At 46.7% G+C, this 121,896-nt stretch overlaps 3 protein-coding genes across 3 annotated transcripts; 2 read left to right on the top strand and 1 right to left on the bottom strand.

Annotated features, from left to right (window-relative positions):
- The first annotated feature begins 7,128 nt into the window (after positions 1 to 7,128).
- LOC119462637 (uncharacterized) lies at positions 7,129 to 12,310 on the top strand. The gene is made up of 3 exons (XM_037723960.2): positions 7,129 to 7,290; positions 8,590 to 8,683; positions 10,629 to 12,310. Exons 2-3 carry the CDS (start codon positions 8,622 to 8,624, stop codon positions 11,389 to 11,391), a joined length of 825 nt encoding a protein of 274 aa, XP_037579888.2. The 5' UTR covers positions 7,129 to 7,290; positions 8,590 to 8,621; the 3' UTR covers positions 11,392 to 12,310.
- An 8,637-nt stretch (positions 12,311 to 20,947) lies between these two features.
- On the top strand, positions 20,948 to 73,284 carry LOC119462069 (solute carrier organic anion transporter family member 74D). The gene is made up of 9 exons (XM_049672533.1): positions 20,948 to 21,676; positions 32,547 to 32,633; positions 33,640 to 33,828; positions 45,843 to 46,007; positions 49,433 to 49,628; positions 52,497 to 52,635; positions 59,030 to 59,214; positions 66,397 to 66,461; positions 72,621 to 73,284. The coding sequence occupies exons 1-9, from the start codon at positions 20,956 to 20,958 to the stop codon at positions 73,127 to 73,129; spliced, it is 2,256 nt and encodes a 751-aa protein (XP_049528490.1). The 5' UTR covers positions 20,948 to 20,955; the 3' UTR covers positions 73,130 to 73,284.
- A 2,080-nt stretch (positions 73,285 to 75,364) lies between these two features.
- LOC119462068 (scoloptoxin SSD976) lies at positions 75,365 to 76,460 on the bottom strand. The gene has a single exon (XM_037723417.2). The coding sequence runs from the start codon at positions 76,450 to 76,452 to the stop codon at positions 75,430 to 75,432; it is 1,023 nt and encodes a 340-aa protein (XP_037579345.1). The 5' UTR covers positions 76,453 to 76,460; the 3' UTR covers positions 75,365 to 75,429.
- Positions 76,461 to 121,896: the final 45,436 nt, after the last annotated feature.

Here is a 121,896-nt window from a genome sequence, read left to right as displayed (position 1 = left end):
ATGTCCCATGTAGCATTGGAACTGTAATCGTCATCAACACGCGCAGATCGTCTCAAACGAATAGCTTGCGATGGCGCGATATGTGCCGCCCGCTTGATTGGCCGCCCACTTGTTGGGTAATTTGTCTGTATAAATATTCAGACACGCGCCAGCCGTGGACTTCGTGGCTACGACGCTAGATGGCGCAGCTTTCCCACAGGGAACAACGAGAGGGAAGCCCGGCGACAGGGCGCACCTCATATACATGACGCGTTTCGGTGGTGACAATACGGTGAGTAGCTACATTACTTCAATGCCAATCGCAATAACGTCGACAGTCATAATTAAATATAGATGGTTCCCGCTAGAATTCCATCAAGATTTCCACAATGAATAAAGTGAACAAATCAAGATTTCCATGTATTTCTTGTGTTTGGGCGTCAGCAATAAAAAGAAAAGGTGAGCGTGGGTCACCCATTGCAAGGTAATTGAGTGACTGCTCCTCTGCGCAAGGTCAAATATCTGTAGGACGTGTGATGCTAGCATATAATACTGGTCTCTTTTGGAGAGAGAACTGATGGCTTGAAGCGCTGATTTTGCTTCAGAAAGTTGAGTCCATGTACACGCTGTCAGGCAGGATACAAAGCGCACAGCTTCCCGTATTGTAGCAAGTTCTTCAGCTGTTGAAGACGATTTGTTATCCAATTTGTATTGGCGGGATGTGCTCAGCTGAGGGATCACAAAGGTCGCGGTCGAGGCGCATGAGGTAACGGATTCGTCCCTGTATATGTGCACAGAGCCATCGTATGGCCCAGCCAAATTGGCCAAGGTGAGTTAAGGCCAGTGGAAGGGACACGCGACTTCTTCGAAATCACAGGTATGCGAAGGCGCACCATTGGTATATGCAGTGTCGACGGTGGCACTTCAGAGATGACGGTAGGTGCGAAGTCTGAGGGTGTGATATGCCTGCGAGTAGTGACACATCTTGAGTAGGTGCTACTTAGGCGGTTTCCTTGAATTGAAGGCAAGGTAAGGTGTATGTGTCGAGTCAGCAGTCAGAGGTGAACTTGAAGTTTCTCATGTAAATTTCAGTTGGACAGGTCCATGATTCCTCTATGGTACCAGAAGTCGATGTACACCATGGCAGGCGTAGGCATGTTCTCAGAGCTTGGGCCTGAAGGCTTTTCAATGACCGAAGACAAGTTGAACGTATATTGAAAAACACAGGCACGCTGTATCGTAGCTAGGTATACCACAAACGACGCCTTATATATCTGCAGAAGACTTTGTTCAGAGGGGCACCACTTAGTATAGCTGATCTTCCTGCTTATGGTTTAATTGAAGGTGCTGGCAACAACACAAGATGCTGGGTTGGAGAACAGCATTAACAATTTAAGTGTCTCGCCACATTCGTCTCGACACCGGCAGTCTTTGAAAGAATAAGTCCCACCAGAAGAAGCGTCACGCAAACCCATCACGTGGTTATAACGCCTTATAGTTTGGTGTCACCTGTCTGAGAGATAGGCAGACTGAGCATCTTGATCTGTTCGCTTCCTTCGAAAAGAGTTCTGCTAGAATGATGTGTGAACAAGTTGAAATGTAGGCCCCTTCATGCCAATTGGCTCGCCAATCACACGTAGCACGTTTTTAGCGGATGTAATTCTATACAGGCTGAATATGTATGCCATGCTACAAGGTCAATGGTGGCCTAACAGATACTGAGCAACGCTAATAAACCGAGCTACGTTTCTCCCGAACGGACCAATGTTTTCTTTTTTCTTTCTTTGTCTTTTTTTACAGCGAATCCTTCAAGGGCTAGTTACCCCAGGGTCGTGCCCGCGTGTAGAAAACTTCGGAGCCCTTCTATTACTGTGAAGATGGAAGCCAGTGAAGCTGTGACTATGATTGTTCTCATCGTGGGGTCTACAGTTGAACCATCATAGTCAGAGCTTCGCTGGCTTCCATCTTCACAGTAGTGGAAGGGCTGTGTTTTTTTTTTTACTTTTCATATTGGTAGCATTGTCTTTTGCTTTGTTGTCCTCATTTTGTGAAAGTAGTGTACACATTTTCTTTCACCATTGTTTGGTCGATACCCCTCGTGGACGATGAAAAGCACAACTGTAAGAGCTATAACTATAATATCTCTTTAACCGAATTCATGGCAGTGGTGCTAGCTTTACGCAAATTAGGCCCATCTTTTACGTCAGCCGTGATAGTCACTGATTCATTATCATTGTGCTGATCCCTCACTGCTTCTTGTGACTTACGCGTAATGAGGAGGTTTCTTCACGCAAATTAAACACCCAATTCTCAATTAATAGAGAATTGGGCGTTTAATTTGCGTGGCTGGCCGTAAATGACTTATTATAAATAAATTGCAGATGCTCTACCCAAGGCATCGATAAGCGGCCCGATTTTTCCGTATTGTCCTTTTACTGCTCATGTGACTGCTGCTAGATTTTGCAGGAGTGTCATTATGCAAGCAGTGTCAGGCTCTGCTCTAATTCTATGGATTACAGACATCTTCTATACCCTCGGCACAGAGATGTTTTGCTAAACACGGAACATTGAAGCGGCCATCACGAGGCTGCGCTGCCGTATACCTAGGTCAAACGTCTACTTTAACAGGTCTGGTCTGGTCCCCTCACCATTATGCTCATTCTGTGGCGAAGCAGAGACAACAGAACATTTCTTGTTGTCTTGGCGTTTTTCTGTAACAAGAAAAAGACTACTGGGAATCCCGCTTCGGAACATTGACCTAGATTTATCGGAGCCTGTGATACTATCTTTTGAAGCCTCTATTATTGGGTTCAGCCAAGGAAATGCTTGCTTGGCAATCCAAAATTATCTGATTGAATCTAATCGATTACTATGCTAGACTGATCGTCCCCCTCCCTACCATCGTTTTCTTTATTCATTTATTTCCTTTTACCTATTATTAATTTTTTCTTTCCCTCTCACAAAATCTTACTTTGTAAGCTCCAGCGTTCAAATCGTTAATTCCCTTGCTGTTGTTTTTTTACACCGAACATATATGCTTTTTTTTTATTCCGAGCACAGCTATGGGCTGTCCATCGGGCCCGCGACGCAGCAGAGAGGCTCGGCCTTTCTGTACCGACGTGGGAGCGGCTCACTACGTGCTGACGCGCGTTTCGAGGGACCGTAATAAAGTTTTGTCATACCATCATACCATCATACCGAATATAACCCCCATATAACCACTCGAATCATGGCCAATACCCTACTGTGGGTCTGCGCCACAACCACTGAGGTCAACAACAACAGCAACAACAACCATAGCTTGTAGTCAGGCTGAACACGAAAATGGCAGCGATAAGAAGACGAGGAAAGGGAAGATTGGCCACAGGGGACCCCCCAGATAGAGGGCAAACAAACAAACCAACAAGAATGGCCTTTTCCTACCTTGTTCTAACTGCCATCGGATTCGTTCTCCTGGCGCCTGTGGTAGTCGCCTTTCCGCACCTTCACGTCCAGTAGGTGAGACCACTGCGAAAAACAGAGGTTCGCTTCTTGCAAACTTTACGGAGCGGCGAGCATACTCGTATAGAGTGCGTTTGCTGGTTCACTGGCAACGGCTATGAGTAACTGTTTGTGATAGAGTGCCGGTGGTAACGCATAAATTTGCAGCAAGCATTGCGCTAACGTATGCTGGTATGAAAGGGGGTCTTAGCGCTTTCAGTGTCTCTAGGTTTATTGGCGGTGCCAATAAGGTTGCGTACGGGGCACCACCTTGGTGTGTCTATGCATAAGAAGACAAAACGCTAGATAAAATACCGCATATTTCAGCACCGAATGCAAACAGAGAGAGAAAAAAAAAGACTTTAGACAGTTAAAACGCATTCATTCGTGCCGTCAACAGCACCATAAAAGATTACTAAGCACCCCAATTACGCAACAAACATTGTAATGGTTCGGCCCTGTATTGCACGGACTCCGGGATTTGCCAAAGCACTTCGGAGGTGGTGGATTTGACAGCTGAATGTTGCAGGTAGCGGTTAAGCATCGTCGTGTTTATAGAGCGTTTGGTAGCCGCCTTTTTTTTTTTTTTACGCGACTAAAGGGCATGTGGAGACAGCGGATGACAGGCAGCCTGCATGTAGGACTTGGATGAGGGCTTCCTATTGGAAGAGAAAGGCAGAGCCCTTGCTATAGGCCTGCTGACCCATGTCAACACGTCGCTTCCTGAATTGAAACCTTGCGTGTGGTTCTTTGGACGCAAGTGAACGTATGGTTTTGTATATACTAATTTTGTGGCGTTCTATATAATTGGGTAGGCTTTTATATTGTTGTACAGGGGACATTCTACATATATACATTGGTGCAGCGTCCGAAGTGGTTTAGTGAAGACAGCCGTTTTTCCCCCCGTATAGAATGTTTGGTAGTTGCACTTGATATCAAGGAGTCGGTCACGTTTATGGTATGTAAAATAAAATATTATCAATTGCTTATTTTGTTTGTAACAGCGAAAACAGTTTTACTACTCGAATTACTTGGTCATGTTAAGACACGCCACTGATTTGAACGCTGTTTTTTTCTGGAAGCTCTAAAACACCAATCAGCATAGCGTTCGCTATTTTGTTTTTCATGTAGACTGGGAGAAGAATCGAAGCACTATGTTTCGACCTCGAGTGAGTCGGACGTACCACGCGACGTCGAGGGTACCACGGCAGAAGAAACACGAATTGACTCCAGCAACGGTATGCCATTTATGTCAGGTCATCACAATACTTCCAATACTAGCGCTGCACAACGTTGTTAAGACACATAGTACGAAAATCGGGCCACGTCATTGATGAACTTAGAGGCTCTTTTGCAGGGTGTTCAGTTTCAGTTTATGCCAGAGATATGCACGCACTGGTCCCAAAATGTGCACGTGGCTCAATCTATGGGCTTCATCAACATCTTGAAGGGGCAGTGCAAAAACGACTAAGACGCAGGACAGCGCTGAACTGTGAGATTATCATATCATGGTCAACTGTGAGAATTGCGTGTCTTTCCAGATTTTTGTATTAGTCGTTCTTGCGCTGAACCTTCAGGATGTTCAGCCAGTGGCAACTCATCAAAATGTCGATTCTTCTACTATAGCTTCACATATTAGTTCCTCGTGAAATGTAAACTATACAAATCTTGAGTAAGCAGGGTCGTTATGACCAGCGTTTTGCCTATTTCCTCATGTATTCAAGCTTTCTGCTCTGACTTTCGCTACTAAGCTGCGTTAGCCCTGCAGACTTGCAGAAAAGGTGTTGGCAAGGTACTGTTTCTACAATTTAAACCTGGGGTTGGTTCGACGAAAGCTCTTCTAGTTTTGGAGAAACAGAACTTAGCTGTGTAATTGGTAGCATTTGTTCAAGGAGAAAATATCGCCAAATGAAACCATAAAAGTGCCAAGTCACGCAGGAAGCACGAAGGCTGCGCTGACGGCGTCTACACGCAGAAACTGCTTCAACTGGACCGGGAACTGCTTGCAGCAGGCACAACCACTGCGCAACCATCCTGGTGTGCTTGGCCTCCGGCACTTGCGGTTGCCCAGATCACGTGCCTGTGCTGGTGCGTGACGCGGGCAGCTACGCCTGCGTCTCATGTAAGTGTGTTGACTATACAATATACGATTTTTAAACATTTATTCGACGTGCTGGTGCGCTGTATACCATACGTCGTTCTGATTGTTTCCTTTTTCTGTCGTTTTACGCTCTAGAAAGACTGTGTAGGTTGTGTAGGTGTATAACAGATCTATTACTCGTTGCCTACCTCGATGGACGCTAGAAAGCGCCGTTTCATTTCTTTCACAGAAAAGACTTCGGATTCTTTAATGATTTATTGGAAAATTTGTTTGAGTTGCAGGGTCTAGCTGCCTACTCATTCTTACGTTATGCATTTGCTGGATCTCAGCCTTAGAAGCAGGCAGTGTAGTATTTTATGCAGCCCCGTTGCAATACATTAGATCTGCGTTTTCTAAGGGGAACTGAGTTGGGTATCGTCAGAAGCGTTTACTTCAAGAACCCGCGAGAAGTAAGCGCGATACAGCGGGATAAGAACAGTATAAAAACAGCTATCATCATGGTGCGTCTTGCATTTGTTCACCATTTTATCGTTACGATTAATTATACGACACCTTGTGCGGGATATTGCGGAGATGTTATGCACGCACTTCCATGAATAGGAACCAGACTCACCGTTTGAAGAAGTGGTGACACTCGGCGGTGACACGACCGAATAATACTTGGTCGTGCCACTAAATAGCCATGTCAAATAAATAGATTGGATGTATATAGACAGGAATACAGACTTCGTTATTGTTGCTTATCGTGACCATCTTGGTGGTAGTAGTCGTATGGTAGGCACATGTACCACTGTTGCACGCATAGCTTTTCTGCGCGAGTGTGCCTTTCGCTCTTCTTTCTCACCACTACATGCGACCTCGCATTCGCTGTTAGTCGATATCTTCCCTAACTACGCAACCTTTGTCTTAATCTGCCATTGCCTTTCATACCTGTTTATCCACCTAAAATATCAGCACGGGTAAATTCTGCACCCAAATGGCTAATGCCTTCATTCGATGTTGCGTCTGCTGTTTCTTCAGTTTGGCTGTAGAGCTTGGCTCTATAGTTAGAGAAGTAAGTCGACATGCTGACTAGCTGGGTACACTTTGCGTTAACGAGCTGTTCAGATATGTACTTGCTAAACCACCACCAGAATTATGCGAGGTCTTTGGTCATGCGTTCTGCATCTTCATACCTGCCTTCATGTTATGTTTGCCCGCCTATTTGCATCGAATTCTGTGAATGCCCACCGTGGACAGCTTACCGGGTGTTCAAGTGACATATGTTCAGTGAAGCCAGGTCCTTGCACTTCCTAAAAAGAAGTTTTCTGAAGGGAGTGTCCATGTGAATTTCTCGTGGCTTGGGTGGGATAATATGCATGGACAACAGCAAGATAGGAAGCGAAGCACCCCTAAAGTGCATCATGTTGACACGTGTACTTGATTATCTTTCTCGTGTGATTGTATTTTATGAACTTGAACTTTTTAGATATTCTGACAATATCTTGCGGTGGCAGAAAAGTTTTTTATATGCATTTGCACCTTCATCGCACGCGTTCATGCTTGGGTGGGCAAGGTCCTTGCTGTTTGCCTGATTTCCCGAGACGCGTGCGGTGTTGCAGCTCGGCGGCTGAGGGAGTTCTGCCTGAGCGATGCCGAATGCCGCCACGCCAACAAACAAACGCGCTGCGTGGACTCATTGTGCCGGTGTCAAAGTGACTTCTATTCCTCCGGTGATGGCTGTCTGCCAAGTGAGTGGTCGACGTGGTCTTGTTGCTGTAGTGGCCGAATTATTCTTGCTCTAAATGCGATAAAAAGCGCAGGATAGCCTTCTGTTTGTGCGTAACAGCTCCATGAACGACCACCAATGTTGTCAGTGTGATTGAATTCGTTTACTTTATTACTCATTTACTTGTCTATTTTGTTAACTGATAGCTGAAACTAATGCTTGAGTCATCTTTCGTGATGTGTGCTGCAGAGATTGCCGTCTCTAAGATCTCCTGTCTTTCAAGGTCGCTTTAATGTAAGTTTCATTTTTTCCCAAACGTGATTAGACACGGCAACCGAGGTTCGTGTGCCTACGTGCCGCCATCGTCGACTTCGTTATTGTTGCTTATGTTTCATCGTCGTTATCGGCCCAACTACCATTATCTTGGGCAGTACTACAAGCTTTTTCTCGTGTGCGCTTTCTGCAATATTAGCTCAGCTGGTTTCTTTAGAGCGCAGCTCCTTGGCGCCCCTTCCTGCGACGAGCGTCGGCGGCGTCGGCGTTATACCTCGTAACCGAGTGAACGAGCACAGCGAAAGATGAAAGCGAACGCGGATCACAGCGGGGGATGAAAGACGCGAGAAGGAAAGCGGAGAGGAGGGCGCGGCGACGATGGCTACCAGATGGCGCCAGAGTAGCACGCGTCGTCTTGTAGATCTCCCGGTGGCTGCTGCTGTGAATGGCGCCCACGCGTCACCCACGAGGTGGCTCTTGCAATCTTCAGACTAGCGAGGCAGTCGCGCCATACTTCGCTCCATTTGCAACGTGCCGCAAGAGACAGATTGTCCGCGCGAGCCAATATATCGCGAAATGAACATGCGTATACAGCTGCGCTCAAATTTCGCATCAGGGAGTATCATAATCGTCGGTGAATTTTTAAAATAATTTTTTGTCATAACATTGTAGCCATGCTCTGCGCTACTTCAGTGTTGAGGAAAGAAGTACGTTTGTATCACTATTACAAAAACGGACGAAAAAACGCAAAAGAGGCATGAACAAGCTGTAATTTCAAAACAAGTATTGTTAAAGCTCCGACAGAGGCTACGTTGCAATCCGACAATAACACATATTTTTCACTTATGGGTGGAAATGGTGTTACGCCGATTCAGTACACACATGACTCAAGGATAGTGGCGCAGCCAACTGCTACGTGGCAATCATTACCGCGAAAGACAAAGGGCGTGTTTGCCTATTTTCTCAAGAGAAGCCGTCTTGTTTAGTCAATAGCCAACAGTTCCTAAGTGTGGATGCTGTTTCTGTGGTTGTTATATGTGTTTTGCAGAAAGAGAGGTGTGGAAACCTCTGAAGACAACCATGTTCCCGGCAGTGCTGCTCATCCTGGCATTCATTGTGCTTGCCTTTGTTGGTTATAACAGGTGAGCTGTCTGGTAGGGAACCTTTAAGTTGGATTACTTGTGTACAAAGAACAGTGCTCTTTGTTAGCGTGCTGTACTTGAAAACAAAAGATGAAAGAAACAAGCATAACTGAAGAACGTAAGATAAGCACTTGTCCTAATGTTGTCAGGCGTCTCCAGGATGCGCTTTTATGTGAAGAAGCCTGCACAAGCTTTCCTAGTTCGCATTCTTGCTGCATAAAATAAGGACAATCTTTCAGGCAACTCAAGCAGCAGCGCGACGAGCTGATTTAATTAATATTGTAACGATCATCTCACAAACAATTCGAGTACTGACAGTAACTGCCAGGAATCGCAGGAAGAGAGAACATGGCAGAGACACAACGGATCAAATGAACTTGATATTGCACAAAACAGCTGTGCGCTTGTTGTTGAAAACGTTAACTACGTTAGGTGGCTCGCGCAACTTTCCATAAGTGATTCGCGACATTATAGCTTCCCAAATCTTCTGATCCCTTCAAGTCGTGTGTAACGATGAGCTAAGAAAAAATTTTGCCCTGGTAGAACGAGGTTAAACCAAGTTTGTCGAGTCATAGCACTGGTCAGCGGCCGTGGCACGGTTTTTCTTTTTGTTTTTTACTTTGGCAAAGGACACAAACGGTGCTCGGTGCCGTCATCAACTACCGCATCTACAAGTACACCTCAAGAGAACACACAGACACTGCTCGGCGCGGCAGCAGCAGCGAGCGAATTACCTTCATGCTGCGTCTCCCTTCAACGCTAACTAAGCGTCGAAAGCACAGAGCATACGAAGATGCGCACTTTGTACGCATCGCAGATCGCGACCGCGCACTTTTTCCACATCGCAGATCGCTTTCAAAATATAGGCGCCCACGCGGTGTACACAGCTGCTACCGGTAGTGGCTGGCTAAGTCCCAGTATGACCTTGGCTGAGCTTGAAGGTCAGATTTATGGAACCAGGCGTTTTCTGGGTTTGTATCTGGAGTAGTACAGCTATCGCTCTAAAAATTGAGATAAATAAATATTCTGGTCAATCGACTTTGTTGTTTCGAACATCGTATTCTTACCTGAGCCTGACGTTTTGGAATAAAAGCACGTGGTTAAATTATAAACGCCTCAAGGAATTATACCATGTCCTCAAGCCACTTCCTTGGAACCTACGCACCAAATGTTTTAACACTCCACCCGTTTTCCAACATTTAACACAACATTTCCCAACTTTGCACCATTCAGTACACCTATTTATCACCTATTTCACTCCGACCATTTCATAAGGGCGTGAGCGAGAAAATGAAAATACGATGACCTATTAACACTCTATTAGAATGGTGTTCATACACCTTCTAGCTTGTTCGCTAAAGTTGAAAGCTCCTTGCAGGATATGTTAGGTTTCAAGAGTAATAAGCGCATATTCTGCGATGCAAGATGTGACCTTACGCAGTGTTTCTGGTTAAATGAAGCAGGTTTAGTTTCTGGGCAATTTATACGTATATATGCCAATGTTTGAACAGCTGCAACGTGGCTCCTCTGTGGAGCAGTGGATTGCGTGTCTGGCTTGCACGTTAAGTTCATGGGCTCGAATCTGCCTCTGTGTATTTCTTCCGTAACTTATTTTCGGATGAATTGCTTGTCCTTTGATTTTATTTACGTCGTGATGCTAATAAAGAACTCGTAAACAGTGGAAAGTATAATTAGCTGAGGGCGACATTTTTTCTTTCATTTTGCTCCTGCTTCAACCAAACACCCTTCCTTAAGGGTACTAATTAAATAAGGGTGCCTAAATTAACACCCTAAGGATGCTCGTCTAGCGACCAATTGATTTTACACCCTTAGGGGTGTTAAAAAGGTGCGTGTTAGTGTCTATCAGGAGAGAAATCATATTTCTTGCGTGGCTAGCTCTACATACCCTTCAGGTTTATATTATAAAACCGTATGCTGTTTGCAGGTTGAGCACAGATCCAGACGACAAGGAGCGAGTTGCTGCGGGCCTTCCTTGCTCACCCAGGAACATTAGTGAATTTCGTATCAAAAGCCTGCGCAACTTGTTTAAAGCGTGGCCGTTTAAGGCGCTTTACAGCGTAGGCAGCCGACTTCGACTTTTTACTCTGAGTGCTACCCAAATGTTTAGATTTAAGACGTCTCGGCAGGAATGGTCACGGTTAGAAGAGGACGTCTCCCAGTCAGATGACTCGCCAAATGTGGTCAATCAAGAAGCCGCATATAACGCCCATGACATCAGTGTCAAAAGAGACAGAAGCGCCGCTTTTCAGTGGCTCACGTTCAGCACCCCCAATGCGTCGTCGCACCGTCCCTGGTCCTCCGTACAACATGCATTGCTGCAAGGGAGCGCAGGGGCACTAAGACAGGACAAGACTTCGCGTCGTCGAGCGGAGGAATCGAATGACCGATCGAGAAACCCAACAGCAATGCCAAGGACGAGAATATCGACGCTTTCAACGTATACATTGATGCCCAGCCGCGCAGGCCGAAGAACCAATTTAAATTCATCAGTGGCCTCGTCAGCGACCAAAGTGCCTGTTACGAACGCCTACGGATACAGGGATGCAGGTATTACGATGCGCCACAGCAAGACAGAGCGACATGCTCCGATAACCTTCAGCACTTGTCGCCAAGGCCCCCAACGTCGTACAGGTTCACCCAAAGCGAGCTCTCCGGCGGGATGCTTAGAAAACACAGGTCGGAACTAGTTAGACAGCCAGGTACGAAGCAAGACCGCCGAGCCGTGTCTGAGGGCGTCGATTCGCTAGATGTCGTCGACAAAGCAGAAACTATGGATTCCCGCGGTCGGTACGAATCATCGACAACGCCGTCCTGCTGGTACAGCAGCGAAGCTTGTGACTGCTCCGAATGGACCGCGGATCCTTGGGTGTCACGGTTTGAGGACGAAGACACAAAACTTACGGATGGCTGGTCGCTGGTAAACAGCACTCAGCCAACCTGGCCCTGCGAACACGCTGAACGGAAATTAGTCGATCGGAGAGCGAGGACGTGCGAAGCGTTCACCGTCCAGCTTGGCTCTCAGCCCGGAACTACGAAGCCCGCGAAAGGAAACGAGATCGTGCATCAAGACGTGGAGATGCCGCAATTCATCTACAGCCGATGGCCCCCGGCTCAGGACAGGACGCGCTGGCGCAGGCGCGTTTTTTCTGATGACACGACTTCAGTGGCACCCAGGTCTCCAGCTGCCACAGCTGCAGTCCAGGACAACGAGAGGCCCGGAGGACAGCTGATCGGCAGTGGTGATGGCGGTGGACGAAGGCCGGCCTTTATGGCTGAAGTGGAGACAAGTCGCTCTGATCGGAGTGGTCCGCAGGGATTCCGGTTGCCGCCGCCACCCCGATTCAACCGCGCAACGCTTTCTCTCGATACTAGGCTCGCCACAGCGATGCTGCGCGCCGAGAGGCGCGCCAAGGGCAGCTCATTTTAGTCGCTTCCGTTTATGAGCGCGGCCTACTCAGTTGAGCTCGTATAATTGTGAACACGCCATCGCGGACCCACGTGACTGTCGCGTTGTCGATCAGTATATCTGCCAGCGTACCACGTAGTGACTGCGCTTTCAAGCGACGAGAGAAACGACTTTATTGAAATAAACACTGTGCTTGGTTACTGCGGGTAGATCCCCTCTTCCAGGGCCCCACTAGCTATTGCGGCTCGCCGGGCCTGGCCGAGGGTCGCTTTGCTGCTCAAGTATACACCACAGCCAGACCTCGCATGTTTTTGTCGTTTAATACATTGCGGTTGCACAAAAACGAAACTAATTCGAATTATTAAACCGTTTACATCGTCTTGGATAGTAGTACTTGCTTTAGTTCATCTGTTAAGTGCGGTCGCAGTGTTCATTCCACGTGCACCCTATACACGAATACGAAAACTGTACCGGACGCTGTTAAAATATATTTCAGTGGGAAGCAGTAAACGGATGTAGTGCTTAGCAGGAAACAAGAACTCGGAAAGAATGCTGACATACGGATTATGATTAGGCTGTTATGGCAGGCGATTGGTGGTCAGAACTTTGTTATGTGCAAACTAGTTGCTTGTTATCCAATGCGTGTGCTGGTTTAAACAACGTTTGCACTATTGCACTCTAACTGATGTTTAAAACCTTGTATTGTTGGTGCGACACATGGCACAATAGTAACCAGTAGTCGGTATACTGGTGGCGGAGCACGCACGCTCGCAATGAATATGAGAGGGAACACATAAATTTGCATGAAATGCCCAATACCAGCTCTAAATCTGCTCTAAGTCCACGCCGAACATGAAAGTGTTGCATGACATTAAATTTTAAATGGCAAAACTACCTCATAAATATCTCGTGCTGATAAAACGCACAAGTTGAAATATCTGCGAAGGAAAGCTTAAATAAAGCGGTTAATTAAATGCTTTACAGCTCGTTAGCTGCAGAATGTGGTGATGGCAGGTGTACGCACAGAAAGGTACGACATGTATTAAGTACGGTTTGGGATTCTGTACCTCTTGTGTCACAGTGGTACATACCCATTCCGGAGGATAGGGCAAGAACAGGGACACCCACAATGGCACATGTAGAATGGATAAATCCAAAGAGAATTTTGCAAATCAAAAGCTTTGTGAAATATAATGAATCGTTCTATTAACAGACAAGTGTGCTTTAGCGGCTTCCGTGAAACAACATTATATCTTTACGTTTTGTGTAGGAATCGTACATCGCGGGACATACTCATTTTGGAGGATTGGCCAAGAACCCAGTGGTCATACTGAGTAGCGAAGTCAAAAAATACTTTAAAAAGAATGCGCCATTTCATTAAAAGATAGGTGTGCTATAGAAATGCCTGTGAGCCTACTATACATGTGGAAGTTTTATGTACGAAGTTATGTTTTCGTAACGCGGAACCAAGCTGGAAATACCTGGTCACCATTTAAGGTATATATGAGCCACTTTAGGGCTAGCTACAAAAAGCCCAGTGGTCCGAAAAGTCAATACTACAAAACGTCCATGTTACACACAACACGGATTTTGTGTTGTGTGCAACGTGGCCTATATATATATCCACAAATACATTGGGCAAGACAGCAACTGTTGTGTGCAACATAGACTTTTTGTAGTATGCGCCATTCTATTAGTAGTTTTTGAGAACTGTTTTCATGTCCCTTGTCATGTCACTGTCGCGAATTGCTGACCTCTGTTGATTTATTACGTTCTGTTGAGTCTATTAAGCGTCTCTTTCTCACGGGCATAAAAGCCTGCGAGGGTTTGCAAAGAAAGCATCGCGCTATAATATCTCCATGCCCCGCTCAAATGCCCGCCTCAGGTGCAACCGCTGATTGAGAACAAAATCTGTGTGGCCTATTATATCGACTCGTGGCGTTTCGGCCAGGCTGGTGTAGTCTGTGACAAGGAGCAGCACAGCGCTGTGGCTTTCTTCTGCCGCGAGTAAACGGGACGCCAGAATAGATGGCATGGAGAGTGCACGCAGCGGGAATGCATCTGGGCACATATTCACAAAACTTTTGAACGATAAAAGTTTTTCTGTCTCTTGCGTAGGAATATTTTTGCGTACTGGCCGTTGTTTGGACGCCCAACAATCAGGTGTGGCGTGATAATGAGACGATTGCATCGGCGATAGCAAATGGAGGACAGTAGTTTGCGTAAAGATTGTTTTGCGAATAGCAGCCCTAGCACTCGGAGAGTTCAAGGAACGATGCCCTTCCCACAAACGTGCGAAAGAAATATTCAACAGACTTCGCCTCATTGAAAACGTAGTGCAATGGCCATGTCAGTAGAGCATACATGTGTAAATAAAGAATTAAGTTACCACAGCACACTCTTTCTAGAGAAACCTCAAATTGAGACATGGGACCCTACTGAATGTCCCGAGGAAAACGTGATGATAACGGAACTGATGGTTTTGCATTGTCTTGATGTCAAAGTTTTCTGTACTAAGTAACGGTTGTATAAGCCAAACTCGACAGAATTGGCTAAGAAGGGCCACCCAGAGATGCTTCCCGCGAGTGAGCCAGCCACTCCATTAGCGGACTCAGAGCCATGGATTTGGAACCAGACATCCCGCTGAGGCTCCCAGAGACAGGCACAAGACATACGAGTGCAAGGCAGCACATTTACTCCGCGGCAGATTTACTCGATTTATTCTACCGCCTCAGCCGGGCAGCGCATGTCCCCAGGCAAGCCCGGCCACGCTTCACGTGTACGTGCCTCACGGAGAGAGCGATTGTCACCATGATTGTGCGTGCCCCCTCAAATCTGAAAACACTAAACCCTGGACAGAGCAGGTCTTGTTCTTCACCACTCATACAGTAACTCTGTGCTCATAAAGAATGCTATATCATCTATCTTAACATTGTACTACTTTCTTGGAAGATAATTTTTGGTGCATATATTACCCTATTTGAATATAATTTGGAAGTGTAAATATAATATATCTGTCGTGCACAAGTATCATTTAGCCTATTATGCGATTCAGCGGAAGGAAATGAAAAAAAAAAAAACATTAACAGAAATGATTAGACCGAGGGTCAGGCAACAACAAACATAACGGATGGAAAGACGTGTACAGGTTGTGCAAAATTATTGACGCACAGTGTTTTCTGCCGCAATGTGACGTATAGATATAGGGCATCTTCAAATGGTCGTCTCCATCCTCCGGCACAGAGTTGGATGGATCCAGCGTTCCTCGAACTCGGAGACCGAGAACAACACAGAAGCCGAACGTGTGACTTGTTCTCAGATGAGGCAATGACAGAGACGAAACCACGTGTCTACAGCAAAAGTCCTATTTAGCATAGGCAGCTTAGCCAAAGCGGCCGACTGGTGCCAGGAGAAACGGCGGACGCGTCGATCATTTGTTACTGTTACTATTACTGTTAGACATGTTACTATTCACTGTGCGCGGCTATGAAATGAACGAATGCCAAACGAATGAGACACTGCCTGCCGAACCATCAGCGCTCGTCAACACGAACAGACATCTCCGTCGCGTGTTTGCAAGGGGAGTATGCGCGGAATGTGCTAATCCGACTCCCACCATTCTGGCCGCCCATCCCCCCTCCGCCAGCACAACCCCGCTGCGCCAGCTCATCCCCGCCACTTCGTCTGGTTTGCCCCGACGTGTCCTAACAAGGCCCTTTGCAGTGGGGGCAGCGGAGAAGGAGGATGCCTGGTTTGTGGAGGGTATAAGAAAGCCAGTGAGCCACCACGTGTAGACACATTTTCTCTGCACGCGCGTGCAGGAGCACGCACGCTGACGTTCCGTGTATTTGTTTACAGCGAAGCTGTATATGGCTAGCCGATTCGTCCTTCTGTCGCCTGTACGCAGAAACAATCATGAGCAATGGCTTGAACGTCGTCGTCGTCTTCCACAGCTGGCTCATTGGCGCCCATCGGCGCAACCGCGCGAACGCGCTCGGGCCACTGCTCCCGCGTTCGTCGTCGTCGTCTTCTTCTTCCACAGCTGGCTCCGTTGCCTCTCGTCATTCCAGCGCAAAATTTCACTTTCGGCCTTGCTCGCGCGATTTAGTGGGTGTCTACCTCTCCTCGTATGTCCCTCCTCCCCCACCAGCGACCTTCGGTTGTCCCAATTTTCTTAATAAAAGAATTCATTCATTCATTCTTCTGTCGTCGTAATGGGGAGGCCCCGTTTACGGGGGCATGAGCCATTGCTTAAGGGGGTATGAGCCCATTCATTGTCTTACTTGACGGGCAGATTTAATTTTGAAGAATCGCAAGCGGCAATGCGACAACGGTGGACTGCGGGCATACCGTCAGTGACGACGTTTTCTCCGTCGCAGCCGAACGTGTGTGTAACCTCATTGAGAAACATAAAAAGGTAACCAATAATTGAGAAAGACTTTATTGTACTGCCCGGACTAACCCAGTGACAAATATTGGGGCTGCACGTTTCAGCTTCGCTGGTTAACCATCTGTACGGAGTGCTTGGGTGGCGATTTTTTCTTTCGAGCACACCGCTCACCCTTAACGATGTATTACACTTCCGTTATTTGTTCTTACGTCCCCTCATCTTCCCTGCCGAACCTTCTCCGATGGTCAACCTGGTGCGAGCTCCAAGCAGATGCTGTTGAAGGTTCATCAAACCCCGGCCCCATAACAGGCGCAAGCATGCAACGTAGCCGAGATATGCTGAAACGTAGCCAAATGCAGCGACGTCGCGATGCTGTTTGGTGAACACATTTATTTATTTATTTATTTATTTATTTATTTATTTATTTATTTATTTATTTATTTATTTATTTATTTATTTATTTATTTATTTATTTATTTATTTATTTATTTATTTATTTATTTATTTATTTATTTATTTATTTATTTATTTATTTATTTATTTATTTATTTATTTATTTATTTATTTATTTCCAGTACCCTCATGGTATAAATAAATTACAGAGGGGAGGGGCATAGACACTAAAAGTGAACACAGAAAATAATATTAACAGAAAGAGCGAAGCATTATACAGAACAATTACATACTGCCGTAAAGTACACACAAGAAAGTTTTATATGGTACTACAATAAGCTTGATAGGGCATTTTTAAAGGCAGCTGAATCAGCCGTAAAATCAGCAGGTAAGTGATTCCTGCTATTAACTGCATGCTTAGAAGAAGTATTCAAGCTCTTAGACTGGGAAGGCTTAGGAGTGAGGATCAACGGCGAATATATCAGCAACCTTCGGTTTGCAGATGGCATTGTCCTATTCAGCAACAATGGGGACGAATTACAGCAAATGATTGACGACCTCAATCGAGAAAGTGTAAGAGTGGGGTTGAAGATTAATATGCAGAAGACAAAGATAATGATCGATAGCCTGGCAAGGGAACAAGAATTCAGGATCGCCAGTGAGCCTCTAAAATCTGTAAAGGAGTACGTCTATCTAGGTCAATTACTCACAGGGGACCCTGATCACGAGAAGAAAATTTACAGAAGAATAAAATTGGGTTGGATTGCATGTGGCAGGCATTGCCAAATCCTGACAGGGAGCTTACCACTGTCGTTGAAAAGAAAAGTGTACAATCATTGCATTATACCGGTGCTAACATATGGGGTAGAAACTTGCAGATTAACAAAGGAGCTCGAGAACAGTTAAGAACCGCACAAAGAGCGATGGAAGGAAAAATGTTAGGCCTAACGTTAAGAGACAGGAAGAGAGCGGTGTGTATCAGAGAGCAAACGGGGATAGCCGATATTCTAGTTGGCATTAAGCGGGACAAATGGAGCTGGGCAGGCCATGGAATTAATGCGTAGGATGGATAATCGGTGGACCATTAGAGTTACAGAATGGATACCAAGACAAGGGAAGCGCAGTCGAGGACGGCAGAAAACTAGGTGGGGTGATGAAGTAAGGAAATTTGTAGGCACAAGTTGGAATCAGCTAGCGCAAGACAGGGGTAACTGGAGATCACAGGGAGAGGCCTTCGTCCTGCAGTGGACATGAGTATAAGCTGATTATGAAGTGATTCTAGTCCCTTGCGCTTCTGGGAACAAATGAGATGACGGGAAAGGCTCGCAATCTCGGTGTCTGCTCCGACGACAGGGCTCGGAGCGCCTGAGAGCGCTTGACGCGAGATGAGAGCAATTGGGAAAAACCAGTCGAACGCAAGGCGTGCGCTCTCTTTGAAGTAGTTGAAGTATAGTGTACAAGTATAGTGTAGTATAGTGCTCCTGTACTAACAACGCTACTCGCAAAGGCGCTCTAGAGCACTCCAATACGCTCAGCCGAAGATGTCATTAGAAAAGCACGAATGCTTAAGGGTCATGATTAACATGTTTACTGCAAATTACGTAGTAACATTACCTGTCTGTGAACTAAATAAATGGCCTATGGGCCGGATCGAATTACGATGGGAGTGAAATGAAGAAACGCCCGTGTACCGTGCATTGAGTGCACGTTAAAGAACCTCAGGTGGTCAAAATTAACCCGGAGTCCCCCCGCTACGGCGGGATTTGTAGTCAAATCGTGGTTTTGGCACTGTAAAAACCCCAAAATTTAATTTATTTCCACACTGTGAAGCAGCGCTATCACCTGATCCGACAGACCAATGTGACGTAGCCTTCAACTAGGTTCTGTCAAACCTGAACACGACGCCGTTGTGCATATTGACGTTGCTGTTCCCGTCACCGTTCATCGTGTTCACGCTGCCCTTCGGTAGTCCTAACTACGCATGGTTTTGCCATAGCGCTATCAGAACACAAATGAAATCAGTTGCTAGGGGGTTTTTAGGGGCGAAGCTCCTTAGGGTGTGGGTCGTTCCCGTAGTAGTAGCAGTAGTAGTAGTAGTATGTAGCCACCTCTAGTTTATGAATTGCTCAATAGATGGCGTTGTGTGTCCGTAGCCACCTGCAGATTTATGAAGTGTTCACTAGATGGCGTTCCGGTTCCACTTCCACTTCCAGTTCCACTTCCGGTTCCACTTCCGGTTCCGGTTCCACTTTGCGCGCGTTCGGTGCGAACGCGGGCAGAACGCCGATGGCGTTGACAACAGTTCTGCGCGTTGCTGGTGCTGCTGCATGTCCAAGTTTACACAGCTGATAAAACTACCTTGAGTCGACCCCATGGCTGCTTCGCATACTATTCAGGGTTCCCCTACGGGAAGATGGTGTAATTTTCTCTCTCGTTCCCGACGCGCGCTCTCTTTATCTCTCGTCCGTAGCTGTGGTTTACCCGAATGATCCCCCGGTGCTTCGCCCACTCATCATTCACTTCGTGGATATACTGTGATTTTTTTGTTGTAAATACACATCTCATAGCATCACTACAAAATTCTGTAAAGTGCCTCCGTCACATCATCTTTGTACATATTCAACATAATTTCTATAATGTGACAATTAGTTTATATGTGGTTATATGTTAGTGAGTGGGGACTCAGATATTTCTTCGAAAACGGGCCGTGTATACAGTGCTTCGTATTTTTTATGTTATCGTCCTTATGGAATTGTGCCGTCATTGTGAGTAGGGGTTCGTATCGTCTTATGTTGAAATAAACTTTTTTTAAGTATTACGATTTCGCTTCGACGACATGGTTTTCATTCAAGGACGTTGAAGATCGACTGAACGATCAGTCATATAAGGATTACGCCTTAAAATGCGATCATAGACGACATTGGGGCCGCAGTAAATATGAGGTGGTGCGTGTAATCTGGATAGGAGTAATGGGGCCAACGCTAACGTTTGTAAATGCAATTCTGTGCTAGCGTTCCCATAATGCCCCTCGCGCTCAACGCAGCCGGAAAGCATTGAAGGAAACAGCAACAGCGGCGCTGGGGAGGAGGAATGAAATGTCAGAGGTGGCGCGGGAGGGCGTTGAGTGAAAGGGCTATGAGGGCGCTGGGGAAGAGGTAAATGTCAGCAAAAAGGAGGTCGGTCAGCAGCAGCGCAGTAGGGGCGTTGACGGCAAGCGCGGTGGCGGCGCTGAGAAGGAGGAGGGTAATATCAGAGGCGGCGCCCGTAGAACGTTCTGGAAACGGCGGCAGCACGCTCGCAGCGCGCTCGCGCGCCTTGTATACGTCGTCACGTGGGCTACGAGCTTCATTCCACATCCTAATGGGTCCAACTAAGCTTTTTTCCTTCACGGTCTTAGAAATTTCTAAGCATCCCCCGTAATTTTTTTCTGACTACTTCTGATTACGATTAGCATTCTTTGCCTACTTCAGCCACTTTCTGTCGGCGCCTTCGCTTTAGCGACGTCCTTGCTTCTTCATCATTACATCGTCGTCACTGCGTCGTTATCATATGGTTGTGATGCCATCATATTCACGGCCGACCCTGGCAAGCTAGTGTCATAGCAAATTTGGCAAATCACAGAGACACCGTATGCCGCATATAGCCGAAGCAATGGCAATCTCAGAATGACCACTACAGGTTATAAATATAGGTGTCTTTTGGAACGTGGTGTTTCGCTACATATGTTGAATGATGATCACATTAACGTCGCCAGTCATTGTAAGATCGGTTCAGCCAGATTTTTTTTTATTCCTGACATTTAACCTGGAGTAACACTTCGAGCCATTCGCTAAGCTAGCCTCTCCAGAAATCACCAAACTTACCCGCTCTCTCAATCTGCTTTTCATTTACCTACTTCCTCAAACAGGCCTCGAGCAGTCATTCAAATGTAATACCTACCTTGATTGTGTTCCTACAACAACCTTTTTTGAACGCATTACGCGGGCCCGCATCAGCGCTACTGAGCCATCATCATCACCAACAGCACAAAGAAAGAAGACACCGATTACGACGCTACTCCTGATGGAGGACCGTAAGGATCAGGCGACCGCGGCGGGCAGTAGGGGCGCCGCTGCAGCACGCGGGAGCCTATCCACGGAGGTAGCGGTCGCGAAGCCGTCGAAGGACGAAGCCCCAGTGCGCGAACCGAAGCGCGATGACGCCGATGATGCGAAGGACTACCGGTGCGGCGTGTTCAACTACAGACCAGACTGGCTGCAAAGGTTTGCGACACCGCGTTACTACGCTTTCATACTCGCCGTCCTGGGCACCTGCCAAGGGACCTATCGCTTGTATATGATTGCCACGCTGAGCACTATGGAAAAGAGATTCTCACTGACGAGTAAAGCGAGCGCTTTCATCCTGATCGGCGACGACTGTAGCCCCATCCTGGCCAACATCGTGCTCATCCTTTTTCTCAAGCGCACAAGCAAGCCCAACTGGTTGACCGCCGGAATGGCGTGTTGCTTCGTCGGAACACTCTTCAACCTGATGCCTTACCTCGTTTACGGTCCACGAGAGTCCTATTCGGGCCCCAACAAGACTAAGAGTATGGACTTCTGCGGCAAAGTGGGCAATGTAACAAAGGAATGCGAAAAACCGATGTTTGGAGATTCTACAGGTGCCATCATGATGTTCTTCACGGGGAACTTTCTGAACGGATTGGGTACCACGTGCTACTACACCATCGGTAGCACGTACATGGATGACAACGTTGAGAGGAGTCACACGGCGGCCTACTTTGGTGAGCTTCTTGTTCGTTTTTGTTATACAGCGAAGTTGTTAAGGGGAATTCCGCAGCAGTTCTCGTGCGGCGTCAGTGAAGGCCGCCGAGGGCCTTTGGTGGCGCGGTCGGTATCAAATGTCAATTTGTAAGCAGCCATCAACGCAGCCTGCGTCGGAGCCCTGAAGCGGCCGTATCGCATAGGACAGGACGCGCAGCCGCACACCGGCGTCTGCAATAAGATATTAACCAGGAACGCAGCCCAACAACACAACGTGCAGCCAGACGCTTGAGATGGTATGCAGGCGCTGCATGCAGGAACGAATATGTGCCGGATATAGCGGAGGCTATAGAAGTATAAAGGGTCCCTGAAACGGCTCGGGCAAATTTTGTAGACGCGTAGGGTACAACAGCTACAGTAAAACATTCGCCTCACAATTTAAGTGAAGCGTCTCATATTAAGAGAGCTACGGACGATTACAAGTTACCCTCCTCCCTAGCCATGCATTTTCTCCTCAACTCGTTCGCGGGGTGATCGGGGCTAAGCGCCGCCTTCGCTGGCTGTACGTCATGATGTGACGTCATGTCGTCTCCTTCCGGTTGTCTTGGAGCTACCGCACGAAGGCTCTCCAACCTCTCCGCTAGCTGCCTGGCCGTTGATCCCCAGCGAGAGCGATCAAGCAGCGTGCGTTGCGAGCGTTGTTTAGCAGCGCCGAGCGTGTCCAGTATTCCGGTAACCACAGGCGAGCTGGGCGTTTTGACGAATAGGCAGAGGCGTAAACTAAAGCCTCTCCATACCGCCGAGATGAAGGAGCTTCGTAGACGTACGTGAGCGGCCTGATGGGCATGCACGGTCCAGCCATCTGGTGGCGCAGAGCTTAACCAGCAAAATACAGAGCTAATATTGCTGTAACCAAGTGTGAAACATTTTAAGCACATAACAAGACAACGTGTTCAGGATTACGCTCCTGCAGAAAATTTGCGCTAGCAGCAAAGTAGAACGCACTTGGTTACTGCTATATTAACTCTGTGTTTGGTTGAGCTTTGTGCCGCCAGGTGGCTGCACCGTGCAAGCAGCTGACGTTTACGCCTCCGTTCATCACGTAAAACGCCCAGTACAATTGCGCTTGCGTTTACCCGAATACCGGACACGCTAAACTCTATTGTGGTAGTAATTATTCGGCGTGAAGTGACGGCCGCAAACACGTAGATGCTGGCGCCGTTTGGATGCCGACCGTTCGATGCGCCGCAGCCACTCCGCTTGTCTGCTGCCTTGCAGAGGGGTACGATGTCACCGCTTGACATGTCACCGATCGCTACGTTTGCAGCGCACAACGCAAGAGTGAACCATGGTGCTCGCGAAAAGAAAGAACGAGACCAACACTGGACCGCGTAGCTGTCAACACGGAGCAGGTAACACAAGCAGACGTCACTTGCTGTGGGCCGGAAGTGCTTTTAGTGTAGTGATAAATGTCCTTGTACATTTTCTTTCTCTTACTTTCCTTTTATAGAAACAAATTAACTAACGTCTAAACTATTACGATCAACATTTGTTCCCCATAATGTTGGAAAAATTATCGATGGCATGCCCTGGGCAGCAAATCGGATAGCTCGCCCTACTGACGTCATATGGTCAAATCGCGTCACTTGGTCAGGCGCGGCTGCAAACTCAGCTGATTGGCGATCGATAGCGATGTACGTTTTTAAAACCTTCTAATAAATTACACGCTCCACACGGAGCGCTTAGATGCGTCAATATATGATCAGAAGGACCTACTCCGACGACTTAGTACGTTTGTACAAAATCGTCAAAATCATTCCAGGGTCCCTACCCTTTAAGCGCGTATGCAGGAAAATATTTGAAAAGGCTCGTGTATACCGAATGAATCAGGACTTGTTGCTGGGCTAGTTGGTTCATCTTATTCCGTAGTGTTTAGACGCAACCAAGGACGGAAAAAAATTCAGGACAGGAAAGAGTTCTTTCCTGTCCTGAATTTTTTTCCGTCCTTGGTTGCGTCTAAACACTACGGAATATACCGAATGGATTGCACCAGATATAGCGCAGTGTTCGCAAAGTCATGGATAGATTTCCGGGCAGTGGCTTAACACATTCATAGAACTTCCAAAAGAGTGTGAGAACTCCATTATAGTTTATTTGATGTATGGGTCGCTGAGATTGGCATACATGTGCGAACTTGCTTTTCCCGTATTTTTCAAAGACGAAGCCTTTCTTGGAGACTTGCCACGACTTTTTCATATCGGGTACGTTTCAACAGCCGCATTCTAAGGCTGATTCGGGAGATACGGCAGCCCGAAAATGTGGGTCACTGTGTGCTGCTGGGTATATATATATATATATGACGCGAGCAGGAGGTGGCGGACGGAGATAAACATGGTCACCCGAACACTGCCTTTATTCTTCGTCTTCCTCCTTCACCACTATTGCACCGCACCGTCCTTGTGTGGTTCGTTACACACTTCCCCCTCCCCCGGAGAGAGTCGTAGGTGCAGGGGCGGATGAATGAAAAGAATAAGAATGCACAGTTAGTCCAATGTCTCAAGAAGACTGTAACCCTTGCCAACTTCATAGAAAAGTATCTGTCCGGTGAAGTTTAGCATAGTTCTGGTGGGCGAGCCTGACTGTTGCACCCCGGACGACGTCTACATGCACCGTAGCACGTGATCATTGATACGATTACATGTTGAGCACTTGGCACGACTGAGTGAAGTTCAAGCATTATGAAGTAGCAGGATCTGTAGTTGGACTTGAAGCTAGTGCATGTGGACCGAAGATTGAATGCTCTGAGCTGTCTTTGGCAGATTGCTCTCACCAGAGAGGAACCGTTTGCATGAAGTCGGCTAGTTTCTGGTGGTTGGACGTGTGCGTTTTCAGAAACGAGTGCTCGTTGCACGAAGCTTTTCAGGCGATGTTTCTGTTGCTTTTTATGCCAGAAGATTGTACTTCTCCTTTTGGCCATTGCTTGCGCTGTTTTCGCATTTGTCGTATTAGGTGCTGTCTCGGTTGACTTCCTCGGTGTCTCGGTGCTGTCTCGGTGCTCGGTGTCTCGGGTCTCGGTGCTGTCTTCCTTGACGATGTACACTCCTTGGAAAACGACATACTGGCCGAGTTGTTCTTAGATTCAATTGGCTAGTCCTTAGATGTCTTTCTTTGTATTGCGTCTGCTTTTACGATGGCACTCTTTCTCGACGTCGTCGTCGTCTGTGTCAGGTTCGTCCTTGCGTTAACCGAACTTGTTCTTGGAGTTGTTGGGACCACGCTTTCTGCTGTGGGTTGGCTGATGGTGAAGAGCACGTCTGAGATTCTCGAGGAGCCATTTCTAAGGCCGCCATCCATGTGACCTCGTGCTTAGTGGACATTTCTGTTTGTCGGTAATGTGCGACAATCCCTTAACTCCGGAGTTCCGCAGGGAAGTGTGCTCGGACCTCTACTTTTCCTAGTCTACATTACTGACATAACAGCATGCATAGACGATAGTGTGAGTATTAAATTGTTCGCGGATGATTGCTTACTTTACATAGAGATCAAAGATGCAAATGACCATGTGATCCTGAGTAAAAGTCTTACTGCGATTTCTGACTGGTGCGACACCTGGGAAATGAAACTTAATGAAGAAAAAACCGTTTTTATGCGCATAACCAAGAAAAACACCCTCTAACATATCAATACACTATTAATCAATCCGCGGTCACTGAAACAGACTCCTTTAAATATTTAGGTGTAACCATCAACAATCGTCTGACCTGGTCGCAACGCATTGATAATGTTTGTGCGTCTGCTCGACGTAAACTCGGCCTATTCAGACACAAGCTGAAGCATTCTCCTCCATCCGTGAAACAATTAGCATTCAACACACTGGTAAGGTCGCGATTAGAATATGCTTGCGTCGTCTGGGACCCATTTATGAAAAAAAAAAAATATTAGCAAACTGGAACATAAACAGGCTTGCCGTTCGCTACATATATAATTGTTATGGACGTTATGACTCCCCATTGCAATTGATCAATGAAAATAATATTGCCACCCTAAAATCCCAAAGAAAGGTAGCACGCCTAACATTGCTCTTCCGCCTTTGGAAACGGGAACTACAACTTAATCATTCACCCTGTCTCCAGCCGCTACCAGCTAGGCCTACCAGAAATCATTACCCCGACCAATAACGTACATTCATTTCTAATAACATACAACATCATTCCTGTCCAATAACATACCACGTGCCATTGAAAAACTGCATTTCAAATAAACGTATGAGCGCGTGAGTACTTTAATGAGTGTTAGCCGGCGCATGAGAGAGATCACTTGTGTCTATCTTCGTTGCGTTAGCCCTGAAAAAGAAACTATAAACTGGTACTGGAAATATTTCTCACCTTTCAATTCAATCACTTGCTTTGTATGCTTGTAGAATGTGTTTTTTAATGTATTTAATATCACCCTTCAGTGTATCTCATATGCTTCAGTTTATTTCGTATTTCGTATTTATTTCTTTTCTTTGAACGTATTTAATTTTATTACTGTATGAACGAATTCCCTCCTGCCTGGGCCATACGTTGGCCTGCAGTATTCTGTAAATAAATAAATAAAATAAAAATGTCAGGGGTTTGTAAAGGTCTTGTATCTGCAAAAGAGCTTGAAATATGCAAAGCAGCTTGAAATTCAAGAGGAAGCTGTTCATCCGTTCTTGATGAAGCTGCCTGTTCGTCGCCAAATGAGCATACGGTGTTGGTGGTTTCATTTTGGTGTTCTAGCGAAAAGTACGTTAGATTAATGTTAAATCCCAGGTGGTCGATCAGTGGACGATGCCGCAGTGAATATGGCTCTGCCACGCGCTTCCAGTGAATTTTAAGTTTCATGCGGGAACAAAGGGATTGTGTGAAGCACTGGCTGCGAAATGAGCTTCATAGAAGAGTCATGCGACTTGAAACGAGGCGGCGCCGCGTACAAGACGCGGTGAACGCATCCGATGCTTCAGCGATGGCACGAGTACGATAGCACGGAAGTACGGAAGACGCGCTTGTCAAACAAGCCAAATGAGCAAACAAGCATTCGAAGGCTGATTCCGGAGATATGGCAGCCCGAAAATGTGGGTCGCTGTGTGCTGCTGGGTATATATATACACTGCCTTAATTCTTGGTCTTCCTCCTTCACCACTATTGTACCGCACCGTCCTTATGTGGTTCGTTACACACATACGAGGTCTGTTAGAAAAGCATCCGACCTAATTTTTTTGCGAACGCCTGATGAATATGAAACAAGCGCGCTTGCATCAGCCGACCTTGAACCTTTGTGCGCATGCACGATTTTTTTCCCGCCTGCCGATAGCGTCAGTCGCTGGGATGCAGCGTTTGAGTGAGGTAGTGCGCAGTGCTCTTGACTGATTTTTTTATTGCAAGGAAAATGACGGAGCGACTGGAGCAGCGATACTGCATGAAATTTTGCCAGAAACTGGGCGACAGCCAAGTGGAAACCATTCGGAAGATTCAGATGGCTTTCGGTGACGATTCTATGAGCAGCACACAGATTAAGGAGTGGTACAACCTGTTTAAGACGGCCGCACATCACTGGAGAGCGAGCCACGCTCCGGTCGGCCATCAACATGGCCAGGTCATTGCCGAAGTGAACGCTGTGGTGATGCGGGACCATCGTGTGACTATCCGAGAAATTGCGGAAGAGGTGGCCATCAGCACTTTTTCTGCATATTCTATTATGACCGAAGAAGTGGCCATGAAGAGAGTTGCGGCGAAGTTCGTGCCGAAGCTGCTCACGGTGGAGCAAAAGCAACTTCGCGTTGAAGTCTCACAGGACATGATGGATTCCACAAACAGTGACCCCGACCTCATGAACACCACAATCACTGGTGACGAGTCTTGGGTGTAGGGGTACGACCCGGAAACCAAATCTCAGTCGTCACAGTGGAAGCATTCAACGTCAACAAGACCAAAGAAGGCTCGCCAAGTGTGCAGCAACGTCAAAGTGATGCTGACTGCTTTCTTTGACTCCCGCGATGTGGTACACCACGAGTACGCACCAGAGGGTCAATCACCAGAGAGTACTACAGGGATGTCCTCCGTCGCCTACGTGATGCTGTGCAGTGCAAGAGACCGGAGTTGTGGTCAACAGGAACTTGGCGCATGCATCACGACAATGCTCCTGCACATTCCTCGCACTTGATTAAGACTTTTTTGGCGAAAAACCAGACTCCTGTAGTTCAACAGGCTTCTTACTCTTCTGATATGGCCCCCTGCGACTTCTAGCTGTTTCCCAAAATCAAAAGGCCATTGAAAGGAACGCGATTTCAGACAAGAGAGGACATTATGGCTGCAACGACAGCGGAGCTAAACTCTATTCTGAAAGAGGCCTTCTCGGAATGCTTCCAACAATGGCAGCACCGCTGGGAGAAGTGTGTGGAGTCCCAAGGAGAATACTTTGAGGGTTATTAGGTTTCCAACGCTCCAGTTATGCCAGTTTCTTTTCTTCGGCCAAAGGTCGGATACTTTCCTAACAGACCTCGTATATATAGGTCTGTTCAAACAGAAACCGAACTATTTGTATAACATCTTCATTGCTTATTGCACAACTTTTTAAGCACTGTCCCCATCATAGTAGTCCCATTTTTTGGCAATGCACAGTTCCCGTTGTTTCTTCCATTTCTGGAAAGCCTCCTGGAACGCACTTTCTGGAATGGCGCGCTGATGAATTGTGCATAGAGGAGATTGTGCTGAATCTCCTCTATGGTTTGGAAATGACATTTGTTTGGGGAACAGCAAAATGTCTGCTGGGGTTAGGTCCGGAGAATACGGTCGATGAGGCACAACAGGAATGGGATGTTTCGTTAGATAGCTGCGGACAAGAAGCGACACGTGAGCCGGCGCATTGTACTGATGCAACATCCAAGTCAGTTTTTTCCCACAATTCAGGCCTCTTACTGCGCACAGTATCCCTCAAACACACTATAATTTCCTGAAAGACTCCCTTATTTACCACCTGACCACGTAGTACAAATTCCTTACGGACAATGCCTTCGCGGTCAAAAAACCAACATCACCTTGATCTTTGGCCGACTCATGCGGACTTTTTTTTTTGGACGAGGAGACCCTTTGCCCACCCACTGCGACGACTGCACCTTCGTTTCAATATCATAGCCATTTACCCACGTGTCATCGCATGTTATGATGTCCTTAAGGAAGTTTGTCATTGTCACTGGCAGTGGCAAGCAGTTCCTGGCTGGCCCACTTCGTCAGCAACTTCTCGAACAGTTTCCCTGAATTTGCCCGAATCACAGGACAAACTTTCTCATTATGTTCACCATCTGTTGATGGCAAAAGTCGTCCATGCGTGGCATCTTTACCCACCGACATTCTGCCGTGATCAAAATGCGCACGCACGCACGCACACATATTGTTCTTCGAGCACTGTCGATGTTACTTTGGTACTAATCCGACGATCAGCTTGTGCACCTGCTCACTTAAGCGGGTGTAGCTCACCAACTGATGGTCAGAGCGAAACGCGGCAAATGACACTTTGGTGTCTAAACCTGCCACTACGTGCGCTCAGCAGCCGCAGCGCTTCCTCTGCCGGTTGGCGCGCTATTTGAAAAGTTCGGTTTCTTTTTGAACCCACTGTATATATATATATATATATATATATACAGTATACAGGGTGTTTCAGCAAACATTTGAAAAATGCTTAAAGGAAGCCTGTGGCAGATAGCACAATTCGAGTTAATGAGCTGGTCTACTCGAAGAGGCGGACATAACTTGCACAACAAATTGAAATGCATAATCGAATAATTACCAGAAATTCACTAATTCAGTTTTTAACTAATTACCTGATGGCCCATACTGCAATTTACAAATTGTAGCCGTGGAGTTCGCAAGGCGGATCCACTTGGAGGACCGAATTCTCGGGATGACACCAGTTTCGAGGTATTAATTCCCGAACTTTGCGAAGAAATGCATTGGCGTTCCACTTAGGTTCTTAACAAAACGTCGCTTTTTGCATTGAATCACAAAATTAACTGGAAGCTAATTACCTAGCTAATTACCTAGCTAATTACCTAGCTGAGTAAGGTAGGTAAGATATGCGCTGCCATGCAGAGGAAAAAGGAACAGAGGAAGGGCAAAAAAAGAACAGACATTTGTACCGTGAAGCACATGACGAACAACAATTTTACTGACTGTCGTATGGGTGTGGTATATAAAGCTCCCCTTAGCTGTGGCCATTTCTACGTAGGGCAAATAGGGCGGTGTATCAATCAGAGGCTAATGGAACATGAAAGGTCGCTAACCGGTGGATTGCCTTCCAATCTCTACTTACATTGCCAAGACTGCCAAGATTGTAACTGCCCGTCCGAGTTAGATGAATACGCGGTACTGTACATACATAGGAATGAAGATGGTCTAAGGTCGAAGCTTGGCCTATCAATAATGGAGGAAGTGCGTGCGTGAGTCAGCCTTCGATTACCTTACATCAGAAAAAGATCAAATGCCTCAACAGTTATCTCTGACGTAGACCGGCACGTGCACCTGATTGACACATGGTGCTACCATTCCAGAGCATGCGCAGATGAGTTTTGTGTCTTCTTTCTTTCTTTCGCCTCAGTGCTTCCTTCATTTGATAGTCGGCGTCTGTGTTGTCCACTTCTCTTGTGTCCGTGTCTGCACGCCTTACCTTTTTTGCATTATGAATGTCCGCCTGTCTCAGCAATCCAGCTCTTGGATTAGAGTTCTGCTATTTCCAACAAATTATTTTTTAAATTTGTGAAAGTCATTGCAGGAACACCCGGTATAGGCCACTTGGCGGTAATGAATCCTTTGAGTATCTGCTTAAACTACGTGGCATTGCCAGTGCGTCGTCGCTCATGCCAGTGACATTGTCGGTGCTTTCGACATTCTCTTCCACCAACTACCTTATTATCGGTGCATCCTCTATTGTGTGTATGCGTCGTGTTCGAGGCTTATCGCCAACATTGTTATTGTACGCTTCCTTTGTGCCGCTGACGCTGTTTTCAAACACGTGACAACGACGAATTGCACAGCAAACATTCCGCCATCATGTCAAAACAATTTCTATACGATGCCACATAATGTAATCCTCGTCCCGTAGAGTATTGCTCGTAACGGGCTCCGAAATACATGCCCAGACGCCACTGCTCACAGAGTCTGTGTGGAGCACTAAGCCTCACACTAATTGCCCAGTACTGTTGTTGCGCGACAGCTCAGTGGTTAGCGCGATCGACTCCCAAATGGACATTGCTTCAATGACATGGGCTGAAATCCAAGTAGAGGCGGTTGTGGAGAAGTTTGTCTTTCTTCACGCTGAGGCAATGCCGAAGTTGGGAGTTTAGCAGCAGCGGTAGACGAAGTATTTCCACCGGTTGCGTCGCTCATTGTTTAGAAAGAAAGCGTAACATGGGAACGCGTGGCTCGCGCGGAGCGCATTCTCTAGCGGTGGCGGAGCCGCAGATGATGTAGCGCATGCGCAGTGGGTCTGAAGCCCGCGCCAGCGCTTTGTTTCCGCGCTCGCCGCAAGTCTGGTCCTCATGCTTCCGCTGCACCCTCCTCCTCCGCTTGCCTCCTCACGCTCTCTTCGCTCTCGCCTTCTTTTATCCATGCTCCGCGTTCGCTTTCATCCTTGGCCGTGCTCGTTCGGTTGGTTACGACGGACAACTGCCGATGCTCGCCGTAGGAACGGGTGCCTAAAAGCTGCGCTCTAAAAAGAAGCTGGTAAAGGACTTGTGGGGCGTGGACACGTGTAATAGAACCCGTTGTAAAAAAAAAAAAAAAAAAAAAAACGTGAGATGTTGCAGAGCAAAAAATAAAACTGCTACATGGCTAGGACAAAAAAAAAAAAAAAAAAAAACACTGAAGTACAGACTACTGGCAAAAAATATCGCAGCTTGTCAGGTAGGCTTCTGTGGCAAAATAGAAAACGAAGTTTCCATTAACGATTTTGTTTTGCATTGCGTTGAACTTTTTGTCATTCCCTTCTGATAATTCGCAGTGCTTTGTTTAGCAGACAGAGAAGAGCAACCACGTTTTAACTTTCGCTTCTTGCGAAAGATTTGTTTAGTTTGGAATATTAAAAAATACCGTATGTTTCGTTTTCGAGTACGCCGGAATATGAATAGTTAGCGTGTCGTATTCGAATATTCGGGCACCCTTAATAAAAACCCAAGTCAACCAAGGGTAATTTATTTATTTTATGGGGTTTTAAGTGCCAAAACCACGATCTGATTATGGGGCACGCCGTATATAGTGCTGGGACTCTGGAATAATTTGGACCACCTGGGGTGTAACGGGCACCTAAACATAAGTACACGGGTGTGTTCGCATTTCGCTCTAATCAAAATGCGTCCGCCGGGGCCGGGATTCGATCCCGCGACCTAGTGCTTGACAGCTCAACGTCATAGCCACTAAGCAACCACGGCGGTTTCAATCAATATTCTGACCGATTGTTTAGAAACGTGCTGCCCGCTTGTTATATTTTGGCCCCGCTGCTTTGCGAAATCGTGAGAAGGAGATGGTTACAGACTCAAAACGGCGCAGAATAGAAGAACGTACATAAAATGGAAACGTGCACACGATAGCCGTGACCAGAAGATGACTGAAAAGGCATAGAAAAAGCATCCCTTATGTGTGCATAGCTTTCACCTCGGGATCAAAGGGAGTACATGGCCAAAATGGCTAAACACGCTCAACGTCCTGGTCATCATCGTCTTCTTCGTTAATCCAAAGAGGTGGCTGGTAACAATGTAGCATACAAGAAGGGAAACACGATGACGAACGACGTAACATTTCCGCTGCAAATACATTTTTTCACCGCGAGAGGGGTAAACATTTGGCAGTATAATTTTTGTGGTTTGTTGGACTGCAGGCTACGTCATGGTCTTCCGTCTGATGGGGCCAGTCCTGGGCTACGTCACTGGATATTTCACCCTGAAGATCCCCGAGGATATTACAAGTAAGTAGGCTTTTCACTATTATACCATTCAAAAACACGTAACACCCATTCCAGTGTAAGTGTTGCAGATATCACTGCCGCTTGCAGAGAGACGCATTTGTTTTAATACCAGCAGGCTACAGAAATTATGAGAAATATAGGGCGCCTGGGAAAACTGCAACGCACACCTTCCGCAAGGGATAATTGAAAAGCACTTCCTCTTGAAGTGCAGCTGTGTGTTAGAGACGTTGCATTATAGTGCGGGGAGAAAGGGAAAATAGGGATACATTGAGACCATGGTGAAAACGGTAGGCATGGTTCTCTCGCTTTTCCCTTTTCTGCAGCTCCGCTGTGTTCGCCCCGATAAGGCAGGCTATCAGTAGAGGCCGGATCTTTAGGCAGTAAAAAAGCGCGTTTTAGGCGCCAAAAATAGGCAGGCAAAACAACGTTTTAGGCCTCCAACGTCGTAAATATAGGCACAATATATTTTCACGTAAATGCAAATAATTTCAAGCGAAGGCGTGCGCGACCTGTATCTGCAACAGGAAAACAAGAAATGTTATTGTTTATGATGGCACAAAGGCGCCAACAGTTGAAAATAGCCGTGAAATTGTTCCATAAATCTGCTGGACTAATGACAATCAATTGACTTAATTCAACTGCTCATATGCTCATATTCATGTTCAATGGCCACTGTACTCGAGCATCGCGTATGGTGAAACAGGTATGAAAAAGAAAACTTGAAAGCTGGGAATACTGATTAAAAAAAGTACTACTATATGTCTGCCTTACGAAATTAAATTAAGATGCACCAAAAACAGACAAATTATAAATGCAAGAGAGACTACGATTTCTTAAGAAATTAACATGTTCTTGAATGTTGTTGGTTTTGTTTGTCAAAAAGCGTGTAAAAGAAACTGAAAAGTACAGTGCTTATAATTATAGCGACCATCATGATACAATGTTGGCCTTTGAACATTGACGAAACATGTGTGCGTTTCTTGTTCCTCGCTTCGAACCCTGCCAGAAAAGTCCCATGTGAAGCCAGGCGACCCTAGGTGGATCGGAGCCTGGTGGTTGGGTTACGTCTTCATTGCCATCGCAATTTTTATCAGCACAATTCCAATGATCCTGTTCCCCAAGAAGATGCATGCCGGGTCCGAGGCAAACAAGGAGCAAGTGGCAGCGAAATCAAGATTAAAAACGGACTTCACAGGTAATTAGGGGGCCGTGCGCACTGCCGCGACATCCGCATTGAGCAAGAACTAATGGAACGCTGTTTTTTTTTTCGTAGTCTAAAGGCACCTTAAAAACGCTATACCACTGACATCAGTATCTTCAAACATGAGCGGTATTCTCTAGCGATCACTTTTGAGGGTACAGTCACTTTCGCGACACTGCGCGCGACTCGGCACCGGACGCGTCCAAGTGTGCGCATGCGGCCGACAGTGCTTCTTTTGTAGCATAATGCGAAGAAAGGGAGCTCTGCGCAGCGCCAGAAACGCTTTCGGCTGTATATACGCCGACACACGCGGTGACGAGTCATATGAAACCTCGCGAGAGTGATTGTATTCCCGAAAGTAAATATTCACAGTCACTTTAGCATATACCAAAGACGGTGAAGACGAAAGCCTGCGCGCTCACGAGACATTCTATAAATTACTTGGCGTTCTCATTCGAATGCGTTCTTACTTCTTATTACTTGTTTTTCGGACCAAAGGTCGCGGGTTCGAGTGCCTTACTGACGCTGCCCTAACTAACTGTGCCTTAATAAACTACGCCTTGACACCAACAGTGGTGAGCTTCGGCATTCCTTAGCTTTGTGAAATTGTCTAGCGCAGCGCAAGCAGCATCCTAATTTGCGTAGTTTCTCTCCTTTCTCGTCTAAAGTTAGTTCTGTTGGGCAGACATCCACCGAGTGATCTTTGTCTCCACATAGTATACAACTCTCTGGAGTCAGTTTCACGGTTAACATAGATGCACAACCTTGGAAGTGCTCATTAGATTGTCGTTTTGCGGTTGAGGCTTGTTCTCTCTTGTCAGAAGTCATCATTATAGCCTGTTCCCGGCTTCTTACTTCTAGGCTCAAGAAGTCTAGAAGAACAGACATTTCATCTAGCCTGTCACTAGTAACGCCTGTGTTTGTCGAACACAAGATGCGCTGAGTATAAAGGAGTACCATTTCTTGCGGAAGATTTGTATTATAGCAGTTTTCAGAAGCACTCCATATTCTTTTTCTTCGACGCCAAGGTTATGCAGGGATCTCACGCGAGTCTGCACTTCTTCATGCAACCTTTGAAGGCCTTCGAAATCTTCGCAAGAATGAACTTTACGTAGGTTAAGATGACGACGCATGTGGTCGTTAACAATCAGCGACTTCTGACCGAATCTTTCTTTGAGAAGTTCTATAGCTGTGCTATAGCTCTCGTTAGTGGTCGACAGGCCGTTAATGGCACCTTCCGCTTTACCCATCAAGTAGCTCCGAAGATATTTCAATTTGTCTATGTCTGTGATATATCGGTTCTGGTGAACGGTAGACTCAAATTGATCCCGAAATTCTGGCCATTTAATGGGGTCACCATGAAACTTCGACACATCGAGCTTAGGTGGTTTAACGTGTGCGCGTGCTTGATGAAAGTCATCGTGAGATGCGTGCGTAGTCGTTGTTTGCAGAGCGGATAAAATGCGTTCAGCGCGGGATTTCGCGAGGAAGATACATTCTTGATACAATCCGACGCTTTGAAGCTCATCCTCAAGTTTATCATAGGTAACACAATCTTCTACTTGGTTATCAAGGTCCGTAAGCATAGTTTCCTTTGTCTTCAATAGGTTAAGATGGTCGGTCAGCTCACCAGATGGTGTTGGTTCCGTCTGCATAAAAGTTGTCATGTCGTTGATGATCCTGGTGACTGCCGCTCGAACGGTAGCACGCCTCCGTCGTAGTCTTTCCATGTCGCCACGTCGGGAATCGGAGGCCTCGTGTTGACGTGGATATTTCTTCGATTGTGTCGCTGCGTCGTCGCGTTGATGGCGTCGGTCGGTCGTACTCTTCAGGGAGCTCGCTTCATCGTTAGGGGTTTTCAACTGTAGATCTGTTCCTGGTCACGGCACCATACTGTTGAAAAACCAGGAAGCGGAGCCGAAGTAGAGAACGTCTTGTTTATTCGACGCTTGCGAAAAAACTAAAAAGTGCGGGCGCTCGCTCGTGTCTACGCTTGCTTCTAACTTTCTTCTCTTCATTTTCCGGAGCAAAATATTTAACATATATAAAGCCTCCAAGTTAGATCAGATGTAATGCGGATGCACAAGCACTTATAAGAATTGACACGTGTAAGTGCAATAGTATACTGTAGAAGGAGTAGAAGTACGGGTGACACGCACGACCTTGCATTTGTTAAAGTTCAGTTCCATTAGCCATTGGTTGCACCAGTTCGCTATAGCCGTAAGGTCGGGCTGTAGCATGTTATCATTATAGTTTTATTGCGACAGCAATTATATGGACACTCCAAGCGCATTTTTGCCGTCGCCGTCGTCGTGATGTTCCGTATAAAGTCCAACGGCGCTAAAATCGTCGCCGCGCGTCGTGCGTTCCGTGTGCGAGTGAAAGCGTGCGAGGGTGAGCCGGCAACCGCAGATTAATCTCGCACACTCGAGAAAGGAAGGCGGCCGAAAGCGCGCGGTCTTCGTTCACGCGCGAGACACGGGGTGGAGGCGACGGAGAAGGGAGGGGGGATGCGGTCTGCTGCTGCGGCTGCTGCTCACGGAGCTATCTTGAAAGCGATCTGCGATGCAGACGAAATGTGCGCCGGCGGGGGCCTCATCTTCAAAGCGGTCTGCGATCGGGACAAAGTGCATTCGCCGAGTGCCGGTATCTTCGTATGCGCTGCGCTTTCGTCGTTTAGTTGGCGTTGAAGCGACAGCTTGCGCGAAGGCCAATTTGCTCGCTGCCGCTGGCGCGCTTTCTCAATTCAGCGTTTTCACGAGTTACCGCGGTCATCGAGCGAGATGTGTTCATCGTTACCTGTGCGCGTGACACCGTGCTTGTTTATTTATTTAGTAAAGGAAAATTTACAACTTTAAACAGCTGATAAAATTGCTATCCTTACTTAGTATAGCTGTCTACTAATTTGCTATCGCAATCGATGCTTCGCCTGCGACATTTTTAATCTCACGAAGGATAACACAGTCATCGGCGAATACAGTATATGTATGTTAGATGACACATAAGAAGAAAGATCATTGACATAAATTAGGGATAGTAGTGGTCCGAGAGCGGAACCCTGTGGTACACCAGAACGTACGTTAACAAATGGTGAGTTGTAGCCGTTGCCGGAGACAAATTGTAAAAGATTAATGAGAAAACATTCGATCTATTTTAATAAGTTACTGTCGATATTTAGGTGACCCTGTTTTAGTAGAAGCAAATCTGTCGATGCAATCATCGACAAATGACCTGTGAAATATATATGATGCAAGTTACCCGTGAAAGAAATTAGTTGAGTTTCGCATGAATGTGATTTACGGAAACCATATTGTACAGACGATAAAAATGAATTGCTCTCGACTAATTTGATAAAAGTGGTGAAAATGATATGCTCAAGCAGTTTGCAATGTGTAATAGTGATAGATATGGGGTGATAATTAGCCGGATAATGCTTTTTCCCAGATTTATGAAGTGGAACGACCTTTTAGATTTCCCATTGTTTAGGATGTGTGCCTGTGCCCAAAAAATATATGAGATTTTACATGCCAAAACCACGATCTGATTATGAGGCACGCCGTAGTGGGGGACTCCGGAAAATTTCGGCCACCTGGGGTTCTTTAACGTGCACCTAAATCTAAGTACATGGGTGTTTTCGCATTTCGCACCCATCGAAGTGCCTGTGTCAAATGATTGTCGAAAAATATAAGCTAACATGAAGGAGCGGCAAGCACAAGTTTTTTTTCTAAGAATTTTGCATTCACAGTATCATATCCTGGAATAGCATGATTTTTAAGGTATTAATTAATTGGGCAACACCAGCTGGGTCTACAGTCACTGGAGGCATCACTAAGTAATCATGGTGATGTACACATCAGGAACATGGCTGCTGTTATGTGGTGAAAAGTGCTTAACAAAAGTGTCAGTTAATACTGTAGCACACATATGATCATCAAATGAATCACCACGTGGGTCTACCAAAGCGATAGAATTTTAGCTATGGGATTTACGACACGCTAAATTATCTAGGATTTTTTTTTGCAACATGTCCGGTAAGATATTGGATAGGAAGTCATTTTTGACATTCTTTCTGGCTGATATGTATGCATTAGAGGCAGCACTGTAAGCCGCCTAGCACGAGTTAGTTGGTGAAAGTTTTGCTGTGCGATAAAGTAGTTTTTTTTCTTGTTTGATAACTTTTTGATATGGGGGTTGTACCAAGGCGCGTGAGAGTTAGAAATGATGTTGCGAACTGGAATATATCTGTTTGTTAAGCGCTTATCCTTAGCTAGAAAGTTATCCCAAATGGACTGAACGGATCGATCAAAAAGGTTTGCAAGAAAAGTTTCATGAAGACGCACAGATCGTTATTAATTGCAATGAAATGTGCCCTCTTATTGTCTCTCAGTGCCTTTTTTTGCCTTAGAATGTTTGGAGGGCGCCTCGTTAAGATGAAAAGTAATTAATAAGGATCGCTATAATGCCTGGCAATTGAGTGATGACCGATACAAAAGCAGGTATTGTGGTCAGGATGAGATCAAGAGTATTTGATACATTGGATGATATTCTAGTTGGTTCCGTAATTAATTTTGTCAGTGAAAATAGAGAACATAAGAGGACGAATTCGTCACATTGCACCGAGAAGGAAGACAATGTGGGCGTGCTATTAGGTTTCCAAACAACGCTCGGAAAATTAGTCTCGAGTAAAAATATAGGAGAGGAAGGAATGTCGTACTGATTTCGTCAAGGCAGTCATGGAGTTCGCCTGTAAAGATAGGCGGGGTAGACGGAGATCGGTAGCAAACGCTTAGTATTAATTTAAGATGGTCAAGAGTTAATGACACCGAGACTATTTCAAATACGAGTACTAATTTTGATACTTGAGGATGGAAGAGTTGTTAGATATGGCCACAAGAACGCTACCAGTACGATGTGTAAGCCAATCACATTTGTAGATAATAAAGTCATTTGCATTGTGAAAGGTTCCAGGTACGTCAGGGCTGAGCCACGTTTCTGTAAGGGCAATAATGTGTGCTGAGCATGTATCAGTAATGGGAGATAGTGTATCATGTTTGTTTGGTACGCTTCTGCCACTGTTAAATATAACTGACACATGTGAATTGCATGAAGAATGTAAACCACCGCCCCTCTCACAGCCCTAGACTGAGGGCGATAATGAAGCACCTGAACGATTGGCGCTGATATGTGTGCGTGTCTGAAGTTCTTGAACGCTATCCGAAATTGTGTCGTATAAGTAGAACATTTCATTTATGGATAGTTAATCGTATTTTAACTTGAATTTTGGTCATTCTAGCTGAGATTTCACGAAATCTGTTAGCTTTTTGCGGGCAATCCGTGTAGCAACTGAAAAATCCTCGTTTACTTTGATGTCCTATGATTTCAGCTGACTGCGAAACAGAGCACTTTATCTCTCATTTTAAAACTTCGCTACAACCGGGGCGACATTTGGTAGGAGCGGAATTGCCCAAGCGATGGGCTCGTTGAAATGAATCAACGAAAAAAAAAAAGATTCAAAAATAGCCATAATCACATTTGTTAGTTTTTATTCTGTTCCTAGCCGTGCTTCTAGAGATTCCGGAAGACCATAAAATATTTGGTTATACAGACAAGATCTATCTTCTAGCTCGTTCAGGCATGATTGTAAGCGGTGGTTTTCTGTTTTGAATTCTTGTACTGACTCCTGAGTTGATGTTATTTCTTCTGAGAAGTGGGCGAAAAAAATCTGATTTCGTTTCTAGATCGTTTAGCGATGGGTGATATCGGACTGGATGTTTTTTTGGCCGAATTATGAGAACTTTATATGAGCAGCCAATCCTGCTTGAGAGTTCGCGCTTTGTGACGAACAGGTGTGAAATATTTGAGTAGCTGGAACAGAGCCGTCATTTGCTCGGCAGGGTCATCAGGTAAAGTATTAAATTCAGACAGAGCGGGTGCGCGCTTAGGTTGGCCAGGGTCAGCTTCAACGTCTCCACAGCATAATAGAAAAAATAACATTGAGGAGCACTAACAACAGTGTCTCGCACAAAGTTCCGGGTAACGGGAACACTATTAAGCATCTGTCATCAGATTTCTTTCCACAGAGTGGAAATTTGGTGCATATCTGCATGTCGAAAGAGTTTCCCCGTGCCATATTAAGGAGGAAAGAAAGAAAAAAAAAGCTCAATAAATGGGACAAAGGTTAACCGATCTCTGCGTATGTTATTGTAGGTTTGCGCGACTAGACATAATTTTTAATATTTTATTCGTAGAATACAATCGTAATAATGATAACTATATAAAGATTCATCCACCAAAGCTCACCCACTAATGTACGCTCAGGGCAGCGCCAAAGATTGTGCTACCCTGAGTAAAACTATTCAAGAAAGAACTTCCGAAAAAGGAAGCATTATATGTTAAAAAGTACCGCGGCGCGTTTAGCACCGCGTGGGAGAGAAAGGTAAAAGAGAATCAGTCTATCAAGCTTTGATGTGGGGGACCTATGTTGATAGCGGTCTGTAGATAGCTAGTGCTGGCGGTGCAAATTAGCCCGACGCTCATTTTCCAAAATTTCCAACGTTGTATGCTTTAGTCAGTCCTCTTAGAGGACCTCCAGGTAACAGTATGCAGCATATTCGGGCACAAATACTCTGATTGAGTCTTCATGTTGGGTTGAAAATCAAGGGTGTCTTTGTTTCTCCTAACCTTGTTAATGTCTCTGTTAGCGTCTCTGAAGGAAGGCTTTGGTACCCTTGTGGTCGCAGGTCTCAATCCTTTCAGAGAAATCAGGCATTCGAGGAGGTGATATCAAATCACGGAGATGTGAGATATGCTATGGTGAAAGCATTAAACGGCTCATGGGATGAAAATTTGACCGCCCGGCGTCATGGCACGAAAATTCAATGGCACCAAAATTGGGGGCCGAACCCTCGACCTTTGGTGAGATTCGAACTCACGACCTTCGGTGTAAATTAAGGCGACGGTAATTAAGGGACAATTAAGGAAGTGAATCAAGAAACTCGATTTCATGACCATTGGCGGAAGTCGAACCCACGTCATTAAGACATTAACACATTAAGAACTGTGGCATTAAGACAAAGGTAATTATAACAGCTAATTACCCCATAGTTAATTAAAGCACTCGTACCCACGACCTTTGGTGGGAGTCAAACCAACTTGGAAATACGGGCGAACCAGCCATATCTTCAAGTTGGATTCCAAATGACATCGCGAAGGTCGAGATTCAAACCCGCTACCATAGGTATTAAGGCTAAGCGAATTCAGGCACAGGTATTTAAGATGGAGTTAATTAAGGCACTCGAACCAATGACCTTTGGCGGGAATCATACCCTCTCCCTTTGGTGGGAGTGGAACCCGCTTGGAGATATGGGCGAACCGGCGGTATCTCCAAGTTGGATTCCAATTGGCATCGTGAAAGTCGAGAGTGGAATCCACTACTTTTGGCGTTATTTAAGGCGAAGTTAGTTAATGCACGGTTGATGAAGATAGAGTTCATTAAGGCACTCGAACCCGCGACCATTAGAATTAATTAGGGTATTATATATCAGCGTTTGGCCGACCGAGCGAAGACGAAGAGAAACGAAGTGGCGCGACATCACCCGATTCTCGGCCAATCCCCCATAGTGGGCATGAGCCACTTTTGGAGGCGAGCGAGCAAGTAAGCAAACGATCAAGGACTTTGAGCTCGTGACCACGCAGCCTGCCTTGCAGCGGTCTAAGATGAAACAAAAGTCACTTTACAATACTGGCGACGAGGGAACGAGACCCCGCGAAGAAAGAGACGATGCCTAAAGGCAAGATACCGGAATTTTTGCCTGGTACCGACTGGTCATCATGGAAAGAGCGCCTGGAGTTCTACTATGAAGCCTACGACATCGTCTAATCTTTAAAGAAGCGAGAGGTTGCCCTTGGACAGCTTAAGCACCAAGAGATCAGCAGAAACAGATTCAAAGCAGTCAGCAACAGGCCGACAATCTGGATGTTACATCGTCAAAATGTTCGCGAGTGCGTTACAAGCGAGGTACCTCAGTGCTTCTGATGCTTAGCAGATCATAAGGCCGAGAAATGTTTCTTCAAGAATGCTTCGTGTAATTTCTGCCGCAAAAAGGGGCACGTCGCGAAAGCTTGCCTGTCGAAAAAGGCTAAACCACAGAAGTACCAAGGAAACAATCGTTTAGACGAACAGGAAGACAGCCCCCTTACTGTTTTTCCCGCGGGACTAGCGATGACAACCACAGCTATAGGTTCGTTCTAACAGTACGACTGTCTGGCCGGCCACTCAAGATGTAAGCAAACTCGGGAGCAGTGTTTTCTATAATAAGTGGAGCTACATTCGCTCGCCTCTGGCCTGACGATGCACTGGTGCTAAGAGAACGCAAGCTTGCTGGTCGGGAGAATGCTTTGAAATCCTAGGATCCGTGCTTATATATGTTTTTTTTTCAACAACAACAAAGCACAGCTACCACTCGGGGCTGGAGGAGCTGGAGCCATCTTTTTAGGAAGAAATTGGTTCGAAAAACTGGGAATTTCGCTGCATCGACTGTACAATCCCCTGGGAACACCAATCGACGCTACATTAGCCAAGTTCTCTGTGGTGTTAACTGAAGCTCTCACTGGACATTCAAGGCCACCTGTACGCATTGACCGTGCTGAAGACGCGACACCCAAGTTTTTGAAGTGCCGGCAAGTGCCATTTGCATTGTGAGATGCCATATGTTGAGAACTCAACAAACTCCATGCTCAAGGCATAATCGAGCCAATTTCCACCTCTGACGGGGCAACGCCAGTGGTCGTTGTGCGGATGAATAAGGGATCTTTACGATTGTGCAGAGACTACAGGACCACATTAAACTCGAGCATCAAGCCAATTGAGTATCCTCTGCTAACGGTAGCTGAGTTGCTTGAAACAGGCTTATCTACAGCTGCACATCGACAAGGCCACTTCAGAGATGCTCGCTATCAACACAATCAAAGGCTTGTACGCAGTGAAGCGTCTACCATTCGGCGTTTCGGCCTCACCATCTATATTCCAACGCTTCGTGGATACTCTGCTCGCTGGACGGCCCGGTGTTTGCGCCTATTTAGACGATATCCTCATCATGGGAGCATCGAATGAAGAGCATCTAGATCGAACAAACAAGTAAAAATGCATATTTCAGGTACGCGAAGTGCAGTTCCTGGATTACAATGTGAACGCTAAGGGAGTTGAGCCGACGTCTGAGAAGGTTGAAGCAATAACGAGTGCGCCAGAACAAGCAAACAAGTCGGAGCTACAATCATTCTTAGGAATGATAAGTTCTTACAGCCGGTTCCTCCGAGACAAAGCGTCCATCGCCGAACTTCTTCATCGTCTATTGGATAAAGAAGCTAAATGGAGATGGCAAGCCCCGACCAAAGCTGCTTTCAACAGGCTTAAGGACGCACTTCGTGAGTGTATGGTTCTTGCGCATTATGACGACTCTCGTTCACTGATGCTGAGCTGTGGTGGTTTGCCTTATGGATTAGGAGCAGTCCTGTTGCAGTTGGACGGAAACGGACACGAAATACCAGTAGCGTTTGCGTCAAGAACACTCGGCAGATATGAGAGAAAGCACGCCCAACTCGACAGAGAAAGGCTAGCAATTGTGTTTGCCGTCACGGATTTTCATCAGTATATCGCCGGTTGGCATGTGCTCATAGTGACTGACCATAAGCCACTTGGAATACTGTGCCCTAGGACCAAATTCAGCAAGTGTTATAACCACGGATGCTTCGTTGGTGCGTGATTTTGAGCGCCTGTGAGATGTTGCACCGAGAAAAGAAAAGGCAGAATGTGGGTGCGCTCAGTCGACTTCCTTTTGCCTCCGATGTCAATGAACTAGCTGCACCAGGGGACGTGTTGATGATTGAAGGTTTGCGCAAACCTTCATTGACTGCCGAAGAGATAGAAAGGTTGACAGTGGAAGACTCCACGCTTTCTCAAGTTTACAAGGCGCTACGAACAGGATCAACAGCGTCATGGCAAGGTAAAACTTCCAACCCTACAAGAGTCGGATTCAAGAACTTTCCATGCACCGTGGTTGCGTATTATGGGGTACACGGAATCAGAGGCTAGAGAGGAATTGTTGGCTCTCCTTCCCTCTAACCAACCAGGAATGACTACGATGAAACGCTTCGCTCGCAGTCACCTGTGGTGGCCTGGATTGGACGGTGACATCGAGACCAATGTGCGGTTGTTTGAGACATATCAGATGCACAGCCATCTTCCTCCAGCAGTTGCGATGCCGGAATGGCTCCATCCTAGTGATCCACGGGAGGTCGTTCATGTTGATTTTGCAGGGCCGGTGAACAACCAGTTTTTGATCGTAGTGGATGCCTTCTCCAAGTGGTTAGAAGTAAGACAAGTGCATTCGCAGTCTACTTCCGCAGCCTTGGATGTGCTACGATCACTGTTCGCCACTTTTGGAATACCGCGAGTGGCAGTTTCTGATAATGGCACATCATTCGTTTCGTCAGAAATACAACGCTTCTTCAACCTGAACATGATCAAACACGTCACATCAGTTCCATACCATCCGGCTACAAATGGACAAATGAAGCGCATGGTTGCAGAAATGAAGATGGGGCTCAAGAAACTGACGGATGGAAGCTTTTCCTGCCGGCTGTGCGGTGTGCGGTATTATACGACACCGCACACCGCAACGCAGAAAACGCCTGCAGAATTAATGTTTGGTAGGCAGCTTCGGTTTCATCTAAACGCGCTGCACCCTCAAAAAGACACCAAAAAGGGGAGGGTGGACGACATGAGAAAACATTATCCACCAGGTTACAAGGTGTGGATAAAGAATTTCCTTAACAACCCCACTTGGCTAGCCGCTGTAGTAGTTGAAGAATGGGGTAAGAGGCCGTCTGCAACGATGACCCAAGATGGCAGGCGGCACAGGCGTTACGTGGATCATATGAAATAAGATATACATTGATTAAAAACGCAGTTAAAAAGTCACAGTATTATCCTTGGTAAAGGAAACCACTCACTCGAAGACAACCATTTATCTACCACAAGACTCCTACTCAATTCAGGGGCCGGACATCCGACAGACGGCTTTTGACTCGTCCCGTAATCGTACCCGGATTTGCACACTGAAGCAGTGACGTCCGAAAGAACGCAGCGCAGAACAGACGCAACCCGTTCCAGACTGTATACCACGCAGTCGCTATGGTCGTGTTCTGAAGGCGCCAGAACGACTAGGCATTTGAACATGTCAAGATAAAATTTACTGAGATGTGTTAAGGGTTCACTAGAGGGGGGAAGTATTATATATCAATGTTTGAACGAGCAGTGAAGACGAAGAGAGCGAAGTGGCGTGATCAGAGACTCTGAGCTCATGACCGCGCAGCCTGGCTAGCAGCGTTCTAAAATGAAATAAAAGACACTTTACAATTTAGGGCGAAGTTAATTAAGGCAGTTAAGGTTAGTTAATGAATGCACTCGAACCCGCGACCTTTGGTAGTAGAAAATACGATATAGGAAGCAACAACGCATTACAATTAAAATGTCAAGTAATGTAATGTAGGTCTCGTGAGCGGGCCGGCTTTCGCCTGCATCCTATTTAACGTATCCTATATAGTGATCGTCAATTTGGTAGCGCAACACAATCGAGGCTCACTACAACCGCATCGCGGGTCAAGAACACTTGCTATAAGGAGGGTGGACAGGGCATTGCCGCCATCTCACACGCACACACGCACACGCACGCACGCCCGCACGCACGCCCGCACGCACGCACGCACGCACGCACGCAAACTACCGTTTGAATTTTGCTCAATGGGACATAAATCGTACATGAAAAACACGGCGATGGAAAGCACAAGCACCGGCTTCTCGTACAGCAAAATTTATTTAGTGTAACTAGTTTGCTCCTATCCCAATATCATATATCAACGCAGTCCTGCGGAAATACCCTGCATAATATTATTTTTTTATTTGAAAGAAATCTTCGCTGCAGATGCGTCTTCTTTCCGACTAATTTCAGAATTGTGGCGAGGACTTGGAAGGTTGGCGAGGAATCCTGTCTACATGTTCAGACTTGTTTACTCCGTGGCAGCGTACATAGTCGTGGCTGGCATGGGCACTACTTTTCCTCGCTACGCCCAAAAGCAGTTCGCAATGTCAGCGTCTTCTGCCAGTCTAGTGTCCGGTGAGTAACTAAAGCCTACTCATTGTAATGCCGTACGACAGACAGAGCGCGTTTGTTCATTGGCTCTGGAGATACCTGGGGCGATGCGGCCCGCGATCTGAACCGCTATGTGAACCGCTGGAAACGGGCTACGAGTAATGAGAGGACACATTATAGGATCAACGTTAAGAGATAGGAAGAACACAGCACGGATATGTAAGCACACAAAGCTAGCTAATATTCTCGTTGAGTTACTATTAATGTTATTTGCTTGAATGCCCCTATTATGGTTATTACATATGGGTGGGCTTGTTTAACGAAGAAAGATGCCATCGATATGCAGCAGCCTTGAAATGCGCTACTCGAAAGTAGTGCACAGGTTCTTCGTGCAGATAATTCAAGTTCCTTGCTGCCTCGATGAAGCAGGACAGGCTTCAGATGTGAAAGAGTATAGGCGAGGGTGGTTTTTGTAAGGCTTTTAAGCACGAAATGCTTTTATCTCCCGTTGTCGGCGACGTTCAAGAGACTTTGAGCGAAAATTCTGAGCCGTTATCCGGGCACTCAAGACGAGAATGAGTACGAGAACGAAACGAGAACCTGCGAGAACATCGGGCATCGTTGTGAGAGCAGAACGAGATCATCGGGGCAACCAGTCAAAACTTAAGAAAATGCGGTCTCTGGCCCCCAACCCCTTGTGCAGGACCGCACTACATACGCTAGTTACTGCCCAAACAAGTTACAAAAAATATTGCTTCCCATTTCTTACTTATGTTTGTTCACAATGTCACTCAAGCTGTAACTTCTTGTACGCTGAACTTTAATTTGTCATTTCCAATAGCGGCGTTTAAAAGACAGATACAGTGCCCCCACACAATTGATTGTCATCTTTTGGCGCTGAGACAGAGTTGCCCGTGCTCTTTTCAACGCTAGTGGTCCGTGAGTTCCACGGCGCGGGTTTTGCGCTGCCTCCTTCGAGAGATGGTGCCACGCTGTGCGACGAGGCCGGCAGCGCCGGTGTGCCGCGGATGGTTGTTTCACCGAGACGACACTTGCAGCGAGGTTAACTTCAAACCAGGTTCATTTCGGCTCAGTAAGCTTTCAGGCCTTCGTCGCGGCACCAATCTGCTTTGCCGGTGGTCATTTTATGCTTACATCTAGTCTCGATTACGGGAGAGCCAGCAGTTTTTCATCAGACTACCGCCTTCGTGGGAATTTTGGAATTGTTCTTCAGCTCTTTGTCTCCGTCACCTACCGGCGAACAGCGACCTTTTTATGAGTAAACACGGGACTTAACACGGCTCAAGAAGTTTCAAATGGGGCGGATCCTGACGCTGCCGGCCTGGTCACGCAGCGTGGCGCCATCGCTCGAAGAAGGCGGCGCAAAACCAGCGCCGCGGATCTCACGGACCACTAGGGTTGAAAAGAGCGCAGTCAACCCTGTCTCAGCACGAAAAAGTGTCAAGTGTATGGTGCACTGTATCTGCCTTTTGAACGTCGCCATTGGAAATTTCAAATAAAAAAATGTCGCAGTTTCGCCCGAATGGCGAAGCATCGATTGCGATAGCAAATTAGTAGAGAGCTATCCGGAGTAGGGATAGTAGTTTTATCGGCTGCATAAACTTGGACACATTGGCTTACTAACTGAATTAACAATCGTGGTGTCAGCGCGCACAAGCAAACATGAATAGATCACGCTGAATGACCGCAGCCAACGACTGTCAAAACGCTGGCAGCAAGCGCAGGTTCGCGCGGTCTATCGCTTTAATGGAAACCGAGCGGCGAATGCACAGCGCATACAAAGGTCAGAGCCGTGTGGAGATAAGAGACGGTGCGGGCGACGGGCACCGGCGGGCAAAGTGCAGAGGAGAAGTTGTTGGCAAAGGAGAAGCTGCCCGCCCCCTCTCTTCCCGTTTCTTGCTTTCGCGTGAAAGATTGAGTGGCAAGATACACCTTTGGTGCCGGAGCACAGCGCCGCCCCGCCTCTCTCCTTCCCATACCCCCACGGCCTTTCGCGCGACGGTCGCGTTTGCTTTCCGCCGTGCGTTCACTCTCCGTGATAGCATGCGTCCCCCGCGCGCTTTCGCTCGCGCATACGGCGCGCGGCGACGATTTTATCGCCCTTGGAATCTATACGGAACCTCACGGCGACGGCGACGGCGACGCCGATGGCAAAAATCCGGTTGAAGTGTCCATATAATTGCTATCGCAATAATATTCAGCGTACTAGAAGTTAAAGCTTGAGCGATATTCTGAAGAAACCTTAGGAAGAAATCGGAAGCCATAATTTTTTTTGTAACTTGTTTGGGCACTAACCAGCGTATGTTATGCGGCCCTGCTTGGAGGCCAGAGACCGCATTTTCTTAAGTTTTGACTGGTTGCCCGGATGATCTCGTTTTTTTTTTTGCTCTCGCAACGATGCCCGGATCTTCTCGCAGATTCTCGTTTTGTTTTCGCACCCATTCTCGTCTTGAGTGCCCGCATAACAGCTCTGTATTTTCGCTCAAGGTCTGTTAAAGGTCGCCGACAACGGGAGCTAAAAGCACTTCATCCTTAATAAATTGCTGGCTACGACAGCAGCCACGATGAGACGACGGCGTTGGTGTTCACCGAAGACTTCATTTATTATAGGCATACGAATACCGGAAAGCCGGTGCCTACCCAACGTCCCAAAAAGCGTCTTCGGTGTGCGTCTCGCGAGCTGTTACCCTAGTCAGCCGAAGTCGTGAACTGGCGGTGTTCTTTAGAGGCTTCGAGACGTTGAACGATATTTCGTTACATCTCGTATTCTACTACGCACACACCGCTGCCTACCATCGCGCCAAAGCTACATAACGTCAAGAACAGTAACAGATTCGAGAAGATGGTGAGTGCATCACCTTCATTCATGACACGACACCTTTGAAACGGTGTGTATAATGGTGCTAATTGAAGTCGCACTGGCAATTACGAAGAGAGATTTCCGACGACACGTAACGAGAAGAAAGTGTCGTTTGGGGGCATAATGAAGCGCAGCGTACAGCCACAACAGATATACATGTGCATTAAAGCTAATAAATTTTACGTTCATTTGTGTCACGTCGAAATGGACACCCCATCTACATCAAAACATTTGTGTCATTGTGTTACTTTGCCTAAGCACGTTAAATTTTCGAAGCATTGTATTTGAGTCGCTAGAATTACATTTGCGTAAACATTAAAGAAAGATTCGCTTTATCAAAAATTTCTACATATCCGTGGGATCTGCCGAGTTTTCTTGCACGACATTGGTCCAATAACACTTGTCTCAACCTTTCATTGCTTACCTACAATTGGAGTTGTGAGCAGCGACGACAATTATGCGATTGCAAATGTGCTCGACATGAAAGAAAGGAAACCAGCTCCATATATGCAATATTACCAGTCCATCACATTCAGGTATCGGACCATGCTTACGCGGTCCCATGCAGGTATTTCCGGTGTCTGTTCCAACGTGGTTGGCATCTTCATAGGCAGCATGTACGTGCACTTATTGAAGCCGTCTCCAAGGGTAGTGGGCTACGAGATGACGACCGTGAGCGCCATCAACGCTCTCTTGTTTCTTTTACTCATGAACATCAACTGCCACTCGCTACGCTACCCGGTAATTCACGATGGGACCAACGGGTGAGTACTAGGTCACCCTCTATTGTTTAATAAGACGAAGAAGATGCCAAAAGTTGAATTCTCAATTGAATTCTAGGGTTTTACATGCCAAAACCACAGTGTCAATATGAGGCACACCATAGTGGCGGACTCTGGATTACTTTTGACCACAAAAGGATGCTTAACGTGCCCCCAATGCACCGGACACAGGCGTTCTTGCATTTCGCTCCTATCGAAATGCGGCCAGCCGCGGCCGGAATTTGATCTCGCGACCTCGTACTATGCAGCGCAGTGCCATAACCGCTAAGCCACCGTCACGGGTAAGATGCCAAAAGTGTGTCAGGATGTCGGTCGTAATGTGCAATATAGCTTTCTGAAATACCCTAATGATCCCAAGAAGCAGAGCTTCGCCAAATCGATCATATTGTGTGAACATGGGAGGGCAATGGAGTCACTGCTCCGAATATACGAGTTCTAGTTTTGGTTTACATCAATGCCGCTCGCTTGCGGCGGAGTTTGTTCCACATTTCCTACAAAAGTGGTGGTGCCAATTTCACATCGTGTTTATGCTATTCCGTCGTGATGGAAGCTGTGAACGCGTTACTAGGTCGCGCATTTTTTTTAAAGAACCAAACAGCTTTCTTTGGCTCCATCACCCACTTTCGTGGTGGTCGGTGGTGATCGAACATTTGCCGACCATCAAGAGGCGCCGATGCAAAAGGCGAGTGCTCTAGCGCTATACGAGTGAGTTGCAGAGAACGTGCGCCTCCGAACGCCAACTAATATAGCTATTTGAGACGCACGGCCCACAGCGCGAGATAATTGTGATATTTGAAGGTACAGATGCTGTGGTAGCGGTTAACTTTTTGGGTTAACGTCCGCAATAATTTGTTGAATTACAACAAATGAGGACCTTAACCGAGAAAGTGTAAGAGCGGGGTTGAAGATTAATATGCAGAAGACAAAGATAATGGTCAACAGCCTGGCAAGAGAACAAGAATTCAGGATAGCCAGTCAGCCTCTAGAGTTTGTACATGAGTACGTTTATCTAGGTCAATTACTCACAGGGGACCCTGATCCAGGGAAGGAAATTTACAGAAGAATGAAGATGAGTCGGAGTGCATACGGCAGGCTTTGCGAAATCCTGGCTGGGAGCTCACCACTGTCGTTGAAAATAAAAGTGTACAATCATTGCATTCTAGTGGTGCTAACATATGGGGCAGAAACTTGGAGGTTAACAAAGAAGCTCGAGAACAAGTTAAGGACCGCACAAAGAGCGATGGAACGAAAAATGTTAGGCCTAACGTTAAGAGACAGAAAAGAGCGGAGTGCATCAGAGAGCAAATGGGCATAGCGGATATTCTAGTTGACATTAAGAGAAAGAAACAGAGTTGGGCAGGTCATGTAATGCTTAGGATGGATAACCGGTGGACCATTAGAGTTACAGAATGGATACCAAGAGAAGGGAAGCGCAGTCGAGGACGGCAGAAAACTAGGTGGGGTGATGAAGTTAGGAAATTTGCAGGCGCAAGTTGGAATCAGCAAGCTCAAGACATGGATAATTGGAGATTGGAGGGAGAGGCCTTCGTCCTGCAGTGGACAAAAAAATAGGCTGATGATGATGATGATGATGCTGGGATAGATCAGGCTGGAAGGACGACCGTCTCCTCCCGTCATCTTCTCCCCATGTGCACCATGGCAGCTACGAGAGAGGACTCCGGCGTCCGAAGAGGAGGATAGCAGGCGCCTTCGAAGACAGCGCTCGCGCCTCTGGAGACAACACAAATTGACGAATCAGTTTACAGGCAAACCTCGCTATAACGAAACGGGATATAATGAAGTAAGTGAAATTCCCGTTGAAATTCCTATATAGATTCATAGTGCAGCACATGTAAAAATTGATATAAAGAAATAAGTAATTCTGGTTCTCCCTTCAACTTCGTTATAACGAGGTTTTACTGTATATGTATAGCTACTATACTTCCGATACGGATGTGCTGGTTTACGGCTCCGCTCTTAAGGCAATTACAAAATTACGGGGAGGCTTAGAACTTTTTGAGAATATGAAGCCGAAAGCCTAGTTGGACCCATAGCGATGTGGAATGAAGCTCTGGGCCCACGCGGCACATATACAAGGCGCGGGTGCACACTGCGAACGCGCTGCCGCCGTTTCCAGAATGTTCTACGGGCGCCGCCGCTGACATTACCCTCCTCCTTCCCAACGCCGCCACCGCCCTTGCCCTCAAGGCCCCTACTGCGCTGCTGCTGACGTTTCCTTCCTCCTCCCCAGCGCCGCTGTTGCCCTATGCCTCAACGCCCGCCAGCGTTTAGCGCGAGAGGGCAGTATGGGAACGCTATCACAGAATTGCATTTGCAAACGTTAGCGCTGGCCCCATTACTCCTTTCCCGATTCCACGCACCGCCTTATATTTACTGTAGCCCCAAAGTCGTCTATGATTGTCAGAGCTCGCTGTGGAAGGAGACGACGAACGCGTGAGCAGTGGCACGAGCGCGAGACGAGCTAGCTGTCTTTTTCTATACCTCACAGCCACCTTGAAACAGAGATTTAAGGCTTTCACCTTAAAACGAAATAACAGCTACCTCGATAGCTTCGACGTAACAATATCATCAAAGCAGCAAATATGCCCCTTCAAGTGCATCGTTCTTTTAATAAAGCAAATAGCTTTCTAGAAACGTCCCGTTATTCGCTTGTATTGGCAATCATTGTCGATGGCTTCTGCACTGTTTTCTAGATGAGTTCTCCCTACATTGTTTTTTAGCTTTAGCGCTACTGTATTAAAGCCATGTTTCTACTCACGTATACTGAAGTAAAAGAATAAAATAAAACACACACCTTTTGGTTTTTTTTCTTTCCGTTTTCACCTAAAGGCTTACTATTCGCAATGAGTGCAACGACGTGTGTGACTGCCCCACGGCTGTCTATCGACCGGTCTGCGACGAGGCGAGAAAAATGGAGTACTTCTCAGCATGCTTTGCCGGCTGCCCGACCAGTGACTTGAATCAGACGGTGAGGCGCATCTTGCTATTTTGTTCTAAGTTGTTGTTTGAAAGGAGCGAAATAAACGCCACTTATCTATATACGTGGGACGACAATCACACGGCCGCCGTGAAACACCTACCGTCCAAATTAGCGCAGGCGTCCCTCGGCCCGACACTCGGCTTTCTTTAGGGATTAATTATCCTGGGGAAGGAGTCCACTCTATGCGAATTCTGCGAAACACTATTTTCACAACAAAACACTGAAAAAGAGGGAATAGGCCACTCCTATGGCGGCAGTTTCTCATTTGGCATTCCAAAGCATTTATTGAGGGGGGGGGGGGGGGATGAACCGCGGGTTGAGAGGACCACTGGTTGGAGAGAGACATCCCTGTGCAAGCGCTGAAGTCTCGCAATGGCCGAGCACCAGGCCCCGTGGTACTCGGCCATCCCACGACGGCTGTAAGAAGGCTTCCGTGGCGAAGCCGCAACGTATTTTATTCAATTTTTAGCTTTTCTTTTGGTCGGTGTCTGTCGTTTTATTGCTTCATGTTTCATCCTGACCAGACGGGCTTCCGTCGAACCCTCGACTTCACCAGGCCCGGAGCGCGCTAGTAACTATTTCAGCGGCAGGTACCCGGCGGCAGCTCTAGTCTGCTTCCGACAGCCGCGGCGGATGCTCTGCACCAAGGCTTGTGAGTTGGGGCGCATGCGGCAGAGCGTTACCAAGTAATGATGGGCAGCTTACCGCTCCTCTTCAAAAATAAAAGTGTACAATCATTGCAGTCTACTGATACTAACAAATGGGGGCACATGCTTAGAGACTAGCGAAAATAAACAGCTTTAGAAGAAGTTAAGAACCGCGCAACGGGCGATGGAACAAAAATATTTAGACCTAACAGTTGATATTCGCCTCGATGTCAGGGAGGGAAACTTGAAGGTGTTGTGGATGTCGCGAAGTCACATTACAGTAGGCAAGGCTGTGAGGCGGATTGCGAGGGGTTAACTGTTTATTAACATGGAATGGGAAAGCGATAGAAGGACACTATTTAACAGACATCAAAAGACTACGAGTCAAGAGTTACAATGACCTTACAATTTAGGCTTCTTTCTCCTAGCCGTATCTACACCGAATCCCTCGGTCAGCGACCCTGCACGTACCTAAACGCATCCCCAACATAACCCTTGCGCCAACGTTCGTATACCAATCACACTGCGGCGCGCGCAGTGTGCACAAAGCGGGGCTCCAGGGTGACACTATCCAAAGTTCCAATACGCCAAGGCCGTTGCCTCAAATCCTTTGCAGTGCAATGAGTCTCTTGTCTCAAAACTTCGCAAGACGCAGTCCTCCAAAGAAAGCACTTCCACGCACGCTGGGGCATCTGGTCCGTTTGCGGAAGGTCTCGGCAATGCATGGGTGCGGCCCAGCGGTGATGAGCGGACTTCAAGCCACGGCACTGTTTCCGCGAACCGAACGCCGGAAGCCCCGACTCACAGTCAACCCGCCAACGCGCTCTCCGTAAACAGCGGCTTCCACCTTACCCACGACGGCTGTACCTCTCCGCCGCCTTGGTGTCGAACCGCGCGTCACTTTTGACGACCCGCACGACCCTTACATTTAGCTAGGCGCACAAACAACGCTGAACTCTACTCCTCCCCATCAAGAATGTCACCAGGGTACTTGCTGTCCATGTGACATTTCATAGACACCACCCGCAAACACTGCACAAAACATCACCAAGTGCCCTTGCAGTTCATGAAGTGCACCAATCTGGTATCAGATCCACCACGTATGCGCGGTCAAATCGGCGCGCATAATTTTGCTGCCGGCCTTGAGACCTGTCGACCGCAGCACTCGCGAACACTGGAAATGGGCGCGTGTGTGCGTGCTAGCCCCCCCGCGCGCGCGCACGCGCACACACACACACACACACACACACACACACACACACACACACACACACACACACACACACACACACACACACACACACACACACACACACACACACACACACACACACACACACACACACACACACACACACACACACACACACACACACACACACACACACACACACACCATCATCATAATCATCACCAGCCTATATTTTATGTCCACTGCAGGACGAAGGCCTCTCCCTGCGATATCGAATTGCTCCTGTCTTGCTCTAGCTGATTCCAACTTGCGCCTGCAAATATCCTAACTTCATCACCCCACCTGCCGTCCTCGACTGCCCTTCTCTTCTCTTGCTACCCATTCTTTAACTCTTAATGGTCCACTGGTTATCCAACCTACGCATTACATGGACTGCCCAGCTCCATTTTTTCTCTTAATGTCAATTAGAATATCGGCTATACCCGTTTGCTGTCTGATACACACCGCTCTCTTCCTCTCTTTTAACGTTAGGCCTAACATTTTTCGTTCCATCGCTCTTTGTGCGGTCTTTAACTTGTTCTCGAGCTTCTTTGTTAACCTCCAAGTTTCTGCCCCATATGTCAGCACCGGTAGAATGTAATTATTGCACGCTTTTCTTATCAACGGAAGTGGTAAGCTCCCAGTCAGGATTTGGTATTGTCGGCCGTATGCTCTCCAAGCCAATTTTATTCTTCTGTAAATTTCCTTCTCTCGATCAGGGTCCCCTGTGGAGTAATCGACCGAGATAAGCTTACTCCTTTACAGACCCTAGGGGTTGACTGGCGATCCTGAATTCTTGTTCCCTTGCCAGGCTATTGAACGATGCTATTGATTGAGGCTATACACAAAAAAGCTCAGCAGAGCCACCTTGGCCGCGCGCTTCCCGTATCAGGTGTTGCTCACCATAACCGTTATCTAATTCGTACTTTCGTAGCGCATGTGACCAGCGCATCAGCCCCGGGCTGGTGGATGCAGAGCCTGCCAGAAACGCTTGCGGATTGCGGTCAGCCCCCACTATTATTCTTGCTCCAAATAGCCAGGTGAAAAGAACCCCTATAGTGTCCCCACGGCCGTAAGCACGTCTCTGTTTTTAACCACTTTGCCTGTGCTACCGTCAACGTTTTACTGAGGAATGCGACCGGTTTTTGACCTACCTTTAGAAGCTGCGAGAAGCTGCGATAGGCTAGTCCCTACCGGCACCCCAGAGGCATCGGTTGTCAACAGAAAATTGTGACCATGACCAGGGGCCGTATTCTGAAACGTTCCACTTCGGCGATATTTCCTTTTCGCTTTCAGGCGCGTGCCGATTGGCTGGCTGAGCAAAATTGAATGACGTTGGGCTCAACCAGCCAATCAGCTCATCCAATTTTGCTAAAACAGCCAATCATCGCGGGCCTGAAAGCGAAAAAAATATCGCCGAAGTGGAACGTTTCAGAATACGGCCCCAGGGGCAACCACCTGCTGCAGTGATGCCAACACGTTCTTTATACTGTGCAAAATGCGTATCTTGCCTCTTCATTCCGCGAGATCGCCCTGGGTATCCCACGGTCGGCCAAGTGAGAGAGAGGGCCCACCATCTTAGAATATTCAGGAACATGCTCGCGGTAATGGCTAACAAGGCCGCGCACACTTTTCCGCTCCCTCTTCGTTTCCGGGGCTTGAAACCTTAACATCTCGCTCCTAAATTGCGTTTCTTCCTCAGCCAAGTGTCCCCCACTCGATATCTCGTGCGCGAGTTCTAAATCTCCTTTCCTTTCGGATTCGGGCAACACCAATTGCCTCTGCATTTGGCCATTAATTTTCTTCTCACGAAAAATCAATCTCTCCTACACGTTCCCTACGGGCGTACGCTCAAATGCTTGCCTCCTAACTTCATGCGGCGAATCGTCCTCTTACTGTTCTACTCTGAAGCTCGCAGCAGTCGTTCCATCTACACCCACAGCTTAATTTCCATCTTGGCCCACTGAAGCAACCATCGCACGCATCTGCGCGAATTTAAGTTTTTCTATCTCTAGAATGAGTCTGAACATCTCAAGCTCAAACACTTTGTGAGCAACTGCCCACGCTGTCCAATGGGTACATTTCCCCCTTCCTGACCAGTGTCTGTGGCAACCATGTCGCTCTCAGCCATCGTGAGACGCCCCATGAGCTTCCCTTTCCCTTGAGAAAATCACTTAGGCACTAGCCCGACATGGTGAACCAAGACAACAGATAAGTGTCCTACCTTGACCACCCTTGTATCCGCCGCCTGGACTGGCTCCCCGGGGTGGTGTTGGCCTCCCGTGGTGCTTCTAGCAGCTCGCTGGCCCACTGCAACACCGAACGGAACACCGAATTTCTTTATATCGCTGAAGGTATTTTTCCCCCTGAAGACAACACTAAGAAAAATCCCGACCAACTAGAGGCTAGCAGATTCGCTGTAAAACAGGAAGCCATGGTATGATTAAGGATCTAGCGGGGACAGCCGATATTCTAGTTGACATTAGGAGGCAGAAAATGGCACTGGGAAGCCATGTGATGCGTAGCGCGGGTGATCGGTGGCTCATTACAGTTACAGAATTGGGGCCAAGAGACGGGAAGAGCAGTCGAGGAAGACAGAATTAGGTGATTAGGAGAGAGAGAGAGATAATTTATTTGAAGGAAGGCAGAGAGGTCGGCCTGAGCTAGCATGCTCTAGCCTGCTACACTGCACAGGGGGAGGGGGGAACGGGGACATAAAGGCTGGATAAGGGGTGATGATGACATAAAAGAAGGATGTACAACGGTAAAGGCAAGTTCAGCATCCACATGGATATGAACAAAGTCCAAAAAGGTCATTCGAAAGTGTCATCTCGGACATCCTGAATTTGCAGTAGGAAATTCGCAGGCACAACATGGGATCACTAGACGCAAAACTGAGATTGGTAAAGTGAGGTTGCTGGCAGAAGAGGGAGAGAGATAAAAGTTTTCAAGATATGCTGGAGATGCTGGGATAAGCCTTCGTCTTGCACTGAACGTAAATAGGCCGATAATGATGATATAATGTCCATACACTAGAAGCTTGGGTGATGGCAGAAAGCGCGTGTTTCGCGTGTTCACTTGTAAGTTGCGGAAGATGCTGACGGCTGTGGGGCAAAACAACAACTTCAGAATCATAAACATTTGGACTGGTTGGAACATGACTCGAACGGAAACAGTGCGAAATAAAAGGACGTGAAGAAAGGACAGACAAGACCGCTACATTCACCGACACTGGCTGAATGTTTAACTGTCCGCTGACCCTTCTCAGGTCCTGTTATTTTGCGGTGTTGCCGCTCAGGACAACAGCAGAAGGTGTGGTCTCACACGTGTGCCTTTCGTACTTTACACTGCCAAATGATCTGAGGCTCACTTTCCAGAAGCCATATCCAAAGAACAATCCAAAGCCGAAAAATACATCTCATTAGCTTGATTAGATTACACGTTTTTTTTCCAGCCTTTCAGCTACAACATGACACACATACTAAAAACTTCAGTATTGTAAAGTCCTGAAACCACTCTAAGTGTAGCATAAACCAGTGTTAATGAATCCGCGAGTACGTCACAAAAACGTATTGCATGACTCACCAGAATCAAATAAACAAATTACTGATTTCATTATGCCAGAATCTGTAGAACGCGCATCTGCACCATATTTGTGAGAGTGGGAAAGAGAACGAAAGGAACAACATGGAAAGCAATTCTTCCTGTCGTTTACTGATGACAGCGTTTCCCGTCGTCCCAACTTGAGAGGGCGCAACGTAACTGCCGATGTCAAGGTAGTTAGTGGTATCATCTCACTGTCGCATCAGCAATGTTGGCGAACTTGTCCATTTCACCGAAATCGACTGTCAGGCATTATGTGCCATCACCCATGGAAGGGAGTATTTCTGAGACGGAACAGTTGAAAGAGCGTACGAGAACTACAGCGTTCGAGAGCAGCGTCATGATGTATCTACAGCATGTTTAGTTATCACTCAGCTGTGAACGACCGACTGGCAGAAACTCCGCGAAAGCTTTTGGTGGTACAGTGGTGTAAGAAAAAGGAAGTTCATTCAGTAACGACACTGCGTGCTCGGGGTAATTTGCTTCATAATGTTGCCACCAGCACTGCTCTTGATAATGCTACCAATTCGTGATATACACAAAGGCAACAAGGATGTGAATAAGTGCTTTATTCTTATGCTGCGGAAAAAACATTTGTTGAACCATTTTCTTGCATTTCATTTTACTTAATTTATGGCAGTTTCTGGTATTAATTAACTCGTAATGCTTGTTCTTCTCTACATTGACGATGACCTAACCACTGACGGCGTAGTGAACGCAGCCTAGTTACACAAATGCCGTGGTGCACTGCCACTTCGAATATCAATGGCTGCATAATTATCAATCACTGCATGGACAAATGACGGATTTAACTGGTACAGCTTCTTAACGCGTGTCGATAAAAAAAACGAAAAAAAAACAATCAAAAAAAGAAAGAATAATTTGAAGTCAATTACCGCAGGCCTTCCAAGATTGCCGATGTCTGCAGCAAGCGCCCCTTGTGAACAACTTCAACAATGGCACCGTTGCCAATACGAAATGCAAGCCTGATTGTCAATGCCACCTTGTGCTGTTCGCTTCGATCTTTTTCATCGCCAACGTACTTCAAGGAACAACCGTGGTTGGAACAACCCTGCTCCTTCTCAGGTGCGCCTCTGCGCCACAATACCTACTATTGTGGAAACAGGCTCAACGACGACAGAATGGGCATGGGCGCGTGTCATTGCATGCTGCCAACGGGAGCGTATGGCATGGCGTGGTCTGGTATACTGCCGAACTAAAGGGGCAGCTAGATGAATCGCATTTCTGACACTCTACGTGATCAATCAATAAATAATTTTACATTACCACTTCGGAGAGTGGAGGCCGTGGGAAGAAAAAGCTCTAGGGAGCTTGACAAGGCTCCCCAGCCTATTAGAGTTCAGCAGCATGCAGTGGTGGTGTACATAACATGCGCACATGAACATGAACATAAGCAAAGAAGCATACGTTATGCTTGTATACAATCATAAAAAAAGCGATAAGCGAAGCAAAAACTCCCAGGTACGCCCAAAAGGCGAAGCGTCAATTGCGATAGCAAATTAGTAGAGAGCTATACGGAGTAAGGATAGTAGTTTAGAGTAAGGATAGTAGCGTGGCCTTTATTCAAAGCGCCGTCCGACAGCGGTCGTCTAGAGCAGTGGCGCCGTGCAAATCTGAGGGCAGACCGAACGCTTATGCCTACCGACCATGTCTGCGCCAACCATTTTTCAGAGGATACGATATCGATGGCATATTACGCGGAGCTCGATAAAAGGGTTCACACCTTATTTCCGAACTGTCCAAAGAACCTCACACGGTCAAATAAACCTCGAATGCCGCTGCGGAAGAGAGAACCGGAAGAGAGCTTCCCTACCAGGTATATCCTACCTTGGACTTTATACGGAACTTCACTCGCGCGCTTTCAGTCGCACATACAGCATACGGTGCGCGGCGACAATTTTATCGCCGTTGGACTTTATACGGAAGCTCACGGCAACGACGACGGCAGAAATCCGCTTGAAGTGTCCATATAATGGTTATCGCAATAAAAGACTACATCAAATACACTTTTCATATTTGAAGTTCCAAATATGAGCTCGGCACGAAGAAAGCATGAAGCTCAGACCTCCAACATGAGATATCAAAACTATCTCGTGTTGAAAACATTTAATACAGAGGGTAGAGTTATTTTCCGTATTTAGGCTCCGTAATTTGTGCGTGCTGTTCTTGTTTCGAATTTTTTCATGAGTCGTAAAGGATACACAGAAGCGTATTCGGTTAACTCTGCTATTTCTTTAAGCATTGAGATATTGTTCTTTATTTCGTATTTGTAACGAAGATCTAGGCGTAAGCTATAAATACGAAAAACCGTTGGGATATCAGCAGTTTGGTAGAGCTGTGCAGAAAGATGATCTCGGGCTAAATTGTAAATGATGCATAAAGCTTTCTTATGAAGGACGTAGACATTTCGTAAGGCTGTGTGCGTGGCAGTGTCCCATTCGATATGGCAGTAATTCACTTGTGACATAAGCAAATATTTGAAAAGCAGCAATTTGATATGAGTAGGGAGGACATGAGTGTTACGGTATACTGAGACCAATAAAACGTGACACTGCTAAACACACGTGACTGACATGCACATCCCACAGCAACTTTTCTGTACACCAAACCCAAGGGTTTTGAAAGCTGGCACAATTTCTATGTTATTAAAGCTATAAATATACACTTTTACCCTTAGGGTGAGAAATTAATTAATTAATTAATTTATTTATTTATTATTTACCTCAGGGCCAGAGGCATTAAAGAGGGGAGTGGGTTACAGCAAATGAATATAAAAACAATAAAAAAGCAGTTAGAACGTTCAAGTACAAAGGCTTCTGATTATACAGTTTTAGCTAGGGTAAAATCGTCGTAAGAAATTGGTAGCAAAGTACGATAGTAAAATGGTAAATACGAAATGCACTTAGGTTACAAACATATAGTAGGAAAAATGCTTCGATTATACAATGTTAGCTAAAGCCGCTCAAAACCTTTGGTTATATCGTGAATGGATACGATTTCAGCGGGAAGGTGGTTCTATTCCGTGGATGACTGAAGGAAAAATGATTGCAAAAACGTTTTAGTGTGACATGATTCGAGACCAACCTTAAAACGATGGTCGATTCGAGGCGATATGTATTGTGGCTGAAAAATGAAATCATTGCGGAGTGTTGAATGATAGTATAGCTTGTGAAAAAGAACTAGGCGTGCGATTTTGCGACGAGAAGAAAGTATATATAGACTAAGCGAAAGGTTAGTTTTCATGGCAGACACACTTGCAGTTCTATTGTAATTACGTAAGATGAAACGAACTGAATTATTTTGAACGAGTTCTAATGAATTAATTAGTTTATCAGTGGCAGGATCCCAAACAGACATGCATATTCTAGTTCCGGACGTATAAGGGCAGTAAAAAGAAGCATTTTTAGGGATGAAGGGGCAGTTGAAAAGTTACGGCGCATGTAGCCAAGCATGCGGTTAGCATTGCTAATTACGTAGTCGGTATGAACATTCCAAGATGAGTTAGCAGAGATATGCACACCTAGGTATTTGTAAGAGTTAACCATTTCCAAGGGAACGTTATTTAGATAATATGTATGCATGCTGTTAGTCGGGATACACGCATCACTTTACATTTGCCAACGTTTAGTTCCATTAACCAATTTTTGCACCAATTAGCTACAGTAGTTAGATGAGACTGCAGGTGGTTAGGATCTTCTGCATTAGTTATTTCACGAAAGATAACACAATCATCAGCAAATAAGTGAATGTTAGATGATAGAGAGGAAGGGAAGTCGTTAATATAAATGAGAAACAAAAGAGGCCCGAGCGGTACACCGGAAGTTACGCTTCGAAGTGGTGAGTTATGGCCGTTTGCGGTTACAAATTGAGTGCGATTAGATAGGAAGCATTCAATCCACTTCAGGATGTTAGTGTCAAGGTTCAGCTGACTTAGTTTATAAAGTAAACGTTTATGACAGACCTTATCAAATGCTTTAGCGAAGTCTAAAAAAATGCAATCTGCAAATGATGAACGATCGAGAATACGATGTAATTTATGCGTAAAGATTGCAAGCTGAGTTTCACATGAAAATGTTTTTCTAAATCCATGCTGAGCTGGTGTGAAAAATGCATTTGATTCAAGGAAGTTAACAAGATGTTTGAAAATTATATGTTCGAGCAACTTACAGTAAGTACTTGAGAGTGAGATGGGCCGATAATTGGCTGTTAGATTTTTGTTACCTGACTTACGCAGTGGAACCACCTTCCCGATTTTCCATTGGATAGGTTGAGCAGACGTATCAAGTGATTGCTGAAAAAGTTTGGTTAGGATAACAGAACTAACGGTGTTTGTATTTTTTAGAAATTTAGCGTTAATAGAGCCGTAACCAGGCGATGAGTCTTGATTCAGGGAATCGATTAGTTTTGCAACGCCACCAGTTTCAACTCTCACTGGAGGCATAGCTACGTAAACGTACTGGCGAGTAGGAGGTAGGCGGTCATTTCAGGAAATATAAAAATTTTGCACAAATGTGTCGTTAAGAGTGGCAGCGCACTGTTCGTTAGGTACATGGTTGCCCAATGGGTCTTCCAGAGTTATGCGATCATTGCGCAAGGGCTTGATTACACTCCAAAACTTTTTAACGTTAGTCTTTAACATAGATGGAAGCACGTTAGATAGAAAATTAGATTTAGCGTTCTTTAGGGCTGTTACGTACGTGTCGAGTGCGGACTTATAAGCAGACAAGCGTGTGTCGGTTGGTGGGTGTTTTGTAGAACGATATAGGCGTTTTTTTGCGGTTACGTAGGCGTTTTAGATGGGCATTGAACCAAGGAGCATCAGAATTGGAGGTGATGATGCGAGATGGGATGTACTTTTCAGTTAGTTCCTGAACTTTAGCGGCGAACATGTCCCAATTAAGCTGAAGTGGACTATTTTCGAAATCCGGCAAGAAAGTGTCTAGAAATACAGTTAATTTGTTATTTATGGCGGTAAAGTTTGCTTTCTTGTAAATATGTATAGTTTTTCTGAGTTTACTTGCTTTAGGTGTAGAAAGGTTAATTGAAAATGCAAGTAGGCAGTGATCGCTTAAACCAGGTAAGTGTGTAATCTCCGAAATTGTGTCGGGATGGGATGTCAAAACTATGTCAAGGGTATTTGCGGCGTTAGAAGATACACGTGTAGGTTGAGTTACTAGCTGTGACTATGAAAAAACTGAGCACAAGTCTAGAAATTCCTTAGCTTGGGCTGAAAAGGGAGCGAGTGAAGATGATTGATCGTTCCAGGTTATGTTTGGTAGATTAAAGTCGCCCAGGAGTAAGATGGGAGATGAGGGAAAACGCGTGCGAACAAGATTAATACTATCGTGCAGTTCATGGAAAAATGTAGGTGGTGCAGACGGTGAGCGATAGCACACGCCTATGATGAATTATTTGTGACCAAGAGCTACGGAAACCCAGACAGCTTCTAAATCGTCGCTCGTACAAACCACAGAAGACGGAATATCATTTGAAATTGCCAAAAGGACGCCGCCTCCTCTACGCGCAGTACGGTCACAGCGATAAACACGGTATTGCGTAGCACCGTGGAACACTTCAGTGTCAGTGACATGCGCAGGCAACCATGTTTCGGTAAGTGCAATGATTTTTGCAGAACATGTGCCGATTGCAGACGATAACGAATCGTATTTATTGGACGCACTTCTGACGTTAGAATATAAAACGGAAACTTGAGGCAATGAAGAAAATGAACCACTGCCCCTCGCGCTTTCCTAGATCGGAGGACGGGACGAAACAGGGCTTGCACGTTCTACATTATTACTGCGTTGCTTAAGTTCTTGAATTTCATCAGAATTGGTGTTGTACACGTACGATTTTCCGCTGAGGATCAACTTAGCGCAATTTGAAAGGTTCAGAAGAGGCTTGGCTCTTACCGAATGCTATCAGCTTTGTTCGCGCGGTTCGTGTAGCAACTGAGAAATCTTCACTTATACTGATGTTTTTATGCTTGAATTGGCTGCGCAGAGACAGTAGTTTTTCTTTGGTTTTGAAGCTTGCAAACTTCACAATAACAGGACGGGATTTATTAGGCATAAACGAACCAAGGCGGTGCGCACGTTGGATTGCGTCTGCAAGAAATGTGTCAGTAATACTACTGATTACTCTGGTTATATTTGATTCTGTTTCTTGCCAAGTTTCAATATTATCAGGGAGACCATGGAAAATTAAATTGTCGCGGCGCGATCGATCTTCCAATTCGTTTAAACGGGATTCAAAAAGGTTATTCCGAGCGCTAACTTCTTCAATTGGTTTGCCATGCTAGAAACTTTCAAGCTGACATTATCAACGTTTTGGGACTTTTCCTCTAGTGCGTCTAGCCTTTTCATAATACCAGACACTTTTGATTCAAGCGATTTTTGTCCGCTTTTTATGGCCTTAACATCAGCAGTAATCTCCGTCTGGAACTTTGACGTTTGTAAAGAACGCGTATGCACGCCTTTTATGAGCTTAAAGATTAGGTTCATCTGCTCAGAGGGGTCCTCTGGTAAGGACTCAATGTCAAACAGAGATTCAGAGCGGGTGTTAGGGCCAGGGTTTGATTCAACGTCCCCGGAGCACAACAAAAGAAACGCCATAGAAAAACACTCGCAAACTGTTTCACAGAACACCCTTGGGCACGGGAGCAGTAGCAAACATGGGTCATCGCTTTTCTTAGCGTACAAAGGAAAGGAAGCACAAACCTGCGGAGTGAAAAGATTTTGGTTGAGAGCCATGCCAACGGTACTGCTCTGGTGCCCACTGAAGGCGGACGGGACGGGCGCGCTTCTTATACAGTTGACAACAGGCGATGTCACCGACGAGCGTAACGGGGAGCCAGGGGTGACTTGCGCAGATGCATTCACGACGAAAATGGGCGCAGCATCCAAGGTGACGTCGGGCGGGACCAGCTGAAAACGCTGAACATCGGAGGCAACGTTGCCGTTCATTATGGTTGATAACCAGGCTAGCCAGGAGACGAGTAGTGCCTGCGGAGTGAAAAGATAGTGGTTGAGAGCCGTGCCAACGGTACTGCTCTCGTGCCCAACAAATGATCACTTTTGTTTTGGCCGCATTAGTTTTTAATGCATTTAGTAGCGACCAACGCTCGAGTATGACAAGCATTTCGTTAGCTTTTCTGATCAATTCGTCAGGACTTTTACCGCTGAAAAATACACTGGTGTAATCAGCGTATATAACATAAAATGTGCTAGCATGAATATTGACGATGTTGGTAAAATAATAAAAAAATTGGTGGACACTTAAGCTTCGCCTTAAAGAGTGGAACACGATAGCGTTATCGGGCCGCGTTCCCATCACATTTTTCTTTCGGTGGAATTCACTGCAACAGAGGACGTGGGAAAGCCAGCTTGCAAAGACTAAGCTTACACCGATCCCCTTATAGTCGGCTTCACTTTTAAACAGAAATGCATTGCTGGGAAGACGTTTTTCCAGGGGCACTGTAAATCATCTTATATTAAAATGGGCAGGCCCTAGCACCATTTTTTATTATTTTATTAATTGTTTGCTATTGCCCCGACGCACTCGCGTGTCCAAAACGCATTAGGCAGGCGAAGTCCCAATTTGACCTGCCGAGGATGCGAGTGCCATCGGGATATGATTAAGCACACCGATGTTGGTATGGTAGAAATGCTGGAAAAGGGGTTTGCGTTTGAGTTTACCCACAAGAGAATTATGTTTTCTCGTACATTCAAATTACAATCCAATGCCACCCTGTCTGTAGATTGTGGCTAAGTCGTACTTTACTGTTTTTCTGACGGATTTCACTGTGAGAAATTAAATTTTTGTCCACCGAAACCTTGCACCTTGTGGAGTGCCGGCGTGGTTGGGGTTGTTCGGGATGATTTTGTCCTCCACGGCCGCCGGCATCTACGCCAATGCCGGATTTTCTGCGACACGGGGCCCTTGACGCTATCGCGTTAATAAACAGGACGACCTGAGACCTAAAGTTCCATCCACTAACCAACAGGTGCAAGTGTCGTCTACTTATATGCGGTATTGAAAGGCTGCTAATAATAAAATTAGACAGTTACCAACCTCGCAGACTTTCCAAGATTTACTTTATATGCTATAATCACTTCAAATGAGTAGCAAATACCCCTGTAATTTCACTTTGGCTAAGTTGGTGATGGTTATCAATATACCAAAGTGAAATGTCGATGCAGTTGGCCTTTAAATGAAGGAATTTCTCTCTCTCTCCTCTCTCCTCAGGTGCATAGAACCGAGGGACAAAAGCCTTGCATTCAATACGTACATGCTTGCTCTGACCGTGTTCGGTGAGTAAAAGACATCCCACTTTCACCCGAAAGGCGAAGCATCGATTGTGATAGCAAAGTAGTAGACAGCTATACATAGTAAAGATAGTAGTTTTATCGGCTGTATACTTAAACTTGTAAACATAGGCACACTAACGAAATTAACAAGCATGGTGTCACGCCCGCACAAGCTAACATGAACACACCTCACTCGATGACCGTGGAGCCTTGCGACTAACGAAAGACGGCGCACTTCCCCGCTTTCCTCCCTTGCGTGCGCGAGATTGAGCCGCAGTCACCGGCTCACCCTCGCACGCTTTCACTCGCGCATGTAGCATACGGCACGCGGCAACGATGTTATCGCCCTTGGACTTTATAAGGAATCTCACGGCGACGCCGACGGCAGTAATGTACCAGGAGTGTCCATATAATTGCTATCGCAATAAAAAAGTGCGTGCGGGCGTGCACGCGCATATATTTCCGTTTCAGCAGCTCAAGATACAATACGCATTTCGTGCCCGCATTAGCCCTAGTCACATGAGGGCGGGCTCACGGCAGATACGAGGAGCAGCAAACCGTTGTAGCAAGAGCTTCGTAAATAAAAGCAATACATAGCAAAATAGCTTGCAGCGTTAGTAACGAGAAAGCCACCAAGAGTTAATTTTCTAGTTGGCTTCCTTTAGAGAATGTTGCCCAACATGGGCGTATCAACTCTTACCCACTTTTGAAAGCCGGTACTGCAGGCTGCGCACGGGCCAATTCCACAAAACAAAAGCCGAGGCCATGTTTTCTTTCAGAATACCTTCCGCTTTTTTAGTCCGTATCCCTTGCATGTGCAGCTAGGATTTTCTTTCGGCCCACGCCGCCACGCGCCGTAGCGGATGACGCTCGACCGGCCGCACTAACTAATGGTTATCAGTGGGCGAGCCGTCTGCGGGACACGCTTTGCACGCCTGCATAGCAGAGGAGGCTGTCGCCGGACAGTCTAAAACAAGTTTCATATTCCGCCGCTGCATCATCCCGTGTTTCTTGGGGCCGTCTAGCCTAACCATCTCCGAAGACACAAAATCATCGTTGCTTTTCACAATTTACCGGTCTGTAATCAGTGTTCTCATTTTAGCGATGTTGTTAGATATAGCAACTTTCTTGCTTGTTTAGCGTAAACGCTTTCGATTTAGCGACACGCAACTTTTTTAATGACTAGTATGAGTAACTTGCGTCATTTTATCGACTTCGTAATTAGAAAAGTTACTTCAAAAATGGCCTTCTGGAAAGAAGTTTATTAATACAGAATTATTATACTTATTATTGTGTTATAGAGGTTTATTAAAGAAAAATCTACGTATAAGCGGCTGATACGCGCTGTACGACACACAAGCTCTGTGACCACGATGAAGCAACGGTTGTATTCACATTGGTGGTTTTCCCATTGTGACTGTGCTTCCTCACACAGTGGTCATCCCAGACATCACAATGTGCTCGCAAGATTGATGCTGTATCTTATATTCAGTACAAGTCCGATTTGAATGGACTTAAACGCTGCGGCTTCCCCGGTGTCACTAAATCAATTTGATTGGTGGACGTTCGCAAGCGCAGCTGTTAATTCTTGGATATCAATGGGAATAAATTTTGTGTTCAGACAGAGAACACAGCAGATGATTAAGACATATCGACTGTACAGGAAGGCGTACATATCGGAGCGGCGGAGATCATTCACACGAATCTGAACAAATTCTTTCCGTTTCTTACAAATTTCGCCACTTGAATCAATATTACACGATGGCTTTCAGGCAGATCAACGATTGAAGCGTAGTATCTGACTTGTATTAAGCTGGGCAATTATCATCGCCGTATTAACATGTGGCCAAGGGCGTTCCGGAGAACTTAGTTCTATCACGAACGTGGAGAACCAGAAAAATTTGGGGGTAATTTAGACTAAGTGGCTTTATTGTGCTAGGAAAGCTAGGTTATTTCTATTCTTTTGAGTCATGCTGCATTAGTAACTTTGCAATCGGAAGGTAAACATGGAATTTCAGCTGTCATCATTGGTTATGTAAATGTATTGGTAAGGTAAAATACCTCATACGCTGCTGGTAAATTCACTGCTTATTTGTTACTTGCACGTGAAAAAACATGCAACATCTAGGTAAATAGTTTTCGTCATGTTAGCTTATAATATAGTGTTCCCAAAGTGCCTACGTTATTTAAAATTCCTTCGGCACATCTATTGAGAATTTCGAGCGACTTTCTTGTCTCGCTTTAGCGACACACTTCAAATAATATTGCCAGCACTGTCTGTAATGGTTCATCATGTGTGATTGATCATCAGATCTGTCAATGACAAAGATCTTTCACTGGCCCATCTTTCAGCCTTTTTGATTACAATGGTGATCCGCAAATGTCCTATGCCTATATATATGCCAAGTGAATGTTTCCTTGGATTATCCACCTGGCTTCAAAGCATGCAAAAGGAACGGACGAATGTGCAAAACGCTCGCTTTCTTGTCTGACGTTGCCTTCATGACCGAAATGCCCCCCTCTCTCAGGATACCTCTCTCTCTCTCTCTCTCTCTCTCTCTATATATATATATATATATATATATATATATATATATAATCAATTAGGAGTTCGCGCTTAACCCGGACAAATTTTTACGAAAGAAATGCTCACACGTGTAAAAACAACAAAAATACTAGTATTTTACTGATGTTTCGGCCGGTGGTTCTATCTTCATCGTCCGGCTTCCGATGAAGGCGGTGCCACAGGACGAAACGGCAGTACAATAATAGTATTTTTGCTGTTGTTAAACGGGAGAGTATTTCTTTCATAATGTTTATATATATATATATATATATATATATTTATAAGTGAAGTAAAGAGTAACCGGAGCCGGCACAGAAGTAGTTCAAAAAATAGAAGCACGTAGGAAAAACATAAAAAGACTTTACTGACGTTTCGGCCGGGGTCCGGCCTTCATCAAGAGTGATGAAGGCCCGGTTGATGAAGGCCGGACCCCGGCCGAAACGTCAGTAAAGTCTTGTTATGTGTTATGTTTTTCCTACGTGCTTTTATCTTTTGAACTATATATACATATATATATATATATATATATATATATATATATATATATATATATATATATATATATATATGTATATATAATATATATGAACGAGAAGAAAGGAAACTGAGGGGCCTGATTTTTAACAGCGGAGCTGTTTAAGGTCTTGGTTGCGCCGCGTAGAGCGAACAAAAACTGCTCCTGGCGATGACGTCACCACGCTTTGCCCAGCAACCACCTCGCGGAGCGGCGTGTGCTTCACATCCTCTCCGTACCGTGCACATGTTGCCTTAAGATCGAACGTTAAGGAGAGGGAAGGAGTTATGCGCGCGGCGCGCGCTATGCTCGGGAGAGAGTAAGAAAAAATGAGAGCGAGACAGAAAGAGAAGAAAATTGTAGCAGCACAAACGAGGCAACGCGCAGAGCGGCTGCCGATGCCGTCCGCGTTTCCCCGTTTCCCCGCGTTCGCGCCGAACGCGCGCGGTGTCTGTGACTGCAGCAGGCGCCTGGCGGCGGCTCGGCAGGTTTCGACCAGCCACGCCCCGGGAGGTGTGGAGGCGCAACTTTGCCGTGACGTCACCGAGGAGATAAAGTTCGGAGCCGCCGCGACGGCGCCAGAACTCTCGTTGACTCTGTGGCGAGTACAAGTAACCTTGACATTGGACGACCAAAGAAGATCTGGACACTCGAAGAAGAAGCCGCTCGTCTTGAAGCGCGTCGCGCGGCCAAGCGAGAATCTGCGCGTCGGCCGGCGAGCAGATTATGAATACCGTGCCTAGCAGCCCTTAGCATTTCCTAGCAAAACTTAGCCAAGCCTAGTAAAACCGGGAAGAAGCTAGGTCGATCATCAGCTCCGCTGTTTACTTCAGCCTTGCACCACTAGTGCAAACTGCCCACATTTCTTTAGTCATACCATAAAACGCCAACAATGACACCAAGGACAACATAGTGGGAATTACTGGTAGTTGTTAATTGAATTCAAGGAATGATAAACAAATGAAAATGAAAGTGGACGAAAAGACAAATGGCCGCAGGTGGGATACGAACCCAGGTCCTCGCATTACGCGTGTGATGCGCTTACCAACTGATCTACCAGCAGCGCTGTTTTCCAAACCAATTTCTGGTGTATTTATGCTTATCTCCTAGAACTAACCCTGGGAGTGTTAGCCAGCGCCACCACTCACGGCCTTGGCAGCGAATGTAGAACATCCTTTCTGCCGCAGGCATCACGTCCACGCGAACACTTTGGGTGAAACCAACTGGTCAATACACCAACACATGCTACCCGAAGGCTTCAAATCTTCCGGATGCGAGATTTTCGCTATATAATGAAAGAGAAGAAAGGAAACCAAGGGCTCGATTTTTATTACATCATCATTCACTTCGTGGATATGCTGTGATTTTTATTGCGATAGCAATTATATGGACACTCAAAAGCAGATTTCTGCCGTCGGCGTCGCCGTCGCCGTCGCCGTGAGGTTCCGTATGACGTCAATGGAGATGAAATCGTTGCCGCGCGCTGAACGCTGCATGTGCGAGTGAAAGGGCGCGAGGGGCGCGCGCTTTCATGGGGAGTGAACGCACGGCGGAGAACAAACGCGCGTTCTGCGCCGTGCTCGCTTAAGGGCTGCAGAAGTAGGCGTCTCTTTCCTCCTTTACAATCACCATATATGTAGAGCAAACGCGCCTTCTTCCGACGCGCGAGAGGCCGTGGGGGAGGGGGGGGGGGGAGGGGGAGGGAAGGGAGGCGACGTTTAGCTGCGGCACCAAGTGCCTATTTATATCAGAGGCTCCGGCAACAGTCACCAACGCCGCACGCATTTTGAGCGAACGCGGGCAAAACGCCGACGGCGTCGACAACAGTTCTGCCTGTTGCCGGTGCTGCTGCATGTCCAAGTTTATACAGCTGATAAAGCTAATATCATTCCTACGTATAGCTCTCTACAAATTTTCTATCGCAATTGATGCTTCACCTTTCAGGTGAAACTGCGACAACTTTTTTTATTGCGGCGAAAGCCTTATGTGTCTTGCCCACCGCGGCACCTGTGCGAAACATGTCTCATTGTTCAGTTGACCTTGAACGTCCTTGAGCGAAAACCGTGTCGTCGAAGCGAAATCGTGCACGATGACGACTCGGTGTAGTTATTTACTTGCTACACCGACCTCGACATCGTGTCCTTACCTATATGCAAACGCTCACGCAACAATTGTGATGGTGTGCGGGTCACCGTCGTCATCGTCTTCTATGAGTAAGCAAGCAACGCTCGCGCAACAGTTTTGATTGTGCGCGGGTCACCATCGTCACCGTGTTAATTAAGATATAGTTAATTAAGCCAATCAAACCCACGACCTAACTGAGCTAACTGAGGCGCTCCAACCCACGACCTTTGATGTTAATTAGGGCGATGTTAATTAAGGCACAGCTATTTAAGGGTAGCGTTAATTTAGGCACTCGAACCCGCGACCTTTGGTTGGAAAAACAAGTAATGCATTCGAATGAGAACATCAAGTAATTTAATGAATGTCTCTTGAGCACACAGGCTTTCGCCTTCACTCTCTTTGGCGTATGCTGAAGTGATTGTCAATTTTTTAGTCATGCCATAAGAAGCCAACAAACAATGGCCGTGAGTGATGGCGCTGGCTCACCCTCCCAGGATTAGTTCTAGTAGATAAACATAAATACCGCAAAATGTGGACGGGGAAGACGGCTCCGCAGTCGTTCAATTGGTAAGAGCATCGCACGCGTGATGCGAAGACGTGGGTTCGTATCCAGCCTGCGACCAGTTGTCCTTTTATCCACTTTCATTTCCATTAATTTATCGTGTCTTTAATTCAATTAAAAAGTACAAGTAATTTCCCCAATGCTGTCCTTGGTGTCATTGTTTGTTGGCTTCTTATGATATGACTATATATTTCTTCGGATTCGGTGTTTAATAAATTGAAAGAAGTGTAGGCGCACGCAGACAAGCGAAACCATTTAATTTCGATGTTTCGGCCGGGTCCGGGCTTCATCCGGAGAGATATATCTGCTTTCTGTAGCGTCACTCTATGCGCGGAAAGCAGTGACGCCCGTGGTGGATACATTCAACTGTGCGTCGTTTGCCTTGGTTCAATGCAGCTTTCTTCCCGTACCCGGTCATCTACGGTGCCCTCACGGATATCTCGTGCGCCGTCTGGGAGGACAAGTGCGGCACGGACGGAGCCTGCTGGATCTACGACCTGGACAAAATGCGTTACCTGATCACCGGATTCTCGTCGCTTATGCACTTCACCAGCTTTTTCTTCCTGTGCTTCATGACCTACTACTGCAAGAACATCAAGAACTTTTACGGCGACGAGTACGTTAAGGCCGATAAAGCCAAGCCTCTCTACAAGCAGCAGGAGCTCCACAAGACCGACAAGGACACCAGTGTCGTGGCCAAGGAGGAGTCCATCAAGCCTGCACCGAGTAGCAAGGAGGCCAACGCAGACGCGCATGCTCTCGACACAGAAGAGCCCGGGACGGAACCGGAATCACGCGTTCACGAGTCTGAGCCCACCCAGAGCAGCCCCCGCAGCAGCCGCAAGCCGAGCATCGATGGAAAGGAGCTTGAGAAGTCAAGCCAAAACGCGAACGTCACTACCTGAATGTTCCAACTGAACACTCGTTGGCAAGGCGTCTTCCGACACGTAAAAAGAAGCGGTTGGCCATTTATGCACCGCACAAGTCGTCCTTTTCTCATCTCTGGAGACTTAACTATAACGACAGTTACGCGGCCATGACGCGAATAAAAAAAAATCCCTTCGCAACAGCAGTCGATCATCAAGGTGGCATCCACTATTTATACAGGGTGTTTCAGCAAACACTTTCAAAATTTATTTAAGGTTGCATGTGGCAGATAGCCCAATTCTAGTTAATGAGCTGGTCTACTCGAAGAGGCGGACACTATTTGCACAAAAAATTGAAATGCATATTCGACGAATCAACAAAAATTCACTAATTAAGTTTTAAATAATTACCTCATGACCCATATTGCAATTAACAAATTGCAGCCGTGGAGTACGCAAGGCGGATCTACTTGGAATTAATTCTCAGGATGACACCAGTTTCGAGATATTAATTCCCGAACTTGGCGGAGAAATGCATTGGCGTTCCAGTTAATTTTGTGCTTCAATGCATAAAGCGACATTTTGTTAAGAAACTAACTGGAACGCCAATGCATTTCTTCGCGAAGTTCGGGAATTAATACCTTGAAACTGGTGTCATCCCGAGAATTCGTTTCAAGTGGATCCGCCTTGCGATTTCCACGGATACAATTTTTAAACTGCAATATGGGCCATCAGGTAATTAGTTAAAAACTTACTTAGTGAATTAGTGAAGTAATTAGTGAAGAATAGACCAGCTCATCAACTAGAATTGTGCTATCTGCCACAGGCAACCTTGAAGAATTTTTGAAAGTGTTCGCTGAAGTACGCTGTATATTACCTTAGAAATAACCGGAGAGCGATTGTTCCCAACAATAATGAAAACATTACGGAAAAGCAGTGGGATAAGGTAAAAACCAAATCGTATATCATGATGCAAGAGGTCACATTAACGTCCTGTACCTGTTAGTTCGGCAACTGTTCACAGTGCACAAGCTGAAAGAGAATAACTTTTTCTTCAAGAACTGTGAGCATACGCTCAACGAGCAGGCATTAGAGAGAGGAGCTCAACGACGGCTGGTTTCGCGATTCGTACGCCCCATCAGGTAGCATGATAATGAGCAACGAGAGTTAACGGTATAGAGCTTCTGCTCCTAGCAAAAAAAAAAAAAAAAAAAGAAGGAGCAGAAGAAGAAAATAAAAATTTCTCCTGCACATTTAAAATTGGAGCGCCACTCCCACCGTATCGTCTTTTCCTGTATGTAAATGTGCGGTACGGCCAATGTGTGCGATACTGAAAAGGCAACGGCACTCGCTACGTTTTTGTACGCCTCTCATTAAGCGATGGAGCTTCCTTACAACAGGAACTCAAAAGTGCACAGAATATGTCGTTGATTGAAAAGCGCAGGTTTGTATTTTATTTGTCGCATTGCAGGGCGCCGCACGAAGCCCAATGCACTGCGACAACACATTTTCGTCTTACTCTTCATTGCGTTAGAAAATTTCGCATAGGGGACTGGCTGCATCATTAGAATCACGAGTATAGCAAACAAGATGTACTGTCTTACAAGGGGCAGTCAAAGGAACTGCACGACCAAACTTGGCCCACGACGGTGCTTATGATAATCGTACACAGGATTTATGCGAAAGGTTAAAGGGACAAAGAGGCGCTCTGTAATGTAGCTGCATTATTTATACCTTGACCTTCATTCACGTCTTTTGTTGTTACAAAGCTTCGCAAGAGTGGTTCCTTTAACGCTGTATTGTAAACGTGGTCTTTCACCAATAAACATTTGCCCCTTTTATTGATGTTTGAGTCAATCGTGGCTTCCTGCGTTTACTAGAACATGGTGTCTCATGTAAATTTAACCATTTTGACATTTTAGGCAACTGAGGCAAACTGCGCATTGTTCGTAGTCAACGTCAATTACTTAGTCATTTTTTTTAAAGTACAACTGATTGTCCGAATAGCTAAGTTAGGATATGCCGACTTGTAAATATTTGTTTTAGGGTATGAGTTTGCAAGTGTTGTAACGCATGCACAGGTACACCCACTGAAGTTGTTTCCATGATGGTATATTTTATATGGTTCTTCGGTTCGAGGTCTGAACCAGGCTGAACTGGAAACTCGTGTGGTCTTTATTGTCGCAAGAGTGCGCGGGGCGATAAGGAAACTGCTATGGGCAATATTTAACATTGACCCTAAACAACGGACGCTATTGCTCATCACATTGAGGCTGAAAGTGCAGCGTGCTGCGTCGTTCTGTTCAGGTTCCTAAAAAAATAATAGTCGCAAAGTAGCTTTATTCTCCATTTCGTGATTCAGTCACCGAGGCAATAATAGTCAGCAGTAGGCGGCAAAAGTGACAGGCGTGATCGCCAAGCGCCCCCGATTCTCGAACTGCCGCTGCCATTACAAGCGCCGCGGCACTTGTTATCCCTGCCGCCATTAAACGGGTTGTCAAGGTCGGGGGCGCGCTCGACGCTGCCGGGGTTGAAGACGTCGGCAGCATTTTTGGTGGCTGAGGAGGTGGCTCCTCATGGCCCCTGAAGTCAAGTGGCCATACCCCGTCGAGAAGCGTGCAGAGGCCCGTCGACTGGTTGCAACGCGTGTTGCGAGGACAGCGCGAGCACGCCGGGCCCTCCAGGTAGATGGACTTGTTCAGCTCGTTGCCGGCCGGCCCGTAGTTGCACACGTAGACGACCAGTCTCTTGGGCTCGGTAGAGAGCGTGGTCATTTCCCCTTGAGCGTAGCCGCAGCCAACGGCCAACGTGGCTGCCCAGGCGATCTGCGCGAACGCGTCGCTCGACGGCGACGTCTCCTCGTAGGCGCCAACCTTGGCGACATCGTAGTGCAGGTTCTGATCGAACCAGCCCTTTATCACCTCGTGCCACTTCGTGGACGGCAGCCAGACCCGCGAGCGGTCCGTGAGCACGTTCTGGCCGGTCCTGAGGAAGCCGTACGTGAATCGGTCTTCCACGAGATCGTGCCTGGCCACGCCGGTCTCGTCGGTTCCCTGCCTGGCTAGCGCCAGGGCCACGTCGCTCATCTCTTTGTCCCAGCGCAGCTCGACCATGTTGGCTGCCGGAGGGAAGTCGGCGAGTTGTCCTAGTGCCAGCTGGCTGCGGTAGTGGTTGTGCGCCGACAGGATGTCATATATACGGAGGTCTACCTCGCCGCTGGTTATTTTGAAATCTTTGCGTACCGCGGAGCAGGTGGTGTGCGTCGGCCGCTTCTCGCGATACGATGCGCAGGCAGGCGTTTCTTGGCCGACGGCGGACAGCTGAGACCAGAACCACAGCGACAGCACCAAAGCCTTGTCCATCGTCGTCTTCTTCTTCTACGTTCTCAGCCACGCGAACCGTTCTTTCCAACTGCATGAATCATGATTTCGATGATGATGATGATGACCTCTAAACATGGCGCAAACCGACTAAGTGGGATAGATGGTGAATTGAGTTGGACAGAGAAAAATGCTATAATTGAAGGGCTTTTCAAGATGAAGAAAAGAAACAAAGGAGCGCAAAAAAAAAAAGAGTTCCGGCAAAACTTAGCTTCACGATGAGTGCCAACGTTATTACGATTAGCCTTGAATGAATGTAGTGACACACTGTTTTATGAAATTCTTCACTTCTGTGTAGCGGACTTATTCAATGTTTCGCGTTCGAACATGCGCAGTACAAAATTTTCATGAACTTTCTATTTAGACTCAGCGTTTGGCAGACACTGCGCTCCACGATCCTCGCTCAATGCATGCTCTGGTCCCATTCTGTTCATTTCACTTCTTTCTGCGCATTCGGCTGCTTTTGATGCTTACATTTTCGCTTCTCTGCAGCGGAGTTAATTTTCTGTGGCCGACTGCAGTCATTGCTTCTTGTTCTATTGTGGCACCTACACAGTTGCACCTAACCATTCTGAAAAATTGACCACGAATGCTCACATATGTATAGTGTCACGTGCCTAGCTTCACATACCGAATGGCTCAAACTGTTTATTCGGGCAAATACCCAGTGGCATGTACACAATGGCCCAAGTTGGCGTGAGTGAGGTTAGACACGGACATACATCACACATACCGCAAAATGGGTGGCATTACCAAAGAATGCCAGTGGCATAATAATACATTAATTAAGCTGTAAGACATGGATGATATTGTTGCATGAAAGAGGCGCACGCAAACGTGTCAATTGGCATGTATTTACATAATATATAAATGCAGATCAATCAGGGCAATATGTACGTTTCGCAGGAGTCAGCATCTCTAATATACGAGTAGAAGGCGGTGGTGGTAAGTCCTGGCTTTCAAGCCGTTGCATTGAAGTTGTTCAGGTTCACCTGGAAGACGCTACCACCGCTTTTGATGGAAGGTGTGATGTGATGCTTTCACCTCCCTGTGTCATCCGTTCTATCTCTGGACCCGCGTGAACTACTGCGGAGGCGTTCCTTTCCTTCGTCCCCAAGACACACAGCGTATTTGAGAGACGCTTCAGACTTTTAGTCGTTCGCCAGCTCTTTCTTCCAAGGATTGGCCTCCGTTGTACGTGGATGGGCTCGCCGCTGCCGGCGGAAGCGGAGCAACAGCAACGCAGCACAGCCGCACTCGCCTTCCGGCTGTTGTTGACCAAGTATAGGCAGCACCGAAGCCATCCCCCGAAGCCAGCGCAGCGGTGACGTTCGTGTCAGTGCCGATGTCGTCGATGTAAAGGGCGCGGCTATGGCGTGCCTCTTTTGCAGCAGACGGGGCTTCTCGTACCACGTACGTCGGGGCGACGAGAGCGGCCACGACGGTGAAGGTGTCCACGACTGCTGTCATCTGCGCGAACCACCACGTGGGCCAGTGCTGGAATTCAGCGCCAGAGGTTCGGGAGTTTCTCGACCGCCTCCGGAGGATCGAGGACGTGCGTACGTCGATCCGCGTCTGCACCGTGGACTGCGAGCGGTTTCTGCGCTTCTGCATCTTCGACTTCATCGGCGGTTGGCTCTGTCCTTCAATGAACGTGGCCTCGAACCGCGATCCCGAGGCTTCGTTGCTCCTCAACCAACCGCGGCCGACCGGCTGCTGCTGCTGCTGCTGCTGCTGCTGATGATGATGATGATGAAGCCTCAATTAATGGATCAAACCCACTGTGGGGGATAGGCCATGAACCGTGTTGTACATTATTGAAAATTAAAATAAATTAGTTAATAGATAAATAAGTAATAGAAAAGGAATATAAATGAATAATTGAAGATGAGATAAACCGATAATAAAAGAAATAAAGTAATCTATACTAAGCTACTGAGCCTTGCCTAGAGAAGAATAGTAATATGAATTTAGTAAGAAAACAGCAAAGGATAGACGTAAAAATGTGTAAGCTAAATTTTGAATAATATATATATATATATATATATATATATATATATATATATACTAACTGAGTTTGTGCTTTTACTTTCTGAATTTGTAAACATTTAATTTATTGAAGGACAAACAAATCAATCACTGAAAATGGGAAAATATTGTTAGAACAATCTTTTTGCGTCACAGAGGAAATTATAAATGACTCGGCAAACGTTCCTGTGGCTATATCCCAATACCGTTGCTGCAAGTGAGTGCATAACAGAACTACATAAAGGCGGTCCTATAGATTTCGAAGTGGAATTCCCAGATATCGTTTTCAACGATTAGGAAATCGCGGACACGATACTAAGATGTTATCGATGATTTCCGGCTTATTACAGAGGTAGCATAAAGGGGATGCCGCCAGACCACATCTGTGGAAATAGAAATTAAGTTGTGGAATACGGCAACGCAGCCTTGTTAATGACACTTCGAACTGCTAGTTGGGACGCCATTCTCCGTTCCAATAATAATTTAGATGGATAAAGTCTGTACACTGTGCTAATGACAGGCTTGGTGAGCGCAACTTCTTCTACTTCGTCTCCGCCGAACGTAATGTTGTTCTTGTTGTTGACCTGAGGGGGTGTGGCGCATAAAAAATTTAACTATGGGTTTTACGCGCCAAAACCACGGTCTGATTACGTGGCATGCCGTAGTGGGCGACTCCGAAATAATTTGGACGACCTGTGGTTCTTTAACGTACACCTAAATCTAAGTACTTGGGTGTTTTCGCATTTCGCCCCCGTGGAGCATACCCACAGTGAGGGATTGGCCATGATTCGGGTGGTTAAATTGAGTAAATAAAAATTTGGATGTTGGAACTTAGAAAGTAATACTTCTGTAAGAGCAAATACCAATCAGAAAAAAAAAACATGAACTAAATAAGAAAAAAAAAGAACTAACAATATGTAAGCAAGTAAGTAAATAACCAAATTAATAAAAGAAACGATATAGTGGGGATTGGGGGGCGATCAGTCTAGCATGGCAATCCATTGGATTCAGTTAGGTAATTTTGGATTTCTAAACAAACATTTTTGTTGCTGAACCCAATAACAGAGGCTACGAAAGATAGGATCACATGCGCATTTAAGTCAAGGCCAAATTGCTGTCTCAGACTTAGTATTGCTCTTTAGCATAAACGAGGGCTAGCACTACCTCAGTACGGATCGGTAATTGGACATATTCATTTTATCCCTTTCTTAAACACTGGCACAACCTTGGAAATTAGTAGTGTCGGGAACGATCCTGAAACGAACATATCCGCATATAATAATCGAACAATGAATCAGTGACAGATACCAAGTCTAGACTGGTTGATGAAGTATTTCTTAAAGAAAGGATTATGTTGTTGACCTCATGAGGGTCAGTAGGCTTAAGAGAGAACTGGACGGGTTAGTTCTTGTGACTGTGTCTGAATGTGATGTATGTGAGTTATTTACAATTAAATCATTGGTCATTGTAGTGAAGTAACTGTTGAAGCTTTCAGCAATAATAGAAGGATCACTTACTATCGTGTCATTTACCGAGATTCCACATATACCGCTTGTGTTGCACGTGTTTAGCACTGTATTTATCAATTTCCATGTAGCTTTTGAGTCACCATGTGCTTGTTTAATTTTAGCGTGAAAATAATTTCACTTGGCAACCGTGATTAGGCTTTCAAGCTTTTTCTTGTATGTCCTGTACTTGTTTTCTAAAGTGATATTGTGTGGTTTTCGCTTTAGTTTCCTATACATATTATCTTTGTGATGTATTGACTTTAGAATACCGGTTGTTAGCCACGGTTTTCGCTTTATGTTTCTTCTGGATACCGTTGAAATACATTCACCAAGTTTTTTACATGTATTAAATATTTTCATGAACTGTTCATATTTATTGTCAGTTGTATCGGCCGAATATACAGAGTGCCAGTTTTCTTTCATTAGGGCATCAAAAATGATGTCATATTTGTATGTTATACGCTTCTGCTGAGTACATAACTGGTTACTGGATGTGATGGTTGCGAAAACAGTTAAATCGAGTAAATAAAAATTTGGACGTTGGAACTTAGAAAGTAATACTTCTGTAAGAGCAAATACCAATCAGAAAAAAAACGTGAACTAAATAAGAAAAAAGAAGAACTAACAATCTGTAATTAATTAATTAATTAATTAATAATTAAGTAAGTAAGTAAGTAAATAAATTAATAAAGAAATGACATTGTGGGGATTGGGGGGCGATTAGTCTAGTATGGTAATCCATTGGATTCAATGAGGTAATTTTGGATTTCTAAGCAAAAATGTCACAGTTTCGCCCTAAGGGCGAAGCAATGAATGCGATAGCAACACAGCAATGTCATACGAAGTAAGGTGAGCGGCTTTGGTAGCAATATGAATTGTAGTAAACATGAGCTGATTAAGTAAGCAGGTGTGCTGTGGCGTAAGTAGACCGACATGACGAGAGACTCGATGACCACGAGAAGGCGCGTGTGAAACGGTGGTGTTGATGAGAAGCGCTTCCCGTGGGCAGCGCGCGTGCGAAGGGACACACCTGTAGCGCTGCACTGCCGATCCGGGCAGCATTGCGTGTGTAGCGTGCGTTGGAAAATGTGGCCCGACCATTACGAACTGAATGAACAAGCGTGGTGTGAGCGCGCACAAACACGAAGAGATCACACTGAATGACAGCAGACAACGACTGTCAAAACGCTGGCAGCAAGCATACGCCGCAGCGGGCGAAGGTACGTGCGGTCTATCGCTTTAACGGAAACTGAATGCGCCGGCGCTTAAAGGTCAGAGCCGCGTGGAGATAAGAGACGGTGCGAGCGAGCGACGAGCGCGGTTGTTGGCAGAGAAGCGCCCCCCCCCCCCCCCCCCCCCCCCCCCCCCTTGCTCCCTCCGGCGCTGGCTTCCTGCTTCCTTGCTTGCGCGTGGGAGATTGAGTGCGTTCGCTCTCCGTGATAGCGCGCGTCCCCGCACGCTTCCTCTCGGGCATACGGCGCGCGGCGAACATTTTATCTATAGAGAACCTCACGGCGACGGCGACGGCGACGGCGACGGCGACGCCGACGGCAGAAATCCGGTTCAAGTGTCCATATAATTGCTATCGCAATAAAATTTTTGTTGCTGAACCCAATAACAGAGGCTACGAAAGATAGGACCACATGCGCATTTAAGTCAAGGCCAAAATTGAGAAGCGGAGTTCCCAGTAAACCTTTTCTTATTACAGAAAAACACCTACCAGATAACAAGAAATGGTCTATTGTCTCCGCTTCGGTGCAGAATGAGCATCACAGTGAGGGGCCAGTCCAGCCCTGTGTAGACAAAAGTTTAACGTAGGTAATATGATTGCCAGCTGAGAATTGTTGATTCCTTGGACCTTGGTTGATTGCATGGACCTCCGTCAAGTTGACCGCAGTGACTTGAAACCGGGAGAAGATTAGCAGCCACAGAGCTTTTGGAATGGCCGGGCGGGCAATACAATTCCTGTGGATTAACAAAAAAGAAAAACAGAAAAAAAAACAATAAAAAACGAAACAAACATCAAAATAAGACACACAGCGAAACAAAAATTCAAGGGGGATTTAGTTATCCCTAGGTGGATGAATGCGAAAGCATTGCGACCACCAAAGGTGGGTTGGAGTGCCTCAAATAACTCTATCTTTACTAACTGTACCTTAAATAACATCAAAGGACATGGGTTCGACTCCCCAGTGGTCGTGGGTTAAAGTCCCGTAATGAACTCTTAACTAAACCTGCCTTAACTAACTTTGCTTTACCTGACGTCATCAAATGCCTCGATTGGCTCACTTGGACGTTTTGGACACTTTAATACTTTCGCATTTATAACAGAACATCATGTTTAGAATTAAGTCGGTGGAAGTCGCAAATGAAGTTTGTTAAACCACTGCGTAACTTCCTGTGCGTGAAAATGATGCTCCGATAAGAGATGAACTTTGAACCATCTAGTGCCCTTTATGAGCTAAACGGTGTTTCAATTTGGTTGTTCATCGTACTAGGGGAACAGCGCAGATCTGACGAAGATGCAGAGAGGCACAAGAAAGGCACACGTGTGACTTCCGTTTAAACAAGACGACTTCGTTAAAGAAGATATCCAGTGGCTTAGCAAACTCCATTTGTAACTCCTATTGCCTAAATTGTTAACGTAATGATATTTTATTTCTTTCTCTCTCTATCTTATTTTGATGCCATTTTTAAATAAAACACACTCAATATATTGTCCACTCAACCGTTTTAAAATCTCTGCGGCACTTAATCTTCCCTCGGTTTCAAGTAACTCAGACCAACTTGACCATACACGAGGCGTAGTTTAAAGAAATCAACATCAACACCACTATTTCTCGGCTGGCGATACCATCACACTTGGTGGAGACGAAGAAGAAGAAGAAGCTCCGCTCACCCAGCCTGAAGCCCGCGGTTCCCTCTGGAGCGACCAGGCCTCGGGCTCTCAGTCCGAGATCGCGTTCATTGAAGATCTGCGCGAAGCGCGGTGGAAGTTTCAAGACGCTGCAGCGCAGAAGCCGCTCGCAGTCGTCGGTGCAGGCAAGGGAACGCCTATTCTCGATCCTCTAGAGGCGGCCGAGAAACTCGCGGACCCCGAGGGCCAAATTCCAGCATTGGCCCACACTGTGGTTCGTGCAGATGACAGCAGTCGTCGCCACGTTCGTCGCGGCAGCTCTAGTCGCGCCGACGTACGTGCTGCGAGACACCCAGCCTGCTGCAAAAGAGGCACGCGATGGCCCCACCCAGGATGCCGACGACGTCGCCAACACCACAAACATCACCGCAACGGCACGAACATCGCCGTTGCGCTGCTCGGCGATTGGATTCTGTGCTGCCTGCTTGGTCAACAACAGCCGAGTGGTGTGTGCGGCGGGGCTGCGCGGCTCTGGCTCCGTTTCCACCGACAGCGGCGAGCCCATCCACGTACGACGGAGTCTCAGCGTCGTGAGAAAGAGCTGGCGAACGACGAAGACCGAAGCACCCCTCAGAGACAGTGCGTGGCACAGGGTCGAAGGAAAAGCAACGCCTCCGCAGCAGTTTCCTGCGGCCCAAAGACAAAGGGAACGGACGACACTGGAAAGGCAATTCATCACTACCATCCAAAACGTGGTGAAGTGTTCCGGATAAGTCTCGACAACTTCAGAGCCACTTCTCGGATGTCAGAACTTAACACCACCGCCCTGTGAGCGCAGAGAAGCTGACTTTAGCTAGCACCAATGAAGACTGGTCGCCGCTGGTTGAACCTTGTTGCGGTTCATTAGCGCTTATTGAACTGCCATATACATGCTATGTAAATATATGCCAGTTCACGCACCTGCGTCTGTCTCTTTCATGTAAAAGTATCATCCATGTCTGATTGTTTATTCGCATACGCTATTTTAATAGCGATTCCTTGGGAATTTCATTGTTCGGAAAGTGCAGCACCGTGTGTGACTCTCATGCTTCTCTTCGTCTTCGTCAGATCAGCGCTGCTCCCCCGGATGGATGGACAAACGTTTTATTTGAAACCAATGGCTGGTGGTTTCTTCAGTTGCGGGAGGCCATGGCAGTTAGTCGGCCCGGAGTCCTTGCTCCCTGGCGACTGCCTCTGCCCGCCCCGCGACCTAGACTTGCTCTGCCGGGTCGGAGCTACTCCCCTGCAGAATGAGCCCAACAGCAACACCGCCTGTTCGAAATAGAAAGAGAAAAAGGGGCGCCTAAGGAGTCCTAGTTTTTTTCTTAGCGGCAACTAGATACGTATCGACAAGAGATAATAAAGTAAAAGAAAGCATACGATAAATTACTTGTTGAATTACCTAATTACCATTAGCGCAATTCAAAGCATCCACCCGCGAGCGAGGAGTGGCGAAGTGCTTGTGCCATCGGTGCCGTTTTCATCAATAGCGCCCAATACCCCCCTTGACTGCCATCAGTGAAGAAAACAGCGCCCGACAGTCGGCGTTACGATGATGATGATATTGATGGATGGAAACAACTTTATTCAAATCCGGCGAAGTTTAATGACCCGGGCTCAGGTCTCCCATGAGGGGACTTCGAGGCCTTGCCTCGTCGCCGCCTCCCGGGCCCGCTGGACTGCTGATATTGATGATGATTTAATGGCATCTCGTTTGAAACGAGGCAGTAATAAGTAGTCACCTAACCTGCTTCATTTAATCAGGTATACTTTAGATGTTCTTTATCTAGAATTTTTGTATACCTCTCATTAATCTTTTTCTTTTTTTTTCCAAAATCTACCTTCTACCGCTACCTATGATTTTAAGCGATCAGATCGTATCAATCTCTTCCCTGCTTTTTTTCCACCAATACTCTAGTCGTCTCTTGCTTATCTCTACAGCTGGTCGGTTGATGTGTCCTTCCACTTTAAACCAAAGCGCCTCTGGAAGTTGTACGTTACCTACGGTTCTCGCTGGGTAAATCCCTTCGCATTCCATTAGGATGTACTGAGTGGTCTCCGGATCTTTACTGCAGCATGCACACGCTTCATCATGTTCGGAATATTTGCTCCGGTAAGTTTTGGTCCTTAGGCCACCGGCTCGAGCCTCAATTAGCCAGGCACTGCCCTTTGTGTTATCGTACATATTTTCCCTTCTAATTTCTTTCTTCTCATTATTGTAAATCTCCAATTCGCTGTCTCTATTTCTCTCACTTTCTTTCTGATGACTCCTGGTTGTCTATTTACAGTTTCAATTATCGTGTACATGGTTGCCAAATTTCTTGACCTCTTCCTCTATTCTGTATCCATGCTATTCAGGTACAGATACTTGTGCACTTTAGCTGCCCATTTATTTTCATCATGTTCCTGCGTCTTTCTTCAAAACTGATTTTGTTCTGTACTTCTCTGACTTCAAAAGAGGCCTAACCTAGGCCACCCTGCACTGCCTCATTTGTGGTTTTACCGTGGGCTCCCAAAGCCAACTGGCCTATTGATCTTTCGTTAACTTCCAACCCCGACAAGATATCCGATTTTAAGCATAAAAGGACATTTGCGAACGTTAGCGCTGGCGCCATTACTCCTTTCCAGATTCCACGCACCACCTCATACTTATTGTGACCCCACAGTGCTCTGTGTTTCATTGTTGCTGCAGTCCGCTTCCTCTTTATTTTCAGGTTATCTTTTGGTTGATTGAGTAAGTCTTTCCTTCGTTTACGTTTTCTGCTACGGTCTTCTGCGTACCGCGCCAACGTGTAGTCATGGAGAAACCGAGCCAGGACATAGCGTTGGATTCGCCTATGGCGTTCGCCCCTGCTGTTCCTTTTGGTCAAGTGACGTAGACCATTCGGGAGTTCCGCGTCATCGCATGGACGTGGCATTATGTGCTACTTGCAGTTTGCGTGAGTTTCGCGAGCCAGCAAAACCAGCGCAGCGCTAAGCGATAATGAATGTACCAAAGCGTAAAAGCGCGGCGGGGGGGGGGGGGGGGGGGGGGGAGTGGAGGAAACGAAACCTTTCTAACACCCGCGTCTTTGTCAAGCGTAACGTGAATGAGTACTTTTATTGCAATCGCAGTTATATAAACGCTCCAAGCGCATTTCTGCCGTTGGCATCGCCGAGATGTTCCTTTTAAAGTCCAACACGCTAACACCATCACCGCACGCCATACGCTGTTTGTGGGAGTGAAAACTTGCGAGGGTCAGCCGATGATCGCGGCTCAATCTCGCGCGCGCGAGGGAGGAAGGCGGGGCGGAAGCACGCCGTCTTCTTTCGCGCACGTGGTACGGGCTGGAAGTGAGGAAGGGGGGAGGGGGCATTCTACTTTGGTGGCTGCTGCTTACGGCGCAGCCGCGCGGCCGCCGTATCTTGAGAGCGATCTGCGACGTGGACAAAGTGCGCACCCGCGCGGGCATCATCTTCAATGTGATCTGTCATAATGACAAAGTACGCCACACCGAGTGCCGGAAGGTTTGTATGCGCTGTGCTTTCCACGTTCGCGTTGAAGCGGGAGGCAGCACGAAGGTCAATTAGCTCGCTGCAGCTGCCGCGCTTCGTACTCTAGCGTTCTGACAAGTTTCTGCGGTCATCGAGCGAGATGTGTTCATGTTTACTTGTGCGCGAGTGACACCATGCTTGTGTTAAAATTTAGTTTGTAAGGGAATACTAATATCCTTACTTTGTATAGCTGTCTACCAATTTGCTATCGCGATCGATGCTTCGCCTTTCGGGCGAAATTGCGAAATTTTTTGCTTTAAATAAAATAAAACTGGACAAGTCGCATTTTCTTTCTGCTTATAATCCAATACAACGATCGTTTATTACGAGTGGATGAGCACTAATGACGGAATCAAAATGAGAGTGCCTTAGGCATCGGGCTAGTACTTGAATTTACAGGGGAAGTCTCTAATCGTGTCCTGTGTTTACCTCAATTTCTCGATTACTGAAGCTCTGTTCGCGACAATATAGGCAGCCTTATACATTCTCGGGCACTAGTATATCACTTTAGCTTGACTTCTCGATTACAAAAGCTCTGTTTGCGATCATATAGGCATCTTATACGTTCTCGGGCACTAAACTATCACGTTAGCTTGACTTAATATTTGTCTTTAGTGTCCCGTTAAACAATGTGCCTTTGTGGCAATCGTGGCGCATTAGGAGACGCCTTCAGAGCCCAAAGGCTGCGCAGTCTGATTCTCGTTAGATTATCCTTAACATTCACGACGAAAGGCTGCTAATATTTGACAAGTGGGTAATATTTGCTAGAAAGAACGCCAGTTGGAGTTAGCACTCAGTTTGGTGAGTTTCTTGTCAATTGCATTTTATTGATTAAGTTAGGCTTACACTCCGAAAATACACTAACGATCCCGCCTGACTTCATTAAGTATACGCTCCCGCATCTCGTTAGATTATCCTTAATATTCACGACGAAAGGCTGCTAATATTTGACAAGTGGGTAATATTTGCTAGAAAGAAATGCATTTGCAGGCATGCAATGTGTGAAACTAGAAATATCATCATGCTCTTGCACTGGTTTGGAGTGAACCAGTGCAAATTATTTGGTTTGACTATAGGTGCCCCTCAAGATAATGAGGCATACCCACTATCAGAAAGAGCATTGATTTAGATAGAATGGGGAACCCATTAAGTCCGTTCTGGAGATTATGGAAAATATTAGGAAAGGAGATCCACGGAAATCTAAATAAAAAATAACAAGTTAAATTTGCAGTGGCGATGAAGTAGCCATTGTTTCCATTTTTCTTCCTTAACTTAGTCATCCTATAGTCATCGACACCAGGTTCTCGCACCACGCGGCATTCGCTTTATATCTTCAGCCATATTAGTGTTCGTAATTTACTGCCCCTACGAATTTTCAGGCAACAAGAGCGCTGTTCTTTTGTTCCGTACGCATTTTCGGAGAAAGTCACAGGTAGGACACTCTGCTTTCCGTCAACGTTCGATGAAGCCAAATGCGGTCAATTTCTCTGTAGAGTGAAAATTCATTCGCAACACGACAGAGTGATTGGACCGAGCTTGTGCGCTCTCGCTCTAGCTTCCTGCTTCACGATAATCTTTTGCATGTGAATCTGCTATGCTTCTATGTCGTAGGGAATATGCATTTACAGTTCGCGTTATATATGCCTAAACAACGGTTGCTTGTAAAGCTTTTCATAGTCTGTAAAAGTCTGCTTGATGGCGTTCATTACTACTTTCAAAGATTCCGCGTCTCACAGCGATGTACTTTCTACCTAGTTAAGTACGGGTCTATATGTATTGGAAACTCACGTTCACGTTGTAATTATTATATTAAAAAAGCGTTTTTGCCTCTTGCCTCTCTCCCGGGTTTTGTCGTTCATCGCTTCCTCGCCGGATATGCTTGTGGGATTTACATAGACAACTTGGGCGACTTGGTATGCACTGGATCTTGACAAGTAGACAAATTGGGTAACTGGGTATGTGCCACCGAGTATTTGTCCACTCTTGACCAAATCCCCAAGAATGAATAAATACCAGTGTGTCACAAGTTGCGGGAGCCTTAAATGCATTCTAGGTGTGTTTCGTACTTCCCTGTACATAACACCTCTCGTCAACGTTCATCCGTCGACAAGCACCACACATCACCTTCGCCCTCCAGACGCAGACATCCAACAGCTGCAGGCGATGAGGCTGTACTCGTGTCCTCTGCTACTGCTTCTACCTCGCTTATTGAAACAAGCTTGGGGTCATTTATTGCGTTGGATCTGCATGCGTTTCGCAGCTGACTTCACTCCGTCGTGATCAATGAGTAAAGCGCGCCACTTATAAATCAGTGCAGGAGAATTCGTGCCTGCGAGAGCTCATGCAGGCCTAGGGGAACTCGTGCAAAACAATTGTGGTGCCTTGTCTCGTCTGGATATGTCGATTGGCGGAGAGACCCCCTTGCCTTTTTTATTTTTCACGCCAACTCATTGCAGGCGGATGCATCTTCGTACACTGGATAAGCCCACGAGAGCCAATGCGCAGCCCGCAATCAACCTCCCAACGCCCGGAGACCGCCGAGGAGCCCAGCTCGCAAGAGCAGGACTTGTCGGCCATCATCGGCAAGACGGGACCCTTCCATCGGACTATGCTGCTGTACGCCACATCCGCCATGACGGTATTCTCTTTGCACTTACTGCTGTACGCGGTCATCGAGCCGGAGAGTGTGGACCACTGGTGCCAGCTGCCGGAGACGCCTCCGAACACGACGCTCGAGGAATGGAAAAGGCTGAACATCCCCGAGGAGTCTAACGGCTCCTTCAGTCGTTGTTTCGTGTACAAGGAGGTCACCGACGTACCGCGGCCATCTGATAACAAAACGCGCGAAACCACGCCCTGTGCTACCAGGTTCTTCAACGTCTCTGTCGGCACAATGTCTATCGTGCAGGAGGTGAGACGCGGGCAGGCATCTCACGCCTTTTGACGTATGCGCTTCCTCATCGTGGATATCGGCTTAAACCTACTGCTTCGCTTTAACTGATAGATTCGAAAGCATATTGCAATGCCTATATTTAGTTGAACTTCCCCGTTGGTATTCTTTTCTTTTTGTTCAAATAGAGTTGCAGCATCAAAATTGTGCGCAAAAGGTAATGGCGTTTTAGTCAGGAGTTGCTATGTCCACGATGCCTGATAAGGCCATGCGTATCAATGAAAAATTTATATTGTGGTCCGTTCTGCAGCTGCAAGGACGCCAATTAAACAATTGGGACAAAAGTTCTGGAATACAATTCACAATACTTTTTGCTATTATGTAATAACAGCATTTTCTTATTTACCGTATACGAATCAAAAGTTTGCAAGAGCGATTGCGCACCTGGACCTACGAGCATCTTTAGAGTAAAAACTTTTGTGAATACGACCGAGCCGAGGCGTTTTTAATCTTGTGACTGCTATAACATAATTATCCGTGCACAGTATCTAATGTTGAGCAGGCAGAAGCGCCTGGCACACCACTTTTCTGACCGAGCCTCAAAGTGGTTCGAGCCTAAATTTCACACAGATGTGCAATTTCGCAATTCTTGCAGTTTTAATACTAAGTGCGATACTACGCTCGCATTACCTGCCCATTTTGTCTCGAAGAAATCAGAAGCGTATGTGAGCCTGTGGCGACGCCGGAAGAGCCTTGCATTCCTTCTTTTCCGGAACATTTGCTAGAATCGTTTACTATCTTTGCTATTTGCGCCATAGAGAGCAGACAGCAGATATACAATTTCAAATGTACCGCAGTGGGACCTCGTCTGTGACAGGCAATGGCTGTTCTCGGTGACCAGCACAACCTTCTTCACGGGATCATTATTTGGGCTAACCTTATCGGGCCTCTTCGCCGACAGGTGAGCTCACCCGCATGATTGGCTCATTTGACGGATAACATACTGCACTGGCCATAATGCCATACAACATGCATAATTACCTTAAAGCAGTATACTGACAGAAAATGTGACTTCTTTTCAGTGGGCTCCTTTAGATGTGTTTATCACCCACAACTCCTTGAGCAGTTTCTTCTAATGCGTAAGCATTTCTATGCTTAGCCGACGAGAAAACTGTCCGTCCGTCCATCTATCAATCCGTCCACCCGTCCATCCTTCCCGTAAGACGACCGCTTTCAAGATAGAGCCCGCAGCAGCGAGCGAGTTTACCTTCGTGCTGCCTGTCGCATCAACGCGAACGAAGCGGCGATAACACAGCACTCACGAAGGTCTCAGCGCAAGCCGCACCCTGCCCCTTTAGCAGAGAACTTTCAAGATATGGGCCCGCGCGTCTCTCCTGAACGCCAAGTGGCCGAAAGCACAGCGCGCGGAGCTATCAGCAGTCGACACACTCTGTCCGCTTCGCAGATCGCTTTCAGGAGACGGCCCGGGCGGCCACGCCAGAGCACATTTGATCGGTCCATGCCGCGGCCGGAGTAAGTACTTTGATCATGGCTCACAATGGTTCGGCACGGACGGACAAGGCGCTAAAGAGCGATAACGGCTTATGAAGATCGGATAGACATCAGCGTACCTGGCGCCGCCAACTGCAGTACTTTGCTTGCGTTATCAATGTACCTTGCGCCGCCGTGCGCACCAGTTCGTTTCGCCGCAGCGCTGTCGTTTGTACTAGCCGGATCAAGTGTCATACCTCGGATAATGACACCGGGCTGCCTGGAGATGAGCAAGTGGCACAATGCTTACGCATACTTAGACAACTCCCAGAGGAATTTCTGCGTAATTTTTTTTTACAGCGTGAGCTGTTATGGGCTCATTCCGATTGGCCGTTTCGGTTGGTGTCCGCCGACGCCGCCGGTGGTGTCCAGTGTCCGTAGCAGCTATGGCCGGGAATGAGAAAACAAAAATTTGAGGACGCTTAAGCTTCGGCTTTAAGAGTGGAACACGATAGCATTCAAAGATCCCTGAATGCTTGTCAGGCTTCCATACAATTGCAGCTTTTTTCTCCAACTTTGTTTCTGCGCGCCGCTGTTGGTATGGTAGAAATGCTGGAAAAGGGGTTAGTGTGTTGTTTCCTCATAACGCAATTATGTTTTCTCGTACACTCAAATTACAGTCCGACGCTATCATGTCCGTACGTTGTAGTTAAGTCGTACTTTACGATTTTTCTGACGGATTTGACTTTGAGAAATTCAATTTTTCTTCACTAACGCCTTGCGCCACGTGGAGGGCCTGTATGGTCGTGGGTAATTCGGGGTGAATTTTTCCGCCACGGTCGCCGATGCCTGCGCTGACGCCGGATTTTCTGCGACACGGGGCATTTAACTCTATCGCGTTAAAAATGCTGGGGATGACTTGGTAGTGGTTAGCCTAGCCCAAATACGTGGCCTATATGTGTAGATAGCCAATCGATATTCAATCCATAGCTAATGTATAATCGATCAATAATCAAGAAATTCCGGAAAATTATAACCCGTAAGACCAGGAGCAGCGAGGTACCGATTAGCTCCGCTGTTTCTTCAACCTTGCGCCACTAGTGCAAGCTACGTTATTTTTTTTTTTCAGCGAAGCTGTTTATGCGGACCCTGTGCCGTCGTGGTTGGACTTCGCTAGAAAGAGGCCTTGTGACCTAGCGGGTGAGGAGAGGAAAAGAGCTCAGCAGGGGGAAAGTGGTTCGAGTGACCCCTTTCCCCCCTGTGAGAATGCTGTGAGAGGGGGCAGATGAAAAGGAGAACGGGGAGGTGGGTTGACGTAAGTCGCGGCGTCTAATACCGCTGTCACACGGGCACCTGCGAACTCCGTTGAACATAAAACTCCCTAATGGAGATTTATGGCAATGGAGTTGCGGCGGTGCTACACGGCACAGTGCGAGCTTTCGATGGGTGCCGCATGGGACAGAAACGGCGCTGCTGTGCTTACTTCCCCATGCAACTTTTCACATATATAGTCGCCGTTTAAGTAAAGTATAGGTAGTAAAGTATAGGCGCCGGGATCGCTGATTGCGGTGTTTCTCGCCCGGAGAGTTTTGCCGTATGACACGTGCGGCTCGCGCGCGGATAAACAAACGAAATGGCGGTACGACACTTTCCCATGAGGGATGGCGCGCATGGTGTATAGAGAGTACAGGCGCTCATGTCCTTAAAAACTTATTGACAGCTATAATTACATGGTGCATAACCAAAGGCAAAAGAAATAATACTGCTAAAATTTGCAAGTGAGCCAATTACGATGATTTTATTAACGTGTTTTTTTTTCGCAGCTGTAGCTATCTGGGAACGAGAGTAGTCTGTCCAGCCGTAATGGTCATTGCCGAACTCCCTTCGCGAAAAGCTCCATTAAACTTCCTTGGCGAAAGGGAGACCGTGTGACATCGAGCGCATCCTTCGAGATAAAGCCAACGGAGTTCAAAGGAGTTTGCGGGTGCCCGTGTGACAGGGGTATAATACTCGCTGCTGCAGGGGGAGAGCGTGAGGCGCACCAACCAATGGTGGTGTAGGAAAAAAGTAGCTGAACAGAGGAGTGGGGTGTGAGAGTTAGCGTTAGCGTTGATTGTATATACGGAGCTTTGGTCAAGGACTCTTGCCTGGGAACATTGTAGTAAAAAACGAGTGACTCGACGTAAATTGCGGCGACTGGTCTGTTGCTGTTTGTCAATAAACTAAAGACATACTGAGTTCAACCTCTGTTTTTTTTTCTCGCCTATCTCTCCAACATCCCTTATTTCTTTAGAGAAGTCTTTTTTGAACCCTCGCATCGACATTAACATGCGTCAGCGTGCGCAGATTGACTCAAGACCAAAAAATTGGCTGCATATCTGCTTGCTTCGCTGCAAATGACATTGAAAGACGATAGTCTTCTGCCGGCCCTGATACGTAACACCCTCTCTTCTCCCCCTCCCACCCCTTACGCTCTTCCCCTCCCCTCTCACTCATCCCAGTGATGGATGCAATGGAGCTTTTGCTGAATTTCATTCAAATTTCCCGCGTTCGTCCTGCTCTCGCCCCATCTGTTGGGACCTTTTATTACTGTTGGCTTAAAGTCGGCTACAGAGCCGCGGCTTCATGTCGACCTTGTATTTAACACGTAGCGTCTCTTCGATACCATTTCTAACGCGCTGATTTTTATTTACTAACCTAAAAACAGTCCAATGTGTATTATTAATTAATTGAACGCTGCGGATCATGGTTATGTACATATATTTTGCCTCAAATGGGCCTGAGGTTTCCTTTGCGCTGTATAATGTTCACATGTATAACCCCGTGCCATCAGTGCTAGTAGCTTGGTTGATTTTTGCCGGGTGGTTGAGTCGGTTTTTTTCCGGGCGGTTGAATCGAGTGACAGACAGACGGATAGACGTGACAAAGTTTTTCGCGTTTAGGTAGCCCACGAAAGACTATCATCTTCAAAAAAGTGTGAGGAACGCACTAGGAACACCGTAGCCCGTGGACGCCGACGAGTCCCATCCCCCGCAAGTAGCCCCGATCGGGCCAAGCGGCCGTGAATGCAACTCGGCTCGCTCTCATTGCAGCCGGCCTGACGTGGCAGGCCATACCTATTTTAAAGCATGGTCACCACGCGAAGCACACAAAAGCTAAAATGAGGTGAAAGAATGGTGAAACAAAAGATTTGCAATACATGCTGCTTGCGAAGTTTCACTTGGATGGCGTAAGACTCGGTGCGACTAACACAGTTTCGCTGTTCGGCCATCTTCACGGAGTGGAAGGGGCGATGATTTTCCCTTTTCACACATCTGACCGTTTTTCGGCAACCATTTATTTAGCGTTTTGGTAAAGCTCTATTCCATACAGCAGTCATTAATTTTTGAAAAGATTGTGTGCAACCAGGGTAAACAAATTTTGAGAGGCTATTTGTGTAGTTTGTTAAGGACAATTAGTGATATCCTGTTTAGAACTTTTCTGTTTCCCTGATGAGCCGTGAAAGGCATGCTTTGAGGGAAAAAAAGGGAGAAATAATTATTTTTCGTTATTGCATGAGCACTTGCGTCTAGGGTTGCAGTAGTCACGATACGGGATGGAAATACAAGGATGTTGAGCGCGTGTTACCGATTTTCCCAGCAGGCATGCAATCGCTGTGATGCGAGAGGCGTTGCGCAAAATCAATACTTTTATAGCATTTCATCAACCACCTCGCGAAAGCTTCGCCTCCGATAGACTACAAAATGTGTGTTATATCTGCGCGCGCACACACGCACGCACGCACGCACGCACGCACACACACACACACACACACACACACACACACACACACACACACACACACACACACACACACACACACACACACACACACACACACACACACACACACACACACACACACACACACACACACACGCACGCACGCACGCACGCACGCACGCACGCACGCACACACACACACACACACACACACACACACACACACACACACACACACACACACACACACACACACACACACACACACACGCACACACACACGCGCGCGCGCGCACGCACATTTCTCTTGTTGAAAAGCGCAAGCTACCACCAGTCTGGACAATTCGCTGCTTTATTACGGTGGCTCTATAATCTACCACGGCTGCTCTACTGCAGGGTAGGCAGGAAGCCGGTGGTCTGCTTCGCGGCTGTGCTTTTGGAGGTGACGGGCGTGTCTGTCTTCAGTGCCAAGAACTTCGTCCTCTTCAACACACTCCGGTTCCTCGTGGCTGCGTCTGTTTCCGCGGTCTCCTACACAAACTACGTGTTGCGTGAGTAGAACTGCGTGGCTGCATGCCGCCTATACCATGTTCCATAGTTAACAGGTAACGCCGCGGAAACTGTGTAAGTAGCGCGGTCACAGAAGTATCACTCCGCGCGTTGAGCATCGCAGTTTGTTTTTCATCCACGACACTTTCTACCGAACTACCACTTCATATGTTGTAGCTGCAACTTGCAGATGTGACTATACTTCGAATGACGTATTATTTTTGTAACTTTGTGTTTCCAGTGCGCGATGCACTACGGTTTTGGTGGCGAGCGCAAGCAATGCGCTGTGGCCGCTGCTCACAAAAACGTATCATTTCTCCCGTTGGTGGTAAATACCCTCAGATTTGCGACGCCTTTCACGAGATAAATACGTCATATTTCGCGATGTAAAGGTATGAGGCGTAATGCGACATCTAATTGATTCGCGCATACCTAATATCTTTTTTTTTTTCATGCATGACGCACAATTTTTGGTCGCGAACGCGAGCTGCGAGAGAAGTTTCGCTAGCCTTCGTAACATAGCATGCATGTATAAAACGGAGTATAGACCTTTCCTTTTTTTCTTTTTTTTTTTTCAAGGGCGCCACCATATGCGTAGGCAGTGGCGCCATCTATGGGTAGTCGACATGCTTTTTCTACATCTCCTGTGGCGTTTGATAAACGCCTGCCCTGCGTCAAAAGGGATCAGGACCACTCACTTACTTACTTACTTACTTTGCTGGCTTGGGTGAGCGCTCAGTGTTGTATGTCAGGTATACGCTTGGCGGCAGTTTCTGGTACTTAGTACGACGTCGCGTCTTCTAAGTGGGAAATGGCTCTGGAAGTCGTACTGCAGTGAGTTAAGTCGGTATGGCCTAAGTTTCTGATGGCGTTGAGGTGGACGGAGCACACAGAGCGATTGTGCGCGTGTTTAAACCTACATTCATCAACGAATATCAGTTATATCTTTCTTAAAAATTGTTTCACGAAGACGATCTTACTGCTGCATTCTTACTGTAATTTTAGGCTATGGTTTAGCTGCTATGAGTTGTTACAAAACATAAGGCGATCCTAACAGCATGGGTACCGTTCCGCGCCGAAAGAAGTTGTGCTGTTCATATACTTTGACAAGGGCTCAAATGGTTCTCTGTAAATAAATTGCGGCGACTACCTTGTTTTTTGGACGAGGTCTCCGCCCACGAATAATATAGATGTGGTTACTAATAACATACAGTACAATGTGAATCGCACCAGTCGAGTGGTCCAGCGACCGGCTGAGACTGCGCGAGCATCCGAAGCATTGGTCTGCCTGCGCTTTAAAGTGCATGGTCCAGCATACGGCATGACCTTACGAGGCTTTATTGCGGCGTTAGCGTGTTTTGGTTCTTTTTTTTTTTTCGAAAGAAGACGATGAAAACCGATTTTTTTTCCCGGTCTTGTTCGTCCCATCGTCTACGACGCAGTCACCCGTTTTTCGGAAATTGTGTCCTCCCACAGTCGTCGGATCTTTTTATACAGTCCTACTTTTTCATATTACAGCTTTACAGGACAACATGCAATGCAGAAGCACAAAACTTGCATGTATCATGCTAATTTACCAACCGCAGTGATCGCTGTGTTGAGGAACGCCACAAGCGTCATACAGGAGGCTAACGTAGGCATAGCATAGTGATTTCAGGTCTACTATAGACTTTTAATGCGTCGGAACGATATCAGTGGCTGACGCAAATATTTATAATGATTGGCGCTGAGGTGTTTAGGAGTTGCATTAAGGTGGCCGTACGCGAGCACTCTTATGCCAAGTGATCAAATAGTAGGATTTTACAATTCAAGCTGGCAATTCAGAGACGTGGCTGCTTTTTGTTGAATAAAAACCGATACAGCCAAAATGATTCGCAACACGCACTCACACCGCTGCTAATGGTGCGCGTCGCATGTTCGCGCAGCCAAGAGAAATTTCCGCATAGTGCAGTTACCGCTGCACCTAAAGACTACACAGGGGTTCTTCGACGACCTCGTATTAACTGACACTACGTACATTTCACGGAGAATTAACTAAATTAACAACTCAAAATGGTGCCTCAGCACGCGATGGCAACACATTCAAGCAGTGCCACGCCCTTTCCTCCGAGTCCGATGAAAAGGTTTATAGTTATAACTTGACAAAAGTCGCTACCGGGCTTTAATCCCAACTGGCGACTATAGGCTAAGGCCACACCCGGACATTGGGAACTGCCATTCAAGTCCTTTGCGGTTCATATTGCAAGTGTCTCAAGACAAACAGAAGCAACGCTACGACCTCCGTCACCGTGATGTGCATTTTGCGCCCGGCACCCTCGTGTTGCTTTGGTCACGATCGCGTAAAGTTGGCCTTTGTGAAAAACTGCTCTCCTGTTACACCGGGCCGTATCGCGTGCTCCGCCAAGTGACCGATGTCAGCTGTGAAATCGTTCTGGCCACGCCCACCACGTCCTCCGCTGTGACAACAAGTGATACTGTCCACGTGGCCCGACTCAAACCCTACACCTCTCCAAGCGCCTTGGATATTTAACAGCACCGTGACGTCGCTTTTGCCACCGGGGAGGGGGGGGGGGGGGGCGGTAGTATTGCGATATCATCTAGAGATGATCAAGAGACGAGCCACAGCAAGAAACACGATGAAGTGTGTCTGGGTTTTTGGCGCGAGCAAGATGTCGGCCTGGCGGCTTGGTTCCTTTGCAAATATATTGTAAATGGCCTCTTTCGTGTGTGTCTTTCCACACGTAAGAATATATTGCGTGAAGTGCATCATTTCGATTTATGGCAATCGAGTGCAATTAAGCTTATGTTTTCAGGGCACTTTGACAATGTTCCCAGATGATTTAAGGGTGTGATATCGTTATGAAGAACTTTCTGCTGTTACACTGCAACGCGCTACAATTTAGTAGAGATCTTTTAAAGTATAAGGGATTGTCCAGGAACCTTACTTTTAAGAACGCGACCCCGCTCGAAATTAATGTGGCGAAAGCAATGCTGCCTCAAAGCATTTCTTGACCCACAAATTAGGGAGGTTCTCCACAAGAAAAGTAGAAGGTTACCTATCAAGAAAGGGGTCAGGAAAGGAGACGCTATCTCTACAATGCAATTCACGGAAAACTTAGAAGAAGTATTCAATCTCTTTGACTGGGAAGGCTTAGGAGTGTGAATCGACGGCGAATATCTCAGCAACCTTCGGTTTGCAGATGAAATTGTCCTATTCAACAACAATGGGGACGAATTACAGCAAATTATTGAGGACCATAACCGAGAAAGTGTAAGAGTGGGGTTGAAGATTAATATGCAGAAGACAAAGATAATGTTCAATAGCCTGGCAAGGGAACAAGAATTCAGGATCGCCAGTCAGACTCTAGAGTCTGTAAAGGAGTACATTTATCTAGGTCAATTAGTCACAGGGGACCCTGATCATGAGAAAGAAATATAGAAGATTAAATTTGGGCTGGAGTGCGTACGGCAGGCATTACTAAATCTTGACTGAGAGATTACCACTGTCGTTGAAAAGAAAAGTGTACAATCATTGCATTTTATCAGTGCTAACATATGGGGCAGAAATTTGGAGGTTAACAAAGAAGCTCAAGAACAAGTTAAGAACCGCACAAAGAGCGATGGAACGAAAAATGTTAGGCCTGACGTTAAGAGACAGGAAGAGAACGTTGTGGATCGCAGAACAAACGGAGATAGGCGATATTTTAGTTGACATTAAGCGAAAACGTGGAGCTGGGCAGGCCATGTAATTCGTAGGATAGATAACCGGTGGACTATTGGAGTTGCAGAATGGATACCAAGAGAAGGTAAGCGCAGTCGAGGACGGCAGAAAACTAGGGGGAGTAATGAAGTTAGGAAATTCGCAGGCGCAAGTTGGAATCAGCTAGCGCAAGACAGGGATAATTGGAGATCGCAGGGAGAGGCCTTCGTCCTGCAGTGGACAAAAACATAGGCTGATGATGATGATGATGAAATTAAGGAGACACGCAATAAATTTCACAGCCAAGCTGGTAATGTGACTGTAATCGTTGACACGTCGAAAATGCAGCGGCAAGTGCTCCTGAAAGGGCACGTATATACCTTGTAGAGTCTACTGACTCTTTAACAGTACCACGCGAGAGTCGATTGGCTGGTCGGTCAGCGCCTTCTAATGGCGCGAAGCGACAAGATCAGCAAGATCTTGCTGATCTCTTGCTGATCTCTTGCTGATATATGCTTATCTCGTCACTTTATGTTGTTTGAATGCCCTGACCGGTCGGCAAGTCGACGCTCACACGGTACTGTTAAGGAATTGGTTGACCGTGCATATGCTCCAGCAAATCGCCTTTTTGTCGTTTTCTCTCTCACCATCACCTTTCATTTGTGTTCACTTCCTCTGTCACGGACTTTGTTCTGAGCGGTAGGGAATCGCTATGAGCTTACAGGCTAATGAGCACGTGTCCTGCATGGTGAGAGCGGCGGAATATAAATATGCCTAAAAAAAGGAGTGACAGCGCAAAGAACGGGACGGGACGACTGAGAGACACGAAGCGCTGACTATCAAAAAATGCTTTATTGCGCACACAGCAATATGTGTAGAAGCTTGAATAGGCAGGAGGGAGAGGAGAACCTATCAAAGTAGGAAGCCTCTCCCTCCTGCCTATTCAAGCTCGTGTATATATTGCGGTGCGCGCAATAAAGTTTTGGTTGATAGTCAGCGCTTCGTCTGTCTCATTCTGCACATCCCGTTCTTTTCGCCATTACTCGTTTTTTTCCGACATGTAGCAACTGGCACAAGTTAGCACTTTATTACTGTAAATGTGCTCGCAATGCTCACCAGGGCCACGTGCTTATAGCTGTAAGCTCATCGCGATTCTCTCCCACCGCAAACTGCATTTCTCACTTTAAGGCATCTTTCGGTTCCTTCAGGTATTCCCCGAAGCAGCCTACACGCGGGACTGGAACCGTATGAGCTATACTGAGCTAATGCAGTTCATCAACGCACATGCGCAGTTTTACATGTCTTTTTCCGTTCGTGCGCACGCAGTGGTTGAATTCATCGCGCTGGAACACCGAGCCCTGTACTGGAACCTTCACATATTGCGGCTTCAGCGTCGGCGTAGTTGTTGGCAACGTGATCGCGTACCTGATCCGGGAGTGGCGAACCGCGCAGCTGGTCATCATGGTTCCAACCACTTTGCTGCTCACCGGCTTCTGGTGAGTCTGCTTATTTGCTCGCAGTTATAGCAGTTACAGCTACGCACAGTAGTACGAATTCCACGTGACACGCTTTGCGGTTGTATAGGGAGAGGCCCACAGACAGCTATGTGTGAACTAATACGCGTGACATGTTGCGTTTAAAGGGGCCCTGAACCACCCCTCGGGCTGGGTGAAATAACATAGTCCGCGGGTACCATACGCTGCTGTGAAGGTTTCATCCAAGTCTTGCTTTCGTTGGCGGTGCGTGGAGCTCGCAAGCGGAGCGTGAAGTTACCTTCCTCTCAAACACTCTCGTTTCAACAGAATCCATGATCCTCACTCTCTTCTGTGTGCTTTATTACGTAATAAGCACATTAGAATACACGGCTGCTTTTGGTCACGGCGGTCGGCTACACCGCGGCCGCCGCGGGGTGCCGCCACGAGTTCACTGTCTGCTCGCTGTGGACAACCACGTTTGGCTTACGTTTAGCGTGTCGTAGGCATCAAAATCGGAAGTCGAGGCGTCTACGTTAACATCCAAAATGAAATTAGAACTGCGCGCCATGGTGACATTTCGAAGGCGGAGCGTTGTAATCCCGCCCCACTCCGCCGTAGCCTTCGCAGTGCAAGACATTTAAGGAGCAAGGGGAGCAAAGCGCAAGCCGTGTTTGATTTGCAATAACTCCGTGTCTGCTAAACGCATTGAGGTACTTTTCGCGGCGAAGTATTTCTGAAATTAGCCTATTCTCACTTCAAACGTCTTTCTCCACTTCGATAAAAAGTGGTTCAGGGCCCCTTTAAGCTTGCAACCATTTTTCCATGAAGGTTTCCTTACCGCATCTAGCTTTCACTCTGTTGCCAGGCCAACGTCTTCTTAGGACGTTTTTAAGCTTCATTTGTTTCGTGTTTATTTTGTCAATATTGCTTAATGTGTCGTAGAGTATAACGATGAAAGGAAATCTTAAAGAAAGAACTACATGAAATTCCGCGGCAGAGACACACTTTCTACTACTACCAAGGATACCCCGCCATTTCCTATCGCAAGAAAGCGATAGGAAATAATAGTCCGAAATTTAAAGAAGTGAGTAAAAATATTAACGTAAAAGAAACAATAGGATAATATTTTTAATAGGTAACACATAAATCAGTCCACAAAAAAAAAAAAGAACTTCCATAGCCTAGTCAAACGGTCAGCGTCCGGGACAACCAAGAGCGATATCTACGGAATGGCATGACAGTTGAAACGGCAAAAACATGCCAAGACAAATCGCATAGTCAAAAAAAAAAAAAAAAAACAAGAACAAGTAAGCACGAATAGATATCTCCCGCAATACATTGCTGAGATGTAACTGTGATGGTTCAAACGGCAGGCGAGGATACCTTGAAGGACACTGAATAAACGCACTGCACTGTCCTCGAGCCTTCCGAGACTCCTTGTACATTAGTTAATTTATATTTCACGTCGCTTTCAACGCTTCTCAAGTTTGAGTAGCAAGCGATTACTTCATATATGTACCCCGCAGATAATGTCAGATAAACGTTGAATAATATGAATGTTTGTTTAATTATATTTTTGCGGCCAACAGCCAACAATCTAAAAAGACAATGACACACACACACACACACACACACACACACACACACACACACACACACACACACACACACACACACACACACATACACATACATACATACTACATACATACATACATACATACATACATATATATATATATATATATATATATATACAGGGTGTTTCAGCGAACACTTTCAATGTTTATTTAAGGTTGCTTGTGGCAGATAGCCCAATTCTAGTTAATGAGCTGGTCTACTCGATGAGACGGACATTACTTCCACAAGAAATTTAAATGCATAATCGACTAATTAACAAAATTCACTAATTAAGTTTTTAACTAATTACCTGATGGCCCATATTGTAATTTACAAACTGTAGCCGTGGAGTTCGCAAGGCGGATCCACTTAGAATTAATTCGCAGGATGGCACCAGTTTCGAGATATTAATTCCCGAACTTTGCGGAGAAATGCATTGGCGTTCCAGTTAATTTTGTGCTTCAATGCAAAAAGCGATGTTTTGTTAAGAACCTAACTGGAACGCCAATGCATTTCTCCGCAAAGTTCGGGAATTATTATCTCGAAACTGGTGTCATCCCGAAAATTCGTTCCAAGTGGATCCGCCTTGCGAACTCCATGGCTACAAGTGGTAAAGTTTCAGCCGGTGGTCCGGCCTTCATCAAGGCCGGACCACCGGCCAAAACGTCAGTAAAATAATAGTATTTTTGTTGTTGTTTAATGTGTGAGCATTTCTTTCATAATATATATATATATATATATATATGCTGTTTTTTTCCGACAAGAAGCAGTCATGAAGTGCGTTTCAAATTTTGCAAATTGACATAAAAATCTAAGGCTCCGCACCAACACAGCGACCGCAACATGATCATGACTTTGTATTTGCATATCTATGTTGCTGCAAAGAACGACCGTTTTTTGTCATATTGAACACGGTGGGATGATCATTTCATACACATACAATAAAGTCCTGTTTTCTCTTAAAGTTTGTACCATACCTGTCAGTAATAAGAAACGGCTTGAAAAGCGATTATGTTTCTTACCTGTATTTTGGTCTGCGGAGCGTTTTGGCAGTACTCTTAAAGCTGTTGATATACGCGCAGGCTCTTGCCAGAATCTCCCCGCTGGCTTATTACGACACTGCGGATCCAACAGGCGTGCGGGGCGGTGTCTCTCATCCTGCGGAAGAACCGGACACCTCCCAAATCGATCCGCACCATCGTCAAGCGCCTCAGGAGCCATCCGGTTGGCATGCTCCACCAGAAGGGTGGCATCTCATCTCCTGAATCTGTTGGGAAGCTATCGCCGCGTCGAAAGGCGAGGGTAGGCTGTATTCTCTCACAGCGCAGATGTCCTTTGTACGCGACAAGACTTCGTAAGAACACGCGATGTGCCCGCTTCGTTTACCGTCAAAACATCGAATTAAGAAAACATATTATAATGAAATAGTCAATTTAAACGAATGCCTTTTGGTTACTGGACACATACTCATAGAGTCTTACACATCTAAAACCTCGAAGCAACAAACTGAGCTCAACCTCTTATTCGAATTTACGATGTTTTGGGGCAAATACGAGATTCTTATGCATTGGAAACCTCGAAGCAGCTAAGTCAACTTAATGTCTCACCCTATTTAAAAAACTATTAGGAGAAATATGAGCCAAATTTGAGAAAACGTATTGATATGCCAGGTTTCAATTCAAGTGACGGACGCCACTGATCGGTCAAAAAGTTTTGCTTCTTCTGTGAAGTAACACAAACACTTGACGGGCTCACAGTTCACAATGTGAGCGTAGGCAGGCAATAATTTTACATTTACGAGGTGCGTTAAAAAAGCCAGAACTTGTGAAATAGCGCCCCAACCGGCAGAGGGAACGCGCTGCGGCTACTGAGTGCATGTAGCGACAACAAACTGCCATTTACCGCGTTTCACTCTGACCGTCAGTTGGCGAGCTACAGCCGCTGAAGTGAGCGCATGAACAAGCTGTTCTTCGGATTGGTGCCAGAGTGACAACGAAGGAGTTTTAAGCACTGCGTGTGTGTGTGAAGTTCTGCTACAAACTTAGGAAAACTATCACAGAGACATTTCAGGTGCTTAGCCAAGCATACGGGGAGGACTGTATGAGTCGCACGCAGTGCTATGATTGGTTCAAGCGTTTTGAAGACGGAAGAATGTCGGTCGGTGACGATCCCAAGCCTGGACGACCTTCCACATCCACAGATGGTGACCACGTCGAGAGAGTTCGAACTGTGATTCATGGAAATCTTCGTTTGACTGTTCGAGAAGTCGCTGACGGATTGGGTATCCGCGTAGAATCATGCAATGAAATTTTGAGTGACAAACTTGGGGATGCGCCGCGTTTGTTGACGGATGAACAGAAGCAGACCCGTGTTGAAATCAGCCAGGAACTGCTCGCCGCTGCCAATGACGATGAAAACTTTCTTAAGAACATCATAACAGGCGATGAGACATGGGTTTATGGCTATGATGTTGAAACGAAAGTGCAGTCATCGCAGTGGGTGGCCAAATGTTCTCCTGGTCCAAAAAAAAAAGCACGCATGTGTCGTTCAAAAATGAAGGTGATGTTGGCTGTGTTTCACTGCAAAGGCATTGTCCATCAGGAATTTGTGCCACATGGTCAGACGGTAAACAAAGAAGTTTACCAGGGAGTCCTAGCACGTTTTAGAGATTCTGTGCGCAGTAAGAGGCCTGAATTGGGGGAAAAATCAGGCTTGGATGTTGCATCGTGACAATGCCCCGACTCACGCGTCGCTCCTTGTCCGCAGCTACTTAGCGAAACACCACACTCCTGTTGTGCCCCACCCACCATATTCTCCGGACCTAGCCCCAGCAGACATTTTTCTATTCCCCAAGCTGAAAACCACCTGGAAAAGACGTTTCCAAACTGTAGAGGAGATCCAGGACAATGCGAGAAGAGACCTGCTCGCCATTCCAGAAAGTGCGTTCCAGGAGTCCTTCCAAAAATGAAAGAAAAGATGAGAAGACTGCATTGCCAGTAGAGGGGACTACTTTGAAGGGGACAGCGCTTAAAATGCTGTACCATAAGCAGTAAAGGTGTTACAGCCAAAGTTCGGTTTCTTTTTGAACACAACTTGTACTTTCTGTGTTGAACACATATATTGTTATTCGCATTACATTTTTACGTCTTTTAGGTTGAGCGTAGTTATTTAAGGAAATATTTTGGGGGTGTTTAATCAACTTCGTTAAATCGAGCTTTAATTGTATAACCAAAGGTGCTCCAGGGCACTAGGTGTGTGCACAATGAGCATGGCCAAAAGAATGCGGCACAGGAAGAAACTACGCATCGCAGTGATATCAGATGCAATGTTGGTGAATGCATAAGTTACAATCCTGGTTTGCTTATACCAGGCACCTAAAGACAACCCGAGTATTCCTTTCTAAACCAGCCTAATCGTTCCGAGTGTCCGAGAGCGGTAACGCAAGGCCCTCCGCACGTTCTGAAGGGAAGCGGCTCGGACAGCAGGCAGCGATCCACGAGCTAGCCAATGCGGTATCGTTGCAACGCCTTCATAATAATCATCATCATCAGCCTATATTTTATGTCCAATGCAGGACGAAGGCCTCTCCCTGCGATCTCCGATTACCCCCTGTCTTGCGCTAGCTGATTCCAACTTGCGCCTGCAAATTTCCTAACTTCATCACCACACTTAGTTTTCTGCCGTCCTCGACTGCGCTTCCCTTCTCTTGCTATCCATTTTGTAACTCTAATGGTCTACCGGGTATCCATCCTATCAATTACATGGTCTGCCGAGCTGCCTTTTTTCCTCTTAATGTCAACTAGAATATCGGTTATCCACTCTCTGATCGACACCGCTCTCTTCCTGTCTCTTAACGTTAGGCCTAACATTTTTCGTTCCATCGCTCTTTGTGCGGTCCTTAACTTGTTCTCGAGCTTCTTTGTTAACGTCCAAGTTTCTGCCCCATATGTTAGCACCGGTAGAATGCAATGATTGTACACTTTTCTTGCCAACGACAGTGGTAAGCTCCCAGTCGGATTTGGTAATGCCTGCTGTATGCACTCTAACCCAATTTTATTCTTCTGTAAATTTCTTTTCCGCGATCAGGGTCCCCTGTGAGTAATTGGCCTAGATAAACGTACTCCTTTACGGACTGTAGAGGCTGACTGGCGATCCTGAATCCTTGTTCACTTGCCAGGCTATTGAACATTATCTTTGTCTTCTGCATATTCATCTTCAAGCCCACTCTTACACTTTCTCGGTTAAGGTCCTCAATCATTTGTTGGAATTCGTCTCCATTGTTGCTGAATAGGACAATGTCATCTGTAAATCAAAGGTTGCGGAGATATTACACTTTCTCGGTTAAGGTCCTTAATCATTTGTTGTAATTCGTCTCCATTAATTGTTGCTGAATAGGACAATGTCATTTGTAAATCGAAGGTTGTTGAGATATTCGCCGTTGATCCTCACTCCTAAGCCTTCCCAGTCTAAGAGCTTGAATACTTCTTCTAAGCATGCAGTGAATAGCATTGGAGAGATTGTGTCTTCTTGCCTGACGCCTTTCGTGATAGGTAACTTTCTACTTTTCTTGTGGAGAACCAAGGTTGCTGTGCAATCCTTGTAGATATTTGCCAAGATATTCACGTGTGCCTCCTGTACTCCTTGATTACGCAATGCCTCGATCTGTGACTGCTGGAATCTCTACTGAATCAAATGCTTTTTCATAATCTATGAAAGCCATATAGAGAGGTTGATTGTATTCCGCACATTTCTCGATTACCTGATTGATGACATGGATATGATCCATCGTAGAATATCCCTTTCTGAAGCCCGCCTGTTCTCTTGGTTGGCTGAAGTCAAGCGTTGCCCTGATTCCATTGGAAATCATCTTGGTGCATATTTTATACAATACTGAAAGCAAGCTAATGGGTCTGTAATTCTTCAATTCTTTAACACCTTACGCAACAGATTGCGAAGCGTTTTAAACTTGTGGGAATGAAAGGTGAAAGGCTCAAGAGAAAACTGAACAACGTCATATTCGAGCTGTCAATATGATTCACTTGGCTAGGAGAGAGAGATTGTTTTAATAGAACAGGCAATAACCTTGACCAGTTACTTATCGAATGTCAAGGAGTAAGTAAAAAAAAAAACCAAATTTTTTTTATTTGTTGTGACCATCACAAGAAGCAACCGAAACAACAATAGAACTTTTTCCTTAGAGTGTACCTTCTACCTTGACAGCGCATCAAGCAGCTTTAGGGCCATTGCATTTTCGTGTGTCTTTATGAGTTTATGTTGCGGAATCGCTCACATGATAATAAGATAAACAGGACTGAAAAAGATGCTAACAATGGGTCGTATTTTTTTTCTACAGGCAATGGAGTTCGAGTGCCCGGAAAAGTCTATAGGGGAACTCTTGGTTATCTTCGTCACCCAGTACCAACTTTCGAACACGGCGTTGTGCCTCACCTGGTGGGTGCGCGCGCCACATATTCTAGTTTGCAAATGCGAAATAACTTCTTGGAGTGGGGCCGTAATAACCGAAAGTACTATGTTATGTATAGAACGTGGCGGCTGCTATACCTCTATAATTAACTAGGGTGTTTTATATAGAGCGCCCCCAAGCAGCTTTGGTTGCCCCAAAACCGAGTTTTTTGTAAGCCTTTTGCGCTCTTTTGGAACAAGGCAGGAGAGATCTCTATTCAACTCTTCCAGCCAAACCTCATTCACTGCCCCGGGACTGTCACGTGGAGCTCAAGCCCTCATTCACAAGGCGAGCGCTGGTGAAGCCCTTACAGAGGACCCTTACACAGAGGACCCTTACACAGAGGACCCTTACACAGAGGACCCTTACACAGAGGACCCTTACACAGAGGACCCTTACAGAGGACCCTTACAGAGGACCTTACAGAGGACCTTACAGAGTACCTTACAGACGACCTTACAGACGACCTTACAGATGACCTTACAGATGACCTTACAGATGACCTTACAGATGACCTTACAGAGGACCTTACAGAGCCGTTACAGAGAACCCTTACTGAGGACAGTACAGTTTACCTTTTACAGATGACCTTGCAGAAGACCTTACAGAGCCCTTACAGAGGACGTACGCACCAGATGCATGGCAAGCACATGCTAGTCGCCGTGGTAGGCAACACGACTCGGGTGCCGTCAGCACAACATACCCAACGTGAAACACGGGCGCCTGTCCTACAATGAAGCACCTCCTGTGCGACGGCTCCAGTCTGGAGGCTACTTGGGCTCTCCACCGGGCCAATGTGTCATCGTATGAACAATGGATGATTTTACCCCCTGCGCAAGCCAACGCTACTCTGGTCCTGCAGTCACTGCGGGATTTCGACCGTGAAGCAGTAATCATCGGAACGACATAACTTTGCCACTTTTTCCCCATCCCCCTTTTCCTGTAACGCAAGCTATAGTACTTTATTATTAAGCTTTTCTCCATCAATTCCGTACTCTCTTTGCGTACGCATGGCCGATATTCGCCCCCAACATTGGGGCCTCTATTTCTGAAACACCCTGTACGTTTCTTCCAATTGTAGATCCCTAAAGGATACATTTATGGGTTAAATTTACTCAACCGTTGTAGATATTTTCAGGCGTCATCGTGTATGTACCATCGCTTATGCATGTGTACGGCTGGTGCGACGCGCTCACAGCTGCGTCTAATAATAAAGCAGTTGCACTTTCTCAAAACTGGGCTCATCAGAGTCCTTTAACTCCACTCGTTTGCTGTATAACTTACTTCATGTATACATTCTGAAAACTTCGATAATTATTGCCAATCCAATGGGAAGCGGTTAAGGGCACTGTCTCACGCTTCGCAGGTTCTCTTGTTCAGTCACGTTCTATGGTATCGCTTATGATGTGAGCGCCCAGTCAACGAGCAACGTGTCCCAATTCTTGGTCGCCGCTGTGGCGCCACTCGCAGCCTACGTCCTGATCAGTCGCCGAGGCCGACGGGACGTTCTCGCTTGGTCGCTGATGTCCACCAGCGTGTGCTGCATCCTCGTTGCCCTGCTCCCGAGAGGTATATGGCCACAAGTCGAGGCGTTAGGCTGATTTTGGCGAGGCGTTAGGCTGATGCAGGCTCGTAGGCATGGAGAAAAAAAAATAAACTAGGAAGGAGCGTTACGTAACCAAGTCAGCCTTCGCAAGTTCCATCTCGGTAACACTGTCCCTATATATATTTTCTTAAAAAAGTCCACTCTGCTCGGCGTACTCGGTCCAGTCTGCTTGGCTTCCAGTAAGCTTCATTTGACGCACACTTGTTCGATTCCTTATTAACTGCGACGCTCGTTTTCTCCCATTATGCAACCTCAAATACAGTCATTTATTGCAACGTATTCATTTATCGACTTCGTTGCAACGTATACATACGAGCGCGGCAGCAGCACTTCGCTGTCGCACCCACTGTCTTTACGGAGGAGCGTGCGCTCAGCATGGCTAGCGCGGTGGTGGAAGACGGTAAATTAAGGCCAAACTACATGCACGCATGCCGGCGCGCGAAAGCTTAGGACCACGCGCCTCACGCATGCGCTGATGGTGTAGAACAGATCGTATGCGTCGCAGCGCAGAACGAGCACAGATCTCTAATGTTTACGCGCGCTAAGAAATATATATCGTTGTCCAACATGGCGGCACCCATGGCTCCCGCTTCAGCGTGCAGTCTCATGAAGGCTACGTTCTCACTCGCATTGGTCGCCAGTAACTATTGAAATGAGATCTGACCTTCTGTAAATTCACCTGAAAGTATAGTTCTGAGCGCACAACGCGACCAATTTCTGAAATCGTTCTGCGGTTCCAGCGCCCGTAGGCTTAACCGGACGCGTGAGCAAAGCAACAACAGGATGGTTGCTATTGGATTGTCTTGGATTGGGTACGTTTGCCACATGGCACCAGATGGCGCCCTGTCTTCTAACGTCTTCCTTGCGTTTACGTTCCTGTACGTTAAACTAAAGGTATTGGAATGCACGCCGAAATGTTCCGCAAAGGTGCTGGCGGTTCACGCACGTATGGCGATAGGAATTACATGGACATTCCAAGCGGATTTGTGCTGTCGGCGTCGCCGTGAGGTTCCGTATAAAGTCCAAGGTCGATAAAAAGTCACAGGCCTGCGCGGCACATGCAGCACGCGCGTTCTGCGCCGGGAGCGCTCACTCCACGCGGCTGTATAAGGGTGGTTAGAATGCCACCCTAGCTGTATCTTGAAACCCATCTGCGGCGGGAGCAGGTTCCGCCCTCCCTGAGTTTTCGCGGCTAAGATCGCGTTGATACGAGTGTCGGCGCAAAGTTCAATGGGCTCGTGGCAAGTTTCCGTGATCATGTGTGCCTATGTTTACCAGTTTATACAGCCGACAAATCTACTATCTTTACTTTGTATAGCTGTCAACTAATTTGCTATCGCAATCGATGATTCGCCTTTCGGGCGAAATTGCGACTTTTTTTTTCAACTGTTTATCTTCTCCAGACAAGTATCGGGGCTCTGACTGCCTCCCCAAAATACGAAACGATGTCCACTAAGACGAAAATGTAAGCCAAGTGTACGCGCACTGGCGCGCGTCTTGTAGGTTCAAACTGCCATTCCTCGCAAGGCACGTGCCTTGCGTAAGCTCATGTACATGCATCGCAGCTCATGTACATGCTCGTAAGCTCATGTACATGTACATCGCAGTAAGCTCATGTACATGAGCTTACTGCGATATGATCACGTGTTGGACTGACTCTCTTGGCTTCAACTGCGTTGCAAAATGCTCCTTCCTAGGTTTTTTTTTATTACTCCATGCTCGTAGGTTACGTACAGTCCAAAAGCCTAGCAATGAAGCGCATCGCTGTCGTTATATGGTGTGAATATTCTTGGATGACAAACTTCGCTCCCTTTTTTTTTGGCAATGACAGATCGCACAGACCGATTCCTAGTCATTTTGGTAGCCTGGTTCCTCATCAACGTGGCATTCACCGTGGTGTTCCTGTACGCAACAGAGATCTACCCTACGATCATCAGAGCACTGGGCTTCAACTTTGGAGCGGCCTTCGGTCGACTGGGTTCTATAATCGGGCCTGTTTTCTACGACAATTCTATGATGGTGCGTGACTTTAGACGTACCGTGGATTTACGGGTTAGTAAGAACGTTGGAAAGAGAGCACAATTGCTGTTAGGGCGCGCGCTTCTATGTCTGCCGCTGACAGAAGTCAGAAGCTCACGAACACAGGGCGCGGCAGAGTGCGATCTACATTTTTGATATGCAGGCTGCGGACCCGCACGTCCAGGCTCTGGAAGCTCAAACCTGTCCCAGCATTCACAATGGAGCAGTATTCCTCGCTGCGCGCGTGGAATTATGCGCACAATATTTTATTTCTTTATGATATCACGAGCCAAAAGTTCAATGAGATAGCTTCATTCATCCTTTAAATACTATTTAAAACAACTAAAGCGTGCTTCAAACAAGAATTTTGCTTGACACCCACACATAAGCACACAATGCGTCTACGCAAACAACTACGCCGCTGAGCGTAGGAACACTACCTCTACAAGATCAGACCACCCGTACTGTGACCCTCGTTGATTACCGCCCAATTTTAGACATTAGTGATGCGCGTTTGTAAAGTGGCCACTTGGTTTACCTAAAGCATCTCTGTTACGCCTTTGTCTTTTGCCATGTGCGTGCGTAGAGCACCTACGAATCCCGGATGGTAGGCTTCTCGGTCCTGTCCCTGAGCTGTGTTGTGTCCGGGTTCCTGGTGACCAAGCTTCCTGAAACTAAGGAGACCCACCTCCCAGAGAAGATCAAGCCAGAGGATAACTTATTCGAGTACGTGGTTCGAACCTCTCTGTCATCTGTCTACGTTCAAACAAAAAAGCATGTCGCTTCGGTTAATTCGACCACTACCGGCGACCCTCCATGCGCGTTGTGGTTCCCAATATGGACACTCCAGTTTAAGAGCGCCTTTATCGCTGGCGGTGACAACTTGTCCTGTAGTTCTTTTATGTATCCAGTGCCCCGATCTATAGATAGTTTTTGCGAACACATCTCCTCCTCTCCTTTTTTCAGCTTAGATGCTTACCCACGCCACCACCGTCACCATCAGTGCCGCCGTGCTGTCCCAGGTGCGACGCCGAATGTGCGGTCCGCGTTATTAGGACCCTTAACAGTGAGAAACGGTGCATGTCCTCACGCCGTTACACCCTTTTCGCGTTTAAGAAATCGAGTTATAGACTGATTTACACCCTTATTCACTTTTAAGGGTGTAAACTATGTTACATTGTATGCGGCTCTCGCGCCGTGCATGGCGGAAAGTACATGGCGCCGAGTGTTGGACGTGATCTGCTGCCGGTGCTAAGGGGTGTGGGGATGCGCGACTCTCACGCGTCCCCTGATGTTGTTTTCCCCGCATGGCTCCCGTAATCTGGCTTCGCCGCGTAGCTTTACGGCGGCGGAGTTGCGGCGCATTGCGAGAGATGGCGCGAGTGTCGCGATGCTAACGCCACCGAACGGCGGGGTGACTTGAGAGAAAAAGGTCAAAGGCAGTCAAAGTTGGTCTTTATTCTATGCTTACTCTTTCGCTTGGGATCGGCGACTAACACGCACGAACGCTTCGCGCGTGCGCCGGCCTGCTTCGTGGGACCGTCTCGTGAGGCTAAGAGCAGGACACCGGTATGGACTAACACGGATCTTTCGAACGCGCCACCGTTGGCGTGACCGTACACGTGAACGACTAGGCGATGGTGTCACAGCATGGGGCGAACATATTCGCTCGCTGTCGGGTCGCGATGAGTCAGACTTCCTTGATTTGTCGCGTGCCCATGTGAATGTTCTATTCGTAGTAATTCGGCTAGCATGCATTCGTGTATGAAAGGTGCAATAAATGCCCTTTTGATTGTTTGCACTACTGTGTTGTCGTTCCTTTGTCCCAAGAGCATGTGTGAGGACCCAGAGGGGAAAGGCGAGCATGACACATGACAAGGGCCAGCCAAGAAGGATAGTGGCTTGATGCGTGCTGTGTTCCCACGCAACAGAGTTCGAATGTTGAAGGCATTACACGGATGTTGGTTTCAGGCCAAGGTGAGCGCCTCGCGCTCGGCCCGCCAGCCTTGTGGCCGAGAGTACTCGCGGTGATCGAGCGAACTCTGTCGATGTGTGTCCTTGGGTGCGTTACACCACGCTTGTTAACCCAAAGTCAAGATGGAGTTATTTAAGTTTAATAAAAAATGTCGCAGTTTCGCCCGAAAGGCGAAGCATCAATTGCGATAGCAAATTAGCAGAGAGCTATTCGGAATAGGGATAGTAGTTTTATCAGCTGCATAAACTTTGACACATTCGCTTACTAACTGAATTAACAAGCGTGGTGTCAGCGCGCACGTACAAGCGAATATGAATAGATCACACTCAATTACCGCAAACAGCCACTGTCAAAACGCTGGCAGCAATCGCAGCCGCCGCAGCGAGCGAAGGTTCGGGCGGTCTATCGTTTCAACGGAAACTGAGCGGCGAATGCACAGCGCGTACAAAGGTCAGAGCCGTGCGTTGTTTGCTTTTAAGAGACGGTGCGGGCGACCGCCGCAGCCTGGCAAAGTGCAAGGGCGGTTGTTGGCAGAATAGAAGCTGTACCCCCCCCCCCTCCCACCCGCGCTGCCTTTCCGCTTTCCTCCTTTGGCGTGGGTGATTGAGTGGCCAGTTCCCCTTGCGCCCGGTTGCAAGATACGCATTTGGTGCAGCAGCACAGCGTCGCCCCGCCTCCCTCCCTCCCATACCCCAAACGGCCTTTCGCGCGACGTTAGTCGCGCTTGCTTTCCGCCGTGCGTTCGCTCTCCGTGATAGCGCATTCCCCGCGCGCTTTCACTCGCGCATACGGGGCGCAGCGACGATTTTATCGCCCTTGAACTTTATGCGGAACCTTATGGCGACGGCGACGGCAGAAATCCGTTTGAAGTGTCCATATATTTGCTATAGCAATTATATCAAGAATAAGCCTTCTGTTAAGCTATTGGGGACAACACTGTAACACAGTCTATATATGTTTCTCGGCCATAGCTCATTCCACCTGGGTACCACCGCCTGCGTCATGACCTTTACATTTTTACAGCGTAAGCTGTTATGGGCTCATTGCAATAGCCGTTCCGGTTCGCGATGTCGCCGCCGCCGTTGGACGACCCGAGCCTCCGCCAGTATGGTGGCGCCATCTAGTTAAGGTGCCTGCAAGCGCAGCGTGAGGAGGCGCAGACGACGAGATGCGATTCAGACGAGGCGCGCAATCAACGCGATTCCGATGTGAGATGTGCGCCACGTATTCTGGATACCTCTTCCAGCGGCCGTGCCTCTTCGGTAAACGTTATGGCGTCTCCTCGCAAGGTACGAACCGCTGCTGAAGAAGCCAATCGTAGAGCTACGTGCGCGGCTGCAACCAGGCATCATCGGAGTCAGCAGACTGCTGTGCAGAGAGCATTACAAGCCGCAGCTCGCCGCAACGCCGGCCTGACAGTTCTGAATGTTCTCGTCAAAACGAGGCGAAGAGACTTTGTCGCGAAGACCCTGGTGTGCGTGGTGCCGAAATTGGAGCTACTCTTGAGCCGCTCCACCAGCTTACGCTGTGACTGCGCTGCGTGTGCCGCGCAGGCCTGTGACTTTTTTAATCTGCCTTGATGACGTAAGCTATCTCTCGGGCCAAAATAAATACCATTTCCAAAGGAGGAACCATGAGAGCTTCACGAAAATGCCCGGTATATTGGCGCGAGTCGTCATGTGGGAAAATGATGACTGCGGCAGCCCGTCGTTCAAAAATGACTTGTCACTCCCAGTTTTTCTCTCTTTTTTTCTAAATCGCGTGACTAACCCGTAGAAGGGTAATGCTGACCTTGATATGATGCTTGCGACATTTCAGGTGCCGATTCATTGCCAGTAGAGCAAGTATATGGCCGTCTTCAAGATAACGCTGATACAAAAGCGCACTTGTGTCTAAGTGCCGAGGTGTAGCGACAGTCGCAGGGTGTGCTTCTTTTTATTGTGCGCGTTTTTTTTTTTAGTTGTGTGATAGCTTATGTCATAGCGGAAACTTCGAATTCTTTAAAGGCGGTACTCCACGTGGTGGCGGAAAAACGAAACTCAAAGAATTGTCCGTAATTTTTCGGTATGAGGTAGCACGAAGGTCCATTCACCAGCTCCTGCGGCCGCGCTTCCCCACTCCTGCGTTTTGACAGCGAGTGTGCACGGTCATCGAGGGAGATGTGTTAACGTTTGCTTGCGCGGGTGACCTCATGCTTGTTAGCTTAGTTAGTAAGTGAATGCGCACGAGTTTATACGACCGATAAAACCACTACCCTTACTTTGTATAGCTGCCTATTAATTTGCGATCGCAATCGATGCTTCGGCTTTCGGGGGAAAGCCTGACGCTTTTTTTTTTCATGCTTCAACAGATTCAGCCCAATGTGGTTACCTGGCAGCCGACGTCCCAATGACACCCACGAAGACGCCAATGCTGATACAGCGATCGATAGTGGCATCCAGATGGCAGCGGTGCTTCGCTTCGCAAACATGCTCGGCGGAATCACGAAATTTGCTGTGGGCAATAGCAGGCCTTCCGCATCTGAGAGGCCGGCAGTTTCGAGCGCTGTGGAGGTGCAGCCATCATCCTTTTGGAGTAGGAAGCCGAGTATGGCGCGACAGAAGGCGAATTCACGGGACATTTCAGCAGGTTTGCTTAATATGCCAAGTACCATTTCGTACATGACTCTCGTATTATTGCGCTGTGCTGGCGGCTTTTTCACAATGATGCATTGCTCAACCTCTACGCTTGCAGAACTGCCCCTTGAACTTCTGGAACTTTAACACACGAGGATAGAATTGTCTCACTAGTTCCTGCTGTCAGGTCAGAAATTGACGACATGGCGCCTCGTCGGCTCAGCCCATTAGGCATATGTAGTATGAGCTGTTGTAGCGTCGATAAGGTGTGCTTTCGAGGATAAAAGAGACAAAAAGACAGAATTACGATGCAGCAAAATACGCAATACAGTCAACTCTCATTAATTTGGCCCCGCTCAATCCGACTTTTCAGTTGCGTCGAACGCGCTAATAGTCTCGAAGTTCGCTTCGGTTAATGCGACCGCCACCGGCACCATTTCATGCGCGTAATGGTTCCCAAAAGCTTAAAAAACACATGAAATTTAGCAGATGGCTCCATCGCTTCCGGTAGGCGTGAAAGCGGTTGATTTTTATCTTTTAGTCGCTTACTCTCCATCTACCAGTGCCATTCTTTTCCACTTGTTTCGTGTCTTCTCACACCTCCATATTCACCAGTCTGCTCAGTCCGTTTAGCATGGCTTGGCGCGGAAATACACAGCGCTGCCCATTGTGGTCAAGAAAGAGATTCTTCAAAATGTTTAGAAAGGTGTTCTCAGCAGGAAACAGGTTGGTGAAAAATACGACCTGAAAAAGTGCCCGCTGGCGACGCTGATAACGAACACGGAGAAAATTCTTGAAACCAATAGGCAGGGTCAGGTCGACATAAAAACATATCTTATGCGTACATCGGCGCACTCTTTGGTCTGATTGGCTTTGTACCAATGAATTCGCGATGTGAAGAGCCGTACGTAACTGACCCCTTGGTGGAGCGGTAATTTGCGAAAAGGTTCTCGGCGCGAAGCTCAACGCCGACGAATCCGCTTGTTCGAGCAGCTGGCTAGACATCACAGACTGCTTCAAGCAATGAAAATTATTTAAAGTTGTTCATTTTGCCGCCGGCCCTTTCAATGCAACACATTCGATAATTCGAATAAATATTGAGGCACCGCATGCCTCGAATTAACGGAAGTCGACTCGAAATCAAACGTGTTCTAAGTGTAAACGTTCCACAACGTGCGTGGTGTCCGAGGAGTTTAATGAAGGCACAAAACAACACATTGTTCGTCCAAACAAACTATGCAGATCCAACGCGTATACGAAAATCACTGTGAAACGAAGCTTTTCTGAAGCGGCTAAACAAATCCTTTACTAGTAAATACGATGCGCACAATAGTGTTTATTTGCATCTTATTTCAATGTGTAACCTCGTGCAACGTTAATTTCTACGCACTGCACAGGCCCTGACATTAATACGTAGCGCATGCGCCGGCCGCAGCTGCGTGGGTGGCGCTGCGGCTCAGGGGCCGATGCTCGTATCATGCAACGCTTATGTACTACAGCGCTCGCAAGTGATGTGGATTTGAAACACCACATCAGGCGAATTCACAGTGTGAGACATCGATGCCGCAATGTCACGAGCACGAAGGCGGTGGGCCACGTTTGCAGACGCCTAAATTAAAGTTAGAGGTGCATGTACGGAGAAGTGTGACACGTGCCTTCCTACATTTGGGGACTTTGTGTCGCATATTATAGGTCTCACTCATTTGCACATACCCAGATTATGGGATTTAGCAAAAATACACACATAATGGGCGAAGAAAAGGAAGCTGAAATATAAATTTCAGAAGAAAGAAAAGCCACTGTACATGTTGTATTATTCCAAGACGCATGCTTTAGAGATAACGACCAGCCAACAACATATGTGCAGATGTTATGTAGTGACTTACTGTAGTATTCAGCAGAGGAGAGGTGCGCTCAGTGGCAATAATTCCTTGGTCGAAATTGAATGCTGTACATGCCAGAGCATCCGCTGGCACATACACTATGGGCTATGAATACGCATTCAATAATATAAAGGAAATAAAGGAAATAAGAGGAGCTGTTGAATACCATGCGCAATTTAAGAGGTACATGTGCGATTTAGAGATACCTATATCAGCCAACATTACATGCACAGTTTTTCTGTCGTAATTTATTATTCACTATTCTATTGCGCAGAACATAGGTGCCGTCACTGCCACTACTTTCTCCTAGCATTCTGTGCTATACAAGCTAGAGCTTTAACAGAACTTACATTTGGGCGAGTTGTCGTAGCTTCATCTTAAGTATAAAAGCGCAAAACAAAGACGCACAAGAACGAAAGAAGCAACGGGTCACCGCTTGGCCCGTTGCTTCTTGTCTGTGTTTTCCGCTGTCCCTTAAAATCAAGCCGGAACATCTGGCGGCACCTACCCAACTGCCCAAAACTGGACTAAATAACGATCTATCTGTGCTCTGCGATCTATCTGTGAATATCTTGTGCTCTTTCATCAAGAGGTCAGTGTGTTTTAGAAATTCCTATAAGCTGAGAATACATGTGCAAGTTATATGTAGAGATTTACTGTTTTATTACCCAGAACGTAGGTACGCTCACTGCCATTACTTGGAGGGTTGATTCCGTGTTACGTAAAATACTGACCGACGAACCCGCCGTGGTGGCTCATTCAGCCAAGGCGTTGCGCTGTTAAGCACGAGAACGCGGAATCAAACCCCGGCCGCGGCGGCCGCATTTTGATGGAGGCCAAATGCAAAAACGCCCATGTGATTGCCTTGTAGTGCACGTTAAAGAACCCCGGGTGGTCAAAATTAATCCGGAGCCCTCCACTACGGCGTGCCTCATAATCAGAACTGGTTTTGGCACGTAAAACCCCAGACAGAAGTACTGACCGACGAACCGACCGAAGCGAAACAGTGAAAAGGGGTGTAAGGGGGGGGGGGGGGGTTAGGTAAGGAAACCTTCCCTTTAAAATATGAAATCAACCAACTTTCATTTTTGCAGAGCCTGGTGCACCAATAGAGCAAGCCACCATCCCCACGCACAATCAGCTGGTGGCAGAGCTGTCAGAACCGACTCCGAAGGAAAGCGGGAGATCCACCATGCACCAGGAAGTGGAGGCGTTCGTAGTTACCGGGGACCAGTCGTCTCCAACAGGTGTCATTCATACCGCATCGGAGCCCGTGCTAGCCGCCACGACGCAAGTATCGAGGATTAGAGACCCGTTGGGCAATGCCTCTGGCCTTGTCGATGGGCCACCAGCACTCGTCGACAAGTCTAAAGAGCCAGATGGAACGGCAGGAGAACGCGATTTCCACGTACCTGGAAGTAATTCTGCAGGCCACCGTACTCCTGGCCAGCTTTCGACTCATCTTAGGTCACGAAGCTCCAGCGAGACCGCTCCTTGCTCAACAAAAAACGCTCTTGTTCCGACCGAGTCGGCTGCTATTCACGCGCCTGACTCAATGGTGCTAGTTCCTGAGCCAGGGGCAAGAAATTTACCACCTTCATCTCACGCCAGCACAATTGATCGAGGCATAGCGTTGGCAGCGAGTCCCAGCTGCTCGCCTCGTAGCCACGGGTCGCCGATTAACCTAGATAGTGGAATAACAAGTGGCGTCGAGTCACCGGCATCTCAGGCTGACACGAGCGGTTTTAATGCAGGCACCGCGACTCCTTCGAAGGTGTCGCCAGGTAGGACCACTCACAGGCACCATCCTTCTTCGGCTGTGTCCTCTGGTCTGAGCTTGGACACTGCAACTCCGTTGTATTTAACCAAGGAAAAGCATACCAATGACGCCAGCTCCAAACGGAACAGAAAGAAGCACCACCGACGTAAACATTAGCTTGATCATGATTGCAAATCAATGGAACCACGTTTTTGCACTCTATAAGCTTGAGTTGATAAGATGACCTTGAAAGACGTTTGCTCTTAAGTAGAGCACGCTGATGTTTTGTACCGTTTTAGATTGGACTTTACCCTACAATGCTGATAAGCGGTTCGTATCGGACTATCATTTACGACGTTTCCATGAAGCATGTTTCATGGTTCACAGCAGCCGACAGACTTTCTTCGTATGTGTTTCAAGCTGAAAAAACGCGTACCTGTGCTTATCAAGCACACGTATGTATGTATGTATGTATGTATGTATGTATGTATGTATGTATGTATGTATGTATGTATGATGTATGTCTGTATGTATGTAGTATGTATGTATGTATGTATGTAGGTGGGGGTGGGGGTGGGTGGTTGGGTGGGTGGGTAGGTGGGTAGTAGTATGTATGTAGGTACGTATGTATGTATGTATGTATGTAGTAGGTATGTAGGTATGTATGTAGTAGGATGTAGGTAGTAGTACGTACGTATGTATGTATGTAGTATGTATGTAGGTAGTAGGTACGTAGGTACGTAGTAGTAGGTAGTAGTAGGTATGTAGGTAGTACGTAGGTATGTAGTATGTAGTAGTATATGTATGTATGTATGTGTATGTATGTATGTTGTATGTATGTAGTATGTAGTAGTATGTATGTATGTATGTCGTATGTATGTAGGTACGTATGTACGTATGTATGTTTGTGCACTCAGTATCAAACTCATTGTGGTTACCCTGTTTATCAAAAGCTTCCAGATGATGTGATTGTAGGCGCTCACGAAGATGCTGCTTAGGTGCCATGCTTGGTTTGCGCACAATGTTTTGCTCATCTGATCCCAGAAGTAAGCCCAAATTGTGGTACCCAAATCTGCTGGCTACCGGCGCTGCTACTTTCGGGGACGTGAACTCCATAGGAGTCCCGGTCCGGAGCTCGCTTTCGGTGAACACAGTTCCTGGTGTCCTAATTTGGAGCGCCGGAATCTTGTCGGATTCATTGGAACTTTTTTCTTGCAATGTATCATACTGAAGGTTGGACATGCCGCTGTTTCTGAAGCTCTCCGGGCTTCCAGTATAGAACGACGTGAATGTCGACATACTCGACATTCTACACCCTGCGCTGTATTCCCATAAATGTCGACACTGTGATCAATGTGCAACACTTTACCACATGGTATGGGCTTGAGCAAACTCACCACAGCCAACACCCATAACACACCCCACCACACGGCAATGGGAGGCAGTGCTGGCCAGTTCCGACTCGACGGACCAGCTCAACCTGGTCAATCGAGCGAGAAGGGCAGCTAAGGCCGCTGGACTCCTGGACTGAGGGGACCACCCTCTGCAGAGCGGAGGAGCTACCTACGCTCGCGTGCTCTTTTTATTAAAGTTTATTCTCTCTCTCTCTCTCGACATACTCGAAGATGAACTTGCGTTGCGGCATCTGCTTGCTCGGTTGGGCGGCATGAGCATGCTCGTTGAAAATGTCGATATTCTTGTCTGGGTTGGGGACCAGCGTCCCCTTTGCGTCCTCTTCTGTTGCTCAATAAATACGTGCTACGTAAAAGTATTTTTCCAACAGTGAAAGATGCTGGCGAATACACGCAAAGTTGCCGCGCGACTGGACGCTCGAGGCACTTTGCGTGCATTCGCGGGCGTCTTTCACGCTTGGAAAAATACTTTTACGTAGCACGTATTGAGCAACAGAAAGCTGTATCGGGAGTTTCTCATGTCGCTCTACAATTTTCTCATTGACAGTTTTCATTCAAATATAACATTTGAGAATTGGAATAATTAATTAGGACTGTAATTAGGCGGAATGCAAAAAATAATTTGAGTATCTCCAAGCGACGGCAAACATTACCTTGGTTCTGTCCAGGTACGTCCAGAATTATCTCTAACAAGAATGGGGATTCAAACACCTTGTGGTGTATACTGTGAACCCACGACCGGTGAAACCGTGATTACGTGCAGCAGTACTTTGCGTCTCTGTTTGGAGAGCATAATTAGCTGCAAGGAGAACTATCCCTGGACATCAAGAATGGGGAATGAAAAAGCTTGCATTTATAGAAAAAAAAATGTATACTAGGCACAAATGGAATTTGACATGACCAGGAAGCTGATTAAGGAAGAGCAAACTGACGGAACTCTTTTGGCCAGCATCGTCAGTGCTTGTTCAATGGTTGCAGGTGTATATCAACATGAAGAATTTCTAGAAAGTCTTTGTTGAGTTACCTGTATGACTCGACCAATATCCGTGCTGGTGGAATGATGGCTCAGGCTCTTTCCAGTCTTGACACAGTCCTCTGTAGACTTGATACCTCACCCAAATACATCTGCGTCCGCTTCTTTGTGGTGTAAAAGCCTTGCAAATTCGGCTCCAGCCCCTTCCTGTCAGTGTAGATGGAGGTTCCTGTGATGAGGACCAAGGTGTGCTTGGTGCAGATTCTG

This window comes from Dermacentor silvarum, chromosome 8 (genome assembly GCF_013339745.2).
Source record: "Dermacentor silvarum isolate Dsil-2018 chromosome 8, BIME_Dsil_1.4, whole genome shotgun sequence".
Classification (NCBI taxonomy): Eukaryota; Metazoa; Arthropoda; class Arachnida; order Ixodida; family Ixodidae; genus Dermacentor; species Dermacentor silvarum.
Note: the sequence above shows the minus strand (reverse complement) of the source record. Positions and strands in the feature narration are given on the sequence as shown.

Bases quoted from the DNA above. Each gene is read 5' to 3' on its own strand.
- LOC119462637 (XM_037723960.2), top strand. From the start codon at position 8,622: ATGTTCCCGGCAGTGCTGCTCATCCTGGCATTCATTGTGCTTGCCTTT. The intron at 8,684-10,628 runs GTGAGCTGTCTG...TGCTGTTTGCAG, and splicing joins GCCTTTGTTGGTTATAACAG to GTTGAGCACAGATCCAGACG.
- LOC119462069 (XM_049672533.1), top strand. From the start codon at position 20,956: ATGGAGGACCGTAAGGATCAGGCGACCGCGGCGGGCAGTAGGGGCGCC. The intron at 32,634-33,639 runs GTAAGTAGGCTT...GAACCCTGCCAG, and splicing joins GATCCCCGAGGATATTACAA to AAAAGTCCCATGTGAAGCCA. The intron at 59,215-66,396 runs GTGCGCCTCTGC...CTCTCTCCTCAG, and splicing joins ACAACCCTGCTCCTTCTCAG to GTGCATAGAACCGAGGGACA.
- LOC119462068 (XM_037723417.2), bottom strand. From the start codon at position 76,452: ATGGACAAGGCTTTGGTGCTGTCGCTGTGGTTCTGGTCTCAGCTGTCC.